Below are 114259 nucleotides of genomic sequence, written 5' to 3' on the forward strand. Positions count from 1 at the left end.
TCATCATTGGTGAAACCGAAGACTCAACTATCCCTCTCAACAGAAACGCGGTAGCGACCCAAGCCAGGTCCCATCTGCCGCTGATGGTGATTTGAGCGCAGTTCTCCTCCATAGTCCGAACGACACCTCTCTTGTTGGTCAGGTGATTACCGTTCTCCATTACAACTTTAGCATGGTACCTACCACATTTCCCCTTAATCCTCCTATTTGTTTTCCATACAATGTGAACTCAAAGTTTTGTCCTCTTCTTTATAAGTAACTCCCTTATTGATTTTGATGTGTTGCACCTTCTTTTCTTCCAGCCTTCTAGTGTAGTTTTATGTAGTCTAATAGTACCCCCGTTCCCTAGCGTCATGCTGAATTACTACTGTCTAGATACAATTGTGAACGTCTAATTCCGAAGTCTCATAACGTGGCCAGTTTCTTACAGTTACTTCATAATTTGTGTGATTTTTTTGAATCATAACACTTTGACCAAACTAAAACCACTTTGAGGGGTTGTACACAGGCAAACATTTGAAAATGGCTTCAGAACAGAAGATGTGCAATAATGAAAACAATGTAAACGAATATCTGACTTCAAGCAAAGTCCGCCAATGTGATAAAATGTTGTCTTTTGGACTAATCGACTTATCTCTTGTTCTATATGCATACACGGTCACTAGTGCTGTTGATTCCCACAGTTATTTTATAAAATACACCTTGATGTATATTCAAACAAATTGTTTCACATTTTACCTTCTTAGTCAAAATAGCCCATTTCATTTCCTGTCAATTCCAGTTATTTCATTAGAGGAGCACATCTTTGAACTCTCCTAGTTAACATATAAAATTTCTTACAGTTCAGTTATCTAACTAATCTTCTTTTAATTTCCCATGACGCACAGAAATACGATAACATTGATAACACAATTTATCTGCAGATTACGTCAAGGAAGCGCTCTAAATCACATGATTGGCCGATTACTTTTTCACGTGATATAATCTAGGTGTAGGTTGTTCTCCTTTATTTTTTTCCTCGTAACAGGTCATTAGTGACAATACTATATATCTGTGAGAACTGAGACAAAGATACTCACTTCGTTCACCAACAGCTATCGCTGAAGTAAAGGAGCTCTCTATGACGATGGCGGCACTTCGCTTATTCGTTCTTTTAAACCTCTGTTTAATACCAGTCGCTATATCAGTGAGTATTCATTTCCTCAGGACAGTTCATTACTTTTCGCACTATGCATTCTATTCTCAGTGATATAATAATGAATGTGTCAAAACAAGGAAATCACACAGTCACCAGTGACTAATATTAGTGATTTGTTCCACAGTATTAGCTTCAGATTCAGAAAAAAGTCTAGAATTTTAATTCGTCGTCATAGCTGTCTCCAACATAAGACATTTAGACGTTCTAAAATGCCACAGAGAAACATTAAATTCTCAACAGACTCAGTTCATTTTTGTATTTTGTAAGCCATCAGGACTTACTTCACGGCCCACTGAAAGCTTCGTTGCGTGACAGTACTCCTGTGACGCTCAAATAACCATTGCACCCCTTGTATTTCTTTAATGTCTACACATCTTCCATAAAGTCTGATGATCGTGTATACACACACTCTCCTCTCTAATGCCTTGCAGACAGTTCGCTATTGGTTTTTCCGTGCACTGCACAGATAACATACTACAAGTTTCAGAGCAGCTTTTCAAGACGTGAAATGGGTCCCCAGTTCTTAATCTAGTGTGTAAACATTTCTTATTATTATGTTATTTTAAATGTTGTACTTGATTCTTTCACAGGCTGTTGAGTATCTTACAGTCGACACAGAGGAAGGCACACTGAGAGGTCAGATGGGTGAAACGTATACAGGGAAACCCATGTACAGGTTTGAAGGAATTCCCTACGCGGAGCCACCAGTTGGAGACCTCCGATTCCAGGTAAGCAGCTATCACCATCCACTTAATGCTCCTGGGGACAGGTAAAACTACGGGATGTAGAAATCACTAAGTATGTATCTTTTTTGGGGTGATTTAAAACTTGTAGAAAAAGCAGATTCAAATTTTATGATCATAGCTCCAGACAGGATGTTTATTGAAATGCGTAACATTTTAATATCACAAACACTACTAGGCAGTACGAAGAGCGAAGAACGTTTACTTTTTCCGACTGCACTGGTCATAAATGTCTACACTTTTCTAAAGGCCGGAACACAGTAATTACGACATACAACGCAAGTACAGCCACAAACATATAGAGTTCCTCTGTCAGTCTTTGTACATAACGACCACAGCAGAATAATTGTATATCAATCAGCCGTGTGAAAATCACAAAAACTGTCTTAACTAGTCGAAGAAAAGCCTGAAGACTATCAAAATTTGATAAACGTTGGTTAGTTTCAAATGTTACAATTAACAATAAAGTTGACTGTAGATGCCATCTACCGTATTTGCGCAGAAATTAAGCGAATGACGGCTTTAGGTTCTTAAGAGGAAAATTATTCGTTGAGTTTGGTGAAAAAAGCAGGTTATGTAATTGAATTGCTTCAGAGTATACTGCCAGGTGGAATCATAGAACTAAAATTAAATTGAGACAATGGACTTTTCTGCCATCATCATATTTATCTGACGCAGCGGCGGTGTTAGGTTTGCGCCCAACTAACAATGATGATCCCGTACAAGGCCTTTAAAAATGCTATTACACGACTCACTTAGTTGACTACCAAATACATTCTTTTATTATTTGTTCTAGCTACCGTCAGGTAATCATTTTTTAATACGTTATTGTATGTATTTTTTGCATACGTATCTGAATTCCCACTCATACAAACGTTACAAACTAGTCATACACTGCACCATTACTTCGTAAAATCCACGGACTTAAAACTTCATCATCTTGTTTTCTTATTTCTTAGTTCATCACTCAGTGAAACACACGCAAGCGTTCACCTAGTTCCCAGCAAGTCTAAACCACTAAATCCACTTCAAGTTAATCACATTCTTAAGGTCGTCTTTTTACGTCTCTGTTTGGGAAAAACTCTTGCCACCTGAAATCATCACTTGCTGGTAAAGTGAGGTGAATTATGTTAATAGATTAGAAAAGGTGATATCGTACAGTATTTATCTCCGTTGTATTGAATAAAATTGTAATGGGTCTCAATTACCTTATCATTCGATTTCGGCGGCCAGAGTGGCCGAGCGGTTCTAGGCGCCTCACTCTGGAATTGCGCGACCGGTCCGGTCGCAGGTTCGAACCCTGCCTCGGGCATGGATGTGTGTGATGTCCTTAGGTTAGTTGTGCAGATGTTGACGAATCTGCAGTTTTGAACAAACAACAAATTGTAGTCGAGCTGTGTTGTCACGAACTAGCTGCCTCGGCTACCCAGTCCATACATTCGACTCTATTTTGTAATCACCGAAATAAAATCACGTAACTGCCACCTACACAGAACTTCCAACAGTGCAGGATGCAGAAATTTAAATAGGAAGTGTTCCTATCCAGTTCAGCTACTCTATTGCGCTATCTGTTTGCTGAAAACGTACTGCAGTGCAAAAGAAAAGCTGTAACTGTATCTCTCACAAGTCTACATCCGGCCATATGGATTATCTCACAGCACTGTGGAATGCGGAAGTTCTGGAGGAACTGTTTTTGATTTCTGGTGGCGATCTAGCTAGATGACAGCTAGTAGCGTCACGGTAAGTGTCGCGCACCATAGATAAGACGTCGCGAGTTCTATTACATTCGCTGCTACATTTTTTACAACGCAATTCAGCTGTCTGCTGAAGTTACCAATTTAATGGAACTTTGAACATAATTCCCTTCTCTTCTCAACCCAAACAAGCCGCATGGGGAAAAAGGGCTAACTTCTGCGACATTTTGTTCTTTTCAGGTTTAATGGACGCCCAGGCAGCATATGCATCTCGAAGCTTTTGTATTATGTATGGGGAGAGCGCATCGTGCCAAAATAGTCAGGAAAGTATTTTCTACATTAGCTGTCGTCTGGTAGTGGCATTTTATAGTTCTTCAAACCTTGTTTGACAGCTTTAACTCAGAACAAGTTTTCTACATTCATGTAATCAATAAACTGCACGTGCATTGTCAGACTGTCATAGATAACATCAGGGAATTCGCATATAACGTTGATGATTAATTTCTCTCTCATGTTTAGTATTGTTTTAACAACACTAAAAGACACCTTACGAAAATTGTGCACTGCATTATAAGAAATGAAATAAAACTACCCACGATAACCTTATATAACCTCACGGCGAAAGTCTGATAAAACTGAGTATCTGTACACAAGCGTGCATCTATCGGCACGAATTAGTAAAATATTACTCACTTAGATTTCGATTGGGTCTGTGTTTGATTGGTGTGCTGTGTCATACCTAACAGGTATGCAAATGTGGCATTTCATAAATAAAGTTATGTATTCCTAGAGACCCAAAATTAGCTTGTCAGCAGCGGAACGAGGCGTTACCTGTTGTGCAGCATTGTAAGTTTTTCACCATTGCACTATGAGCTGGAAGTATTTTCTTGCGATTTCCTTATCGATGTTTGATCTGACTGCTTGTAGCTCTTTCACAGATGGGATAATAATGTTACATTCGGCGAGAATGGAACAACGAACCACAACAGACGATTTTTAGAGGTCAGCACACCACCGCAGAGCTAGCGAAGAGGTACGTGTTCTCGTTTCCTCTTACGAGGCCAACAGTGGCTAGAACTCGTAAACCGCTATTTAAAGGATGAGTTTAGTTGCGCATGCAACGACTTTCCTGGGCAGAAAACCGTAAATTTACAATCTTTTTTTACACCTCAAGCGATAATAACTCAGATTATTCAATAGAAATGACAGGAAAAATCAAGTGAACTTTGAGGCTTAATTCCGTGCACACCAGGAAGTAACACATCGATCACAGAGTTGCCAAATATACCTTGCCTTGTTGCCAAATCTCAGTTACAGTACTAGCAGGAAGAAGACGAACCGATGTGATCCTGTAGCTGGCTGGGAAGTAACCAAAGCTGGCCTCTCAAAGACGCGGCTGCTACGGCCTTGAATACGTAATGCGTCTGATTCGCATTTGTGTAACCAGGTTTAGGGACTGGAGCGTAGTTACTAATAATACTCAGAACTGACTGCAAACTAACCATCATAAATCAGTAACTCTCAGAGTTGTTTTTATATTTCTTTCGTAACTGTACTCAAAACTAAGAAACACATTAACGTAAGTTTCCGTGCCTCGCCGATAGTCGAGCACAACAGACAAATAAAAGTAATTAAAGCAGGTGTGTGTGTGTGTGTGTGCGTGTGAGTGTGTGTGTGACAGAGAGAGAGATAGAGAGAGAGAGAGAGAGGGAGACACAGACAGACAGAAATAAAGATAAAAAAGAATGCGAGAGACTGTAAAAAATGTTTGTAAGGAAATTGAATACCAGTATGTAAGAAATCTTTAATTAAAATAACACAGTCCACATTACTACGAAATGTCGTATTGATGATCTATGGAACAAGTATTAATCTCATCTACTTCAATCATATCACATTGCTGACTAGCCGTGAAGAGTCATGAATTACCGAAATTTTCGCCAATATCAGTAACCAAATGTAAACTTGAAAATAAATGACGACAGTTTTTGTAATGAACCGGGACTCCAATCAAGACCCTTGGATCCCTGTTAACTAACCACGAAAAATGTCTGATATACCTCCATTCAAAAGTAACAAAGTGTGTATGCATGTAAAGATGACGTGCATGATGTGAAGTTCTGTGACGGAGGTACGAACCCAACACGTAATCGGATTGTTAACTAAGAAAATCAAATGTTAAGCATCGGTTTTTCTTACCAGCTGCTAGGTGTTTGAATTTAAAATGAGGATACAGATTTTGTGCCTGAGCGACAATCGACACGCACTCCTATCGTTCTTCTTTATCGTCCACGAATACAGCTTAAGTATCAATTGCTTACTCACCAACAGTAAGACGTGTGCGTGTTTGACCAGAAATTGTTGGCAACACATGAACAGACATTAAAAATACACGTTAATTTTCACTAGCAGGCCGGTGAAAACGTGATAGGGCTTGAAATGAAATTATGAGTATTTTTGTACTGGATCAGGAATCGGACCTACATACTCACCTTTGGAGGAGACCTAGAGAAGATTGCTGTCTTGGAAAAAGGAACGAAATGATTGGACTATACTGTTCCGAGAGATTCAGATCCTCGAAAGAGGAGATACGAATCCGAATCACAGTCCAGCACCAAATTTTTCAACGTCTCTAGTTCAATCAAGTACACGTAAAATAAGACCCTGTTCCTTTAAATGGCTATAGGTAATAATGTGGAATGTGTTATTTTAATGAAAGATTTCTTACATACGGGTATTCAAATTCTTTACAATAATTTTTTTACCGTCTCTCGCATTCTTTTTTATCTTTACTTCTGTCTGCCTGTCTCTCTCTCTCTCTCTCTCTCTCTCTCTCTCTCTCTCCTCTCTCATCTCTCTCTCTCTCTCTCTCTCACACACACACACACACACACACACACACACACACACATGCCTTAATTATTTTATCGGCGAGGCACGAAAACTTACGTTAATGTGTTTCTTAGTTTTGGGTACAGTTACGAAAGAAATATAAAAACAACTCTGAGAGTTACTGATTTAAGATGCATAGATTGCAGTCAGTTCTGAGTATTATTAGTAACTACGCTCCAGTCCCTAAACCTGGTTACAGAAATGCGAATCAGACGCATTACGTATTCCAGGCCGTAGCAGCCGCGTCTTTGAGAGGCCAGCTATGGTTACTTCCCAGCCCGCTATAGGATCACATCGGTTCGTCTTCTTCCTGCTAGTACTGTAACTGAGATTTGGCAACAAGGCAAGGTATATTTGGCAACTCTGTGATCGATGTGTTACTTCCTGGTGTGCACGGAATTAAGCCTCAAAGTTCACTTGATTTTTCCTGTCATTTCTATTGAATAATCTGAGTTATTATCGCTTGAGGTGTAAAAAAAGATTGTAAATTTACGGTTTTCTGCCCAGAAAAGTCGTTGCATGTGGAAATCGCAACTAAACTCATCCTTTAAATAGCGGTTTACGAGTTCTAGCCACTGTTGGTTCGTAAGAGGAAACGAGAACACGTACCTCTTCGCTAGCTCTGCGGTGGTGTGCGGACCTCTGAAAAATCGTCTGTTATGGTTCGTTGTTCCATTCTCGCCGAATGTAACATTATTATCCCATCTGTGAAAGAGCTACAAGCAGTCAGATCAAACATCGATAAGGAAATCGCAAGAAAATACTTCCAGCTCATAGTGCAATGGTGAAAAACTTACAATGCTGCACTACAGGTAACGCCTCGTTCCGCTGCTGACAAGCAAATTTTGGGTCTATAGGCATACATAACTTTATTTACGAAATGCCACATTTGCATACCTGTTGGGTATGACACAGCACACCAATTAAACCCAGACCCAATCGAAATCTAAGTGAGTAGTATTTTACTAATTCGTGCCGATAGATGCACGCTTGTGTACAGATACTCAGTTTTATCAAAGAGACTTTCGCCGTGAGGTTATGTAAGGTTATCGTGGCTAGTTTTATATCATTTCTTATAATGCAGTGCACAGTTTTCGTAAGGTGTCTTTTAGTGTTATTAAAACAATACTACACAATGGAGAGAAATTAATCATCAACGATATATGCGAATTCCCTGATGTTATCTATAACAGTTGTAACCTCCCCAGAAAAATTTTAAAAGAAAATATTATATAGAAATGCTAATGGACATTGCGCTAAGTGTAACCTCCCCACAAAAATTTCGTACAGACTATTATTTAATATGAATGGAGCCAAGTGAAACCTCCCTGCAATGAAATTTACTGACAATGACAATTAGACAAAAATTAGCAATCTGACCCAAGTATAAATTCCTCACGAAAATAATGAAAGTCAATTCAGTGATAAGAAAATCTCAGTGATAATGAAAATTCAATTAAACCGAAATATCGGTCTTTGGCCCTGTGCAAAAATCAGAATTAAATTCTTACCTCATTGTAACTGCTAGTCAAATTTCTGCTCTTATTCTTGCGCACAGCTTGGAGGAACTGCATTGCAAATAATATTCTTTTTTTTTTGTAATTTAACTGAACTTTTGTTTAAGGGAATTGGAACGAAATCGTTAAAATAAATTTTTTTTTTGTAAAATTGCTTTTGAAATCACAATTATTATTGGGGCACTTGTTGGAAATTAATTACAATAAATAAACTTTACATTATCTGATGATTACCTTAATTAACAATATACCTCATTCAGCATCTTGACCAGTGTTGCCGACAGACTGCTCTGCATGACGACTACTAGCGTACTCCACGACGACTACCACTGAACTGCTCTCAACGACTACTGACTGAGTACTGCCCTCAACTAGACAGAGCTACATACTCGCAACGACTGACCGACAGACTGAGAACCGCTCGCAACACTCGCGCGGTCAAGCGCATACTCTCTGGTCACAGATGCTACAATGCCTCGCCATCGCTGCTATGTTACATACGTGTGGTGCATTCAACAAAGCGTATTTCAAATAACATTTTCGTGGACAAGATTCTGTGTGTCGAAAGTATTGCTTACATTTTTGGAATATGCAACCTGTACTGTATTTAATCATATTCTATCTGACGTGTTATTGAATGTACGCTGAAAATTGTGCTAATTAATTTTACGTATGTCGTGATAGTCATTTCCATACGGCGCATTGCGATAGAGATTGAAATACTGTTTTTTTTTTTTATACATAGTTATTTCCTTGCTGCCGTGCGCTACTATTTGTTGTAGCTGGGACTATACGTGCACGCGGCGAAACATTAAAGTTTGGTTGACCTTGTAGACTGCATTGTTGGTTACGTATGCTAAGCGGCTGACTTTCATGCTGTTACGGTGGAAAACGTCTATTGTTACCAAAATGTGTTTACTGTTGCTGATAATTTTACACGTACTGATGATTAAAATTTTCCCGGATGTCAAAATTACGCTGGTAATTCTGGAGTGCCTAATAAAAATTGTCACTTTCGGTATAACTTGTCAAATCCGGTTTTCTTTACATATTCTTAATTCTAAATAGAGCAATAGTTAAAGAGCGGTTTTGATAGATATAAAGGATAGTAGAAGAGAAGGCAGCAGTGCAGAAAACTAAAGATGAAACAGCACTACTACAGCTCGGGGCCCTATGCTCGCTACGGCACATATTCATTAAAGTGTAATGAATCCCCTGAGGTTAATTACGCACTGCAAATACTTTTCAACTTTTGCCTTACAGGCAATGCCGGTAAAACTTCAGAAATGAATTGCTGTATCCATATTAATTCAGGTTTTTGCATTACACGAAATGTTGGTAAAAATTCAAGAGCAAATTGTCGTATCCTGTTCAAAGCTAGTTTCTGCGTTACAGGTAATAGCGGTGAAAGTACAAAAATAAATCGTCGTATACAGTTCAAATCGTGTATCTGTGCTCTGTCATTATTAAATTCCTTAGTTTTTCTTACGGATAAAAATTGCTCGTAATCAACGTTCTCGTCACTGAATTTGAGAACACGTTCACGTTTGTGTGAGAATCTGTTTGTCTGTGTCATTTCGTACTTCAAGTTACGTAGCTTTTCAGATTTTAAGTCGCGTAGTCTCTGTAAATTGCTCACATTATACGCGTTGCGCGAGTCTGACAAATGCTCGCAACGTGGCGGGTTCTGTGACGTATTGGTGACTGAAATAATTGTCAATTCTGTTACTGTAATACTTTCGTCAATTTGGTTGTTGTGTCGTGCAAATTTCTCGTCAACTTCCGTATTCGGAGTGTGTGAAACTTCCACTGACTCTAAGTTAAACTCGTTGCGTATCTGTACTGTGTTTTTACGGCATTGTTCAGTGACTGCATTAATCTTGTCTTTATGTGATTCTGTTGTACCTACGCGTGTGCTACTCACTTCTTGTGCTACAGTGCCAACTTCTTTATTACTGTTTTTAGCACAAGCCTCAGTATCCTCACGTAATTGTTTTTTAGTGTCCTGACATTGCACGGTAACAGCTGTAATCTGTTCACTAACTTGTTTGTTCTGTTCGTTAAGGTTGTCTAGTTTTTCGCTCGTCAGTTTGAAACTCTCATCAATCGTTTCGCTAAGTTGTTTGAAATGGTTGTCGAAACTTTCATCAATCATTTCGCTAAGATGTTTGTGCTGTTCATCAAGTTTTTTGGAAAACTTTTCTTGTTCTTTCATCAATTGTTTGAAACCATCATCCATTATTTCCTTCCGCTCTTTATACTGATCAACAATTTGTAGCAATATTGCCGTAATTTGACCCAATGTAACATTATCTACTCCATTCTCTGTACCGTTTGACGGTGTATTTGCAAGTGTCGCGTTTTGCGTGACCATTTGGTCATTCTGTAATCTACAAAAAGGATTATCAGTCGAATGTACACTGTCAGACACTATTTCGGAATTGAATAGATCCGTCGTACTTCCAGTACACTGTTCATTTTCACTAGAAAAATTTGTATGTACATTACTTGGATTTTCTAAATCGGGTGTGTTAAGCTCGGCAGCGCTCATTACTATAGACCGCTCCGCGTCATCAATTGTCGTCACATTAACAGACGAGACAATTGAGTTCGTTTGTTCATCATTAAGGTAAAAGTCATCATTAGTGGTTGGAATGCACTGATTGTTAGTGAACGCATGATTATCATCATTACACTGCGCGTCACAATTACTATCGGTTACATTATTTAAGTCGGTAGTTTCGTTCGTAATACCTCGCGATACGCTATTCACAGTTTTTCGCGGCATTTTTACAATAGTCACAATTATTCACAAAACAATAAGCACAAATGCAAAAGCAACACACAACTACAATAGAGCAACGAATTGCCGTTGACCTGTAGAAAGAAAGTCACAATATTAGTAAAAGCATTGCGCCAAATCTTAATTATATCTAAGCAAATAAGAGCAGATATCTGACTGTTGTTCAAAAGATTCTCAACGAAATACGATCCTGGACTGGGTGTCGCCAAGTGTAACCTCCCCAGAAAAATTTTAAAAGAAAATATTATATAGAAATGCTAATGGACATTGCGCTAAGTGTAACCTCCCCACAAAAATTTCGTACAGACTATTATTTAATATAAATGGAGCCAAGTGAAACCTCCCTGCAATGAAATTTACTGACAATGACAATTAGACAAAAATTAGCAATCTGACCCAAGTATAAATTCCTCACGAAAATAATGAAAGTCAATTCAGTGATAAGAAAATCTCAGTGATAATGAAAATTCAATTAAACCGAAATATCGGTCTTTGGCCCTGTGCAAAAATCAGAATTAAATTCTTACCTCATTGTAACTGCTAGTCAAATTTCTGCTCTTATTCTTGCGCACAGCTTGGAGGAACTGCATTGCAAATAATATTCTTTTTTTTTTGTAATTTAACTGAACTTTTGTTTAAGGGAATTGGAACGAAATCGTTAAAATAAATTTTTTTTTTGTAAAATTGCTTTTGAAATCACAATTATTATTGGGGCACTTGTTGGAAATTAATTACAATAAATAAACTTTACATTATCTGATGATTACCTTAATTAACAATATACCTCATTCAGCATCTTGACCAGTGTTGCCGACAGACTGCTCTGCATGACGACTACTAGCGTACTCCACGACGACTACCACTGAACTGCTCTCAACGACTACTGACTGAGTACTGCCCTCAACTAGACAGAGCTACAGACTCGCAACGACTGACCGACAGACTGAGAACCGCTCGCAACACTCGCGCGGTCAAGCGCATACTCTCTGGTCACAGATGCTACAATGCCTCGCCATCGCTGCTATGTTACATACGTGTTTCACAGTCTGACAATGCACATGCAGTTTATTGATTACATGAATGTAGAAAACTTGTTCTGAGTTAAAGCTGTCAAACAAGGTTTGAAGAACTATAAAATGCCACTACCAGACGACAGATAATGTAGAAAATACTTTCCTGACTATTTTGGCACGATGCGCTCTCCCCATACATAATACAAAAGCTTCGAGATGCATATGCTGCCTGGGCGTCCATTAAACCTGAAAAGAACAAAATGTCGCAGAAGTTAGCCCTATTTCCATATGCGGCTATTTTGGGTTGAGAAGAGAAGGGAATTATGTTCAAAGTTCCATCAAATTGGTAACTTCAGCAGACAGCTGAATTGCGTTGTAAAAAATGTAGCAGCGAATGTAATAGAACTCGCGACGTCTTATCTATGGTGCGCGACACTTATCGTGACGCTACTAGCTGTCATTTAGCTAGATCGCCACCAGAAATCAAAAACAGTTCCTCCAGAACTTCCGCATTCCACAGTGCTGTGAGATAATCCATATGGCCGGATGTAGACCTCTGAGAGACAGACAGTCACAGCTTGTCTTTTGCACTGCAGGACGTTTTCAGCAAACAGATGGCACAATAGAGTAGTCACTGGAAAGGAACACTTCCAATTTGAATTCCTGCATCCTACACTGTTGGAAGTTCTGTGTAGGTGGCAGTTACGTGATTTTATTTCGGTGATTACAAAAGAGAGTCGAATGTATGCACTAGGTAGCCGAGGCAGCTAGTTCATGGCGATTCGGTCAACCAAGTAAATGAATGTACTGAACATGCTGCAAACCACTACAGGGAGCCTGTATGTCAGAATTCTTATCGAGTGTGTCGCAACGGTGTTATGATAGAAAATGAGTCATATAGAGGAGGCGTTGGTGGTTTGTTGGATTGGTGATAGGTTGCAATGATGATGGTCTGCGTTCGATTCCAACTTCTGTCTATGATTTTTAATAGGGAGAGGCAGATTCTAATCTCTTCTGGCTACGCCAAGTGAAGATGGTATAATGGCAATGTGGTCTGAAATTCACATTAAACATGATATTCCTCCTCTACCAAGTAGACGTATGGTTGAACCACATTAAAGTCAGGAGTGGCGAAATGTGGGAACTCTATCACCATTAACCTTTCTTATACTAGTTATTTATTTCTAGTGACGAAACAAACGCTATGTAGGGTCACAGGACCCTTATTCCATCTTTTATTTGAGCTTCTGTATTGGTTCTGAACTTGGAATGCAACTCAGACTGCCCTTAACCCGGAATCCCTTCGTGACAACACAGCTCGATTACAATTTGTTGTTCGTTCAAAACTGCAGATTCCTCGACACCTCCACATATTGCGCGTGAATGGCTTCGAATGATGGCCAGTCACTAAAGTTTTCATTATGTATTAGCAAGCTCTAGCATGAGATCACCTGTCTGCTGGTGGATAATAATTTTGATTTTTAATGCATTTTCATTCGTTGTCAACACTAACGATATCTGACGGTTTTGACTCCCAGCGAGATCACTGTAAGTTCAAGGATGTTATTCCGAGCTGCTGGTGGAGAAAAATTCGGTAGCTGACGTGTCTTTGTGTGTGGTCAACAACGGTATGTGTGTGGTTCGATTCCCAGTCAGCACTGAACTCTTCGTCATATTATTTCTAGTTCAAACATGCTCACATGTCGCTGCTGATGTAACAAACCCATATTTAACGTTCGTTTTCTCTAGAAGCAAAAAATTAATGTTTCGTCTTGTCATTTCATTTAAAACATCTAGCTACTGCCGAGAAAATCCGATATGTTACAGTTGATTGTGCTTCGATAACAATCCGATTAGGTTCTGGGTTCGAATCCCTGTCCAACACCAAGCTTTCCCTCACGGCATTTCAAGTAAATTACCTGTGAAAAAGCAACATTTAACATCTCTCGTAGTTCGTTAACAGGGACAATAGATGCTGGGTAGGAATTCGCGTCCGTAAAAATGTTTACGTTATGTAATTTAAAGTTGATATTTCCTAACTGACACTGTCTAAAATCGAGGTATATCACTCTCTGTATGCCTAGTCAGGAATGACTGTTAGTTTCCGTCAGTCACGAAATCTTAGTCTGCATGACCTGGGTTTGAACCCATATGCAGAACGAGACGGTTCGTCGTGTCATTTGAAGTTCATTATTCTCGTGAATAACATAAATTTTTAATGTCATTTTGTGTTAAATAACAAGTACTGTATGTTACTTAGAAGAGGAAGTCGTGAATACGACGAACTTACTACGTGCATTATCTATCTGACGTAATAATGAGAGTGGTAACATTTCAGGTATGTCATTTATTGCAATAAATGTGAGCTTACAAGCCTTAATGACAGTCTTATGTGTGATAAGGTGTTCCCTGATATTTGTAGTATCGTGGTATTACTTTACAAAATGGCTCTGAGCACTATGGGACTTAACATCTATGGTCATCAGTCCCCTAGAACTTAGAACTACTTAAACCTAACTAACCTAAGGACAGCACACAACGCCCAGCCATCACGAGGCAGAGAAAATCCCTGACCCCGCCGGGAATCGAACCCGGCAACCCGGGCGTGGGAAGCGAGAACGCTACCGCACGACCACGAGATGCGGGCTATTACTTTACATCTTGAGTTATTGTGATACAGAGTCGAATTTTCTAGGGGTGGCTTTTTGGAGCCATTTTCAATAATCAAACGACTGCCGGCCGGTGTGGCCGTGCGGTTCTAAGCGCGTCAGTTTGGAACCGCGTGACCGCTACGGTCGCAGGTTCGAATCCTGCCTCGGGCATAGATGTGTGTGATGTCCTTAGATTAGTTAGGTTTAAGTAGTTCTAAGTTCTAGGGGACTGATGACCTCAGTAGTTAAGTCCCATAGTGCTCAGAGCCATTTTTTAAGCCATTCAAACGACTGTACTAAGGAGCGTTTAGAGGACCTGTTAGACAGCTGCGTTATGTGGGTTGCATGCGAATCAGGCGAAATGCAATTCAGTTCTTTCGGATACTTTTGAGCACGACTGTACATCTGTTTCAAGCAGGAATTTTTAAATTTCACCGTCAGTATTTCTGGCATACAGAAATTAAGACACCACAGTAAATTTTTAATGGATTCATGAGGACTCTGTGAGTATTGAAATCACCAGTTCTAGCTCGCGCAATCGAAAATTCGGTCTACACTTCCAGTTTTTCAGCTAAGATCGATGATGTCCTCTTTTCCCACACTACGACAGCTATCCTAATAAAAGTTCATCGCAGAACCTTGGGGGACACTCATTTGAAATCAAACTATATATCAGAAACAGTAGTGAGGTTAGATTATAAAATGTTGATGAAAAATCTTTCGTATAGGTCCTTCGTAATTTAAAACGCTATAAACACTTGATACCAGTTTTATTAGGCAATAATATTTAGGATGAGCGAAATTACATCAGTATGTATTAATACTACTTGTATGGTATTGCGTCACATTAGAATAAATATCGAATGAATTTACTCTTCACACCAGAACGAATATTGAATGAGAAATACCCTTTATTCTAAGTACTGAAAATATTCTGCCGCTCAACTAATTCAATAATTAGCCACTCGCATGTGTGCACGCCCCGCACAGCTGCTGGAACTACCTCTAGTTTAATCCAGTATCAGTGCGTCGATTACACGACGGCACCGACAAAACACGCCAGTGAGAATGCAATGGGCGTTCTGGATCACTACACCGAGTTCAGGCAGCCTCTTCTTGGGGCCGCTACGGTATGTCGCTGCCACAGTTAGTTGAGGAGCCCTCCGCTTGGTGACACTGCAGTCGGTATCCATTCTGTTCTCGTAGAGGGCTCTCTGTACCCAACAACCGTTACCTTCGACTTGTACTTCGATCTCTGTACCTCTGAGGTGCATCTTCCTCTCATAGTTCGACATCTGACAAACCCTCCCACCCCCTCCCCATCTTGCGCTGCTGGCTCAGCTACTGACTCATGGTCTGCCATCTTAGTTCTCTTAGCACTCCCTGCTCTGTAATCTCACTTTGCACAGTTTCATATATGATCCCTTTCCCAAAGGTGTTACAATTGTTATTCGATCAATCACCGTCTTTTTCTCTATGTGTGCTTTCATAAATCAAACTAGGTTTTCCAGATCCGCCGACTTGCTCTCAAAGTTTAATCTATGAATCTAGTGAATTTACACTGCATAAGCTGGTGAACGGCTGTCGCCTAGGTTTAGAGGCTCACGCGGGCTCTCATCCTCACGTTACACTGCTCACTTTATCCTTGAGTGCGAAAGGTTTATCATCTTTTACCGACAACGTCAATTTACGTTGCTTCATAATGGAAACTGTATGTTACTTGGATCGAATTATGCAATGAATAGTTGATTTATCAATATTATTTAATAATTAGACTAAGCGCTAAATGGCACAACGGCTTTCTCAGACTTCTTATCAAGCTAGCTACTAACTCGATACTCGGCTAAAATCGTTACTGAATCATCCACCAGGAGCAACTCTCTGGAACAGGTTGTGTATTTGCTACGAATGGGAATATACAGAAAGGTTATAGTTCAACGTTCGAATGATGTGAATGCCATTGGCGGCAGTGATTCAGTTCAGGGAACGGGAATGAGGAAGGAATATGCTTATAGTCATAAGGATATGACTGTTCCTGTTTTTGTTTTCCAATGGTTTGCCATGAGCGTCTAACATAGGAAAAGGAGACGAAAATTTGGAATCCTTATTTCCTGAAAGAGAATTTACTCTACACTTAACATTTAAGTGCCTAGGAGAGGGCCGGCCGGAGAGGCCGAGCGATTCTAGGCGCTACAGTCTGGAACCGCGCGACCACTACCGTCACAGGTTCGAATCCTGCCTCGGGCATGGATGTGTGTGATGTCCTTAGGTCAGTTAGGTTTAAGTAGTTCTAAGTTCTAGGGGACTGATGATCTCAGAAGTTAAGTCCCATAGTGCTCAGAGCGATTTGAACCATTTTTGAGCCTAGGAAAGGGTTCATCACAACACTTGTAGACTATATCTGTAACTTTCCACTCCAGAATATCACACGCAAAAAACCAACACTCAGATCCTTCTGATCGTGCTGTAATTTCTCTTATATTAGTACAATAATCATTTCTCTCTATGCAGGTTGACGTCAACAAAATATTTTGGCATACAGTGGAGAATATTTGAGATCGAAATTTCGTGAAGAGATTGCGCTGAAATGGCTGTGACACCAAATTGTTGATCACATCTGCGACACTGTCTCCTCTACTTCGCGCTAACACAAGACGAGCTGTCCTTCTTTGAACTTTTTCGATGCGCTCCATCAATCGTACTTGGTAGGATACAACACCGTGCAGCAGTGTTCCAGAAGAGGACGGACAAACATAGTATAGATACCCTCTTTAGTAGACCTATTATATTTTCTCAGCGTTCTGCCAATAAAACGCACTCTTTGGCTCACCGTTCCCACAACGCTTCCTGTGCGATCGTTTTAGTTGAAGTTCTTTGTGATTGTAATAACTAGTTATTAATTTCAATTGTGTGGTTTACCGTGCTACCAAAATTTAACGGATTCCTTTTAGTACTCATGTGGATGGCCTCACATTTTTGACTATTTAGAATTCATTTTTACTTTTCGCACCGGACATATATCTTATCCAAATCATTCTCCAACAAGTTTTGGTCTTCTGGTGACTTTACTAGAGGTAAATTACAGTATCGTTTGCAAAACATCCAAGAGGGCCGTTCATATTGTCCCCTAAATCGTTTATATGGATTAGGTACAGTAGATGGCCTATAACACTTCCTTGGGGAACACCAGATATCACTTTTGTTTGATTTGCTGAATTTCCGTCGATTACTATGAAAATGTGACCTTACTGGCAGGAAAAGAGGAATCCAGTCGCACAACTGAAACGATAATCTACTGGCATACAATTCGTTTGGAAGTCACTTTTGGGGAGCGGTGTCAAATGTCTTCTGGAAATCTGGAAATATGGATTCAATCAGAGATCTCCTGTCGACAGCACTTATTATTGCGTGTGTATAAAGAGCTTGCTGTTTACAAGAACTCTATGAAAACCGTTAATGCGGAACGAGATTAATACACTATACGGCATTGTGTACTGTAGACAATAGGGAAACAATTCGGAGAAGATGACTGAATGAACATGACAGTGCATCTGTGAGACCTTGTGGAAGAGTGGTCTGCCACTGAAACTTCCTGGCAGATTAAAACTGTGTGCCGGACCGAGACACGAACTCAGGACCTTTGCCTTTCGCGGGCAAGTACTCTACCAACTGAGCTACCCAAGCACGACCCACAACCCGTCCTCACACCTTCAATTCTGCCAGTACCTCGTCTCCTACCTTCCAAACTTTACAGAAGCTCTTCTGCATGGTTCTCAGAAGAGCTTCTGTGAAGTTTTGAAGGTAGGAGACGAGGCTGTGAGGACGGGTCGTGGGTCGTGCTTGGGTAGCTCAGTCGGTAGAGCACTTGTCAATGAAAGGCAAAGGTCCCGAGTTCGAGTCTCGGTTCGGCACACAGTTTTAATCTGCCAGGAAGTTTTATATCAACGCGCACTCCTCGGCAGAGTGAAAACCTCATTCTGGGCTGCCACTCATTCATAGACAGTCAAGCATCTCATTGGAAGTCTCCCCAGCAGAGTCAAGCCGTCATGGAGGTAAAGTCTGGACACGCATCATATTAATCTTCAGTAATAGTGGCTAGTTTTGATCAGATAATACAGCTGGAGAGAAAATTGTCTAAAAATACAGCCACCTTAATTCAGACTTGAAGTCTTGGTATCTGAGCTATTCCTGTCATTACCGGCAGGTAACTGTCTACATACAGTGACAATTATTAAACTGCTGTTCGTAATGAATGTCAAATTCGCAAATTTTCTCTTGTGCTGAAGTCTGCGTTGCTTTTAACAGCATCCTGTATGCTACAAAACGAAAAATAAATTGTTTTACTGTCATTTAATAATTTAATCCTTTCTCATTACATGTGTAATTCGTCAAAAAACTAGTTACAGAAACCTGTTTTATGGGATTTTTACGTTAAGAGTTCGCAGCTAAATGCTGATCAGTTCTTTTACGCATTAACTAAGACTTATGTAATTTGGAAACGAAATGACCTAAAAGACTTTAGCTTGTAGCTGCCTGTGAAGGAAGTGTTCTCCTTTGCCGTGCTAGTATCTCCGTCACAATTCAGGCTTTTGTTTGAGCTGTGGTGGAATTGTTGTCGACGTCGATGCTTGGCCGTCTACCGGTAGCGTGTATTTTACTAAGTTACAAAGTCACACGTTTCGCCGTCGAGAAGCGCTGGTCCCCAAACACAAAAGGAAGTGCTTCTGCGTTTACTGTTGGGGTCGAGCTTCTCCGGTCCTGGGAGGCGGACAGTACAGACGAAACGCCAAGAATCGTAAATCCCGCTTGTCTTTGTTTTCAATGACTCACAACTGGCAGGAGAAACTCGCTGACTGTCGTCTCTTCGGCACGAGAAAAGCAAACAGCGTCGCTGGACCCACTGCCCACAGGAAACAAACGTAGCGGAAGCACCGTCCTCTGCTGTTTCGAGACAAGTCCGAAATTTCTCCGAAATAGTGAAGTTGTTAATAAACACTTCTTGAGGGAGCGTGAGAGTTTCCTAGGTGTGCGCACAGAATCGGAAATTTATCTTCCTCGAAATCGGAATGGAGAGGAGAAGGGCAGTCAAGTAAGCATCTTCTATTGGCCTCCACTAATATTTCACCAATCAGTGACAAGAAGTTACACATAACTTCAGTTCTCGCATCTTCTGTTGGCTAGCACTAACTTGGAACCCGGCGTCTTGAAGCCTGGAGACATTATAACCGTTTTATCATCTTCATCTACTGCTTCTTGTGATGTTATCGGCTTGTCTTTAGTTCTTGGTTTCTGAAATTGGTGCTCTTAGCTTCTGACTGATTTCCTGGCTTCGCTAATGGCCCTGATAACACTTACTGCTTGTCTTTGTGACTACACGCATACATCCTAAGATTCCTTGTTAGATTCCACGTGCCCCTTACAATTAGAATCCCCTTCAAAGCGATTGTAGGATTTCGCTTACAGCCCAATCCTTAAGTCACTAGAATTTGGCTCTTTTCTTGTGTGCATTTTCGGAAGTCGGTATTCATTTTTAATCTGACGCTACTCTTGTAGCCAAATCGAGTCTTGACTAGCATTCGTGAAACGCCGCCTGTATTATACGGCTGCACATATCTTGGTCAGAGAATGAATCCCTCGTAGTAAATTACCTGTTGTGGACATGTAGACCATGTGGCGACCTTCAGAAGACAGCCGCTCTAATCCTCCCCGGACTATGCGAAGGAGCGAAGGCCATTCACCACAGGCAACAGTGAACACCAGGCGCAACAACAGGATAACGTTTATTTGTCCGTGGCTCAATTCAGCTCTTTCGAGAGCTGCAAGGCCAAGTTGCCGCCTCAGGCACGCGCATCTAAAGATGAACGTCCATTGCCTAGAATCTGCCTACCTACACAGCCACTTGCCGCCTTCGAGTAAAGCTGATCCAAGACTTCGGTAAAGTCGCCGACTCTTACGCATCCTGAGACCATGTATTATCGACGTTCTTGTTTTCCTTAATTTTTTAACAAATTACTTTACATGATAGCTTCTGTTTTCACCTCTCAATCAATTCGACGGTCAGTACATTTACCCTTCAGAGGTAAGTTTGGGTTTAATCGACAATGATCAGATCTGACGCCGAAGCTACAAGAACTTCATTAAATTTTATCAGTATTGCCTATTTCTTATCAGTTAGCAACATTTTTAACACCAGAGGAAGACGTATTTGTATGTTACCATATTTTTGACGCCTAACGTGGGGCTCAAAGTCACGCGAGTTACCTTAGCATTAGGTAACACTTTGACAGCGCTTATAAGCGTATTTCTCTTAAGAAAAAGTAGATTTCAAAGATTGTCTCACAAAGTCACACTCTTAATGTGAATCTCCGATTTGTGATTGTAATGGATGTGGAAATAGTTTTGTTTATTGTTAGTGTGAAGCATTCGAGGCAGAAACTCATTAAAGCCTCAATAAGGAATGTAAACCACTTTGCTGTAGTTACAAATACAGAGACAATTTCTGACTCTGAATATACACTGAGGTGAAAAAAGTCTTGGAATACCTCCTAATATCGTATCGGACCTCCTTTTGCCCAATGTAGTGCAACACCTCGACTTGGTATGGACTCAAGAAGTCGTTGGAAGTCGTTGGAAGTCCCCCGCAGAAATATTAACCGTATTGCCTCTATAGCCGTTGATAATTGCGAAAGTGTTACGGGTGCAAGGTTTTATGCACGAACTAATCTCTCTGTTACATCCCATAAATGTTCGATGAGTGACAACATTATTCTCTCGAAGTATCCAGAATGTTCTTCAGACCAGTCGCAGATAACTGTGGCCCGGTGACATGGGCCACTATCATCCATAAAAATTCCTTGTCGATTGGGCACATGTAGTACGCAAACGACTGCAAATAGTCTCCAAGTAGCCGAATAAAAATATTTCTGGTCAATGGTCGGTTCAGTCACACCAGAGGGCCCAGTCCATTTCATGTAAGCACAGCTCACATCATTCTTGAGCCACCACCAGCATGCACAGTGTCTTGTTGACAAATTGGTTCCGTGGTTTCGCGGAGTGTGTGCCACACTCGAAACCTCTCACCAGGTTTTACCTATTGAAATAGGAACTCGTGGGATGAGGCCACCGTTTTTCCAGTCTCTAGGGATCAGCCGACATGGTCATGAGCCCAGGAGACACGCTGCCCGCGTTATCGTGCTATTAGCAATGGCACTCGCGTCGGTCGTCTGCTACTATAGAACATTGACGCCAAATTTCGTCGCACTGTCCTAACGGATACGTTCGCCGTATATCCAACATTGACTTCTGTGGTTATTTCACGCAGTGTAAAATATAAACTTTGACGGCCGGAAATATCACAATTAATAAAACGTTCCGAGCTGTTATCCCGTTATCGAATGGATTTCGCCTTAAGATCGACGTTTCATCCCCATCTGGGGAGGACATAATTTAAGGGTAATCGTACCTTTTATTGAACGTCCGATTCACACCTTCGCTCCCTACTGACCACAGCGTAATTCCGCTTCCGCGTGCTTCTGCACAGTGCCATGACGACACATGTTGTGAATTGTTGTTGTGGTCTTCAGTATAGAGACTCTCCATGCTACACTCTCGTCTGCAAGCTTCTTCATCTCTAAGTACCTACTGCAACCTACATCCTTCTGAATCTGCTTAGTGTATTCATCTCTTGGTCTCCCTCTATGATTTTTACCCTCCACGCTGCCCTCCAGTACTAAATTGGTGATCCCTCGATGCCTCAGAACATGTTCTACCAACCAATTCCTTCTTCTAGTCAAGATGTGCCACAATTACTCTTCTCCTCAATTCTATTCAGTTCCGCATCATTAGTTACGTGATCTACCCATCTAATATTCAGCAATCTTCTTAGCACCACAGTTCGAAAGCTTCTCGTCTAAACTATTTGTCGACCATGTTTCACTTCCATACGGCTTCACTCCATACAAATACTTTCAGAAACGACTTCCTGACACTTAAATCTATACTCGATGGTAACAAATTCTCTTCTCCAGAAGCGCTCTCCTTGCCGTTGTCAGGCTACATTTTATATCCTCTCTACTTCGACCATCATCAGTTATTTTTCTCCCCAAATAGAAAACCTCATTAATACTTAAATGTCTCATTTCCTAGCTTAATTCCCTCAGCATCACGTGATTTAATTCGACTTCATTCCATTACCCTAGTTTAGCTTCTGTTGATATACGTCTTATATCCTCCTTTCGAAACACTACCCATTCCGTTCAACTGCTCTTCCAGGTCATTTGCTGTCTCTGACAGAATTACAATGCCATCGGCGAACCTCAAAGTTTTTATTTCTTCTCCATGGATTTTAATTGCTACTCCAAATTTTCCTTTTGTTTCCTTTACTGCTTGCTCAATATACAGATTTAATAACATCGGGGATAGGCTACAACCCTGTCTCACTCCCTTCCCAACCACTGCTTCCCTTTCATGCCCCTCGACTCATAATTGCCATCTGGTTTCTGTAGAAACTGCAAATAGCCTTTCGCTCCCTGTATTGTATCTCTGCCATCTTTAGAATTTGATAGAGAGTATTCCAATCAACATTGTCATTGTCGAAAGCTTTCTCTAAGTCTACAAATGCTAGAAACGTAGGGTTGCCTTTCCTTAATCTATCTTTTAAGATAAGTCATAGGGTCAGTATTGCCTCACATGTTCCAATATCTCTACGGAATCCAAACTAATCTTCCCCGAGGTCGGCGTCTACCAGTTTTTCCATTCGTCTGTAAAGAATTCGTGCTAGTATTTTGTATCCGTGACTTATTACACTGATAGTTCGGTACTTTTCACACATGTCAACACCTGCTTTCTTTGGGATTGGAACTATTATATTCTTCTTGAACTCTGAGGGTATTTCGCCTGTCTCATACATCTTGCTTACCAGATGGTAGATGGTTTTGCCATGGCTGGCTCTCCCAACGCTGTCAGTAGTTCTAATGGAATGTTGTCTACTCCAGGGGCCTTGCTTCGACTTAGACCTTTCACTGCTCTGTCAAACTCTTCACGCAGTATCACATCTCCATCTTCATCTCCTTGCTCTTCCACTTCCGTAATATTGCCTTCAAGTACATCGCCCTTGTATAGACGCACTATATACGCCTTCCACCTTTCTGCTTTCCCTCTTTGCTTAGAACTGGGTTTCCATATGAGCTCTTGATACTCACACAAGTGCTTCCCTTTCCTCCAAAGGTCTCTTTAATTTTCCTGTAGGCAGTATCTATCTTGACCGTAGTGATACATGCCTCTACATCCTTAATTTTGTCCTCTAGCTATCCCTACGTAGCCATTTTGCACATCCAGTCGAGCTCATTTTTGAGACGATTGTATTCCTTTTCGCCTGCTTCATTTAATGCACTTTTATATTTTCTCCTTTCACCAATTAAATTCAGTATCTCTTCTGTTACCCAAGGATTCCTACCAGCTCTCGTCTTTTTAGGTACTTCATCCTCTGCTTCCTTCACTGTTTCATCTCTCAAGGCTACCCATTCTTCTTCTGCTGTATTTCTTTCCCCCGTTCTTGTCAATAGTTCCATAACGCTCGCTCTGAAACTCTCTACAACCCCGGGTCCTTCAACTTATTCAGGTTCCATCTCCTTAGATTCCTATCTTTTTGCTGTTTCTTCAGTTTTAGTCTACAGTTCATAGACTATAAATTGTGCTCAGAGTCCACATCAGCTGGTGGAAATGTCTTAAAATTTAAAAACTTGTTCCTAAATCTGTGTCTTACCATTATATAACGTATCTGAAATCTTCCAGTCGCTCCAGGCCTCTTCCACGTATACAACCTTCTCTCATCATTCTCAAACCAAGTGTTAGCTATGATTAAGTTATATTCCGAATAAAATTCTACCAGTCGGCTTCCTCTTTCATTCCTTACCTCTTTTCCATATTCACCTACTACCTTTCCTTCTCTTCCTTTTGCTGCTATCGAATTGCAGTCCGCGATGACTATTAAATTTTCGTCTGCCTTCTTTTATCTCATTATACATTTCTTTTATCTCTTCGTCATCTGCGGAGCTAGTTGGCAGATATACTTGTGCTACTGTCGTAGGTGTGGGCTTCATGTCTCTCTTGACTACAATAATGCGTTCACTATACTGTTCGTAGTAGCTTACCCGCGCTCCTATTCTTTTTATTCAGTATCAAACGTACTCTTGCATTACCCCTATTTTATTTTGTATTTATAACCCTGTATTCACCTGACCAAAAGTCTTGTTCGTCCTGCCACCGAACTTCACTAATTCCCACTATATCTAACTTTAATCTATCCATTTCTTTTTTTACATTTTCTAACCTACCTGCCCGATTAAGGGATCTGACATTCCACGCTCCGATCCGCAGGACGCCAGTTTTGTTTCTCCTGATAACGACGTCCTCTTGAGTAGTCCCCGCCCGGAGATTCGAATGGGGGACTATTTTACCTCAGGAGTATTTTACCCAAGAGGACGCCATCATCATTTAACCAGATAGTAAAGCTGCATGCCCTCGGGAAAAATTACTGCTGTAGCTTCCCCTTGTTTTCAGCCGTTCGCAGTACCAGCACAGCAAGGCTGTTTCGGTTAATGTTACAAGGCCAGATCAGTTATTCATTCAGACTGTTGTCCTACAATTACTGAAAAGTCTGTTGCTCCTCTTCAGGAACCATACGATTGTCTGGCCTCTCTACAGATACCCCTCCATTGTGGTTGCACCTACAGTACTGTCTCGCTGAGGCACGCAAGCCTCCCTACCAACGGCAAGGTCCATGGTTCATTGGGCGAGGCTGTTGTAAATACGTGAGCGCAACTGGCCGTTGTCGACTGCTGTCGTCCGCTGTTGCTGTCATCCCATCAATTTCACGCTCTCCTCCTTCCTACTGAAATTCCTGGGTTGTGTTACAAATCTCCGTAGCCTCTCTTTATAGGCTTTCATGATATCCGTTTGTGGAAGCCAATACTCGAGTCCTAGCAAAATGATAGGACTCAAAGGTATATGTATGAATTTATGAATTTCAGCAGTGAGATACCATTCTGGGCGTCTACGACATGTAGTGGTGACGTATTTTTAAGTGATTTCTGGTCGCTGTATCCACTTTGAGCATTTAGTAAATCGTTTGCAGCAGCCCAAAACTTTACGCACTTCTGAACTTACTATCACCACCTACTGGAATTCTCAAGTATACAGAATTAATCTAAGGTCAAAACATTACATTCCTGCATTATAATTGCGGATAGTACCAAAGTTACATACTTAGAAGTGCCCACTAAACTTTTCCGTACCTATTGTAGTGATAAAAGACACAAACAACGGATGTACATTAAGAACAAGTGGAAGACTGAATGGATGATGCGGCGGGTGTAACCATTTTCAAAAGTTCTTGTGGAACGGTGAGTCTAGAGCCTACAGAAAAGTGGCAGGATCCTGTTAGTAAGAATACAAGTGGAACGTGCAGCTCATGTACAACAAAAAAAAAAAAAGAAAAGAAAAAGAATAAAAAAATTCTCGCTTATGAAAAATACTACTTTGTCTTGTGAAAAATCTGTAAATGGTAGACTACCAAACAGAGTCATAAATATTATAATATTATGGCATGAGCATCAGATGCAACGTGAAAAATGTACAGGTAATGAGACAGATCAGCACGTTACGCCGATCTTTGACCCGCCGATCCGTAAATAATCATAGCACAAGCTTAGGAACGCTGAAGCCAGTGGAACGTCTTTCTTGCACAAAAATGTAATGTCTTCTCCTGTTATGAACGCATTAAAACCGATATATCGAGACTCACAGTACAAAGAAATCCTCATGAAATATCTGAAACGCAGCATTCGCAATCCAAAACAATCGTTCAGTAATGTCATGTGGGTCCAGATTCTTAAAATGTGGTCGTTGGCTTCAAAATATTGGGTGGGGCGTCAGTGATACCGTAATTTTATTTAATTATGGTCATCTTAGTAAACTTCAAATGTTAAAAAGCCTGTGTTTTGAACAAGATTTCAGTGCTGTCAGAGGGCTTAAAACACTAGTTCATACATTGCATTCAGAAATGTCTAATATCTTCTGTCTGCGATTAAACACCAAGTACGCAAGGGTAGCAAGAATAGAAAAATTTAAAGAAGAACAGGAGGGTTCAGGAGATGAATGTCGCTATGATGCATTTTGTTTTTCAAACAAATGTCTAATTTTTATGCGATTTATTACAATAATTGACATTACTGTGATTCCTCGCGTTTGACATTTTTCATGCAATTGATACCTGTCTCTCAAAATGTAATAAAAAACCACATTCATATTTACAGAGGTGCTGTGGAATGGTTAACAGAAGACACTGAACTAGATATATAGTACAACCATCGTTGTTACATGAATTTTACTAGCTAACTATCCCCAAAGTACCAACAGACAAAGAGAAATGTAACGTAAAAGTAATGCTTCCCAGGTAAATGAAGACATTCTAGTGCAATCAAAGAAACACAGAAGATGTGCAGAAAAAGCCCTAATATATTTAAATTCCTGGCTTCAGCAGTTTTTATGAAAAGATACATTAACCTGAACAATTTATCACGTGCAAGACAGGATGTACAGGGTCCATCTACATCTACATCTACATATACATGCATACTCCGCAAATCACAGTTAAATGCCTGGCAGAGGGTTCATCGAACCACCTTCACAATACTTTTCTAGTAGTCCAATCTCGAACAGCGCCCAGGAAAAGCGAACGCCTATACCTTTCAGTGCGAGTTATGATTTCCCTTAGTTTTTATGATGATCTTTTCTCCCGATATATGTCTGCATGGAAAAAATATTTTCGCATTCTGAGGAGAAAGTTGAAGCTTGAAATTTCGTAAGAGGATTTGTTTTAATGATGTCCACCTCAAACCCTGTATCCTGTCAGTGACACTCCTTCCCCTATTTCGCGATAATACAAAACGTGCTGCCATTCTTTGACCTTTCTCGATGTATTCTGTTAATCACATCTGCTAAGGATCGCTCACGGTGCAGCAGTACTCTCAAAGATGATGGACAAGCGTAGCATAATCTGTCTCTTTAGTAGATCTGTTACATTTGCTAAGTGTCCTGCCAGTAAAACGCAGTCTTCGGTTTGTCTTCCCCACAACATTTTCTATGTATTATTTGCAATTTAAGTTTTCCGTACTTGTAATTCCTAGGTACTTAGATGAATTTACGGCCCTTACATTTGACTGATTTATCATGTAACTCAAATTTAACGGATTCCTTTTACCACTCATATGTATGACCTCAAACTTTCCTTTGTTTAGGGTCAACTGCCAATTTTTGAACCAACAGATATCTTTTCTAAATCGTTTCAGAATTTGTTTTGATCTTCTGATGACTTTACTGTACGCTAATCATCTGCAAACGACCTACGACAGCTGCTCAGATGGTCTCCTAAATCGTTTATATAGGTAAGGAGCAGCAGAGAGCCTACAACACTACCTTGGGGAACACCAAAACTCACTTCGTTTTACTCGATGACTTTCCGTCAGTTACTAAAAACTGTGACCTCTCTGACAGGGAATCACGAAACCAGTCCCATAACTGAGACGATATTCCATAAGCACCCAATGTCACTACAAGCCGCTTGTATTCTAGAGTGTCAAAAGCCTTCTGGAAATCTATAACAAGGGAATCAATTTGAAATCTCTTGTCAATAATACTCAACACTTCGTGTGATTAAAGAGCTACATGTGTTTCACAAGAAGAATGTTTCCTTAATCCGTGTTGAGTGAATGCTAATAGACTATTCTCTTCGAGGTAAAATGGATATTAGCGAATGGTATCGTTGGCCGGACAGCCTCTATTCGGGGATCTTCGAGGTAATTCATAATGTTCGAACACCATATATGTACAAAAATCCTGTTATGAAAACTTAATTAGAAGTGATGATGTTCACCTATGGCAATAATGGCAATTAGAATGAGGATGATATGTTGCAATCCGTGTATGTGGTTGTAACTGCTCTCAAATAACATATTCAGTTGTTATTTGTCGCATTGGCTTCACACCTACAGAAACTCACACCTTAGAAGAAGTTCCTTTTTAACTCTGACCCTAACAGCTTATTTGCAATTTTGCTGTTGTTTTTTATTTACATTCCATTCAAATCGCTCTAAAGCTCTTGTATAGACTAACCTTAAGAACTATTAAGTATCTTAAAAATAGAAGCTGTCTTTCTGCAGCCGCCAGTACAGAAGTCAGCGTGGACTGGCGTGAAAGACGTCCTGAAGAAAGGCACCAGTTGTACGCAGTACAGCAACGGGAAAACGTCCGGTAGCGAGGACTGCTTGTATCTCAGCGTTTTTGGTCCTGGGGTACGTATTGTATTGTAGAAAACGGTGTAGATTAATATTTGAATGAACATGCTTTTAATGTTTTGGAGTAGGATGTAAAAAGCCACAGAGTGAAAAAAAAGATTGAAAATTTTTGCTTTTAAATTTGTAAATTACATTGCGATTTTGCTGTGTGTTACTACAGACCCCGTCGCGAAATGGAACACTGAAAAATGTTATGGTTTTCATCCACGGAGGATGTTTCACATCTGGATCTGGCAACGCGAGGCCGCAGTACTTTGTGGACCTGGATGTCATCGTCATTCACCTAAATTATCGACTGGGACTTCTGGGTAATTACCTGTAATATGCTCACTGTTACTTGACTAGTTACGTGAATCGCTAAAATATTACAAAATTAGGTCGTTGTTACATTTAAATTGGTGATAAATGAATCTATTAATAGAACACATCAAATTTCTCTCAGTAATGACTGAAGGTTAGTCTGTCATTCTCGAGTATGTACGGCACCTGATAAGTAAGCTGTACTAGACGCAGATGGAGAACGTTTTCAAGAACATGTGAAGCTAAAAACGAAGATGATGCTAGTACGTAAATCAGAAAGAGAATGGTAATTAAGAAGCACCGTTCCTTCGTCATTCACACTTCAGCTTATTACGAGTTAATTTAACACCAATCATTCATCAAGTACATAAATATCTTTGAACAAGTTGCTCTAGTGGCAACGTGTTGGTGCTTCAGTATTTCGGAGTACTAGTCTGTGCTTCAGTATGCTGGATTATCCCTGCAGTGTCTGATGCAGTTAGAACATGTGACCGTTGCCGACGTACATACGTCTGTCGAATAAAAACTCTACGCTCAATGCTTCCAGTAAACCCAAGATCTTTAATATCGAATGGGCTGAAAGTATTCTCAACAGAAATAAAACATAAAACCACAGTTCCAGATGCAGAATTATATGCTCAGGACTGAGATGTTAGAAATGTTTCATTTTAATGCAGAATAAGTACTTGCTACACGGAGAGTACCTTGAGCAGGAGAGCAGCTCTTAGTGCACATAAGGCAGATAATCCTGTAAATGATACTGAGAGCTCCGTTACCTGTAATTCACAGTGGACATAAATATCTCTAAAACTTCCTTCTATTCGAATGTACTGATAGGCCAATTCCAAAATATGAGTACTCTGGTGCTGCCCTCTCTTATGTTTTCCGTACATACACATAATACAGGTCAATGTCAAATACAAAATCAAATAAGGATAACGTTGGTTCGAAGTTCCACGAAATACTTAAATGCATCTACCTGTTTACTATTTCCCTATTTTGTTTGACAGACACTTGTGATAGGATCACCTCAAAATCGTTCAGTCCATCTCTTTAAAGGATGTCGAGTATTCTTCTTGCAAGTCGGGTTGTATTGTGTTGTAGCTTTAGTTATTCTATAATTAGACATACGTTGGACAGTATTTTTCAGTTATATTTGTAATAGGTTCAACATTTAGTTCTTATCTAATATTGGTAATTCTTTTACATCTACATCTACATCTACATTTATACTCCGCAAGCCACCCAACGGTGTGTGGCGGAGGGCACTTTACGTGCCACTGTCATTATCTCCCTTTCCTGTTCCAGTCGCGTATGGTTCGCGGGAAGAACGACTGTCTGAAAGCCTCTGTGCGCGCTCTAATCTCTCTAATTTTACATTCGTGATCTCCTCGGGAGGTATAAGTAGGGGGAAGCAATATATTCGATACCTCATCCAGAAACGCACCCTCTCGAAACCTGGCGAGCAAGCTACACCGCGATGCAGAGCGCCTCTCTTGCAGAGTCTGCCACTTGAGTTTGTTAAACATCTCCGTAACGCTATCACGGTTACCAAATAACCCTGTGACGAAACGCGCCGCTCTTCTTATGGTCCCACAATGAATATCCCGTTACAAATCGGAGGAACTTCATCTCTGATGATTCGATTCGTCGTAGTTTATCGAATGTTAGGGTCCAACATTCACTACCATACAGGAGCAAAGGTAATTTGTAAGAATTTAATTAATGTTTCTTTGCGTACGTTACGTTTTAATGGAATTAGTATAGTTCCACAAAAATGTCTGAATCTGGGAAGATTTAGCTCTACATCAACCGATTTGGGAAATTTAAAATTGCACCATTATACTTAAACTCTCTTACTTCTTCAATTATTTGTCCATCGATAATCCATCTATAGCAATTTTTGCTCTTGTGGGTATAAGGAGACGTAAAGTGCGAATCACAATTATCATATAGCACATTGTTGAGAGATCTCCCTGTTGATGTTGTATTAAGTAACAATACTTTGCTCTGCCCTTTTACTTTCTTCCTCGGAAGAAAAGGTTCTAAAGCGATATGCTCATGCCCGCAGAGGTTTCGGAAAAGATAGTACTATTCACCCCAATTCCGTAGACATAGTCGACAGTAGATGCCAATGAGATACTATGATGTAGCCTAATCAAATGAGGTGCAAAGTAAAGTGGCCGTTGCCATGTTTTGATCAAAACTTCCGAGTCGCTCAATCCATTACGGTGTACAATACGGATCTTCACCTGGTTAAGTCTCATTTTTTGCAGTTCGGGCACTTCTCTGCCTGCAGAGTTGCGTGTGCGTAAAGGTGTCGAATGGGTTCTCCAGTATCAGAACAAACGTGGATTCATGAGGGCTTACTCAGCAGAGTATCCTTCTTGACTTGTTCCCTCCCGTACGTTACGTCGATTTCAGCAACTCAGTCCAGCAGCAGCAAGTGACGTACCCAGCGAAATGCTGCGGCAGCGCGCAATAGCAGCGTCCTTACTGACCCCCACTTGCGTCAGCTGTTGCACCGCAACGAGGCTAGGTGGCTGGCCTGGGGTACATCGCCCTCAAACCCGTGCCCCCTGGCACAAAGCAAACGGGCCCTACGTCGAACCCAGGACATTCTCTAGTCAAGCTGGAGTGTCAGACAATGGCAGTCACTGGACAGTCGCTACTCGGTGGATCGAATCATCAGGGAGGGCTAGCTGACGGCCCATAGAACGGCGGCTTCTCTAAGTTTTTGATGCAGTTTGATGACGCAGGAGCAGCTTAACGTACATTCGACAAATGCCTGCCGCGGAGACTGTGTAGGTCATATTTACAACCCTGAAGGAATACTGCAATGGGCTGAGCTAAGGGTCGGGTGTGTTATGACGGGATCTCGGCTCCCGTCACGTAGACAGCTGTGGATATGTTGCTTTGTACTACACCGTGCAGCAATCCAGTCGCCCACTCCTGGGAGAACGGCACATTTGCAGGATGCTGCAACTACACTATTCCGGCACTCATCTGTAGAACTTCGGCCATGGCTGCCCACAAATTCCTTGGGTAGCTGCGAAGGGTTGCCTGAAGCGGAAACCAGAACACGTGGGGAAATAGGGAGCCTCTAAGGTTCGTTGTTGTTTGGAAGTCGTGGACTGACTTCTGCTCTCAGTTAAGACTATTAAATAAGCATATAGCTTCGATCGTGATTAACTACCACAGTTTCAAAACTGTAGAGTTGAAACACTAGTACATCATGCAGAAAATATACTGTTTCTGGTTGTTACTTCACTCGCTTTTCCCAAGACTCCTTGGATCTGCACATCGAGCACCTCTGTCCTGTGGTTAGGTGTATTCTTCTTTCCGCTGATTGCTTTAACTCGTCTGGTTCCCAAGTGCTTCGTCCTGTGCCGCAGGATGTACTCGCTACTGCAGCGTGTTGACACTTCGTCGTTGGAAGGCAGTGGACCTGCTTGTTCAGTTAGTGGATCACTCAATTGGTCGATTTCAGGAACATGTCATATAAAACCAGCTCGCTATAGATCGAATCGACCCTGTAACTTGGCGACCTGAGCGACTTCATCAAGTTCCCGAGCCAGCAACAGAGGAGGCGCGAACATCGTGAGATGGAGACGAAGGTGGACTTCTCCGGTCTTGCTCCTCTCCACGGCTTCTTTCAGTTAAGTTTCATTTTCTCATCCTCCTTGGGTAATATTCTCGCCAAATCGCTATTTTGTCTAACGTATCGGTAGGATTACAGCTGGATAAACTTCAACATTTACCTAACTCCAATTTTTTCTCTTTTTAAAATCATAGTCTACAACTCACACAGACTATCTATTCAGAATTTTCTTGTAGTTAGTAGAGGAATCTATCAGGCATACGTCATTTCATTTTGTATTCAAAACATTCAGTTCACAAGGCACGTGGTTTTTTTTATGGTTGCTACTTCCTTCCTTTCACTGCAAGGGTAAAGCTAAATTGCGGATTGTGCGTGCTATTTTTGTTCCTAGTACAAAATTTATGGGTGTTACTTTTATATTAAAACTGTGCCTCATTCTTCGGAACAAAAGCAGATGTACTGTCAGGCTGTCGTTGGTTTGCGAAAGATTTTGAACAGTTGACGAGTCGTTTCAGAATAGATACCTGATGACGAAAGAAATGACGTTTCGTTTCCTTCATCTGAAACAACATTAGTGGTTTTTAATGGAACATATGTACAATCTGATTAGGTTTCTAGACCTAAAAACAGTTCGTTACAAAGAAGTTTGGTTTTATTCACAGTATTTGGTGTCCGATTTTTGCTCACATCAGGAAGTGTCTAACGCTTGCACATTTTTGAGATATTCTCTCGTTTTTAACTTCTGTGCTTTTTGCTTAACCCCGCGTTGCTTAGCAGCGCTACACATTTCTTCATGTGAAATATAAATCAGTGCACCAACACTATTGGTTGTTTTGCATAAACGTGTACCTGTGTGTTTTTGTGTGAGAAATGTTGCCAACTTAAGAACTACTTTTGGTTTTCACTTGATCTAGAAATGTTCTCCCCATGGCAATGCTTTTCACTCAAAAAAGGCAGAGACCGGTTTACGCAGATTTACGTTCAGATCCGTAGTGGTGCTACATTGTGTCGTGTTTCACCTCAAGAAATTGGTAGTGCTGGAAATCAGTGCGGTATTATGCAAAAACAACAGCAATGACAAACGAGAGAATACGTGAAAAATGTGCAAGCAGACGACGATTCCTAATGACAGTGAAAATTAAATTACTGTAACTAAAATCAACTTATTTTATAACGAAGGTCTAGAAAACAAGCCCATTATAATTATGTTTTATTACAGACTACTAATGATGTTTTACGTCAATAAAACGAAACACGTTCGGTGATAAGAAACGTACTTTGTCGTAGTTGCACAGACGGATTTAAAATACATTCAGTAGACACAAACAAACTGTGGACACTGTGACCACACATATGAATTCATATCATTCTCATTCTGTACAATGAATACTTGTGTCTATATGTGAAATTGTCCCAGAAAACTATTCAATTCCAAATCGGTGTATGAAAGTATGCAAAGTAAACCACAGATTTTATCACCGCAATGAGTAATTATATCCTGAGGAAATACTGCTGAATTCAAGCGTTTGAAAAGATCTATAACATGAGATTTGCAATTCAACTTCTGTGTAATATGCATTCGGTGGCTTATCCCAGCAGAGGACGATCTAATGCCAAATATAGCTCGACACTATTCTTTGACTGCAGTGTCCCGGTAGATTCGGCGGGTTCGCCCCAGCGCCCTACCACCAGAATTGTTCCACTCACAAGAGTGCGAAATCTCGTAGCTCCAGTGCTTAACGTAAGCCACCTCGTCACTGTGATGTCACTCTCTGTCGCGAGCGGCCTTCCCCGCGCTCGGAAACGGCCTTCAACTAGCTTCGAGTGATTCCTAGGCCGTATCATACGTTCCATACAGGGCGTGGACATAAATGTGGAAACACCATGAGCATAACACACTACCAAACATAACATGGTGTAGCAAACCCGCTGGCAATCAAAGCCTCCAGGAGACCTGGAATGGGTAAACACAGGTTCTGTGTTGTTTTCGATGGGATCTTGTACCATTCTTCATGCTAATCAGTGGCAAGTTCATGTAAAGATGACGGACGTGGATAGTGATCATAAACTCTTGTTTCCAGTGTTGACGACGGAGGCTTAATAATATTGAGATCAGGTGACTTTGTTGGCCACGGATATGCGACAATGCTTCCTCCTGCTCACGAAACCAGTTCCAGGCGACGCAAGCTGTGTGAGCAAGGACCTTTTCGCCTAGGCACACAGCATCACCGTTGGAGAAAAGTCATTGTGCCATGGGATGGACCTCGTCAGTCAAAATGGTCGCATAATCTCTGCGCCTTGCAGAGTAACCAAGGGGCCCACGTAATACCACGACATGGCTGCCCAAATCAGCAACGAATCTCAGCCATGTTCCACCCTTGACAGCAAGGAGTGTTCATTGCAGGCTTGGGACGGCGTACACCAGTCGTAAATTTGGCCAGAAGATCAATATGGTTCGACACAAAACTCACGCGACCAAAAAACTTTCTTAAAAAGCATTGGATATGTTCCTATGGGATCAAACCGCTGAGGTCATCGGTCCCTAGGCTTACACACTACTTAATCTAACTTAAAGTAACTTACACTAAGGACAACATACACACACACACACACACACACACACACACCCATGTTCGAGAGAGTAATCCAACCTCCAACGGGGGCAGCCACGCGAACCGTAGCAATGTGCCTGAGACCTTGCGGCTACCCCGTGTGGCAAACAACTTCCTTCCATTGATCCATACTCCACGTTTTATGGCTTCGGCAGCGTGCTTTGTTGTTACGGGCATTTGCATAGCATACCTGTGGTTTAGAAATTCCAGCTCGCCCTGCAATTCCCGTCTTATTGAGCGTCCTTCGTGATGTTTTGGTGCTGCCACAGTTCGTGAGAGAGATATTCAGTTCTGCAGCGACTATTTCAGCTGTTGACCTCTCATTTTTCGTCCCAGTACTCTTGAATGATCGTCTATCGCAGTCACTCTTCACCCAATGTCGCCCACATTGTGATACAGCGGGTGATGTCCTTCCACTCTTCCTGTGTGCGGTATACATCTTCGATACGGCGCCTCTTGAAACACAAAACACTTCGACTACCTTGGTTTCGGAAGCATCCACCATACGAGCACCAACTACGTACTGCATGCATTTTACAAGCGCCGCTCGTTGTCTGACGCAACAGTGCGACTTGTAGGCTGGGCTACAGTTTGCGTTTATTAGTTTCTCCGTATGTGGATGATTCTGATCCCACAAGTTTGCTCAATTAAGCAAAAGCTATTCCAGTTTCTCAATTGGAACTTCATGACATCCACAGACGACCAGTTTCACGCTTTATGTCATGTCATCATCAAGTGTATCTGAAAGTTATGCTTCTGTACAGCATTACTTTCAGATAACTTATAATTGTCTACTATAAAGGCAGAAACCGGTCGATTGTGGACTTCATAAAGTTCCAGTTAAGCAATTGGAGCGGCTATTCATTAATCTGCATTTTTGTTCAAGAATGCATTTCCCGCGCTGTGCAGATATTTTTGTGCAACACCTGTGCAAGATATGGGATCACAACTGCTCATTAACATTTTTCTGCAGATACCCGGCTTGCCTCAGTTTCCCAGAAACTATCTCATGGTTCTTGCCGTGATAGCCTTCACGTAATTATGTCTTATGTTTGCATGGATTTATGCGGTGCATCTTTGAGGAGGCTTCGAGTGAAATGCTCATTGTAGGCTTGCTACTTTTTAGTTTCAATTTCACTTCCATTTCTACCCACAGGACAGGTCATCCGGTGCTGCTATAAACCTCAATGACATTTTTCCACATTATAGTCACAAAATATGACATTAAAAGTTGAGTCTTGTTATAAACATACTTAATCTTTTACTGGTCACCGATACTTTTCATATGGAACAGGAAGAACAGATTTAAACGTAACAAAAAAGTGTATTATATGTAAAGCTAAATTAATATAATACGGAGTCACAAATGCAATGGGAAATTACAATGTAGTTGCTAAGCTCGTGTGTATGTATTGAGTTGTGTGAAGGAACACATGTCAACTTTACCACTCTAGTTCAGAATCTTAATAGTTTGTTTCTGTACCTATTGCATAAGTGCTGTCGTCTAGTTAAAATGAAATTATCTCTCCAACTTCTGAAGAAATTTAATGTTTATGGAGTGAAAAAATGTAACTTCCTTTGTATTTCGTAAATATGTAACTCAGTTTTATTTCGACGCATCGCTACATGAAAACATAATACACTTTAAATTCCAGAATGAGATTTTCACTCTGCAGCAGAGTGTGCGCTGATATGAAACTTCCTGGCAGATTAAAACTGTGGGGAGGACCGAGACTCGAACTCCGGACCTTTACCTTTCGCAGACAAGTGGTCTAAACTTTTTTTTCGATGTAGCGGTCGTTACATAACATCTAGGGAAGTTCGTTGTTGATACCTTCACTCAATTTTTTGAGCTACCCAAGCACGACTCACGCCCCGTCCTCTCAGCAGAGTGAAAGCCTAAATCTGGAAATATCACCCAGGCTGTGGCTAATCCATGTCTCCGCAGTATCCTTTCCTACAGGAGTGCTAGTTCTGCGAGGTCCGCAGGAGAGCTTCAGTGAAGTTTGGAAGGTAGGAGACGAGATGCTGGCAAAAGCAAAGCTGTCAGGACGGGGCGTGAGTCGTCCTTGGGTAGTTCAGTTGGTAGAGCACTTGCCTGCGAAAGGCAAAGGTCCCGAGTTGGAGTCTCTGTCCGGAAGACTGGTTTAATCTGCCAGGAAGTTTCACACTTTAAATTCCCTGGAAATGGGCTAGCAGAAATGCTAGATTTAGGGTTCTGAGCGTTTATTACAGAATTTGAACTGTTGTTACAAACCTTTAATTAATTTTTTGTTAATATGTGTTCAAGTGTGCTGTTTACCTCACAAGAATAAACCATCGTAGGTTTCCTGAGCACCGGCGATGAAGTGGTCCCTGGGAACATGGGTCTTAAGGACCAGACAGAGGCACTTCGCTGGGTGCAGAGGAACATAGAGGCATTTGGAGGTGATCCACAAAAAGTAACCATCTACGGACAAAGCGCTGGAAGTGCATCCGTTCATTACCACGTTCTGTCTCCACTGAGCAAAGGTAACTGATCTGTATTTTTGAAACTAAATTTATCGCTCATCTACATGTCCTCTTTACAATAAACTTCAGTTTATATTTTGTGTTTGTTCGTGTGTGTGTGTGTGTGTGTGTGTGTGTCACAAAGAGAAAGAGAGAGAGGGGGGGGGGGGAGGAGGCGGACAGGCACCACGTTTTAGTACTTGGTAATAGTGTTACCTGGCAGAAGAAGTTCTCAGCATAAAGTAAATGTCAGAAGAGTATAAGAAAGAGACTGATGAAGAATGTATACAACATTAACAGAAATGAATAATATTTCAGGAATGTGGATGCATAAATTTGGCACAAAACAGTCGAAGCAAATGATATAGGATGTTCTCGTGGGGAGTTTTCTGGCAAACTGTTACCTTGTCTCGGTTTATGTGATTACATTCGAACAACGCCAGCGATAAAAGATTAAGCATGTTACTGGTGTCGTATACGTGCAGTGAGCTATACCCAGTTAATGAAGTATTTAACACACGTTAACAGCAACAAACGGAAATTAAAGTTGGAAAACTACTCTTATTACAGCGGCAATATGGGCCATCCATCTTAATATGCGAAGTCATATATTGTTCATTTCTCTTTGGTGACAGAATTAGGGTATCCCAGGCAGGAAATGCTACTAAATGAGAGTTTCTTCTTCTTATTTTTCTGCGGCTCTGCAACTCATAACGACTCTTAGCCTCTTCAATATCTCCTTCCATTTATCCCAATCTCTTGCTGGAATATTCCAATACCTGTAACTCCTCTTCCGAAGGTGTTCTACGACTACCTCCTCCAATCTAGTTTTCGGTCGACCATATCCTCTCTGTCCATCTGCCTTTTCTTGTGAAATCGTTTTTGGTATTTCTGTGCCATTCATCCGTGCCACGTATCCCTCCTACCTCTGTCTAAATGACTTCACAATTCTTCCAACGCCGCGTGGAGTGATCGCGCGGTTTAAGGCGCCATACACGGATTGCGCGGCGCCTCCCGCCAGAGGTTCGAGTCCTCTGGCGGTGTGTGTGTTTTGTTCTTAGCATAAGGTAGTTTAAGTAGTGTGTAAGTCTAAGGACCGATGACCTTAGCAGTTTGGTCCCTTAGGAATTCACATACTTTTGAACAATTCTTCCAGCTGGCTGATCTTTGTAGATGGCGTACAACTCACCGTTATATTACCTCCTCTATCTTTCCCTTTCAAAAACTGGGCCATGATTCTCCCGAGTAATCTCCCGAATGCATCCAGTGATTCAGCATCCTTTGCTATCAGAGCCCAGGTTTCAAAGGCGTATGTAAGCACTGTTCTGGTCAGTTTTTTTATAGACGGTTAGTTTTGTGGTTCTAGTCAGCAACCTTGAAGACAGAAGCTTTCTTTAGGCAAAATAAGCTTCATTGGCTGCAATTAGTCTCTGTTTTATTTCATAGGAGCTATCACTTAGGCTGGTTATAATCAACCTCAGGTACTTGAAATGATAAACTCTTCTGAAGGTATAACTAGCCATTGTTACTTCAGGTGGGACCTTCTCCCTGTGCGCTTTCCCAGTTCGTTGATATTTAGTCCAATATTCCTGCCGGCCTGTTCAAGTACGGTGAATGTCTCTTCCATTGCCATAAGAGTTCTTGCTACTATATCAATATCATGCACATAGACTAGTATCTACACAGATTTATGAAAAATCGTTCCCCTATTCAAGACATTTCCTTCTCTCATCACTTTCTTCAAGGCGGCGTTGAATAGAAGGCATGCCAGCACGTCACCTTGGCGTACTCCATTTTTAATTTCCCAATCGCTGGACCAATTTCCTCTAGTTTCTATGCTATCCTGCGTCCCTCTCATTGTCATTCTTACTATCCTTACCAGATTTTTTGGAATACCCAATTCACCTAGAGCTCAATATCGTTGCTCTCTGTTTATACTATCGTACGCTGCTTTTAAAATCAATAAAATGCGTTACGACCCCGTATTCTTTTGTTTATTCCAAAATTGGTCTTAAGGTAAATTTCTGGTCAGTAGTTGACTTACCGGGGATAACTCCACATTGGTACACCGTCTTTTCCCTTTGTATTATTGGAAGGAGTCGGTCATACAGTACGTTAGAGGGGATTTTATGTCCCAGCTTAAGTAGTGTGATCCCTCTATAGTTACGGCATGGTGTCCTTTCTTATATATATGGCATATGATCTCCTTTTTTCACGTTTGAGGCACTTCCTCTTCTTCCCGTATTAAATTTACCAGTTTCAGGATGTTCTACTAAACGTCCACTAAATGAGATTTTAGTACAATAAATGTTACTTGAAAGAGATAGAACTCGATTTCACTTCATACGACCATAAAATAGCTCCTTATGTTTTGTTTTCGAGCACTTAGGATAGCCGGAGCTTTCATACTTGGAAACGAGTCACAGCTACTCGCCATTTACACTGGTATCGCGGTGGAGGAAAATTCTATTTTCGTCTGTTTTATATTTTACTTCTGGTACATTTTCCTCCCTGTTTTAAGGGCAAGATTGCCTTGCCAGCAGTAAAATGACTTACGCCCTTCGGAACAGAAGTTTAACATGACTAAACATACACGTTGTAATACATAGGACCACATGACAAGACGTAACACATTTCACAGCTTCACATATTAAAAGTCGACTGGTGTCTGCAAATTCGTTATAACTTTGTAGGTCTCCGTTTGAGGGAATTTGACACCAATGTTAATAATCAACAATCAGAAAACACTAGTCGAACTGGTAATATCTGAAAATGCTTTCTGATGTCAAATAAATCTCGTAAGTTTGTCATTGGAAGGTATGCGGCCAATATTACCCAATATGGAGCTAGATATTACACGTACAAATTTATTACCTGTCTTATGATTTTTGCAGTAATCCCGTTTAAAGACACGTAAGTAAACAACGTAGGTAGTCAAAGACTTAACGTCGAATGCAAGTGTTACTGTTTTATATGAAACGTGGAGAGTATATATTGTTACAAGAGAAGTTCTAACCGTAAGTGTGATGCGTGCATTAGCTTCCAGGCCGACAACCACCCATTACGCCCAGCACTGTAAATACTCTCCATTCATGTCTTGACTTTAAGGACTAATACCCGTAATGCCTCGCCATAAAGAAGCAGCAACCTATAAGCAACTGCTATATACATTAGACTAATAAATGACACATGGGTTCCCCTAGTTTTCTTTATTCTTACAGCCTTAATTGCATTTGGTTTTATCTGGTTCATACTTCACGCGAAGGAGATGTGCAACTAACAAAGCGGGCCCTCAGCGATATTATCCATTGTTTTCCTTGATCTAATATCAATGTCCACATAATGCAACAGAAGTAATCACATACACTGAAGGAAAAAAAACGCAACACCAAAAAGCCATTACAGTAGAGAAATGAAATGTCGTGGATACATATGCCTGGGTAACATATTTAAGTGATCAACATTGCAAGATCACAGGTTAAAGCAAGCGCGAGATGAACCATTGCAAGTGTGATATGCTGTTACGTTCATAAGAGGTGTAACCGTCAAGCCGTTAAATGTAAGAAAGCAAAAGCGCATGCCCAGTGTTATAGTGCATGCCCTGTGGTATACGGGTACCGGACGTCAGTTTGTGGGATAGAGTTCCGTGCCCGTTGCACCTGGCCGATCGATAAAGGAACAGTTAGCGCTGTCTCTTGAAGAGGCTCCAGCTGTCGTCCAATGACGTCCGATGTGTACCCGACTGGAGATACCCTACTGGAGACATAGCTGGTGATCGGGCAAGCCAAGGCAACATGTCGACAGTCCGTAGAGCACGTTGGGTTACAACAGCGGTATGTGGGCCAGCATTGTTCTGATGTAAGACACCCACTGAAATGCTGCTCATGAATAGCAGTACACAGGTAGAACCACCAGACCACAACAGGTCGAATCACTAGACTGACGTACAAATCTTCAGTCGCGGGGCGTGGGATAGTCTCGAGAGTGCTCCTGCTGTTACTGGAAAGCGCACCCCAGGCCATAGCTCTAGGTGTACGTCCAGTGTATCTAGCACGCAGGCTGGTTGCAGGCCCTCAACAGGCCTTCTTCTAATCAACACACGGCCAGCACTGGCACCGGCACAGAACCAGCTTACATCGGAAAGCACAACAGACCTCACCCTGCCCTCCAATGAGCTGGCCCTGAAGTCGCAAATGGCGGTGGTTTGTGGTCAGTGGAAAGGATGCTACAGGGCGTCTAGGTTGGAGCTGTCTGAAGTACGCGACATGTTACACTTCTCTGTGTCACTGTGGAGCCAACTGTTGCTCAAATTACTGCTGTAGATGCAATGGGCTGAGCAAAAGCCATACGCCAACATGATGGTCTTCCCTCTACGTAGTGCCACGTGACCGTCCACAGGCCGGTTTTTTTGCGATTGTACATTCTCGTAAGCCCCCGCAGCCAACCATCATTTACCTTCCTGCCGAGTCTTTCTGTAGTATCGTAGAAGAAACATTCAGATTCTCGTGACCCTATTACACGACTTCGTTCAAATCCAGATAATGGCGTATTTGTCGACTTAAAGACATTCTTGACCAACAACAACTCACCACTTCCAATCTTAAGGGTAACTAACGCGCACGACCTTTACAGCTTGTAGTTAAAGCAAACCTGATTCGCATCGTCCTAGTGCGCTATTAACGGTACTGTTATTCGACTGCGGTGAAATTCGAACAGATATCATCTTTTAAATGTAGAATCATGCTTACCAATGTTTATTATGTTGCATAACTCCTTCTTGGTGTCACTATTCTTTTTTTTCGTCAGTGTATGTTGAACGACACGTATTTAAATCATGTTAGTCTCTAGAATTACAATTAATTATCATACACAATGTCTGCATGAGTACTAAATTAAGGGTGTCAAGGTCTCCTGTTTCTTGATCTATTGTCTTTATGTCGTCGAGTTTAACACAGATGAGTTGAGGAACATATTGGTTTTGTAGGCGAGTACTACATCATAATTTGCAGAAACAGTTACCTCCTGTCGCTCATACGAAAGCAGGACTTGTGCCTTCGCGGACGTATTTGCTGTACAGCCACACGAGCGCAACGATTGTTTTCTTCTGTCGAACTGTGGCAGAAAGAAATCTAACGGCATCTAGTCTAACGATCTAGATAGCTATGGCGTACGTGCAACTCTCCCTATCCACCCATTAGGGATGGTCGAATACGGAAACGAAAGCATATAGTTTGGAGATGTATCATCCAATTAAAGAATGCTTCGCTGTAGCAACTGTGGAACAGTGAATAATTTCCAGCGTTATCTAGATCAACTGAAATGCATAAATAATCACAATCAGACACTTTTATTGAGCTTTCCACTATGCATTTCTGAGGATTTAACACCATCATCATGAGGCTTAATTGGCTCTGAGCACTATGGGACTGAACATCTGAGGTCATCAGTCCCCCAGAACTTAGCACTACTTAAACCTAAATAACCTAAGGACATCACACACATCCATGCCCGAGGCAGGATTCAAACCTGCCACCGTAGCGGTCGCGCGGTTCCAGACTGAAGCGCCTAGAACCGCTCGGCCACTACAGCCGGCTCATCAGGTGGATTCATCTAAATTAGGAAAACACATACAAACATGGATATACGATATTTATGTGTTACCAGATAGTGTCACAATTTGCCGAGGAATTCAGTTATCGTTTACTTCAGTTTACATTTATGACAGTCGCGATTTATTATACCCCAAAGCGTTTGCATTTAAGTATGTAGTTGTGTTTAAATGTCACAGTGATTGCCAAAGACGGGCGACCCAAGGATGCCAATCTTTATTAAATACCACGACATAGTGACCTTCAGACTACGTTGATCGTACTTATTAACATGAGGGTTTTCGTTCCCCAAATCATGGATCCGTGCCTTTTAAATACGATCAGAAGCAGTCTGAAAGCTTGTTAGGGTGTTGCAGGGCAGGTTGTGGTGAGAAAGAAGTGTTAAAAAGAAAATTCGATACTTCGACACGTTTATGATTTAATAAGCACGGAAGTTAGCCAGTCAAGTCGTTGAGAGCAATAATTTAATCAGCATGTCAGAGACAGTGTCGTCAGACAAGTTCTTTGTGTGGTTTCCTCAAACGGAACAAACGTAGCTTTTTGCTCACATAGCTTAAATCTGTCACCACCAAAAAGAAGCATATTTTAACTGGTAATGAGCCTTTGAACAAGTAGTAATTCACAAATCCACAGAGGTCTGTGCATTATCAAATTTTCATCGCGTGTAAATGCTTGAATTTGCGCACGCAACGATCCGATTTCTTAATATCAATGCTAGTTAAGTCGAAAACGGCGCGACGTTTCGAACTTTTCTTCTTAACATTTATTTCTCAGCAGAACCTACCCTGCAACACCCTTACGAGCGTTTCAGACTGTTTCTGAACACCCTGCATGTAGCACAGACATGAATTTTCATACCGTTCGGAAAGACGTGGAGGCACAATGATTAAACTGTACTCGCATTCAGAATGACTGTATTTGTATGTAATTCCAGTTCGACCTTCCATATTCAGATATTCTGTAGTCTCACTAAATCGCCTGCGGAATACGCAGAAGGGGTTCCTTCTTGACTCCCTACCAGGTTGAAGTGTGCAGATGGATTTCTTCGGACCTTTTACTAAAGACTATAAATGACTAATTAAGTTTTTTTTTTTTTGACCGAGCAATTTCATTCTGCGAAATCATAAGTCCTAATGCAGTGGTGTAGACCTTGATGAATCCCGAAATGATCCAAAAAATGCACACCGTACCTCTCTTCTAAGAACCGGAGGACACTCTTCGCCTTCTCTTGAACTGAAAACATCTTTCCTCCTTATCCCCTCTCAAGTGAACGATTTAAATCATAACTTGTTTATCATTAACGTATTTGCTTAGCTTCAGTGCTCCAGCAGCTGTATGTATGCATTGTCTGTTTACTGTTATTAATTGTAAATTTTTATTCCTTATTAGGTCTTTTCAAGAGCGCCATAGCGATGAGTGGATCAGCATCAAACGCTTGGGCGTTCACAAAAAATGCTACAGACAGGGCATTACGGTTTGCCAAATATCTGGGATATACTGGTAAAACTTCCACTGATCTCCTGAATTTCTTAAAAACCGTAAAAGCGAGTACATTAGTGAAGAACATCACTGTTGCCCTATCGGAAGAGGTACGTACTGTCTTTTAAATAATTCTTTAATCTATCAAAAGTTGTTGTACCTTAAGAGCAAAGAGGAAATTACGTCCTTGGCGTTTACGAATTTCTACTGAAAAACGTGTAGGCAAAATTGATTTCGGTGAACAATATACAAGTGGAAGCGTGGTAATTCCAGTTGAAACTTTTTATGTCTTTATTCATTGTGGTTGCCGGATCAAAATGGTGTCTTTTCTTTCGGATATGTCCGAAAGAACAGAAATGTCACATATAGAAATAAATTTTATTTACACTTTCCGACTTCCTCCTTCAAATTCACGTCATGAGGATGTCTCACTACTGTTCCCGATCACTGTCAGGCGTATTTTTATCGGGACTTTCTCGCAGTTAGCAATGTGTCTTCATCAATTTCGCTATTAAGACAGATAAATATCTATGAAATTTTAAATATTTAGACTACTACAAAAAACAGATTTAAGTATAAATCAATTCTAGTGGTGAAGTAAGGTAACATTTTTATGCTTGTACTATATTTTTTGTGTAGCGATCGTTTCATTCGGTAATCTCGGCCTATTTGAAAAGAATTTTTATCAAGCAGACTAACTTTTTTTTATAATGTTGAAATTATCGTGCATCTCTAAAACTAATAATTTAGTCAACACTATTTGTCGAACATTAACTGAAAGAGGGAAGAGACAGGTTGAATCCATGAATTCAGCGTTACCTTACAGCTTCTAGTAATTGACAGACCCAACTTCTTGATTAGAATATCGCAGGAGGGCGTCAATAAAGGCTGTTATAACAATAATGGTTGCAGGTATTAACTACAAAGAATGTTAAGAAAGTCAGGAAAATATTTCTGCTTAGTAGGAGTGTCAGAAATAGCCTGCAGTGTATTTCAGTTCTTAGCATTAAACATTCAGCTCGAGATCGATGAGGTGGAACGCGAAGAGAGCCCACTGACAAGTCTTAACGAACTTTCAGCTATTTCCGTTATTGATTTCATACGGAATTAATAATGGAGCTCACATGAAATACCATGTCCACCAGTGTACACATTCGCCTTACGCCCACAGATCGTGAACGCGACTCTATCCGCCATACAACCTCGAGTACAAACGAACTAGCCACACCATATGCATCAAAATGTACAATCCTCAGGCGATTCCAAAGGTACTGGATGTGCTACAGCCCTCACACCAAGTGCTGCATCTCTCCCCAGTCCAGGCCATAAGACTAAGTACCGACTGTGTCCAATCCAGCTGCAGGCGGCGAAAAGCTGCCCTAGCAAAATAATAAATTACGAACAGCGGAAATAAGAAAATAGAATCATGCTCCCCTGTCCTTCAGATGGTAATAATACTAATTTAATAAACTACTCGGTAATCGTTGGCGTTGCACGTCGAGAGGTTTTGTTGAGAAGCTTGGTAATGGGTCAAATTTAATGAATTTCTGTATGCCGATTAAGTGGCAAAATCAGCTATTTTCAGTCTGGTAACTCCAATAACAAACTGATGCGGAGGGCCTCGACTGGCCATTCTGTGTATTACATTATTCTCGGAACTTTTGAAGTTACGAACACGTAATGATGCCGTCACCACAGGGCATACGAGCCATTCGCGAGCACCGTATGCAATTGCGAGCAACGTGATCGTACTGTTCATGACCCGCTCGCCTCATTAGTACATACGGCACCTTCACCAAGCTTGCCCAACTGAACCACTGCTTTGACTCTGAAACGATATCTGTCGACTATTTTGTTTCTCCTTTGGAGGGGCAACTGCAGATCTGATTCTGGGAAGAAAATATACAAAAAATGGTTCAAATGGCTCTGAGCACTATGGGACTTAACATCTTAGGTCATCAGTCCCCGAGAACTTACAACTACTAAAACCTAACTAACCTAAGGACATCACACAACACCCAGCCATCACGAGGCAGAGAAAATCCCTGATCCCGCCGGGAATCGAACCCGGGCGTGAGAAGCGAGAACGCTACCACACGACCACGAGATGCGGGCGAAGAAAATATACATTTTATGTAAATATATCTATGTATGTAAGTATTTTTCACATCTCTTCCTAAACCAATAGACCGATTTCAACAAACTTGATACCCATATCACTTACGGTCTGGAAAGAATAGCTCTGGCGGTACGAATCACCTACCTACCGAAGGTGAAACAGAAGTGTAGCCCGTGAAGCACGAACACCCAGACTTCATTCATCCAGTATCTGAGAATGAGAGCACTACGTGACTTGTAAAGACTTTTACGTTTAATTTCAACAAGTACGAAACTTTTTCTCGCTGACAACCCCCCCCCCCCCCCTCCCCAAAAAAAAAATGGAAGGAAAAAGTGTATCGTTTTTTAAATTGTAAAACAGCCACTTCCGCATCAGGTGTGACATTTTAGTTCATTACTACTTTGCGATTGACTGTATTCACAAACATTTTCCACTACACATTTCACTGAATCTACCTGCAAAATTATATCACTGTACGACACAGAGATGCGTCAGAAACAGCCAGATCATATGTGACGTTTAAAATTATTAATTCGTTGTTATTAGCTTATTTAGCCACACATTCCATAGGCAGTATTCACACATACCGCTGACTGTATCTACAAAATGTTATCAATGTATCACGCTTAGATCAGGAAATATGACGTCATAAACACTGAGCTGTGTGAAAACGAAACTGCTGGGTGAAATTCACTAAAGACAAAGGTGAACGAAGTGTACAGACGTGTGTAAAATATGTTAAATGTATGTGAATTATACAGTGATGTGACGAAAGTTACGCGATAGCGGTATTCACATGCACAGATAGCTTTAGTATCACATACACAACGAATATAAGGGCAGTTAATTGGCGGAGCTGTAATTTGTATTCGTGTGATTTATGTAAAAATGTTTCTGATCGTATTTTGGCCGCACAACAACGGGAATTAACACAGTGAACGCGGGATTAACACTAGACGACTGAGACATTCCATTTCGGAAATCATTCGGCAATTCAGTATTACGACGTGAGCAGTGTGAAGAATGTGCCAATAATGTCATACTTCATGTCATTACCTCTTACCAAGGACAACTCAGTGGCCGATGGTCTTCACTTAACGACCGACATCAGTGACGTTCGCGTAGAGTTGTCAGTGCCAACATACAAGCAACACTGCGTGAAATAACCACAGAAATTAATGTAGGACGTACCATGGGCGTATCCGTTAATACAGTGAGGCGAAATCTGGCATTAATGGGCTATGCCAGCAGACGTCCGACACTAGTGCCTTTGTTAACAGCACGACATTGCCTGCAACGTCTCTCCTGGGCTCGTGACCATTTCTGTTGGACCATAGACTTCTGAAAAACTGCGGCTGCTTCCATGGCTACCCATCGCAGTTGGTAAAATCTGATGGTAGCGTTCCACACACGATGGCATTGACCAAAGTTGTAAACATGGCGCTGAGCAAGCTGATGGTGGCTCCATAATAGTGCGGGCAGTATTCGCATGGAATGTACTGGGTTCTCTGGCCCAACTGAATGGATCATGGACTGGAAACTGTTATGTTTTGGTACTTGGAGACCATTTGCAGCAGTTCAAGGACTTTATGTTCCCAAGAAACTATGATATTTTTGTAGTTGATAATGCGCCACGTCACCGGACCATAATTGTTCGCAGTTGGTTTGAAGAACATTGTGAACAATTCGAGCGAATGATTTTGACTTCTAGATCGCCCAGAATCAATGCCATCCAACATTTACGGTATATAATCGAGTGATCGGTTTGTGTACAAAATCCTGCACCGTCAATACTTTCGCAATTATGGGTGGTTGTAGAGGCAGCATGGCTCAATATTTCTGCAGTGGACTTCCAACGACTTGTTGAGCCCACGTCACGTCGACCTGCTGTACTACACCGGACAAAAGGAGTCCGGCACGTTATTAGGAAGTGTCCCATGACTTTCTGTCACCTCAGCGTATGTGATATGTGTGTACACGCGTGAAGCCACGCGTAGAAGCTCCTCCTAAAACCCTGTATCGAAGTCAACCGATCTCGGTGCACATACTACTTACTATCTGGAAAGAAATAATGTGGACGTAAGAATCGGCAGCCACCGGTTGGGGTACGGGTGATAATCTGGAGAGAGAAGGAGGTAGGAGGAGATGAATAGACAGAGACAGGGTAAGATGAAATGGACATAAATAGGGAATAGGAGGGGGTGGACAGAGAGAAGGTAAGAGGGAATTGGACAGAAAGGGAAGATGAAGACATGAATAGAGAGAGGGGAGAGGACAAGATAGATACAGAAAGGAAAGATGGAAAGAGGTGTACAAAGAGGTGAGAAGAAGATGAATGGAGAAAGGGGAGGAGGAAATGGCCAAAGGAAGGGAAAAGGAGGAAATGGGCAGAGAGAGGCGAGGGATAAGATGGATAGAGAAAGGAAAGAGTGGGAGAAGGCCAGAGAGGGAGGAAGGTAGGAAATGGACAGGGTAGAGGTAGGAGGAGATTGACAGAGAGAAAGGAAAAGAGGAGATGGGCTTGGAGGGGCTGAGGAGGATATAGAGGGTGGAGGAGGGCGTGTACAGAGAGGAAAGGTGCAGTTGGACCTGGGGGTTGGAGGAGAAGGTGGACAGAGAAAGGAAATAGGAGATAGACAGAGACAGGAAGGAGGAAGTGATGGACAGAGAGAGGGAGGTGGAGGAGAGAGGGGGAAGGAAATGGAGAGGGGAAGGGAAAAAGGAGGAAATGTACAGAGAGAGGCAATGACACAGATGGATAGAGAAAGAAAGGAGAAGGAGATTGACAGAGAGAGACAAAACGACTAGATGGACTCAGACAGGGGTGAGGAGGAGATAGGCTAATAGGAGACTGGAATAAATACCTACCTGGGCAACATCAGGTATTCACCTAGTGATGATATAAAGTAATTTGTATCAAGAATTATGATGATTTATATCTCTATAACCTCGAATATGGACATCCGTAATCAGTGCGTCTATCCCCAGAGTACATCGTCTCACTGCCTTTTCTATTGATTTCCTATACTAATTAAGAGATATAATGATTCGTTTTGTCATTGTCATAAGTGACTTGATTAACACAGTGAATATTATCAAAGGTAATCATAATAACAGTACAATATTAGAATGTGCAGTTATATACGAATAAATTGTGTTTAGAAGTCTCTATTGTTGTTCTAAATGTGGAATTCAAAACTTATAGTTAAGAAAAGAGTTATAATCCACGAATGTATTGTGACAGGATAGCCTAAGTTTGTTCTCTTGTGTCTGGACACCCACTGCCGAACCTGAACACGATGGGGCATTTTTGACGGAACAACCGTGGACCCTCGTCGCCGAAGGCCGCTACAACCTGGTTCCTTTCATGGCTGGTGATACTGACCTCGAAAGACTGAAGCAAACGCAGAGTAAGATAATATTTACTCTTGAATTTCACGTAATATATTTTGATTTTTAAATATTTTTTACATATTATTTGTGCTTGAAAGATACCGTAAGTAAAAGTTATTATGCCGGATTTATGAGCAAAATAACCAATACAGGTGTTTATAATACCTAGCACTGGTATGTAGACCTTTTAAGTATTTTCGCTAAGTTAAGCCTAAGACATCAAAATAGATTTGGTTGATATGATTTATCTGAGAAATACGTAATTTTTCTGTGTGTAAAAGTAATTTCTTATAATCGACATTTAAATAAAGTTCTTCCATTGTTGAGTTTAAAAGTACTCCCCCTCGAACAGAAAGTTGAATAACCGATTTTACATAGGCTTCTGAAAAATTCCCTACTCTCGAAACAATACTGCGTGTTTTCATCTCCAGAGCATACTACACTAAAGACTGTTCCTGTTCCAACAGATGCGCAGATAACCAATTTTCCAGAAAAACGAGAATGACCAGAATGAGACGTAATTCGTAGCAGGTAAATAATTAAGTCTATGTAATACGTGACATACATGGGAACAGCTATCGCCATCAAGTACAAATCTAGCTGAGTGCTTTTGTTAGAAGCACATTTTTGATAGGATTTCATTCTCAACTGCTCAGACCATTCACATCATGATTCAGTTTTTCGTTTCAGAGCTGAACGCAGACGTAATGTGTATAGCACTGAAGAAAATAATCATATCCGTTGGTGCATTTTTCAAAAGTGCGTTAAAACTTTAAGTTCACTAATTGAAGTTCACCGCCCTCCGATTCACGCGTAAAACTTACCTGCTCTGAGAAAGGAACTTTCTATCAATGGTAATTACGTAATGGGTTAAACCAAGTATTTTACGTGAATGAAATATTTATTATATTAACGTAATAGCTTGTCAGGACAGTTATTCATACACATACTCAGTTCTAATCCTAATAACTTGTATTTCACATACTCAGCAGCAAAAGTATGCACCAGATTATATTAAAAAGCAAAATCGAATAAAATAAAATAGTGAATTTCTCATCCTCGTCTAATGAAAACGTGAAATGTATGAGGCGGCACACGAATTAAAAATAAATTTGTGGAACATTTAAGGAGTCTTTTACGTAGATAACTGAATCAGTTCTACACCAGCCACACAACAAACTCATTATTCAGTGTATTTCAGAAGTTCGTTGACAAAGGTCAATGGACAGTCTACAGTACGTTTGCGTGTAGATTGTGCGAGGCACCTTACCATGAGCCATCAGAAAGCTCTCTCTGTATCTCTCTCTCTCTCTCTCTCTCTCTCTCTCTCTCACACACACACACACACACACACACACACACACACACACACAAACAGCATAGCAATGTGATCAGTGAATCTTGTAACTGATATTCCTTGACACTGAATTTTAATCCCACTTCTGAACCTATCTGTTATTTCCGACATTGGTTCTTTCAAACACAGATTGAACAATGAGGAAGAAAGGCTGCATACCTGTCTTACACTCTTTGCAATGATAGCGTTTCATTCTAGATCTTCAATTCCTAGCGCTAGGCGTATTCCGACTCTTAAATTAACTAGCATCTTAAAATTGATCATCATCTGTCAACATTTATGTGGGAGACCAAATAATTAGAATTTTGAAGTCTAAATCACTGCACTAACTCCTCATGAGGTGTGGAATAGGGGAGCCCTAGTTCTTACACATTCTGAAAATGGCGTTCCTGAAGGCTGCATGCGTGCATGTATGAGCTCGAGCGTTCGACCCCTCTGCCTCCCAAAATACACACCATATTTATATATACAAGTACACACACTGCCGTGTTTGGGTGCATCTCCTCCATGATTGTTTGCCAGTTGATGATAGGTTACTACAGGGTGCAAACAAAACTGGCCTGGAGAACAGTGTCCCACGATACAAAGAAACACAGCAGAAGAAAGGAAATACAGAACTATCCCGATAATAGCAGATGTTGAATGTGATCACCATTCATCTCTTGGCACTTTTGGGTCCTGGTCAGAATGTTGCTTCAGGCAGATCAAAGCTGGACTGCTGCAATCTCATCTCAAAATGTTCTGCTGCAATTCTTAAAGACTATGAGGGTTGTTGCGATACACTTTAGATTTGACGACTCCCCACAGAAAGCAATCGCACACTGAAAGATCAGGTGACCTGGGTGGCTAGCTAGGGCCGCAATCAGACTGACCTCTGGTAAAAGCTCTGTCAGGGGTGAAGATTGTATAAATGTGCTCCAGGGTTCGTCGGGCTGTATGGGCAGTTGTTCCACCCTGCTGAAAGTATTTCTAGGTAACGGGGTGTCGTTATATGCATGCATTCACGTCCAATCGTATCCATTCGAATGGGCCACTTTTATTTGCTCCAGCCTGTACATAAGAAAAAATCTGACTGTCACAACAAAATTACGGACAGATTCCCAACGTTCCATTTGGTTGACGGGACGTAAAGCACTGAAACTTCAGAACTTTGTTACCAAATCAGTATTGAAGTTCATAACAACTCTGGAATCAGCATGTTCATATACATGGTGCATTTATCCTCACAACACTGAATAACTTTATGTGCCCATCGCAATCAAAAAATGTCTGAAGAAAATCTTATTTAGCTACCAGAAAGACTTGAATCAGCGTAACCGCTCTTTTTGTATCATTGTTCGTTCGAAGTTACGAACAGAATGCGTTTTAATTTAAATAGCACCCTATCGAGGGTGAAGAAAAAATGCGTCACTTGGCGGTCGGCGTGCAATTCCTCAACCCAATTAAAGACAAAAGTGTATCCAGCAAAACCTAGTTACGCCAGTAGGCTTAACAGAAATGCGATTTAAAAAACGAGGCTCTGACAACGCTGTAACTGAATGCAGCTTGACCAAGAACAGCATGAACTTTGCACTGTGCACTTCAGTTAGAGCATCAAATTGTATCCAGTTTACATCTCCACAGTGCGGTATCTTTAGTATTTTTTTCTGTTGCTGATATCTTTACTAAGACATCAAGACATAATATGAACTGATTACAGACATAAACGACCACTTCGTTTCGTCTATGAGACAAATAAAGCTAACAGGAAGTAATAGTGGGTACAGTAATATCAACTGTATCCACCGAGGTACAAAACACATTATAGGCAGGCTACGCTAGACTGCACATTATGCTACGCACAATAAATCTATTCTGTACATCTGCTGTACAGGCTTACTTCAGCAGAGCCGGTACGCACACGTACTAACAACATTCACTGTAGACAAGTATTCATAGCGACCACATTGCATTTTGCAAACACTTCGCCACCCGGTGGATCATACATTGTTGGACCTTTCTACAACACCTGCATCCACCAATGCCAAAGTACCATGCACGCTATCTATTAGGTAGTGTACATCCATAGGGGGAGTACTGAAAACTTGTTCCTTTATGTGTCCTCACAAATAAAATCCTAGGAGGTTAAGGTCCGGGGAACGTGGAGGCCAGAGCACTTTATCTCCACGACCAATCCGTTTGCCTACAAACGCTTCATTTAAATAGTTACCCACAGTCATTTCAAAGTGTGGCGTTGCACCATCATGCTGAAACCACAACTGTCGCTGAACGCCAAGTAGAACATTTTCTAATGTGTCAGGCAAAGTAGGGCAAAGAAACGTACAAGGTGCTGCAGTCATGGACTGTGCGGCTGGTCCCGGCGGAGGTTCGAGTCCTCCCTCGGGCACGGGTGTGTGTGTTTGTCCTTAGGATAATTTAGATTAAGTAGTGTGTAAGCTTAGGGACTGATGACCTTAGCAGTTAAGTCCCATAAGATTTCACACACATTTGAACATCTTTGATCAAAGAAATGTACGATACAGGGCTCGTTCAACTTGTTCGGCGATAGATAAGGTCCCAAAAGGTTTCCTCACATGATTACATCAGACAAGTTTATGCCTAAGCGTGGCTTTTTCGTGGGTGTCATGTGGATTTTGTTTCAACCAATAATATCTGTTGTGGAGGATAGGGTACCTTTACGACTGAAACTACATTCGTCACTCCAAATCAAGTTATTTACAAAGTGCTTGTTATGTACCACTTGACGCAAAAGCATTTCACAAAACTGTACCATCGAATGCTGTCTTCTGGCTGCTGGTGTTGAGTTAACGTGTAATAATACGGATGCAGTTCTTTATTGTGCAACACATCAACAATTAGTTTTTGAAATATCTGGAACTACCTCGCAATAGCTTGGGCACTTCGTTGAGGTGACTGATGAAAGGTTTCAAGAATCGCGTCGTCTGTTTGTGGAGTACGTCTAGCCATTGGACGACCTATGTCCATTACTTGTGGACAAAGATTACCGCTTTCCCGAAGGTGTTTCTCCAGGCGACGGAGGTCATTCTTACCGGCACCAGCGACTTTGAGGACACCGCGCAGCATTCGCTAGAGCAGCAGTAGCTTGGTTATCGGATGTGTTTATCACCAAAAGCATAACGACGTATTCATCGTTTGCGTACCCCATCGGAAAGTCATCAGCATGAATTTGACAAACCAGTTATGGTTGTGCACCCCGCCATTCGTAAACGCATACATGCAGTTTAACTGGTTCCACTGTCATGTAATGGGCTATTGTCATGTGATAAAATTATGTCTCATTTATAAACGACGACGACTAGGGAACTGGCGTCTAAAAAATAGAAAATGAACCTGACGAGCATTTGAACTAGAGCGCAATGGAGGCTGTCGGTTCGATGTCCCAGCAGTCTACTTTTTTCATTTAAGTTCCTTTCTCAACTTTCTGACTTACAGCAACCTACAAAGAAAAGGGGACTGTTTACTTGCCACTTTGAACATAAAACAAATACAGCACCACTTCAGGCGTTGCCTCCTAAGTAAGCATGTCGCAGCAGTTCTACTTAAACTAAGAAAGGAGGAAAGAAAAGGAGGAGAGGGTTAGAGTGTACGTAAGAAGGAAGATGGTTCAAATGGCTCTAAGCACTACAGGACTTAACATATTAGGTCATCAGTCCCCTAGACTTAGAACTACTTAAGCCTAACTAACCCAAGAACATCACACACATCCATGCCCGAGGCAGGATTCGAACCTGCGACCGTAGCAGCAGCGCGGTTCCGGACTGAAGTGCCTAGAACCGCTCGCCCACAGCGACCGGCTAAGAAAGAATAAATTTTATTTAATTTCTTTTTTTCCAACGTGTGTAGTGAAGTCCATGGAAGCCACCAGTAGCTTGTAGAAATAAATGCACGTTTTCTCGAAATGCAGAGGAATACCTTTGGAGATCAAGGTATAAAAAACAATGTATCACATCAATTGCTCATGGCAGGCACATTCCAGTTACATGCTGGGTTGTAGAAATAACTCCAAATGAAGTTGGAAAAGTTTTGGCTGTATTTCGGATTACGGACATGGCGAAATGTCGCTCTTTCGCCTGAGTCCAAAAATCGAGAATATCTTCTCGCCAGTGGCAAAAAAAAAAAGAAAGAGCTGCAAGCCGTGGAACCAATTCACGAAGTGAGTCTTCCTCTGTGGCTAGTCCACTTCATACGGGAGCAGCATCGAGTGCATTGTTTTTCGGTCAGGAGTGACACTTGTTAGAAAGGCCAGAATTCGTTGCACCAAGTGCCAGACACCTTCTACCAAGCCACAAACGAAGTGATAATCATGTGTCCGGTACCCCGTACGCGATGCAAAGCAGGTAGTCGGTAAGTTGAACTTGGTGGAGACGAGAAAGATCTCGTTGTTTCCCGTTGATGGTGACATACAACACCAAGCGTGCAGCAGTGTTAAGGAAAAGAGCGCTCACTGCCCGGCATATATTGGACCTACTGTAGTGCGGGTACTTCTGTTCTACCATTCTATCACATTGGCGACGCGGGCCATTTGCATCTTAGTGTAGACTGCCTTCATCGACAAGCACACATTTGTCAAAGAGGCATAAAGGTAACTGTGCTCCAGATAAAATAGTCCGGTGTGATAGAAGGGCGCTGGGATAGCCGACGAAGTCATGGGAAGGACCAACGGGGGGCAGGGGATATGCATCAAGCTGGTAATACGTGACAGACAATGCCGTCACATCGTCGATTATGAGCTGACAAAAAGGGTTCGAGCTCAATCCAGAACATGGTAAAGACCTACACCCCGTCAAGCCTGGGGAAGGGTAAGGGCATCAAAGCATACTTAGAAAATTATCCCCTGGCTAAGAAAGGAACCAAAGACAACTAATGCACAGAGAGCCAGGGTGTGCGACATCTGAAGAGATTGCGCCGTCTAAGGGATCCGTGGCGCTGTGTGGGTGCTGACATAGCATGTACGATGCAGGTCATTGGACCGGAGCCAATATTCGAGTCCAAACGTGATCCATTCCAGCAGCCATCTGCAACTGACGGTCACAGAACGTTTGCAGGTCAGCCGTATAATTGATACCAAGGTCGCTTAAAGAATTGTTCACATTAATCAGGTGAGCGATCCCTTCAAGTAAGCCTGTACCGATATATACATCTCGCGTTTTACCCACATTATGGGAGATGCCCGAAGCCTCGCCACAAGTCGCTCCCATGCATGTGCCACCTGTGTATCTTCGACACGTTGAAGGCAGGGGACCAAATCGTCCACATAGACAGCGCAGCAAAATCGATGTCCACCTAACGGCATTTCAGTAAGTCACTGTCGTAGACCAGATAACAATGGTTCTAGGGCGAAGGCGTACAGCAGCGCTGACAGGAGGCAGCCTGTCGCATCAAGCAACTGATCGGGTCAGTTGTGTGAGCCTGGGATGTTGCGCCACGCATGAAACTTATGACCACCTCAACAATAGATTGATTGATTAATTACGGGACCAAACGGCGACCTCGACAACAGTTTCTTGGTATCCCATATAATGAAGGACAGCCATAAGAAAGGTATGATCAAATCCCTGCCTGAAGTATAAGGACACCAAAGCTGTAGGAAAATGTTGAGCTCGACCGAGGCAATCACCTCCCTCGAATGGCAGAGTGTCGTCCAAATGTTGTACACTCTGCTTAGCAGAAGGCAAGTCATAACGGCCCATTCTCTTAAGTCGTGATGCCAAAATATATGTAAGGAGCTTCATGTCGCTATTTAGTATTGTCAAGGGGTGGCAGTCCCTGATGTCAGGATCCCTGTGGTGTTTGTGAATAGGGTCAATGCGGCTCTCAAGAAAAGCATTGGGGACCCTCACCATGGGGCAAATCAGTTCTCCATGGATAACAGTTTCTTTGGGTACGAAGAGATGTCGGAAAGTCAGTCCCCAGTAACAATGCCAGATCGGAAAGAAACTGGGTCAGTGCAACCGACATCTTCGCAACAGCGGCGTGGGTGATAGGGATCACTGTAGGTGTCACAAGTTTCACGGCGTGTCCTACGAGCGTCTGAACCAGGCATCTGCTTGTGCTACCCGACCGGATGAGGCTCTCCTGGCTACAACCCGGACAAGTTCGCAGCTGACCATTGTACCTCACGATCGCCCACATACTGCCGATCATCACATAAGAAGTCACGTGCTTTGTCAGTTAAATTTTGATATGTGCAATTAAAACATTGTAGGTCTCGAAGGTCTGCCATATTTCTTGGATGTGGCTGATGACTTTTCCGTAAGGTAGAAAGGCATATACGACGACGTACCTAAGAAGGGAGTTCGAAAGCACACAGGGCGTGAAGACCAAACTGTTTGTTATCAATCGAGACAGGTCCCAAGTGGCCATTAGGATGTTTGAATTACAATCGCTGAGTGAAACATCGCACAACACCAGTGCAAACTGCTCCTGTCCGCAGTTTGATGTAGGCGACACTGCTTGTGATGGACAATGAATTGCTACAACATCTTTAGGTACGAGATGAACTTCATCAAGTACAAATTGCCCACTTTGTGAGCTCGAGGTCGTACGTATTGTACTTGAAAGCTAATCGTTATAGTCGCACAGCGATAAGATAACGCCCTAGCAGGTCAGAACGTTAAGGAATAAAGCGACGTAGTAGCTCGCGCTAACGTGTAAACAAAAACATTTCCACAGAGTGCTGCTCGGAGCGCGGAGTACGTCTATCTCGTGTCACAGCTATGAGCCGACTTCGCGTTTTAAAATTAAATAAAATGATCGTATGACATTGATGGCCGGGAGTCCCCAAGTAGTGAAATTCTGCCACTGACAGTGCAACACCCCTCTAATTTGGCAGTGGCTGGAACGTTGGATTAACACATACAGGCATTCGACGTTCTATCGTCTTCGCCTGCACAGCTGCAGCAGCAGTCGACACAGCCACACTTTTACTGGTTTATCAGATCCACCATTCGAGTATCGTGCACCGTCACATCTGTCTCAGCATCCGTCGGAGCTTCCTCAACCCGCCAAGCCAAAATTAAGTGGTTCTGGAATATCGCTCTTCGCCAGTATTCAGCATGTGACTACCAGTGGATCGGAACATGTGAATGTAGGCTTAGCACCTGATAGGGACTTTGACATAATAACTGAAACTGAAAATGTTCACTGTGTTCGTGTTTGAGTGCAGTATACATGGAATGAGTGGACTGTATGTGCAGCATGATGGAGTACATTGAGAGGAAGAAGACTAGCGATTATGATCTGTCTCATAGTCCTACTGACGTCCATCTGTTTCGAACTGAGGTGTCCATAGTCGGAGAAGCGACGCTGGCATTAGCTTCTGGAGACATATGAATTTGCATTAAACATTCAGATGTTTTGAATTTACGTGGACTATACAGTACATTAGCGATCGCAAAGGACATTGAATCACTGCCACCAGCACATTGGAGATACATTCTATTACTTTGTAAGCTATCTGCGTGAGCATAATGTGAATATGAGTAAATTAGGACAATGAATATATTCGTGTGTTGTTCCTGTGTTAATGTCCACAACTGTTAACAAAATAAACATAAAATTCATAGAAGCGTATTTTACACACGCAACACATGTGTATTTTGTTGATCCCATCGGGTTGAATGCTACATAGAGATAATTAAAAACACAGAGCGAACAATTATTTGCAAGGTATTGCAGAAGATAATGGCTGTGTTTTTGTGAGAATGTACGAGGCACAAAAAAGTATAACTTTTCGACATTCAATAATTGTCACCCGATGCGACGCTTAAGTTTCAAACTTGGCTGTAAGGCGCCTACAGCCTTCCTCCGTCACTGTGCGAAAGTGTTGCGTCCTGAGACGTCAGCCTGCGGCTCGGCGTCTCATCAAACAAGATGTCAGCACAGGTGAAGAACAGGACTGTAGCTCAGAAGTTAATGATATCACATCTCGCCACAATTCTGACCAACGCCACAGTGGACATGTCGCCCGATGGGTACGGAGTCACACACCTTCTTACCCACGTTTTAGCTCTTCTTTCGACGCCCCTGCGATGAAGGTCAGAACCGCGACGCCCAGCGTTCAATTGCAGAGTTCTTATGGATGGCGGAGGAAAATATTTCCGACACACAACCACTCTGAATGAAAACGAGAGGCCCTCAGGAGATGCCGTAAAGGACGTAAATGAAACCACCCCTTCCCTTGGGCCTTGATTCCCACCCTCGTCGCGATCGAAAATATTTATTTGCACTTCAGTGAGCGACCAGACGAGGCAATATTCAACACTACTGACACCCACCATATGATTCATTCCTACTCTAAGGTCAACGTGGGGCTGCAACCTCAATGAACGTTATCTGAACCCTTTGGAGATGAAAGTGACCGCAGTTTTTTCTGCTATACATGTGTAACGGCTAGGAACTGTTCAAAAGCAGTCGGCGAAATTTGAAAGTGATCCGAAACAGCAAATGGCGTATGTTTTTTAAGTGCTTCTGTGTCGCGTCTTCCGGTGGCGTTATCACGGAGGAGAGCAACACATGACGCATGGAGGCAGAAGAGGGAGGGGAAGAGGAAGAAGAAGAAGAAGAATGAGAATATACTATTATAGATAACATTACGAAACACAGAGTCAACGAAAGAAATGTGTCATACGGGTTCAGTGTGGAACAATCTGTAAGTAGGCTGTTATCCTGGCAGGGTCGCCATATGAAACGTCCCCTTAGAAAAATTTCTGAATTACTGTGCTGATAAACCTCTTACACTATTTGGTTTTCAAACAGCTGAGCAAAATTGAACGTACTCAAACATTCACTAAAGTGACACACAATATTTTTAGCGCAACGCAATCTGACTTTCAAAAATCCCTACAAAAGAATGGCCCTGACTAACATTAACCTATACCTTTCACAAATCACTTACCTCACAAAAATCTTCATTACTCGAACTACTGCAATACAGCGAGCGCCACTACTGCCAGCTAAATAAAAGATTGAAACTACTGAATGCACTAACTACTGATAGGCATAGTTAGCAAATGAAAGATTTTAATAGAGAACAAACAATGTATTTACCTTAATAGTCATAATATATATAGCAGTTCATGACATCCATTCTGTACTCAAAAATCCGCCATCTCATTTCCCACATCCACCATTGTTGGCGGCTCACCTCCAACTGCGCAACGCTATGCGCTGTTAACATCCAGCTGCCCAACGCTACAATAGCGAATATTACAACAATACCACTCAGCCACAGATTGCACACAGCACAGCCAGTGATTTTCATACAGAGCGCTACGTGGCGTTACCAATAAGAAAACCTAAACAGCCTACTTACATAGCCCCCATGCTCCCCATAAAAAATTTTACAAATTGTTTTGGGCAGTGGCCAATAATGATTTGATAAAATTTTTCATAATTACAATAACATAGAAATCAAATACACACACTTTCAAATCGTATATGTTGGGAAAGTATCCTGTACGCTTAAACAAGCATTCAATATAGATTGGGGCCAAGGAATTTGGACGGACACCCGGTTTAGTGGAAATAGTTTTCTTAAAATCTTCTAACCCTGATTAATATCTGCCAAAAGAGATAAAAATCTATCCTGAAATACTACATAAGACTAACGCCCATAGGCAAATGTCCAAACAATAGAAAATAACAGAACTTAGAATGAAAACGTGGTCCAAGTAGTCTGCATTCTTTTTATTTTCCCTGCAGCAGGCCATTTTCAACAGTGGGTCACTCCCAAGCACCTGAATATTTTCACACATAGCGCAAGTGAAGGTTTTGGCATTCAGCATAAACGAATGAAGAATCCACTCCTGGAGCTGCATATACATTGGATGAATCCAGCGAAATAATAGAACTGCTACAGATGCTCATGGCATCATCTGCTGCAGGGAATACAATTCTCGTGAATGAAATAGTATAAGAAATTTCAGGACTTCGACAAAGACACATTACTGAGTATGAATTATGTGACCGATAATCCTTATGGTATTACACCACACAAAAATAATTTTATGGACCTGATGGAAGACGAAGCGAATTGGTCGCAGATTTTGGAGTCTCTGGATCGCTGATCAAAAATGTACGCATACCATAAAGACAAAGGTCCACTAGTGGTAGGCTTGGGCTGTGCATCATGTCGTTTCAATGGCTGTAATGTTCGATGATCAGAAGATGTTCCCTAAATGTATTGGCAGAGCTCCATCTCGTCCTCATCACATGGTGTAGCAAGTGAGCATTCGATGTGCTACGTAACAGAAAATCATGGCGAAAAATGGTTCATCTATGACCACAGTATCAGAACCCTCCCATTCTCACACTATTCACTTGAGTGTTTGAGAGTGGATAGGTTTCAACGAACAGTGGTCAAGTGATGAGGTTCACGTAATTGCTCTGGAGAGGAAGTGGGTATAGGGAGGGGAAACGTGATTCCTAATGCTGTAGATAGAGAAGGGGATGAATTTTCCGTCTTCCTGATGGCCCAGGTCAATGGGAGGAGGGTGACCTCATCTTAGATCATTATCTGTCCTGTAACCAGCACAGTGGGCAGGTTACTTCATTTTCCTACAATTTTTATATCACTCTATTTCCCAAGCTGTGTGTGTGGCCTTGGAAAGTTCTCATCTTGACAAATGCGCTTTGTACATTGGCCTTGAAAGTGCCTCACGTAATTTCCCGACAGGTGTGGACAAAGGAGAGGATTCCTTGGAAGTGTGGACCTGACTTTGAAATATGATCGTTATCCATCCTTCAGTCGGTACAGATCCACTACTGTGGATGTATTATGATACCATTGGTACCTGCAATGTGTGCTAGTGTGGGATACTCAGAGTCAGTTTTGTGCTGTGTTTTTAATAAAATCACGTTTCCACGAAAGGTACACTGTTTTTGAAAATATCTTGAAGACATGAAGTGGATTAACAAAGAAAAAATATAGAGTTATATTTGGAAAAAGACGTACTGCTGTTCATATCTTCTCAACAAATGAAGCTGTAAAGGGAATCATTCATTGTGGTTAATGTCGATTTGGCACCTAAAGTACATTTTCTTGATACGTTTCTTATTTTTCTGCTGGACAAAGAGTTACTTCCAGTGGTCAAGATAACTGGGACACACTGTGTATGTCGCATGCTGACCCCTGCGCCCTTCTTATGTAAATACTAGTTTTGCTCAGTACGACTTGTGTGAGAACGTTCTCAATTTTTGGGTAAAGTGTTTTAAGTCTCCTCGACTAAATGCAACGTTGCAAATTTGGCTTCAATGTGTGAAAATCAGCAACAACGTATGTAGAGGAGGTCATACACTGCGCTGCAAAACATACATACAGGCTATATTCCTTGCTGTAAGAAGATATGGCGATATACTATCGTGCGCAAGGAGGAGTAGTCGGTATTCAGGGATATGATAGGAGCGATCATTACAAAATCCGTATTTGTTGAGTGGAAGAAACGAGTACGTGTTTCGCAGTAGCACAAGTGCACATTGGCCTTGAAGTATGCACTTTAGAGCCCATGTTTACTGGAATTTATTTTTCTTGTTTCCATCCATACCGTCAACTTTCAAAATATTGAAAGCAAAGGGCTGATAGTAGGAAAGATTTCTTTCACAGTATCAAATGTGAAGAAGTGTTCACAGCACTTAAGGTATGCGTTTTAGAGCCCACGTTTACGAGACATTATTGATCCTGTCTGTCATATCCCAGAGTGCTAACCATTCGACTATCCACTAATAAAGTCATCAGAAGATCAAAACAAACTGCAAAATTATTTACAAAAAATATCTTAATGGTGTGAAAAGTGGCAGTTGACCCTAAATGACCAAAAGTGTGAGGTCATCCACATAAGTGCTAAAATGAACTCGTTAAACTTCGGTTACACGATAAATCAGTCTAATGTAAAAGCCGTAAATTCAACTAATACCTAGGTATTACAATTACGAACAACTTAACTTGCAAAGAACAGATAGAACATGTTGTGGGGAAGGCTAAGCAAATGCTACGTTTTATTGGCAGGACACTAAGAAAATGTAACACACCTGCTAAGGAGGCAGCCTACACTACGCTTGTCCGACCTCTTTTAGAATACCGCTGTGCGGTGTGGGATCCTTACCGGATAGTGTAAGGTGTCAGGCAAATCTAACACCTTCCATGAAAACCCTGACATGATAAGCAAATCCAGTAGTATGTCACATAGCTCCGAATAAATCATGACATTAAATTAACCAAAGTAATACGAGTAACGAGTGAGCAAATGGAATACCACAGACTAACACAAGAATGCCTAAATGCATGTCATACCTTCCCACCGTGAGACAGACGCAGTTCCGAGGGGAGAAACGAGAACAGAAGCCGAGAGCAGAACCGTGTTAAGCTGGAAGGCCCTACGATAAGGGACGGACGGACACCCACGTCGTCAGCTAACCACTAGGACCACACCACCCGCAAGTTTTAGCGTGAGACTTTTTCGCGTCTCTGTTACGTCAGGACCCCCCCCCCCCCCCCCAGGCCATGTTAAAAGATAGAGCCCTCCAGAAGAACAGTATAGATCCTACGATAACGCTAAAAGGACCACACCAGCTGCAAGTTTTAGCGTGAGTTTGCTCTTTTGTGAAACTTAATGTAAACCTAGATTATAGATGTGATATGGCACAGGTCATCTTTCAATCCATTGTAGACCTTGGAAACCCATTCAGGGAATATTCGTTCACATTTTTGTTGAACGCAGTTGGTTTTTACCATCCTGTATTAAAACATTTCCTTTTATCAATAGTGCAAGTTATAAACGATGTTTTGTGAGTAGAATAAAATTTCCAATGGTAAACTTAACTGCTTTTTCGACGTTATTTTACCAGCTAACTAAAAATAGGAAAGCCTTGAACCCCTTCCACTAAATTTAGTTAGTATTAAGTATTAGTATTAAGTATTTGGTTATATCATCGCTAGTCTCACTGAACTCTTCTGAATTCTACATGTCATGTGTGGTCTGGCGTCTCCTTAGCAGCAACAGGTCCCAGGTTCAATCTAGTCAATTCCCTAAAAAACACGCTCAGAGCGTCGTTGCGCGAAAGTGGTAGGGAGACACGATATAGAACAAACAGACACCACGCAGAGTGTTAGAATAGGACTGACGGAGTACATAGAAAGAGTTCAAAGAAAGGCAGCACGTTTTGTATTATCGCGAAATATGGGAGAGAGTGTCACAGAAATGATACAGGATTTGGGCTGGAAATCATTAAAAGAAAGGCGTTTTTCGTTGCGACGGAATCTTCTCACGGAATTCCAATCACCCGCTTTCTCCCTACCTAGGGAGGAAAAGAAGGGAAATCAGAGCTCGTACGGAATAACAGAGATGTTCATTCTTTCCGCGCGCTATACGAGATTGGTATAATTGAGAATTGTGAAGATGGTTCGATGAACCCTCTGCCAGGCACTTAAATGTGATTTGAAGAGTATCCATGTAGATGTAGATGTATATGTAGATTCCTTCTGCGACACCCTGCAGATATTGAGATCTTAAACGTGAACATTGTGTAAAAAGGTTTGATATTCTTGCTAGATTTACACGTATGTTTGTTTGACTAAGCGAGATGTTGTGTCCTATTTGACTTTTGGGACTGTAATAACAATATCTTGAGTTATTCAGTCTCATACAGTAGACGATCGTATCTGTCAGCTATAATGTCCTTAATGCCAAGCTATCAATATAGGTTCATATACAAGGACTGATCCATCAGTCAGATCAATATAAATTTTTTTATGCACAACGGATAACTCAGGTTTCAGACAGATATGTGAGGAAACGGGACGCTAGCATAACAACTGCACGTCCCTAGAAAGTATGCTAGTCTGTATGCAATCAATTTTCTGCCTTTCTTTTTAAAACAAGAAATCAAGTGATCATTATATAACTCAAGGTGCTAGTGTCATTATCTGAATTCTACTCGTATAATATCATGGATTTTCGGCTTAAATACGCTTTAGGATACCAAGAAATTTTATGAATTACCTGAGGAATTGTTATTTAAAAAAGGAGAAGCACAAGTATACATGTTGCACAAGACATTCATATGGATTAGAAAATAAACCCAATTACTCATGGATAGTTCTGTAAGTGAACATCAGATACATGAATTGAAAACATAATCATACAAATGTTAATAAACTGAGCCTAGCTTTTTCTCGCATATGGGGTGCTACAATTAAAACGAGGTAGGAAACACCTAAAGTCACTCATGTATCGCTTCATGCCGAAGAGGTACAGTAAGTACTCTTCCACCTCACCAGGTTTTAGAATTGAGAGAGTAGTCGAAAGCGACGGGGACGTGCCGCAGACTCCAGGCAAGTTGTTCCACAGTCGAGATCCATATTGGAATAACGATCATAAAATCATACGTTAGATAGTCTTTCTATATGTACAGGTAATCATGTTATTCAGTGAAAGGCAACCTAGTCTATTGCATATATCCAGGATGTAGGAACTAAGAACCTAAGTTGAGATTACAGATAAGAATTTCACTCAGTCAACTCATTCAGAGACATGAAAAATCCTGAAAAATCAAATACGTATGCAGGTAGTCACCCAGCTCAGTATATCAAGAGCTAAGCTTTGAAGGAGGTGGTCTGGAACTAGCCTCATGTCAGGGAGCATTTTAACAGCTAAAAGACCAGTTTTCCCTAACTACATAAAATCACAAAGTACACAAATAATGCAAATTCAGCCACATACAGCTAATTTCCTGACGGCACAATCTGATCTAGCCAATAAGTAACAGAGTTCGTGTCTAGCTTTGCACAAGGGGGTATGTGAGTGGTGATCTCTGAATTACCTTAACTCGAGAAAAATCCAGAAACCAGCATATAATGGGAATTTGTGTCATGTATTGGTATTTTTTGGAATCTACACATGGTGATCTGCCTTTCGTGCTACACATTGTTACAACACCAAGCATATTATGAGCTCATAGGGATGCTAAGTCTCAACTGGTATCAAAGTAATCATAAAGACAACTATCAGGAAATATTCTAAAATCAAGAGTCAAACACCACAAGCATTGTTTTTAAAAAGGAGGAATGAATAATCAACTACAATTCCACTGGCACTACAATACACTGCTCAGAATCAGACATTACCTTAAGGCTATCACCGAAACAACGGAGGCCATCAAGAATTCACTTCCACACACGAAATAACACATTTTGGTAAAATTTGTAGATAAGAATAAAATCACGGAGGCGCTACCCTGTCATCTTAAATGAAACATAAACCTTAGTGATCCACTATGACCAATTATATTCCTTTCCACCACTGGACGGTAGAAGCTGGCACATATACAGTATGAGCATCCAGGTCACAGTGACCGCTAGGCAGGCTACCTACAGCAATCCAGCATTGTGTAACATCATCTCCGGATCTAGTCTCTCTGGCGGGGTTGATTCAATTTGTGTTTCCAGGATTCAGCCTAGTTGTGTTTCCAATTTATGCACAATATTTCGACGACGGGTTCAGCGCCTTCTTGATATGTTGCGAGTTTTGTTCTTAATGTGCACCCACTGCGTGATTGGAGCCCATGCGAGACATCCAGTACAGATAACACCGCAACTCTTAGCTTCTGAAGTAGGCGAATGGGTAGGCTGTCGAAATGTTGTGCAGAAGATGGAAATAGCAACTCAGCTGAACACCCGCTAGCACGCCATTAACTCTGGTCGTATGTCAATCATTACCTGTCAAATTCTGTCTGTGAATATCTCTTCAAATCATTCACTTCTGTAACTCATTTCTTGATTTCAAAGTAGTTTGTTTTGGTGTAAAAACTGGAAATTGATTCTAAAGCCTTAGATGTCTTTTATGCAGAGGGTGGTGCATTATACACTGAAGAACAAGTAAGCAACCTGAACGAGAACTTTGACGAGATTGTGGGATGTGACCTGCGACTTCCGACAAGGGAAGAGCAGTTGAAAGCAGCTGCGTCCATCAAAGAGTTCTACTACAATGGCAGCGACATCACAGTGCAGGACAACTACACCACATGTCTGGTAGGTCCGAGGAAACAGAGCTACCATGTACAAATCCCTACTGATAAACGATTATAGAAATACTTTGATCTATTATGTTACATGGAATAAAAGAAGGTAAATCCAGAGGTAGTAGTATCAAAGAAATGTACAGAAAATTGATTTGAGACTCAAAAGACTACTAAAATGGCAATACAGTGAACATAATTATTTTAGAAAATGAATGCTATATCAATTACAATGGTGTCTCAATGTTTCGTTTTTACAATGCTGTCCTACTGGTCATGTAGGGTCTGTGCCCATCTAGTCACTTCTGAAAAATTTCAAACATTCAAGTAAGAATATCAGCACTGCATTCCCGTGATCTTTTTTGGAACAGCAATGATAACGTAGTTCTGTTGGGAACTGGTGGATAAAACAGTCAATTTACTTGAAGGCAATTTTTGTCAATGTTTTTGTTTGGTCCAAACACAATTGAAACTTAATCTGAAGCACGTATCACCCTCTTCATGAATATTTTACATTGTAGAGAAGTTTCAGTCTTTGTGACGCTTTATAGCCGACTGGTTAGCGATGGATAATGATCTAGCAATTAGCTAATAAAACGTCCTCTTCACGTGAGACAAAAGTTTTCGTACATTACTTCCACACTCATTCACTTGGGAGTAAAAGAAAAAAATTGACCATAGAGGATTATTTTATGCGATTTACGTATTAATTCGACCAACTGTAACTCAATAGTATGCCGCATCATAAATTTATCACTGGCAGCTGCTTTTACAAATACGGTCAATCAATAGCAATCGTCCAAGCACGTGCTAACACATTTTGATCTTCTGACGCGGCTTACGATGATGGCGTCCGACACAACTTTAACGAATGTCGTAAGTTTTAGCGCGGTTTTCATGGACCAGTGACAAGTCTTTTATTATTGCCTTGATGCCGACTTTTCATTTATTCAAATATGTTACCTAATGTTTACAATCATTAATGGGGGCAGTATAGTTCAGTAATGATGTTTTTTGCAGATTTCAAGTTCCCAAACTACTGTAGATTTTCATGATGTGTTTATTACATTTCAGTTGGAAACACATCGCTTTTTTGTGGAAGGAGTGGACGCTGCCATCCGGAGCATGGCTCGTTATTCCTCCAACCCTGTTTACTACTACCAATTCTCCTTCGTTGGTACTCGCAGTACATTTCCTCATGGCCCAGGTAGGATTAAAATTAATTAAAATGGTATAATAGGCATATGCCACTATTGATGTTACGATATTGCTCATTTATTTAGACATCAACGTATTTCACTATATAAATGTAACTCACTTCTAAAATAATTAAAACGTATCTCTAATTATAATTTTTTTTTTTCTAAGAGAAAATTTGTACAGATCATTTGCTGTAGAACTGCAGAGGATACTTGAACGCACATTAATTACTACTAAATGACTTGTATTAAACGTGAACCTTTTAGTATCAGGCATGGATTCTAGAAACGCTGTCGATGTAAAATCCTACATGTTGTCCAGAAACTAGATGGTCCAAGGTGAAATTGTGGATTCAAGCTGTGTCGTCTTTCAGGAAGCTTTAACTTCTCCTTCAGTCCGAAGCAATGTACAGTAGGTCTACATCTTTGACAAAGTGGCAAATGGTGGTAATAATAATAATAATAATAATAATGAGCCAATGACCATAGCAGTTTTGCGCCCTAAAACCAAATAATAATACTGAAATAATAATAATAACAATAATAATAGTGTGAATGACCTCGTCCAGTGCCGTGTTGACTTGCAAGCATCGACCATGTGATTGACGCAAGAAGGCTTACATGTAGAAAGCGTGGGGTGTCTGCCAGCAAGACAAGGTAAGACACTGCGACGACGAAGTGACGAAATTACATCTTGATGGAACAAGAAATTTATTTTAGGCGCAGGAAATGTTGAGATCAGAAGGGAACCATATTCTGGCAGCCAAACTAATCTGAATAGGTATGAAGGGGACTTACATTCCTTGTTGTTTAGCGTGACACTGTTACAGCACAGGCTAAAACTGATGTTTTAAGCACCTTCTTGCTTCGCACCTTTGAAGAGCAATTCGGGGTTGGCGATTGCATCTTTCAGCACTATCTAGAAGCTGTTAATAACGCACGGCCTGAGGCGAAGTGGTTACACGACAATAACATCCCTGTAATGGACTGGACTGCACAGAGTCCTGACCTGAATCCCATAGAAAACGTTTGGGATGTTTTGGAACGCAGACTTCGTGCCAGCCCTCCCCAACTGACATCGATACTTCTCCTCGGTGCTGCACTCCGTGAAGAATGGACTTCCATTCCCCAAGAAACCTTCCAGCACCTGACTGAACATATGCCTGCGAGAGTGGAAACTGTCATCAAGGAAGGCTAAGATGGGCAAACACCATACTGAATTCCACCATAATCGATGGAGGGCGCCACGAATTTGTAAGTCATTTTTAGCCAGGTGTCCGGAAATTTTTGATCACATAGTGTACCTGTATCTGTCAACCAGGCACAGTTCGGCTCAGTGCCCACCCAGATTAGTACAGTTGTTGCTGCTACATATGGCAGTTACGTGTACTGCATTTCCCAATGTGTATACACCAAAGTTCAAAATGTGTTCTTGCTACTATACTAAGTGTGCAGAATAAATAACAGATTTTTATTTGTTATTCTTCCTGATGTTGCACGTTTAATAGTCAGCAGTATAAATCCAGCTCGCACTTCCAGTTTATCGTTGATCCTGTCCTTGTAGTAAGCAGTCATTTCGCAGAGTGGTGATGATTACTCATAAATTCAGAAATGGAGACGTCTGTGACCGAGAAAGCTAAGAGGGCCACAAGCCGAATGTCGTCTTATGTTTCTTGAGATTCAAGGAATTCACAAATTGAGATGGACGTTTTTGCCACGCTGTTCAAAGTTCCTCGAGGTTTTCTGATCGGCACCACTGATACTCCACTAATCACGTGTTATATGTATGCGGAATCTGCAGCTGTGATAGATATTATGCAAACTGAAAGTGGAGCGAGGAGAAAGGAAAGGAAAAGGAAATAATTATTGATATCAGCTGCATCGGCACTTCAGCGACGACAGATTTCACATAAAGTCCTCATGCAGCTGACATCAATAATTCCTTTCCTTTCCTTTTCTTTCTTCCCCCTCCACCTTCACTTTACTCCACTAACCCGTAAGGTGCATCGTTGTCTCCAAACGAACATTCACATTCACGATCAAACGAATCAATTCTAAGTATTACATTGGAGAACTGAAATCTTAAAACGCTAGCTATACGTTTAACGAAACATTTGTTGCTGTCTTACTCTGAAACAAGCTGTGAATACTATAACCAGAAACCGCAAGAGGACAGTAGCACCGGTGGTTGACAATCGGTAGGTTCTAGCAGCGCAATGTATTCGGCTTACGTGCCTTTTTTCGTTTTTACCCAGCTAATTGCTGTACGCGGCGTTTTTTTCTAATGTAAGCAAATTTTTGAAAGTAACAAATTCCATATATAAAGGTCGAGATGACTAATTTTAGAAGGATGTGGAAATAGTGTACAGGCAATATGTGTTGATGAGTGTAGAAAGCTGATGTACGAATGGATCCAGTTGTCTTCTGTAATCTGAATGTTTCGTGTTAAATCATGCTTCATTAGTCGAAAGGATGTAAGTGACGTGGCAGTTTTAAAGCAAGAGGCGGTAACTATTGTCCACGCCAAAGAGCGCATTATCAGCAGGTGAGTGAGACTTAATGGAGTTGAGTAAACGGTGCCCAGAGAAGGGTCCATTATAAAGATGAAGGTGAGCTTGTACAGTAAAGGTCGCGACAAAAGTGATGGTTGTAGAACAATGGGGTAGAAGACAGAATAATGCCTTACAGAATGAACAGCGGCTACCGGACCAAACAATAGGAGCGTAGTAAAAAAAAGAAAAAGAACTTGCTCTTTAACTTCTCGGCGTCAACGTCATTAGAGAGAGAGAAAGAGGTTGGAGTATGGAAAGACGGATAAGGAAAGTAGCCATTTCCTTTACTAATAAATCAAACTGGAAATTACATTAACTGATTTAGGTAAACCATGGAAACCTACATCTTCATGACAGGGCGGCCGTATGAACCACCGCGCTCCATAGCGAGGGACTCACGAAGGTACCACTTGCCTCTTTTACTACAGCTCAGAGTGATAATAACCAGATTGAATACCTAAAAAACGGTCGTGAGAAACGGAATACGAGTTTCTCTCGCCGGCCGAGGTGGCCGAGCGGTTCTAGGCGCTGCAGTCTGGAACCGCTTCACCGCTACGGTCGCAGGTTAGAATCCTACCTCGAGCATGGATGTGTGTGGTGTCCTTAGGTTAGTTAGGTTTAAGTAGTTCTAAGTTCTATGGGACTGATGACCTCGGAAGTAAAGTCCCATAGTGCTCAGAGCCAATTGAACCATTTTCTCTCACATTGCAACCTGAAAGCAATGGGTGAAGGCTATCATGTACTCTTAATATTTTGCGGGTACTGAAAACCATGAGAGTTATTATCACACCACATCTTATAGTGCGATGAAACTATAGTTATGGCTAGACTGAGGATTTCTTGGTAGTATGCAGCAACTTATCGCGGATGGAGAGTCATCCAAAGATATAGAAATAGTATCAGGTGTGCCTCGATAAGTGAGTGGGAAAGCTTAGTGTTCAAAACATGTCAGGAAATCTTAATAATAACCTCAGACGTTTCGCAAATGATACATTTATCTACATGACGTAAATTTTAAGTTGACAAACCAGAATAAATCGATAAACAAGCTTCAAGGGAAAAATGTGTAGAATCAAAAGTTGATTGTTTTCGAGGGGAACATCTGCCGGTGCTAAAATTATCCGTCCACCCCAGCCCCCTGGGGGGTGGGGCGGGAGACAACTTTAAAATTTCAAACGGGAACCACCATTTTTTATTGCAGAATCAGATTCTACATTAAAAAATTAGTAGATTTTGTCTTAAATATTTCTTTTGATTCTTTATAGTTGGCGCTGTAATTCAAGAAAATCCATATTCTCATTTTTGCGTGGAAAATGGTTACGGATAAATAAAAAATACTTATTTAATTCGTAAATTTTGATTCGCTAAAACTAAAACTCTCCCTCTCTCCCCATAGAGTGGGGTTTGACATAGGGGAATTAGAGTTTTACAAATGTTGACTGAAATACTAATTTTTTCCACAGATTCGATAAGTTTTGCTTATTTCGTGGTCAACATTTGTAAAATGTTCTGCAATAAAAAATGGGGGTTCCCATTTGAAATTTAAAAGTTGCCTCCCGCACCACCCCAGGGGGCTGGGGTTAAGGTCCAATTTTAGCACCAGCAGATGTCCCCCTCGAAAATAATTAACTTTTGATTCTACTCGTTTTTTCGTGTGAAGCTTATTTTCCTGGTTTGTCAACTTAAAAAGGCAGGGACCCAACCATCATCGGGCTAGATAATTCTGTTTGCTTAGGATTGCTGTGGTGTAGTGCTAACAAATAATTCTCATAAGGCACAATGTATCGCAGCAGCGTAGTACCAAAATCTCCTGACGAGGTTGAAGAAGATTGCCAAGTGTTGGGGAAGCTGTCCAAGGGGGTAATGTGTTCTCAGCCCATTCTGCACAAGACACAGTCCTATATGCCACTTCTTTACAAAATTTTGCCCTTCCTCACCTGGTACCCAGCGACATTTTCTGAAGAAACCGTTTCATGGAAGACATTTCCAGAACGACAAAGAGACAGCTCTCGAGGTGTAAATCAGTGTCTGCACCAAGAGATCGATAATTAGAAAAAATGTGTCGCACTGAAGGGTGACTACATAGAGAAGGACACACTCCAAGTTTCATACTCAGCATTTGATGTTTAAAAGTTATAATTAAAACCTTATATCTAAACCTCTTATCTTCATGAAATGGCTGAATACTTGTTTGACACTACCGTGCTGATACCATACGTTTGCTTCTACTTTGGTACAGAAAATCAGATGATATCCAAGTGCAATGGCGTGGGTCACTATTTCATACAGACATGATCACAACTCACACGTACTGAGTGGCCTTAACAGGATCCAATACTTAGCGAATTGTGTGTAGTGCAGGGTACTTACAAACCATCTTTTAATCAACACCATATGCAACTAGAATTGATAACCCCTTTCCAAAGAACGACGAGTGCTGATACTTCCCCACCCTGCATGTTCGCCTTGAGTGTGAACCATCAAACACTTTGACGCAGGTGGTCGACATCATCTTCGTCATAACTCTGTAGTGATTCTTATTGATTCTGTGTGGTCTTGCATACAGACTAATTGTAACAAGATCACCACATTAAATTGCAGGCCTCTTCTAAATCCATGCCACCACGGTTAGAATCTCTGGCTGCAGTACGTATAGGCTTCACACTGTATGGAATTTTCGAAGTCAGGATTCTTTAGTGTTAATGACTCTTCTATTTTCATTTACTTATTATGGAAAGACAAGAGCGTAGGGGAACGAGGCGGGAAAATTGGACCAGCATATTAGGCAAGGTCCTATTGGAGGTGGTTTGCCGTTGCCTTCCTCCGACCGTAATGGGGATGAATGGTGATGATGAAGACCACACAACAATACCCTGTCATCTCGGGGCAGGTGAAAATCCCTGACCCCGCCGGGAATCGAACCCGGGACACCATGCTCGGGAAACAAGACCGCTACCGCGAGACCACGAGCTGTCGACTTACTTATTATACTGTACTGTATATAAGTCATTTAAATCCCATGATGCTTTCTCAGTTTCGCAATTTCCTCTGTGTACGTGGCTCATTAACCATTCATTAATGTGTGACTAGCAATTGGAAAAGCATTCCACAAAGATTATATATTCCATGCATTTTGTGTAGCTGAGAGCAAATATAACTGATAGGTACACCCAAGGATGAGTTTGCCTCTATGGAAAATACACACAACTTTTTTTCACTTACTTTCAGGTGCAGCTCACAATGATGATGTGAAATACATGCATGCAACAGACAGTCTGGATCCTGATTCCGCTGGAGGTATCATCCGGTCCCAGATGATATCAATGTGGACCAACTTCGCAAAATATGAGTAAGTAATCATCTTGCTAGAAATCCAAATTTTTTTCGCTAGGTTTCTCTTACGAAGAAGATAAAATGTGTAATATGGTAATGATGTTCCACATGGGTCATCATTCATGGTTTACTGTACCTTTTACAATGGAAATGATGTAAATGTTTGCGATGATTTCATATGTTTCTTGTGACTTAAGAGGAGTTCTGCGACAACTGATATAACTGTTATTATTTCAGCAATCCAACGCCAGAAGAAACGTCTATACTGACAGAGACGTGGAAGGAGTATGACGAATCATCCCCATACTATCTGGAGATAAACAGACCTCTTCAGCTCAAAACTAACTTGTACGAGCCCTACATGACTTTTTGGCACAATCTGCTGCCGTAAATACTTCTTATGTGTCACTAATAGTCTTCTTAGGCAATTAAGAGAGTGTTGCAAAATGTTGAAATGGAAATGGTTACGCTATTACACATAATAATGGATATTACCTGAGGATCCAGGTGGCGGAATATGTTTATTATGAAGTACTGTATGCTCAATCTGCTATGTGATGAACTACTTAGCAATGTTAGCACTGCAGTTCTCACAGACAGAAATGTTATACTGAATTGCTGTACCCTAACTTTTCTTAACAAGAATTCTGAAGGAGATAATTTTTTCACAAGAATTCTGTTTTCTGAAACATATGGTTTAGTGTCTAATCGCTTCTGTAAGAAATATGAAATTAATACCTTCTGGTATACCGTAAAGACTTTTTTTTATTTTCTTAACACTTCCGTTTTGTCTTTTCTTACCACACTGTATCAAAATAACAATTATCTTAGCTATAATTTATTTTGAATGTTTTGTTATTGTGTTACATGAAGTTAACTGTTCACATGTAGAATGAAATAAAAAGAATACAAAAACAAACACATTAGCTCCGATGTTTTGGTAATAACTGGAATGCTTCAATCACCAGAGTCATGATTTTTCACAGAAAATATAACGTCTGACCGGTTTTGGCGTGCAGGTTTCACTTCCATGTTTTACGAAGGAGATTTATGTGCAGCCGTAATACTAAATACAATATTTGACAAAAATTTTAATTATATGAAATACACAATTATTTTTGGACAGTCAACTGGAGTCAGTGGGTTCCTCGTAACACAAGAAAATGTGATAAGACTTGTGATACATTAGTTTTCTTGTATTTCATTTTACTTCGAAGTTTAATGCGCTTTGGTTATTTTCCTGCCTACTATGGCAGACCCATGTAAATGGATTTTCACAACGCAAGTGACTAACCAGAGCATATTTAGTTACATGATTACGAAAATGGTAGCTGTAATTGACCCTTGCATATACACTGAAGAGCCTAAGAAACTGGTATAGGCATGCGTATTCAAATACGGAGATATGTAAACAGCAGAATACGACGCTGCGGTCAGCAATACCTATATAAAGCAACAAGTGTCTGGCACAGTTGTTAGATCGGTTATTGCTGCTACAATGGCGGATTATCAAGATTTAAGTGAGTTGGAATGCAGCGTTCTAGTCGGCGTGCAAGCGATGAGACACAGCATCTCCGAGGTAATGGTGAAGTGGGGATTTTCCCGTACGACCATTTGACGAGTGTATCGTGTATATCAGGAATCCGGTAAAACATCAAATCTCCGACGCCGCTGTGGCCAGAAAACATCATGCAAGAATGGGACCAACGACGACTGAAGAGAATCGTTCAAGGTGACAGAAATGCAACCCTTCCGCAAATTGCTGCAAATTTCAATGTTGGGCCATCAACATGTGTCAGCGTGCGAACCATTCAACGAAACATCATCGATATGGGCTTTCGGAGCCGAAGGCCTACTTGTGTACACTTGATGACAGCACGACACACAGATTTACGCTTTGCCTGGGCCAATCAACACCGGCATTGGACTGTTGATGACTGGAAACATGTTGCCTGGTCGTACGAGTCTCATTTCAAATTGTATCGAACGGATGGACGTGTACGGGTATGGAGACAAGCTCATGAATCCATGGACCCTGCATGTCAGCATGGAACTGTTGAAGCTGGTGGAGGCTATGTAATGGATTGGGGCGTGTGCAGGTGGAGTGATATGGGACCTCTGATACGTGTAGATACGACTCTGACAGGTGACACGTACGTAAGCATCCTGTCTGATCACCTGCGTCCCTTTGTTTCCACTGTGCATTCCGAAGGACCTGGGCAATTCCAGAAGGGTAACATGACACCCCACATGTCCAGAATTGCTACAGAGTGGCTCTAGGAACACACTTCTTAATTTAAACACTTCCGCTGGCCATCAAACTCCCCAGACATGACCATTGTTGAGTATATCTTGGATGCCTTGCAACGTGCTGTTCAGAAGAGATCTCCACCCTCTGGTTCTCTTACGGATTTATGGACAACCCTGCAGGATTCATGGTGTCAGTTCCCTCCAGCACTACTTCAGACATCAGTGGAGTCCATGTCACGTCGTGTTGCGGCACTTCTACGTGCTCGCGGAGGCCCTTCACGATATTAGGCAAGTGTACCAGTTTCTTTGGTTCTTCAGTGTATATGCACTACTGTTTTGGGTACTGTGAACAGATGAGTGGTATCACAAAATGCGTCTTTATCATCCGAAACAATACGTCCTCCAACATCGACTAAATACGTTCTACTACTCACAATGACAACACATCGATCCTTCTCCCCTAAATTTACCTCGCAGAGAAATTTTAAGACATCGGAAAGGACAATTACTCCACTTTTACTCAATTTGGCTGGACGTCACACTCACCCAAGCAAGTAATTACCAACAACTATAACAATACGAATGATTATCTATTGACCCAAATGAAACGGATTACCCGTGATAAAAAATATTCTCCTAAACAAACTGAGCACCTCGTGACGTGCTTCTGCACAGCACGGAAAGTTCAGTAGCACGTCACAATAAATCGTATGAGATTAAATGCAGAACTATAAAATATGTAAATGCAGGTAAAGAATTACAAACCACCTATGAAAAGAAAAATTGTCAAATAAAAACGTATATAAGAAACAAAACTGTTTGACTTTTCTATCATTAGTATTCGTAGCAACTGTTTGCAATAGTAACTGTGTTGGAAATTACTGGGTTTTCTATGTTATTATGATTATGGAAAGAAATATTTCAACGAATGAAAACAAGTTTTAACACTTGTTGGGAGTCTCAGTGAAAATAAATATGAATAGCATTATTATTATTATTATTATTATTATTATTATTATTATTTACATTTTATGGTCTTCATTGGACGATTCTAGCCAACTTTATACAAGGAATTTTTCAGTTTCCTGTCAGCCCAGTACTTCTTCATTCTCTCAGATCTCATCCTTCTTTCTTAATCGGAAATCACCCTTAGTATTGTCTGTCTGTTGATTCTTTTTTCCAGTGTGGTTTATTTGTCTGTGAGTTGCCTGATTTTGTCAATTTCGTTTCTTAGGTCTTACAATGTAATCTTCAGCTCATCCATATCTTCCTCGATTTCTGTAATCTACTTAATGTTGCACTTACTACTCCACAATTTTTCTGTGAATAGCATTACTATACGACAATTTACAATTACCTAAAATTGAAGACCAAGAAAAGTTTACATCACTGATTACAAAATATAGTTCGCGCTGTCTCTTAGTCAATGTTCCTTCAAAACAGCCTCCACTTAGCTGATGCTGCCGGCAAGTTTTCGATGTGCGCGTCGTTTGGCCACTATCGTTGAGCGTGTATTCCAATAATGGGTGTTGTCTTGCTGATATCCTTGATCGTGGGCGCCTGATGCGAATCTAACAGGAACTCATACTGTTTACAGAATTAATTTCAGTTTGCAAACCTCCATTCAACGACGAACATAAAACACTCGTTTTTTCAATAACGCGTGACGTTACTTGACGTCATAAAGCTTATTAGACACCTTAGCCACAGTTTTCAGATGTATGCTTAACTATCAGATCGCGGAGCGGAACTTTTAACAGTACATCCGTCCGCTGTACGAAAGTACATCAAGTTAATTGTTCATGAGTCATTAGTCGCTGGTTTGAACCGAGCAATCCGTGTCGTGTACAATTGTCTACACAATCTCTTCAATGACGCGGCGGGCAGCGCACCGTATGACCACAGTTTGATTTCTTTGTATCAATATATGACAAGAAATGGTATTACCGTATTTTTTGTTGGAATTCATAGTCCGTTGTGGGCATTAAACAATCTGTGCTGTCTATAGCCAGAAACGGGATCCTTCTGGAGTGCGTTAAGATTACCGGTCTGGACACGAAAAAGTTTATGCTTAATCAGTCAGACAGTTCAGGATAATGCGCCACGTAAAGACGCTAGTTCTTTGAAGACAGTACGTAGGAAGATCATAAATGTAGCACTGTTCAAAAATGGATATTTTTTACCGGTCACGGACACAGTGCATAGCGGCACACGCGCCGCATGGCAATAACTTCCACAATCCAGACTGTTTGTTGACGCTTGCTCTGCCGAACATCTCGCTGCATCTAACACTTTCAAAGATTCCGATTGCACCGATTAGATTTTCCTGCAAATCTAAAATTTCGTATTACTCTTTCCGTAGAAAATGTATTCACATAATGTGTCAACAAATAAGAAAGCGTATGACAACAGAATAATTGTAAATGGAAGTCATATTCTTAATAACTACATTATGTAAACAGAAACATAACTGAAACGAGTATTAGGAGATAATCTTTCCAATGTATGGTGAAAATAAAGCAGGACTTAAGTAAAAGAAGAATAGGAAAAAATCTATACTGGTCTGTAGGGTTATCTTCACAGCACATGCTTGAAACGGCGCTCAGTGCTCGCAGTCTATCTCTTAAAAGAGAACAATAAAGGACCATAAAACAGTAATGGTGAAATTATTTACTTGTTTCGAACATTTCATTTCCGTTAGGACCATCACCTGACGTTAATGTTGCAGAACGACCGTGCCAGTTGAGTCGTTCCGTAAAACCTCACACACCGTGTTGTGATCGGTGATACCGAGATCTTAAGTACAGTAATATCTTCGATGGCTAAGGCATTAAAACGCAGATAGGTAATCGTCGTGCTAAATGCTGTGTGATGTGAACGGAATATCTGCATGTGCGGCAAGGGCTTGTGATGTATATCCCTTACGAACATACTAGGGCATGCTGAAAAGTAAAGCCCCCGAATGTTCTACCGGGAAACTTTTAAAGCTTTTTAAATAAAACAAACATCACTAATATTCTACATCTTTACTCTTCATGTCTACACGCTTGTAGCCTTCTGTCGCAAGAGGACTCCGAATTGTAGCATGTAACATGACGGTGTATAAGATAACTATGTTGATGCGTGATAAACAGCGCGCTGTAACCGAATTTCGAATTCGAAGAGCTCGTCCATACAAGGAGCATCCTCTCCTTCACCATGACACTGTCAGACCACACATGAGGGCTGGGGTTCACAGTCATCGATCATGTTACATGCAGTCTCGACTTTGCACCTTCTGATTTTCATCTCTTTCCAGAACATGCCCAGTAACATTCTGACACACACACACACACACACACACACACACACACATACAGACAAGGTCGTGTGGAGTCGCTGCAAGCAAGCACAGTATTATCACAGGTTCACCTTCGAGGACTTCACTTTCACAGCGTTGAAAGCAGAAGTGAAATTGTGGCTCCGTCGACAAGTCAAACATTCTGCAGTATTGCTTTCAACTAACTGGTCCCTCACTGGGAGAAATGTGTTCGTCGCCAGCGTGACCATGTTGAGAAATAAATATGTAGACATAAAGAATAAATTGTAGAATGTTAATGACGGATGTTTTATTTAAAAATATTTAAGAGTTTTCACGTAAAGAATTCGGAAGGCATTGTCTTACAGCACGCCCTCGTATATCCTTAAAACTTTCCTGATATTTTCTGACACGGACGCAACAAATAAACTCGTTATGAAGCAGGAGAAGATTCTGACAGGTTCTCCGTGGGTAGCGGGGTCTGCAGTTAGCACCACTGAATCCTTAACAGTTGCTCAGTAACATCCTGACACACACACACACACATACAGACAAGGTCGTGTGGAGTCGCTGCAAGCAAGCACAGTATTATCACAGGTTCACAAGCAGGACGGAAAGCCGAAGTCTACATGAACCAGCTACAATAGTCTGACAGTATTCAACGCACGTCCATATGTAACTGTCTTTCGACTATCGGTGACACGTCACTAGCACTGAAAATAGACGAACTTAGAGAGCGATTTATTTTCTTTTTTTATCGTTTCTTTCCCGTATTGGTGAGGGGAGGGAAGGAATGAGGGTAGTTTAGTAGCAACCATGCTGCTGCTCCACAGACAATTCTATCAAAAATTGGACATACGGCATTGTGCAGATGAAACGAACAAAGTAATGAGACTAAAATACAACAAAATTACTCTTTCTGTTGGTTCTCTAACAACAATCACAGTCAGTGGTGTTGTAGCGGTGTTATGATGTAGATAGCAATGCTGCTTGTGGATACTCCGTGATGATCATCTTGTCGTAACGGCAGGAAGGAACAATAAGCGGCTGTGTTGAAGCATCTGTGTCTGAGAGCGGGCGCAAAATGTTCGACTGATATTTGCCTGATTGATATGTGGAGGGTGAAAATGAGGGGAGTTCGGGTGGATTTATGATGCTGAAGAGGCTGAGAAGGGTATTGGAGCCTTCATATAAGGATATTTGGGCCAGTGTTACAGCTGGTAGAGTGGGTAAATTTTGTTTCGGAGTTCTGAATTAGGAAGATGGACTTCTAGGCTGGAATATGGAGATCGTGGCACTGGACAGAGACTGGAGGATTGCCATCGGTGCATCACAAGCTTGCGGTTGTGGAGACTTAAGGAAACATAGGAGTTTAGGTTTCAAATTTACAAGATGTATGAGATTTTCGTAAGAGTTTGTTAAATTTGAAGGAAGGATGAGAATTTAATCAGGTGCGGCGGCGCGGCCCTTTCCGTCCATTACCTCCATCTACCTGTGAACCCGTTGCAGCAGATCGCCGGTAGGAAAGCCGAGCAGAAACCTACCGTACTGCAACTCGCACCAGGATACTTAGAACATAACTATTCCAATAATCTGGAAAAGATCTTAATTTTGGATGAAAAGTGGAAATACTAGCAAAACGTCGTTATATTCTGAACCTTGATAAGTTACTCGTTCACTGCCAAGCTGTGCTAAACTTAACACAGCCATTCACAAACCCTTTCATTCACGTTAGCAAGTTTATTGTAACATACCCGAAATCTGAACAGCTTTTAAGCAAGGACTGTTCTTAAAGGAAAATGCTCGCCATACTATTAAGTTTATCGGTGCCTAATGCACTCAGGTTTTTAGTCATCGATCTGATCAATACGCCACGCGGAATTACTTTTTTTCTCATACACAAAAATACTTCAAAAAATTCATACTTTATTAAAAAAAACACGCCGCAATAAATATGCCTTCACTTTAAAGCACTTTTGAGGCATGTAGCACAACTAAAACCGGCAAACGATAACATCCTTCGGAGCTCATACTACACACGAACGTACGATTGAAAGGCTTGGCTCCGACTACTTATACTGCTGTAAGCATTCTATATCCCAAGGCAAAAGACGCGCGAAGAATACTCCGTCCTGATTGGTCAGTTTTCTTTAAGGCCAATAGAAAAACATTATTCTACCGCGTTCGTCCGCGCTTTTCATGACTGACCAATCAGCAAATAGCACACCTTCGAACTTTACTAAATGGCTCTGATCACTATGGGACTTAACATCTGAGGTCATCAGTCCCTTAGAACTTAGAACTACTTAAATCTAACTAACCTAAGGACATCACACATATCCATGCTCGAGGCAGGAGTCGAACCTGCGACAGTAGAGGTCGCGCGGTTCCAGACTGAAGCGCCTAGAACCGCTCGGTCACGAACTTTACTTTTTCCCGAAATAAATATTTGACATACTGATATTTTGATTATACTTTACGTATTTAACCAGTTTCATTTGCACTCGAATTAGCTTCCGTTTTACCATAAACTTACTTAACATATTATGATACTAAATTCCTCGTCGTCTGCATTGACTGACTTAGAAATTTCTCACGCTAGTTCGTACAGCTTTGGATATCTACATAACCTTAGACCACATTCACGCATAATTCACACTACTAAAAGCATACACAATACTGCATAAACATAAATAAACAAAAAATCCTTCAAGAAATAAACAGAACAATTCACAAAAACATTCTCTTGATGTGTTTCTTGAATGTCTGTGTCCGTTATTGTCTTCTATCAGATGCAAATTAGAACTACGTACTCGACTGATCCCGCTTCAGACCATCTGTTACTGTGTACGTACGAATCAGTTTCCCGATACACAGGCTCCAGACAGGAGCAATATAAGGCGCCACACCTCACACAGACGACTAATTAGAAGACGGAGCAAATTATACGGCGTTCTAGGCTATGTAAGATGTGGTAATATTCTGAGAAAGTAGAATACGAGCTTGGTAGTATCATAGAATAAGGAGAAAACCATTATTAAAAGGTAACTAATGAATTGATGACTGCAAGATTTGTAATGAAGCCAGTAGTTAGACTGCTAGTTCAGCTATGGAACTTCAGTGCCTCTTGGATATCTACAGTAGACGTATTCGTTACTGAACACTAAGTCACGCTACCTCGAAACGTTATATTCTCAGTTAAATCCAACGAACACCTCCAAATTTCGATGGGTGCCCTTTCCACAAATAATTCAAAACCATTGAAATCAATTTTATCTCTGCAAAAATATCACAGATCCTGACCCAGATCCTGTTAGAAACAAGGATAAATGGATATTTATTCCCTTTTGAATGTACAGCAGACAGTAAATTCAACGCTCACATATAGATATTTGACGACGAGGGGACCCCTAGCAATAGTATCGCAGACCTCTCTCAAAAAGTTAATAGTAACTAAATGTAATCAAATGTATCTTTTTTAGGATAAAATGTCACATTCCTCAAGAATATAAGGAGAGATCTCTGTAGATGGGATCGAACTTTTGCAACCATCTGTATGGTGTTGTAGATTAGGTTCTCAGGTAGGATATCATATGCTACATTCATTCATCACATTGGGCCCAAGTTTGCGCGTAATCGATGAAAAAGCATTTTGTTTGATCGTCTATTCTATTTAGAATCTTACTTATCCATTGCAATATTTAAATGTTAGAAAAAGCCAAGCTAGGGTTTAAATGTTCAAAATACGAAATAATTTATTTACATTGGCTGTTAAATGATGCATAAAATGTACTTTCCTTCACAGGATGTATCTTTTTTGGATGGTAACCTTCATACAAACAATTAAAACAAAAATTCTTGTTGTACCATGCACAAAATTATACAGATGAAGATTTACACAAAAACAAAGGATTACAAACAAAACGAAATTCAAGCAAAATGAGAAACAGAAATGACATGGACCAAAATACAGTATGATAAAATGGAAGAAATTAAGTCAAAGTTAATGCATAACAGTAATTAAAATCCCATGCAGAAAGATTCCAAATGAAGGAAGTATGTGAGGAAGAAAAACTAACACAAAAATAAAAATACTATACGATGATGAAAGTGAAGCGGTAAAGGGCTATAAAAACTTTATTTTAACTTATTAATTGAATAAAAATAACTATGTAAGTTATTTCTATCAAGATTTAATAATAAAACTTACCAATGCGCGTGATAAGATTCGAACCCTAAACCATCTGTACATCTGGAGTTCATCTTAACCTCTGTGCTATACCACTGTACAGTAAAGCATCGTTATTTTTAAGGCTGTAAATAATGTAGACCTTCACACGAAATTCTTGAGGACCCACAGTAATGGACGGGTGCACCTACACCAATGTGCAGATGGTTTCAAAAAGTCTATTTCGCGCTTGCAGACCTCTGCTTGTCAGTTAACTGCTTGCCATAATTTGGCAAATGCATCAATGAGAAGAGTGTTCCTATAGCGGCTACATAAGAACTGTGTTTACAGATTCTACTACAAAATGCAGCGATTAGGTATTTTTGCACTTCCGTTAAGACTCTGCATGTTTGTTGAAGTTAGCACCTGTTTATAGCAGTAACTGCTCATGTTGGAAGTATTTTCTCCTAAACTAGAACAGAATTTTGGACAATATAAGTAAATTCACTGTGAAATTGTCAGGAAGTAATGACTGCGAGAGCTATTGAAGGAACTATGATTCGCCGAAGGATGAGCGTGACATACAAATTCGAGTGATTAAAGCTGAAGTGCTGGAGATTTGTTATTTTCCATTTAGAGATGCCGTCTTCGAAAGTAGCTCGTCTGACCCTATTTCTTTTCGTTGTTCTCACTTTGATTTAGGTCTCATCTGTGCTAACTTCCATGTATTGTCTCTCTCCCCCAGATAGAAAAGTAACTGAAAACCGTTTTAAAATTTTGTTACCTGTGAGGGTAACGTTACTTGAACCTCCAACATTCTTCTATTTACTTAAGCAGATACTAAAAGGAAAGAAATTCAAACAAGTAAAATTTTTGCAAGTACCCTGATATTAGCCTACATTTTTTCTAGTCCAACATCATATTTGAACTGCCTGTATACTTCATGCTCAGTATTACTCTGAACAACAGCAAATGATTTTGGAAAATGGATGATCGACAGACTTTTGCGCCTCATAGGCTTGTGTATATGAATCATGCCGTGTTTTACAGTTACTTTTCTTAGGGAAGACTTGGAATTAAAGCAAAAACATACAGCGGAGTACATTATATTCCACCTGCACGCACGGACGTTGAGCATTTTCCAGTTGTCACCCAGTCTGAAGATGCAGTAGCGGTTTGCCCTAATTCTTAGCTCCAACCGATTTAGGAATGCAGTATAGAAAACTGATTAGTCACAGATCAGTAGGAAGGCTGCTTTTCGTATTTTATTAAGTCAGAAAAGAAAGAAAGTTCTTCTGATGAATCAAACAACTCAGTTGCCGTACCGCATACCATTAGAAGAAACAAAATTACTTGGCATTAGACATTAGGATACCAAATTTTGTCAGTGCGCTTTTGGCGTTAATTGTCGATGAAAATCTGAGCTTTCGATAACAGCCACGAATGTCCATCGTGAGGTTGGCAACTAACAGTCGAATACGAAGACGAATTTGACATACGTAACTGATGTAGTATTAACAGCAACTAGATATTACAATGGACCCAATGATGTAATTCCTATTAGCAGTAGACACTCCTGCATCTTTGACTGCATCAGTTACATCTGTGTAATTCCTTAATTTCATCGTCCGTCAGTTGCGTTTCTGACAATGACAATGCTAGATTTTCATCGAGAATTAACGGAGTAAGTGCACCGCGATCATTTAATGCAATATATACCTCTCGAAAAACTTTAGTGGTTATATTACAAACTGATATTTGAGGATGCAGCGTTTAATTCGATGACGGATCCTTTTAAAGAGGAAAGGTCAGTTTAGTGCGCTAACGTAGTTCCTTCTGAGTACAACTTGCACCAGAATGCAGGACTTGTGGGATAGCCCCCAAGGGGCACATTGTGCCATTGTTTATTGATTTTTTTTTCCTTTATTGATTTTCGATTCCCCCCGACCTGGGGAGGGGTGGGCTGACAGCAGCTTAATATGCTGATCTACAGCCAAGAGAAAAGTTTAACAAACAATGGTGAGAGAACAAACAATATACAAAAAGGCGATAAAACGGTGACTTCGTTGAAAAAAGTAAAATGGCGGAAAGTGGCGGAACGTAAAATACAAAAACATGGCGCTGACGATGCGGATGAAGACACACAGGAAGGAGACATGCACAATTAAAAAACATGGCGACAGTCTGGTTTCTGTTCGCATGAGATAAATCACAAATAGCGACAGTATGGTGGCTGTTCGCGACACTGACAGGGGACGCACAACACTGAACACTCACTTATCCAGCACTGTAGAGGCGACACAGCGGGAGATGGTGGGGGGGGGGGGGGGGGGAGGGGGGGGAGGACCCGGACCGATGAAGGGGAAAAGGGGGGTGGAAGGAAAGGAGGGAGGGGACATAGAAAAAAAAGGGGGCTGGGCGGAGGCGATAAGGAGTGAGAAATGCAGTGGAGGGGAGAGCAAGAGGACTTGGGGGAGAGAAGGGAGGTAGAGAGAGGTAGGTGGGGAAAAAAACTGGATGGAATGGGGGGCAGAGGGAGCCCAGGAAAAGGACAGAGGAAGGGAGGGGCAAATGAGGATCAGAGTTGATAGGGGGGATAAATGGAGAGAGAGAAGGCATCATCCAGGAGGGGGAGTCGACGGAAGCCACTTTGGGAAAGGAGATGAAGGGTGTAGAGGTGGAGGGGACACAACGGTGAAGGTGCGGCAGAGGGCGGGCGTTGTAGAGGAGAAGAGCAGCCAGGGGATGAGGGGGATCAAGGCGGTGGGAGGTATAGAGGTCAGGGATGTGTTCGAGGATGTTTATTTTTTATGCTTACAAGAAGGGAAAACTCTTATACTTTTGAGTGGCCTCCAGACAGAGATTTATTTCATATATTTCTAGATGGCTGTTTCATTCGATTAATTACACCATCAGTCAGGCACAAGTACAGACTATGAGGACGTGCTGAAAAGTAGTGACTTCGAATATTTTATGTGAAAACTTTTCAAGCTTTTTTAAATAAAACAAACGTTATTAACATTCTGCATCTGCATCCTTCATGCCTACATATTTGTAGCCCTCTGCCTCCAGATGGCTCTGAAGTGTAGCTTGTAACATGGTGGTGTGTAACGTAACTATCTCCATGTGTGAGAAACAGTTTGCTGTAATCGAGTTTAGAATTAGGAGAATGCGTCCACACATGGAGCACCCTCTCCTTCGTACTGACAGTGCCAGACTTCGGCAGCAATCCGACGCATTGGCTTCACTGTCATCGCTCATTCTCCGTACAATTCTGACTTGACCAAACGGGCTTTCATCTGTTTGCAAAGCTTAGAGAACACTTTCGAGCAGTTCAGTCTGATTGTCTCGAAGGGGAGCAAGCAGAGGTGAATACGTGGCTCCATGAATAAAGTAGTTCATTCTACAATGACGGTATCAACAAATTGGTCTCTCGTCGGGACAAATGTGTGCTTCTCCAGGCAGTCAATGTTGGCAAATAAACGTGTGAAGAATGATGAATGAAATGTTCGCATTTGCAACACTATGAACACAGATACTGGTAAATGTGTTGCATATCTTAACCTTATGTTTTGTAAATGATCTAAAATTTGACGCTGTGTACCATGTTGAGCAACAGAACCTCATTTCTGAGTGTTAGCACTCAAAAATAACAAATATTATCAAATCCTATAGGCTACATTTCTAATCCTCAGTTCGTTTGTGGTTTGTACCTGTCCTTTCTACGTTGAATGCTAATTAACATTTACACGTATCTCTTGCTGTCTTAACATTAATTTCATTGCGTCTTCTGGAACGATTCAGAAGAAAGTGAATGGCTTGTGAACTTCAACGAATGTTTGGTACGAAGCGTTGCAACACCCAAACCGGTTGAAATCTACATTGCTGTTTTGGGATAATGCAGTGAGGTACTAAAGCCGTCGGCACACGGACCGTGCTGTCGAACGTTAACGTTGAGCGTGCCAAGTTCAACGTGCTGCTGAACGCTCAGGAACGATGCGACTTGTGCATACGGCTCATGGGGCCCAACGTGGTATACGCGATCGCAACGCACTCCAGCGGCAGTTGAGGGATGTTTCTAGTTCATAAATCACACTGTTTACGCAACGGGCGCGCGTAAAATTCCCACGTTAACTCTATTAAAACGCACATTTCCTTCATCGTCCACGAAAAGGAAAGTACCATGTCCAATCAATAAGGACACAGGCTTATAAAAGTTCCGTTACAAACAGTGCGGTACAAATTTGAAATACTTCTCCACATAATATAAACATTATTTCATCATTCCCACATTTTAGTAAAACCCCAGGGTCAGTCTTACTTGATCACTGTTCCTACCCAGTAGCAGAATCTTTGCAACATGTGAATTACGAAGCGTAAAAGGAGCAAAATATCTTCATACAAGTAGCGCAAGCTGTCCTGTAGATTAAGCCAATCGGACAAAGTCACCCCTCAAAAAAAGGTGAACTTATATTTACATAACATCAAATATTATAGTATATACTTATATTAAACTAATAATAAAGTATCAGAACCTAATAAAAATGCGAATGTTAGGGAAAAAAAATTTGGAAGTGTCATGACGCGAACCACCGCCCCACCAAAATCTCTTTAACGGATCAAGTCGCTACTCACTACGCTAAACCAACTCCACACGTTCGTGGAATCGTATTATTGTAGCTATGATGAAAACGTTAATCGCAGGTAGTTATGTTATTGATTGAAATTTAATTATAACAAATTGTACCAAGAACAATGCATTTTGGGTGGATCTTCTGTGTGTCGCTGCCTTCAAATAGCCTACTCTCATAATACGCAAATTACAATAATTCTTTGGCTTCGAATATGATGTTTCTCATTAATTTATTGGATCGAATCACACAACTAACAACGGGTTTTCCAGTGATTCTCAATTTGCTGGTGGTCAGAAACGGCATGTATACATATAGACTTGAAATGAATGTCAATATGGCGCCTGTGTACTGAAGGGAGACGGCGTGCTTGTGACGCAGGTGGCGTTGTGCCATCTCATTGGTCAACGCTCAGACGCACGCTCCGAATATCTGACAGGCCAGATATTGCTCTGGACGTTCGGAAAGACTCCCGAACGTGCTATTCCACGCTATGACGTCAGAAACTCGGCACGCTCAACGCTCAACGTTCGGATGCACGGTCCGTGTGCCGACGGCTTAAGGGAAGCGAATGTAGCATCGTCATGTGCCCATAAAAATGCAAAGCTGTGCCGTCAGCAGGCAACGTGATGCTCACCGTCTTTTTCAAAGTACGAGGTCCGATACTCATGAATTCCTCGAGCACGGAAAAACCGCTAACGTTGACGTGTACTGCGAGACACTCAGTAGCCTATGCAAGTCCATCAAGAGCAAACGGCCTGGGCTGCTCACGGAGGGAGTGACTCTGCTACACGATTACGCTTGTCCACTCCTCCCCAACCAAGGTCACACAAAGTGAACGGCCATGTTCAAGTGGGAGCAGCATGAGCACAGCCCTACAACCCGGAGATGGCATCCTGCGACTCCCACGTGTTTGCTCAGACACAAAAAAAAAACTCAAAACTTCAGCTCGTGAAACAGTGAGATACTTGTGCTCAGGCCCCTCGTGATTACTTTTGAATAAATACTGCAATTATACCCACACGGCACTGTTTCGTTCCTTTTATGTCCCTTTTATGAGAACGCAGGCATTCTCTGCGAATTCTATAGATGAAACCTCTCACGTTAGCAGCCGGCTGACAATGTTTCAACGAGTTTCCTAATACTCATGCTCAGAGGAAAGGCTGAATCTAAAAATGACGAGTAGGAAAGTCACAAACGTTTCTTCGTAACGACGTTGTCATCAAGCAGGCAACTCAAGAAGATTTCATCGTTTAAGTAATGTGTTGTTAGGTCACCAACAGGGTCAGGATGGGCACAGAAGTGGAGTAATACTGGCCTGGAACATTGGACGAATAGCATAAAATCGTTTGTAGCGCATCGTATTTCTCTCACTGTGCAGTGTTCAAGACACCAAGACCTGCATTAATGTATTTTAAGAGTTTCCTGTTGTATTGGCAAAATAAATAAGTTAAACTGAGCAGCTGCATTGTTTTAACGAGACACGAAAATGTGTTGAACACAATAGAAATAGTTTCATGCCGGTCATTCATGTGAAATTAAATCGACACCATCCTCTTTGTAGATGAATACTGTGTAATGAACCAGGAGTCGAACCCGAACTCTTGCCTTTTGCAGGAAATCTCTTACCTGCTTTACCAACCACGGACGCGGAAAGCGGTTACGAGACATGGATATATTGAACACAGACAGATCACATTAAAATATATACATGCAACATGGCTCATTATACAATTTCAAGTTACATATATAAATGAAAATTGTAAAACTTGCCATACCAGTTCTGGGGTTACATACCGCTTTTCCTTACTTAGAGCGTTGATGAAATGTCCAACCTGATTTCGGTTTGTGTTCCATTGCCCCCCCCTTCCCCCTCCCCCTCCCCCACTTTTCGATTTGTTTTGTTTCGTTTTGCGATATTACATACGGAACCAAGACATTTGCTTACGTACAGTTACATCCATTGCACACAGAAATTATAACACATTGTTCTGCTTTTATTATGTGAATTCTGTATAATGAATTGCAACGGGAATGTTTCGTTTGCACCACCTCATTGCGCGCAACTATCTATTAGATCTGCTTTCAGCGGAAAACATTAACAGATTCACAACGTTTGGTATTACAGTTACAAATTGACTTAATTAAGTAATTAATGGCTTTGCCTTAATCATTCCCTATAAAAACAATAAATATCCTCGATTTTATCCACACATCACTAAATATAGAATAAACATGGGAAATAAAACAAGTCATATGTTTTTGTAATTACTACGGCGAAGAGCGCAAGAAGCAGGAAATCTCTTACCTACTTTACCAACCACGGACGCGGAAAGCGGTTACGAGACATGGATATATTGAACACAGACAGATCACATTAAGATATATACATGCAACATGGCTCATTATACAATTTCAAGTTACATATATAAATGAAAATTGTAAAACTTGCCATACCAGTTCTGGGGTTACATACCGCTTTTCCTTACTTAGAGCGTTGATGAAATGTCCAACCTGATTTCGGTTTGTGTTCCATTGCCCCCCCCTTCCCCCTCCCCCTCCCCCACTTTTCGATTTGTTTTGTTTCGTTTTGCGATATTACATACGGAACCAAGACATTTGCTTACGTACAGTTACATCCATTGCACACAGAAATTATAACACATTGTTCTGCTTTTATTATGTGAATTCTGTATAATGAATTGCAACGGGAATGTTTCGTTTGCACCACCTCATTGCGCGCAACTATCTATTAGATCTGCTTTCAGCGGAAAACATTAACAGATTCACAACGTTTGGTATTACAGTTACAAATTGACTTAATTAAGTAATTAATGGCTTTGCCTTAATCATTCCCTATAAAAACAATAAATATCCTCGATTTTATCCACACATCACTAAATATAGAATAAACATGGGAAATAAAACAAGTCATATGTTTTTGTAATTACTACGGCGAAGAGCGCAAGAAGCAGGAAATCTCTTACCTACTTTACCAACCACGGACGCGGAAAGCGGTTACGAGACATGGATATATTGAACACAGACAGATCACATTAAGATATATACATGCAACATGGCTCATTATACAATTTCAAGTTACATATATAAATGAAAATTGTAAAACTTGCCACAGCTTAGTGTGAAGCAAACAGAGACAGAAATAAAAAGGAATGCTTTTCGGTACTAATAATTAATGTGGTTACGGATCTGAGTGCAGATTCACTATTCAGATCAGTGCAGCAGCCGGAGGTTTATTTAATAATCCGTCATATGGTGTGTTTATAACTGATGGACGATTTAATCAGGCTATATTTTTACTAGGCCAAAACATTTTACATGCTATCACTTGAAGTCTCGAAAGATAAGTTTGACAAACTTTACAGCTGCTTTAAATTTACTTTACGTGAGATACAGGTACTAACATGGTAATGCCATTATTGTTAACAATTTGGGAAACGGAGTGATACATACATCGAGCATGACTAGAGCTCATAGTTTCCACACAGCAAACGGAGACTAGGAGCCATGAGCACCATAACATTTTCAAAATGAGGAAACGGACAGAAAGGTTGACATCAATGGAAAATTATTCCAAAATTCCAGTTCAGGCTGTCTATTAGGTGTGCACTAAGTGCCCGAAAACACTGGGAGCAAAATTATACAGGTGCTCGATATATCTAAACTGACTAATCTGAGTTACGAAACTAGTTGACAAAAATGAATGTTCAGGTGGGACAACATTTCGAATGAGCAAACGCGTGATGCACGTGACAGTAACTCTACATAGGGATATAATGAATGTGGCTTGTGAATATTCTAATGTCTCTTTAGCTCTTGAGGCCACATGATGTTCTGCTCTAACTTCACGCGGATATGAGATTGCTTCAAACTTTGGTGGGTTCGAGTAACTTTCTCAGCTCGAGCTCTCTTACAGCTACGTGCTAAGTCACACTTATGTTCACGAGGTATATCGTAAACAAATAATATTAATAATATGTTTCTTAAGGCTTTCCCCATGTAATAGTTTAAAAATGGTTCTCCGACTTACCATTTATTATATTATCTCCACAGTATTTCGCCGTAAAAGCCGTCCAGGTTCTACAGGGAGTGTACAAAATCTTTTTTTAAATTTTAGAATCAGTGCGCAAGAGTAAGCATTTAAGTAGCAGTCATGGAATAACCTATAAACACTCCGAGTCTTTGACCTCCGCGCAAGCGTCGTCTGCATCCCAGTCACAGTCACCAAATTTAAAAATATTAATAATACTCAAGGAAATACTACAACAGTCTAAAGTAGCCGACTCTGACACTATAATATCAGCTATGGAGGGTGAATCACCCGAAAAATGTAGCGCAAATTATGCGGTAAAGGAAAGTGCTATTCATGTGTCGTTTCCACAGAATGGATTGGTAGTGCCGCGGTCGTATTGATAGCCAATCAACAGATTGTAATAATACTTAAATGGAACAATCCATATTATATTAACAAACTGAAATTGAGTAAATCAGAATGTCAATAGTTTTTGTTCTAGGAGTCTAGTGCGAGTCGTTTATGAAGTATTTTATTTTGAAAAATGATCCCACACGAACACTTGTACAATATCTGTGGTGCCACACACTAAAGAACAACACACGTGCATACACTTGTTATGTGTATTCTGACCAATAACGAGACAATTGACCATCACAGGCTGTGTTTAAAATAACAACTGGCAGTGGCAATACACGCTTCCCGTCTGGTAAGGAACGACTGCTACACACATGCTAGCATTTCAGTGGAGATATCCCAGCAGGCCGCAGTTATACGTTATTAGTTAGTTTGTTAGTTAGTAATATGTTCCATAGATCATCCTGAAAGACAGATCGTAATGGTGTGGAACGAGCCATTATATAATCACACGAAAAATTAATTTTTTACATATGGTGACATTTCGCACACTTTTTTCTTTTTTACAAAATTAAAAACAGACATACAGATATATGTGCCCATTACAATAACAGAAATTCTTCTATGGAGTACAAGGAGTTGTCGAGGAGATACATTCTGAGGTTTTTATCTAAAAATTTTTGTTGCAGCATTGTGCACCCCCTTTTGTGCTAAAGACAGCCCTACAGTTAAGTAATGAATGCCATTTTTTCTTCTGGTATTGTAGTTATGTACCTCATTGTTCCTCTTGAACTGAAGTATATTGTTTACAACCAACTTCATGAGGGAACAAATATTCTGTGAAGCAGTAGTCAGAATGCCCAACTCCTTAAACAGATGTCTACAAGATGATCATCGCTGACCACCACATATTATTCTCAAAGCACGTTTTGCACAATGAGACTTTCTTTCTTAAAGATGAGTTACCCCAGAAAGTTATTCTATATGACATTACTGAATGAAAATATGCAAAATATGTCAACTTCCTGACTTGTCTCTCCCCAAAATTTGCAATGATTCTAAGTGCAAATGTGGCTGAACTAAGTTGTTTTAGGAGTTCCAAAATGTGTATTTTCCAATTTAAATTTTCAATATGGACCACTAAGAATTTTGAAATTTCCGCCCTATTTATTATTTCCTCACTATGTGTTACACTTATCATCGGTGTACTATATTTAGGTGTGCTGAACTGAACACGTTGGGTCTTTTTAAAACTGAAGATGAGACCATTGGCAGAAAACCAGTCAATGATATTTTAAGAACTTTGATTACAATTGCTTCTGTTTCTGTAGCTATGGTTGGGTTACAACAATACTAGTGTTATTTGCAAAAAGAAATGTCTCCGGTTGCTGTGTACTAGACGGAAGATCGTTTATATATCTATGAAGAACAGCAGTGGACTTAAGAGTGACCCTTGATAACCCCATACGTGATTTCTCGGTCAGAATTATGTCTCTGGGCTATACTGCTTAAATTACTTATTACAGCTTTCTTCATGTTTCGATTAGATATGACATTATCCATTGGTTGACTGTACCATCAGTTCCATAAAATGTTAATTTATCTACGAGAATGCAGTGATTTATACAGTCAAATGCCTTAGAGAGGTCGTAGAAAATGCCAACGGGTGCTATTTTATTATTTAATGCTTGTAAAATCCGGTGAGTGAGATGCAGAAGGCGTTCTCAATAGAGCAACCCTTCTGAAACCCAAACTGAAGTTGGCTAACGATACTTCTAGATGACACCAACTTCTCAAAATTTTTGGAAAACGTTGTCAGCAGTGAAACAGCTTGGTAATCTTACGCATAACCTTTGCTAAAGAAGGGTTTAGCAAAGCTATATTTCGGTCTCTTTAGAAAAATGACTTGAATATATTTCAACTAAGACTGGGTTTATTACATGGGAACAAATTTTTAGTACTCTATTGGAAACACCATCAGAAGCAGGGGAGCTTTTTTGAAAGAATGTATAATTTTCTTAGTTTCAGGAGGAAAATTTGCTGATATATTCATATGATTGAATTTTATGGAAGTTACGTTTTCAACTTACTGCTTTTGCTACCTGTCGTTTATCATTTATAGCCCATCCATTCGTTCAATAGTGCTGTTGTGTTGTTCTGTGGCTGGTTGCCCTGTCTCTCGCTTCATGATATTCCATACTGTCTTAAGTTTGTTGTCGCAAGTACTGATTTCTGCCATTATGTGAACGTTCTTTGATTTTCTAATAACTTTTCTTTGTAATTTTGAGTATTTTTTGTATTGAGCAATCACTGCAGGATCGCTCCTTGTTCTTCCAAAAGATACATTTTCCTTTTCCTTTCAGAAGATACGTTAATCCCTTTAGCGATCCATAGCTTTTTAACTTGATCTTTAGAGTCCTTTCTGACTAGCTTATGCAGGAAGCTGTTTTCAAATAATGATATTAAATTATCATGGTATAGATTAAATTTCATGTTTGGTTCATTATAAATTACATCCCATGTCATCTCCTGCAAACTATTCTGAAAACATATTTCTGGTGTCACTAATTATTCTAACTGATTTCAGCTGAGGAGTACCCATACTGTAAGATGCTATATTACTTATCCAAACTAGCAGTGCATCACGGTAAGAGAGAGTATTTGTTGCAGGGTAAACAGTTATTTTCCTGCTTTGAGTTTCATCAAAGAAAACGTTTTCAGTTAAAATAAGGTTTCCACAGCATTTTTCGTATCAAAAGCCTTTAGAAAATCAACACTAAAGTTACCACAGACTATTAATTGCTTGCTGCTGTCTGACGCATAGCACATTAAGGGCTCCAGATCCCTCACAAATAGTTCAAAATTTCCCAGTGGGGATCTATATACAGTTATAATTAAAAGTGAACTGTTTTCCATCATTAATTCACAAGCACACACTTCCATGTCCTAGTCACTAGAAAATTTATTTGTCTCGACGTTTTTGAATTTGTGTTCCATCTAAACAACTCCACCTTTTCTTATGTTATTTCTAAATGAATGAGCTGCAACAGTTTAATCTTTTATATGTAACTTATCTGACACTGTGTTCAGACACAAGATGTCTCTCTTTTCAGCTCTCTAAATTTTCCAGACAGACAAGAAGCTCTTCTATCTTACTACTCTATCCTTTAATATTTTGATGAAATAAGCTAACCTTACTTTACTGTGCGTTGTTAAGTATTTTTGGTAGTCTTCATCAAGTGCTACATATCATCAGGTGTTGTTGGTATGCCCTTGCAGGCAGTGTCTTTCAACTTTCGTCATAGAAAAAAGTCTATAATTGTCAAATCCGGGGAATAGGCCTACCAAAGTGCAGGTCCACTGTGTCCAGTCCAACGATCTACAAACAATTATTGCATACATGCTGTAGTATTTCGTACACTATGGGCTGGACTGCTGTCATGTTTGTACTACAGGTTCCTCCCAGTCTGCAGAGGAACGTTTACTAGCATCCGTGGAAGATGGTCTGTTAGGAGTCTGTGCCACTTCTGCACGTTCTGTCTACCATCTACGAAAAACTGGCCTATGAGCTGATGGTTCACTATCCCATACCATTACACTTCAAGGTTGCTGATGTTACACCTGAAGAAACCAACAGAGATTGTCAACTATCCAAGAGTGCATGTTTCGGCGGTTTACCCGGCCACGACTCGTAAATGTGGCTTCATCACTAAACAACATCTGATACTCCTAGAATATCCTGTTTCAATGGTCATATTAACACGATTCTCATAATCGTTTCCATGAAGCTCCTGATGGAGAGAGATGTGATAGGGATGGAACGTATATCGATGGAATATGCATAGGAGTCTTACATGATTCATGTCGCTTCGTCGTGCGATTACACAGGAGCTAACGTGTGGATCACTGCAACAGCAACAAGAACATTAATTTCTTAATGAAGAGGAGAGAGAGCAGCGGTGGCGCGGTTTCTTTCGTCCATTATCTGCTCCTACCTGTGAACTCGTTGCAGCAGATCGCCGGTAGGAAAGCCGAACAGAAACCTACCATACTAAACTCTAATGAGGCTACATACAACGCAACTATAGGGAAAAAGTCTTAATTTTGAATAAAATGTGGAAGTCCTGGCAAAACTTCGCTGTATTCTGAACCTTAATTATGTACACGTTCACTGCCAAGCCCGTGCTGATGTTAACACACTCACGCACAAAGCCTTTCATTCACGTTAGCAAGTTTATGGTAAAATGTTTCCCGAAATCTGAACGGCCACTAAGCGCGGCTTGCTCTTAAAAGAAAATGCTCACTATACTAGTAAGTTTATCGGTGTCTAATGCACTCAAGTTTTTTGTCAACGATCTGCTCAATATGCCACGCGGAATTACTGTATTTTCTCATACACAAAATTCCTTAAAAAATTCGTACATTCTAAAAACCACACAGGAGTAAATATGCTTTCAGTTTAAAGCACTTTTGAGGCATGTAGCACAACTAAAACCGACAAACTATAACTTCCTTCGGAGCTCATACTACACACGAACCTACGATTGAAAGGCTGGACTCCGACTCCTAGACTGCTGTAAGCATTCTATATCTCTAAGAGAAAAGACGGGCGAAGAATACTCCGTTCTGAATGGTCGGTTTTCTTTAAGGCTAATAGAAAAACATTATTCTCCCGCGTTAGTCCGCGCTTTTCATGACTAACCAATCAACAAATAACACACTTTAGAACTGTACTTTTTCCTAAAATTAATATCTAACATTCTGGTGCTTAGTTTATACGTTATACGTTATTTACTATTTTCATTTGCACCATAATTAGCTTTTCTTTTATCATAAACTTACTTAACATATTTGATACAAAATTCCCCGTCGTCTGCATTCACACTGTCTTAAAATTTCTCACGCCAATTCGTACAGCGTTTATCAGTAGAACAATGTCCTACATATTTACTTCAGACCACAATCGCGCTTTATTCACACTGCTAAAAGCATATACAAAACTGCACAAACATAAATAAACAAAAAAGCCTTCCAGAAATAAATGGAACAATTCACAAAAACATTCTCTTGCCCTGTTTCTTGAATGTCTCTATGTACTACTGGACTCTAATGGATGAAAATTAGAAATACCTACTCGACTGAACCCGCTTCAGACCATCTGTCACCGTGCACGCATGATTCATTCTCCCAATACAGGGGCTCTAGACATGAACAATATAATGCGCCACGTCTCAGAGCGAATAGGTGGAACGAGAACACTTAAGGCCTGTATGAGGAGGAAGACCTGCCTGATGACGTGATAGAAGGAGATACAGAAGTGGATTTAGAAAAGATAGGGGATCCAGTATAAAAATTATAATTTAAAACAGCTTTCGAGGACTTAACATCAAATAAGGCAGAAGGGATAGATAATATTCCATCAGAATTTCTAAAATAGCTGGAGGAAGCGTCAACAAAACGACTATTCACGTTGGTGTGTAGATTGTATGAGTCTGGCGACATACCCATCTGACTTTTGGAAAAATATCATCCACACAATTTCGAAGACTGCAAGAACTGACAAGTGCGAGAAATATCGCACAGTCAGCTTAACGGTTCATGCAACTACGTTTTTGACAAGAATAATGTACAGAAGAATGGAAAAGGAAACTGAGGATGTTTTGGATGTCGATTAAAGCATCAGAGAGTCAGTTCTGAGCTTGCAGTTGATAATGGAAGCAAGACTAAAGAAAAATCAAGACACGTTCATAAGATCTGTCGATCTGGAAAAGGCTTTCGTCAATGTAAAATGGTGCAAGATGCTCGAAATACAGAGAAAAATAGGGATAAGCTATAGGGAGAGACGGGTAACACCACTAGCGCTTGCAAAAAGAGCATTCATGGCCAGAAGAAATCTGCTAGTATCAAACAAGAAATTTCTGGGAATGTACGTTTCCAGCACAGCATTGTATGGTTGTGATACGTGGACTGTGGGGAAACCGGTACAAATGAGAATCGAAGCATTTGAGATGGATGCTACAGACGAATTTTGAAAATTAGGTGGACAGATAAGATGAGGAATGAGGATTTTGTGCCCAGAATAGGAGAGGAAAGAATATGTGGAAAACACTGAGAAGAAGAGGGAACAGAAGATATCAGGGAAAGACGTCCACGTTACTAGAGGGAGCTGTAGAGCGAAAAAACTGTAGAGGAAGACAGAGACTGAAATACATCCAGCAGATAACTGAGGACGTAGGTTGCAAGTGCTACTCTGAGATGAAGAGGTTGGCATAGGAGAGGAATTCGTGGACGCTAGACGACCGATGACTCAAAACAAAAAAGTCCACCACTTTGTGTCACGCATTAATGGTTATATTTTTTTAAAAAAGGAACTTAAGGTCTTACAAAATAGCGATAGTAGTAACTATCTTTTAAGAATAATTTAGCCTCGAGTTTTGTTATTACGCCTCAAAAAAGTTATGTTTTGCCTCTAAGGGAGTAATTACCTTCAGGTTGGGAACCGCCGATCTAGTAACAGATTTTAGAATGACATGAAGAATTACGCATCAAAAACGACGTATGCAGTTTCCAGGGTCTTCTACTGTTCTTGTTATTGTTAGACATGATATTGTATTTTGTGCATTAATTTTAAGTATTTTGAGTTCTTCACGGCTAACTGCAGTATAATACGAGGGCTATTCGGAAATTAAAATCTGATAAGGTCGAGAAATAGAAACCACAGTGGAAATGAAAATTATTTTTTTATTTGTATATAAACAGTTAGCAACACCTTCCAGCTACTTCACTACACAGCCGCAGCTCCGACTGAGACATTTGTTGCAGCGTACCTACTTTCCAATATTCTCGTCATAGAAAGCACCGCCTGTGCTTTTTGCCAATTCTCTACGCTGATTTGCAGCTCCTTGTCTGCGCCAAAATGTTGTCTTCATAGCCAGCAATTCTATTACTTTAAAACTAGTTATATAACCTTTGGATGGTTAAACCATACATTGTACCTTAAAACGTTATGTAGCCGTTGCTTTAGGGAGACATACAGCCATGACAACATACAATATTTACAGACATAAGAAAATCATACAGGCATAGGGCATGTGCTAACGTTTACGCCTCATACGGAATCAAGACCACAAAAATGTGCACATGTTTGTATATTTAAATAAAGGGTCTGCTTAGGTTGTACACAAATGCAAACGTAACATGGACAGGAGAAAACCCAATTCCTTTGAGAATGAACAGAAAAATTTAAAAAATTAAAAACTGAAAAAAATGAAAAATCATATTTAGCTTTCGTAAACAACAAAACGTATTTTACATCCGCTAAATCACAAAAGGCCGCTTACATTAATATGATGTATTTCAAAGAGTTCAGTACCCACACTTACATCACCATTGAAGGAGTCACATTCAGTTGAAACACTGTGGCTCGATTTCACATATTCACTTGAGTATCATTTCTATCGGAGCATAGCACAAGCCATTGCGATATACCCATACCATTATGCGTCAGAGTATTATTACTCCAATTACACTGTCGAGGTTAACACCTCATCCAGTGGGTCCGTTGGATGGCCTGCCCATGATACAATACTTAGCTCTGCAATATCTTCTTGTAGCTCATGAAATTACTTGGAATCAAACACAAGAGTAGAGCGAATTCATTCTCCTTTTTCCCTCTTACATTTTTTGACTGGAGTTTGGATTTCTCTTTTCTGCTCCTTCGCTGTTTACTGTAGCCATATGGAACAGGGTACTGTTGGTTTGTACCTGACCATGTACATGCGCAATGAGTATTTTTTGAAGACTGTCGCAAAGTTGATAAGGTTTTTCTACCGGGTTAATTTTCAGCGGTTTTTTACAGGATGATGCCTTCATCGGTCATAGATTCGCTGTCGAATTTATTTTTCTGTGTATTCAGAATATGTAGTTTCACTGTATTTCGATTGTTGTTTACAGTCACTAAAGTTCGCTGCCATCTCCACAGCCCCTCCCACTACCAGAGGCTCATTATGACGTTCCTGATCCCATACAGTGACACTGCGGATGATAGCAGCTTGACCTGTAATTTACTTTGATTGCCGCTATGTCGCCCTACATTCCGTTCCCTTGCTCTGCGGCGATGATTTCACCAACACTTGCTGCCTTTTCCGTAGTCTGTTCCACTTCCATAGACTCATCCTGGTGTTCGTCATCGTGTGTGTCTTCAGTGACGCCGATTTCATCCTTCACGGTTAAGTGTATTATCGGATTTAATGCTCTCCATTCGGTTTTCTTGCTCGTCGGAAATGGAATTGTAACTTTCTCATTCACATTAGAGTGCTGCAACGCTCCATGTTTGACCGGTCACGGCTCGCCTGTTGACGGGGGGACCGAGCCGCTCCTGTCCGGCCCCACACGACTCGGCTAGGTCACGTACTCGCCCCATGACTGTTGTCCGGATTCCGGACACGCGGATAACCAAGCATGACCGGTCACCGATGACGTCTCACCTTACCTCGCCTCGCCCCGGCTCGCTGCACTGTACTTTACTGTACAAATCCAACGCCTCTCTCTCTATCTCTCTCTCTCTCTCTCTTTTAATACAAAAGTAACATTTCCAAGAACGGGTGCGTGACACAGCTAACTTCATAAAGCACCTGGAAAGTAAAATGATATTTCAATACAATCGCGGATAGAAGACGAGTCTCATTTCCAAACAAAAGAGATATTTTCCTTTCATTTATAGGAAACATTAAATAAGAGCTTTCCCTGTAATCTAGAAGACAACCATCTTCATAAAGAAAGCATACAAAGAACATTAAACATTTACAGACGTAACTTGTCATACGTTTCAATTGTTTGCAACATAAACAAAATTATAGTTATTGTTGATCAGCAGGAAATCACTAACGCGTTCCGGATGTAATTGGCTGCGGCAATTTGTTAGTAACATGCCGGCTTTACTAAAGCACGTTTCACTAGGTGCGCTTGTTGCTGGGATACATAAAATACGTCTTGCAACTGCAGCCAAACCTGGCAGATCTGTTTCATGTCTGCTCCACCACTTTAAGATGTCATCATCATCTCCGCGGTGCATTAAAATGTACAGATCTACTTCATCTGCTGCGGATGATCTGTTGTTCCTCCATTCCTTGAAACGAGCTCTCTTTCTGGGTGGTGATGACACAGTACTTGAAGGATCTATGATAATAAACAAAAGAGACAAGTAATACAGAACTGATATGGAAATCATCGAAACATTCCCGTAAGAGACCGATGACCTCGCTGTTTGGTCTCTCCCCCCAAACAACCGGACTCCCCGTTCCCATAAAAACGAGATGTTTTACGTTAATGAAATATTATACTAGTCACAACATTACCGTTTCTCTATAATACACTTTCCACTAACTATGCAAAAACGATTATGTTAATGATTGAATGTTGTACCTGCGTACGTAGCACACATTTGTCGCACATTGTTAAGAATTTCCTGCTTTTCACTTATTTCAAGCATATTAAGATAACGGAAGGACGGCCAAAGAAACGATCTTTGTGAGGTTTCTTGCAACTGTTTTTCTTTAAATGAGTGGTTGCCGACTGGAAAAACAATGCAGTGGAGCAGTTTATGTACGATACGTACCCAGTAGACGCAATGTTGTCATCTACAACCAACAAAAATGTACTCCATACTTGCCTTTTTAGACCTTCCCGTTTCTTTAATGTGTAAACATTGGTTTCAATCTTACGTTTTACTACACTGGCTTCCTCGCACTGCATGATTACAGAGAGACAAACCACAAATAAGAAGCCCGTACTGGCTCCAGTGTCACACGGATAATAACACGTGTAATGTGTTTGAAGTTATGTGCTACGTATTCGGTCACGGCTTCTAAGCTCGGTCACAAGAACTAGTGCGGGTAGCCTATGCAGTTAGGGTGTGCTCGCCCCACCTCGTATTTTGTGCTCGCTTACTCGGTCATGCAGGACTCTAATTCACATATCTCCCACTGTTTGGCCCTGATGCCCCCCTAGTAGGATAATTCCTCCTAACAACAGTTGCATACACCATTGCTCCAGTTTTTCTTCAATATGCAGTTTCACACAGCATCTGCGGTTACAATTTCTCCTCAGGTTTTCGGTGGAATTGCATGTTTAGCATGTGCGGGGCTGGTTTCACATACAACATATGTCCTACACTGAAGCGCCAAGGAAAGTGGTATAGGCATGCGTATTCATATACACAGGTAAAGAGGCAGAAAACGGCGCTGCGCTCGGCAGGGTCTGCATAAGACAACAAGTGTCTGGCGCAGTTGTTAGATCGGTTACGGCTGCCACAATGGCAGGTTATCAAGATTTAAGTGAATTTGAACGTGATCTTATAGTCCGCGCTCGATCGATGGGTCACAGCATCTCCGAGGTAGCCATGAAGTGGGGATATTCCAGTACGACCATTTCATGAGCGTACCGTGAATATCAGGAATCCGGTAAAACATTAAATCTCCGACATCGCTGCGGCCGGAGAAAGATTCTGCAAGAACGGGACCAATGTCAACTGAAGAGAGTCGTTCAACGTGAGAGATTTTCCGCAACTTGCTGCAGATTTCAGTGGTGGGACAAGTGCCAGCGTGCGAACCATTCAAAGGATCATCATTGATACGGGCTTTCGGAACCGAAGACCCATTCGTGAACCCTTGCTGACTGCAAGACACAAAGCTTTACGCCTCGCCTGGGCCCGTCAACATCGACATTGGATTGTTAATGACTGGAAATGTGTTGCCGGGTCGGACGAGTCTTGTTTCAAATTGTATCGAGCGGATGCAGACAACCTCATGAATCTATGGACCCTGCACGTCATCAGGGGACTGTTAAAGCTGCTAGAGGCTCTGTAATGGTGTGGTCTGTGTGCAGTGGACTGGCTCTAGACGAAAGTCTTAGAAGTGTTCCAAGGAACAATATTCCCCGCATATTATGTTCCAAGACCTCCGTCATCTTATGGGTAATAGCTGGACTCAGTAATTTATAATTGCATTTCTTATAAAGTCTTACACCAGTTTCCTATCCAGTTAACAAAACTGTGCCTTCGTGATTATTTATGAATCTGAGTACCTGGTCACCTGCTGCAGTTCCATTTTTCATGAGCTGTAATATACTCTTCTCACGTGTATGCTTATCTCCCGCATGCTTTAGAGTACTCCAAAGTTGTCCACGTATTCATTACTTTTTCCTGATTTCACCATTAGCATCGGTCAGCTGCAATCGATGTACAAAAGTTTATATTTGCTGTACATAGATGGAAAGATACATAGATAGACAGGCAGATAGAATTGTTATTCTGAACATTAATAGTGACTAATTTCATAAGTATGAATAACACGTCGAAAGAAACTAAAATATATAATACGTTTATAAAACAAGAACTACCTTTGTATTATTTCAACACATATTAAGATGAATCATCCTCTAAGGTGCGGAAGAAATAATAAATGTGGGATTTGTATTGACGTCCCTTATTACGCCAATGTACTTGAAATTCTGTGTATTATTAAGTACAAAGAATCAAGGCATGTGCAGAATAAGAAGCGAGCGAGAAACACAGTGCTCAGAATAACAAAATCAATTTCTTAAGAAAAGTAAATAGTCCAGAAAGCATGCGTAATAACAACTGCCAAAGAACTCAACGCTCAGAAAACAAAAAGTGGCTTATGAACTAACACTCTGAATTAACTTGCCCAATACAGTGAATCAACGTTATAATCAGGAGGCAAAAATGAATCTACAAATTACCAGCACACTATTACTTAATATACAATAGACAGAATGTCAATAGATCAGACAATCTGAGTTCATTCAGACTAAACGCAAGTCCACGAATGAAGATACACGAATATCAATGCACCCTAAAAGAATAGCAGATCTCACCCCAAAACCTATTTCCAAAACTAATCAACCAAAGCCAACACTAAACAGACGAACAAGAGGGAGAAAATTCTCGACGGAACCCACTATCTACACACTCTGTGGCTCACAGAATATCTGACCGATAAAGCATTGAAATCCATCAGCAATGACACTTATAATTTTAGTAGATATCCCTCCTTCTGGTAGTACGCTTTCAGGTGAATACAAAGGAACCGGCAGCAGCCTCCTTGTGCTTTACGACGTTATCAGTAGGCCACTTAAGCAGACCTGTTGTGCGTCACTCGTTATCACTACAGCCAGATCTTATCACAATAGGCAGACACTTCTCTAACTGTTATATTTAGAAACACTGCAGCAACCAAATCTCCACTCCCGGGTGCTCTGCGTTACTTGCATCCGCGAAAACCCAGCGCCGACCGCTGCTCCAGCTGGAACAATGCCCCGTGTTGACAGCAAACATCTGCCAGCTTTGGCTGTTAGTCTGCCAGACTTCGTCGCTGCTCCGAAATACGTTTCCCTCTTCGTGTCTCCAGGAGGCTCTCTCCACCCCCAAATTCTAGTGTTGTTCCATTCACTGGTCGTTTCTCATCTGCCCCCATTCCAAAACCTCTACCTGTAGGTAACTGGTGGTGGTGGTGCTCCGATTACTTGTCGCGCTCTCTTCGTGACCTCACGCATGTTCAGCTGCCAAATCAATCTGAACACGCACCGTTGGGAACGACGAATCTGCCGCAATTCACGATACACCCTTGCTCGACGACACTCTTCACCATGAGAGAGTTCCAACGTATATAAGGAAATCATTTACATAAGAAGCCAAAACAATACGACCAAGTCACACAAACTGAAATTATAGTTCGGTATGGTTACATGTTGATTTTAGCTGGGATAAGTGGAACCTGCACTCCTTTGCAGTGGCTACATCCTCCAATATGACTGTGACCAAAGTCACAAAAATAGTGCTTGGTAGGACCTCTGAAAACGTGACATAAGCTTATCCAGCAGTTTCGCGTTTGCTTTGCTCAACATTCTGAAATTCCTGAGATACATTCTGTCTTCCACCAAAAACATATCTGGCCGTCTCCTTTGAAACTTCCCCTCTGAATGTAAAGAAAGAGTGTGCTGGTAATCTTCTACGTTATTTGACACAGAAACAGCTGATTAAACTGAATGTACTCAGACAGTTTTCTCTTTACTTATTCTGATCATTTATAAACTGACAAGCAATCTGACTTTTAATAATCCCTACAAAAGAATAGCCCTGGCTAACAATAGCCTGTACCCTTCACGAATCACTTACCTCACAAAACTCTTCGTTACTCGAACTACTGCAATACAGCAAGCGCCAATACTGCCAGCTAAATAAAAGATTCTAACTACTAAAGGCACTAACTACTGACAGGTATATAGTTAGCAAATGAAAGATTTTGATACAGAACAAACAATGTAGCTACCTTAATAGTGTTCAAAAGCCATATATATATATATATATATATATATATATATATATATATATATATATATATATATATAAATTCTTGACATCTATTCCGACAAATCTCCTTTTTCTGACGGACACACGTCCAGATCCTCCGCTCATATTAACATCTCAGAACTGTGGCATCTCTCTCCCCTCATCCAACACTGCTGGCGGCTCACCTTCAACAGCCCAACGCTACGCGCTGTTCATATCCAGCTGCGCAACACTACACTGGCGAATAATCCAACAATGAGTCCAACTAGGCACAGACTGCACACAGGGCAGTCAGCGATTTTAATACAGAGCGCTACGTATCATCACCAACATAAAAACCTGGCCTACTTACACCTTCCGCTATAAAAGCATGTCGCCTGACCATGGGCACCTACGGTGCCCTACACAACTCCTCCCTCATCTCTTTAGGAGGTGGTTTACGCAGTAACGGCTCACCAGCACACCACAGACCCGATAACGGGGAGTTTGTCCGAAACGCAAACATTAATCCAGCCGGAGTACCGTTGTGCATTTCGTGTTTAGTACTACTGAACGCATACATCAGCAATTCCAAAGTTTCATCCCAACAGGACTCGTCTAAATGATGCTAAACAATCACAGCGGCACACATATTGTGGTTAACCTTTCCAGAAAATGATGTGTTCGAACAGTAGGAAATGGTTGGAGAATGTCTAACTCATAGACAGATACAGAACTTCTGGGCGTAAACTCCTTCGTACTATCGGGCACCAAGGCCTGGCATGGACTGAATGTGCCGAATATCTGCCTCAACCAGTATATTTTCACCTGCACCGTCGGAGCGTGCGTAGGAAACAGTTAAGAAAACCTGCTAAAGGCGTCCACTCACACCAGTGCGTACTCTTTGCAAGAGCAAGAACGGGACGTCGTAGTTTCTCCAACTATTTCTCTATACGTTTGGATGGCAACACCTGTTTGGTATCTTCCACTGCCCTACTGTTGGAACACGTTTTATGTGTCTGCACCGTAGTCCTAATACATGTATCCATCCGTTTCCAGATGAACTCTTCTCTGGTCTTCGCACTTGTCTTACACAGTTCCAGGTGGCCATACACTGGCGGCTGATGGTAACAGGCGAATAATATAGGAACCACTCCCGCCAGAACTACTATCCTGCAAAAGTGGTTGCCCTTAGTCATACACTACAAGTGGTGCATCTGAAAAATTAAGTGAGTGGTTTCAGAAAATAAAGGAAATAAGAGCTATAATCAAAATAGCTTTACTGGCCTTTAAATTAACTCAGTTAGATACAACATACTTCTGCCATCAGCTGTAAAACTCTTGGAATCCGTCAGCAAATGCTTCTTGTGAAATCGCTTGCAGCAACGTGGTCATGCGTTGTTGGGTATCCACAAAGTCTGTGAAGCGCAAGTCTTCCAGGTATTATTTAAGGCGGGGAAAGAGGAAGAAGTCTTCCGGCGCCATATCTGCAGAATGAGGAGCATGTTGAAGAACATTTTCTTTGCGATGACAGTGAAAGTTGAGCACACGGATTGCACTGTGCGGTCGAATGTTGTAGAGAAAATTCCACTGTCAGCTCCGGTATAGTTCTGATTTAAATCGTCACGGGCATTGCAGTAGTCGTTTAAGAACTCCCTCGAAACCATCCGCATATCTAACCATCGGTCAAGCTATTTGGGTCGAAAAATGCGATCAACATGGTCTTAATCTTGAATTTGGTCAGACAACTTTTAATGGGAGGAGGGGTTGGGGGGAGGGGAGACGACGATGAGGGGGGGGGGGGGCGGAGGAGACGATGAACACAATGCCACTGACCGTCGATTGGTCTCCTCACATCAAGTCTGATCTGTAATGATGGTTTCCAGAAACTGTGAATTCCGGTCGGACATGTCGATGAAATCTCTGTACGTTTCCATCTACACGTTTAGTTCTGCTCGTCCGTCACCACGTATGGCACAAACCGGATGCAGGTCTTCCGCCTTTTCTAAATTTCCGTAAGCAACTGTGATTGCATTGTCTTTGCTTATCTTTAACTCTTCAGTGATCATTTCTAAATGCAGCCGCCGATCATCCGCAAGCATCTGTCGCACTCGTTCGATCTGTCTAGCATTATGGCATGTCCACATAATTCCTTAAACCTGCAAACAAACTTACGAGGTCGAAATCATCAAATTCGACTTTGGCTGAGTTTCAGATGGACTATGTTGCTATATCCAAAATAAGAATACCAAAGAAATACTCAACGTACGAAAAAGAAAGGGGTTTTTTGACTCAGAACACCATTTGCTGCAAATAAAGATTAGATTTCAACCTAGCAGAAAAAACTACAAATGAATAAAAGATTCAGAACTGATCCAGAATGCCTGAAACTCAACAAGGGAGAAATTCTTCGGGAAATTAGGCAATCAAACACGACGAACTGGAAGGAACTTGCTGAAGTAGTGCATTTGATCAAGCAATAAAAGAGACAATACGAGCGTCGAAGACTTACAGTAGCAACAAAACTCCAGGAAAATGACAGGAATTTTTGACAATAGAGAAAAATCCATCTAAGGCAATACGAAGAGAAAAAAACGTAGGTATGGTATAAACCAGCTTAACGAAATTGAATAAGAATTTATTTTTTACAAAATTTACAGAAAAAACCTTACAAAATATCACCCACATAATCTGAGCTTTCGCCGTCCTGACGGATCACTGGGAACCAACACCAGAAATAATTGTCAAATTTTAGCTAAGTATTTTCTCTCACTTCACAACTGCGAGCCTTCAATAGAACAACTAGATTTTGAGAAACCCCCATCGAATCCTGATACAAAACCACCATCTCCTAAAGAGGTAAAGGAAATAATCAACTCTTTGAAGAACGACAAGTCTCCCAGGGAAGACGGAATCATAGCAGAAATATGGAAATTAAATGACAATAATCTCACAGAAGCAACTCACAGAATAATATAAAACGTTTGAGAAACTGAACAAATACCCGCAGAGTTGAAATGTGCATTAATTCATCCTCTCCACAAAGGGAACTAAAACCGATCCAGACAGTTACACGAGAATTTCACTTCTCCCGATAGTATACAAAATTCTTGCAAAATCCCTGTTAAGTCGACTAGAAGAACAGGCGGGCCAATTAATAGGAGAGTATCAGACAGGGTTTCGCAAAGGTCGATTTCGAATTCAACAGATATGGAACCTAAAGACAATCTTCCAAATCAGAATTGGTTCAAATGGCTCTGAGCACTATGGGACTTAACTGCTGAGGTCATCAGTCCCCTAGAACTTAGAACTACTTAAACCTAACTAACCTAAGGACATCACACACATCCATGCCCGAGGCAGGATTCGAACCTGCGACCGTAGCGTTCGCGCGGTTCCAGACTGTAGCGCCTAGAACTGCTCGGCCACTCCGGCCGGCTCCAAATCAGAGGGTGGAGGATTACTGTGGTGACTTTTGTCTACTTTAAAATGGCTTATGATTCAATAGACTGCACACTTTAGAGAAACTGAAGATTGACAGGAAAACAAAATCAGTTATCCAACAGACATTAATAGGTATAATTTCCAACATTAAGTTTATGCGACGAACGGCAGAAGCATTTCATATTCACATTGGTGTTTGTCAAGGAGATGGCCTCTTTCCCCTTCAATTTCACATGGTTCTGGAAAAAATTGTAAGGACATGGGAAAAGGAAATAAAGCGATTAAAAAGGAACAGAGAATAAATGTGAAGTGTCTGGCTTTCATGGACGATCTTGCTATTCTAATCAAACTTAAAGAGTCAAACTTGCACAGGAAAAGCTTGACGAAATCTCACAGGAAAGTGGCCTACAAACTGGCCTACGAATCTCCTTCGACGATACTCAATGCATGGAAAGCAAGCCTGTAGATAATCTCACCATTACAAGTCACTGCGGAAATGTGGTACGAGTTGCGCACTTCAAATATCTAGGAGAGATAACCCGACCATCAGAGCTGAACTCCTTAGCCAATCAATAAAGAATCTCCAAATTACATAAAGAATATAAGCTCACTTGGAATCACTACAATAAAAAATCTATATCTGTAAATGCAAAACTAAGGCATTAGAACACAGTGGTTCTACCAGAAACGCTGTACGCTGCAGAAATTACAGTGATTCATGGTCATATGAAAATCAGACAGATTGAAAAGCAGGGAAGAAAAATTCTGAGGAATATATGTGGACCAGTGTATCGTGAAGGAATTTTGATAAAGGGACCAAAAAGAGAGATCTAGAAAGAGATAGAAACAATAACGGACATGTTTAGGAAGAAAAGGATGAAATTTTATGGATAAACATGCTCACAAGGCAAATCTCTGAGATAGCAAACAATAATAAGTACAAGACAAAATGGATCACTGAAGCAGTTCAGGAAGATCATAAAAAGACACACACTTAAACAAAAAAAACACGGGGAAAAGAACAGGAAACAAATTGCCAGAAGAACGCCAGAGAGAGCACAGCAAGCGTGTGGAGAGAATTTAGGAAGAACGATGGAAGAAGAAGAAATCATGGCTACTCAAGTTCAATCGCTTTCTTAGAAAGGAATAATCGAAAGTAAACATGATATTTATAATCTCGACTCGGTTTATATTTTATTTCGGAAAATACTGTTTTGTCTGTCTCGATGATTTTAAAATAGGTTAAGATAACTGGAAATTAGTTTTCACTTAAATAAGAAGTGTATGTTGCAACTTCGACTGTTTCTGTATCGAGCTTTGCCTAAAATTCATGTTAATGTAAAGGTGAATAAAAGCAGCGCTTCGACTAATACTAAACATAGAAATAAAAACTTTCAGCCTTGTGGTACACAAAATGTACTGCAGTGCAGGCGTCTTGTTCTCAGTGATTTTCCGATCACGACAGAAAAGTTTGTTCTTGTCATGACGCAAGATGATTCCAGTGTGGTAGGCAAAGTTACTTCCAAACAGTGAGTTAACAAAGCAGCCGGGGCTTGCGCCAGATCCGTCGCTACACAGAGTCACGGTATCAGCGAAATTATCAACATGTGTATGCTGTGTTTGCACAGCCATTAGAGCCGATACAAGCTAAGGTCCGCATTTCCGCGTCGCGACAATCTTCTGCTATAGTACACAGGCAGGAGAAAAAACCTTTTGTCCAATGAAGATTTGCTGAAAAGGCAATTCTGAGTTAGTTAGCCTGACGTGCTTCTGTTTCTCTTATAATTAAACACGAATATGAAAGGATCGGTATCCCATTGCTACAGGGGACTACTTGTGTTTGCCTATAACAGAAACTGAACACCATTACTTTGCGCTTGCAGTTTGGCAGCAACTTTTCACGATGTTAGGAAACGTCTCGTGTACTCAGTTCTAGGAATAGTGCAAATTCTTTCAGCTTACACTTGATTGATATGTCCAGCCTCTGCATTCAAGGCAGTGTAGTACAAACCAGTGTTCCAGTAACTAACAGTATTGTTTTTGACTTTGTAATAAGTACAGTGAACAAATTTGGGACAGGCTAACAGTTCTGAAACACTCATTACTGTTAAAGACAATGTGCAGCTGCTATTTTTTCGCATATGAGCTGTCCCCTATGCAGTATATGACCATGTCGCTCAGGATCCGCAAAGATGAAAATACGAGTGAGCTATCAGACCCATTTCAGCAAATGTGTCGGCATCACCTTTGCTATCCCCAAAAAGCTATCAGGATGTTTAAGTATGTGTGCTGATTTTAAAGTAACAGCCAACTCACAAATCATTGTGGATTTATTTCATCTACCATGACACAGAGGAGTTCATGGACAGATTGGTGCAGGACAAATTCTTTTACAAGATTGACTTACGTGAGATGTACTTACAGTTCCTACTGCACGAGCAGTCCAAGCGATGTTTTGTGGCCAACACTCACTTAGTCTTCTTCCAGTTTCAAAGACTGCTATTTGGAAGTGCTTCAGCTCCAGCCGTTTTTCAACGGTTCCTGGAAAAATTAACAGCAAAATTCTCTTCCTGTACAAAGTATTTCGATAATATTGTCGCCGGCCTTGGTGGCCGAGCGGTTCTAGGCGCTCAGTCCGGATCCGCGCGACTGCTACGGTTGCAGGTTCGAATCCTGCCTCGGGCATGGGTGTGTGTGATGTACTTAGGTTAGTTAGGTTTAAGTAGTTCTAAGTCTAGGGGACTGATGACCACAGATGTTAAGTCCCATAGTGCTCAGAGCCATTTGAACCATTTTGATAATGTTGTCTCGAGTCGTTCAGTGGCTGAACGTTTGGCAAATGTAGACTGCTTGTTTGAAGTTCTTTCTGCCACCGGCTTAGACTGCAATAAGGAAAAACGCTCCTTCTTCCAAAACTAACTTCAGTAGTTAGGTCATGATGTAAGTGCTAAATATATTCATTCTGCTAATTCGCGCTTGGCTGCCCCATGACATTTAGGAGCTCGGAGCTGTCACGGGAAAGCTTACTTACTATATTAAATTCATTGCAAATGTTGCACAGATGTTCGCTCTGCTGAACCGGCTGTGTCGAAAAAGTACACTCCTGGAAATGGAAAAAAGAACAAATTGACACCGGTGTGTCAGACCCACCATACTTGCTCCGGACACTGCGAGAGGGCTGTACAAGCAATGATCACACGCACGGCACAGCGGACACACCAGGAACCGTGGTGTTGGCCGTCGAATGGCGCTAGCTGCGCAGCATTTGTGCACCGCCGCCGTCAGTGTCAGCCAGTTTGCCGTGGCGTACGGAGCTCCATCGCAGTCTTTAACACTGGTAGCATGCCGCGACAGCGTGGACGTGAACTGTATGTGCAGTTGACGGACTTTGAGCGAGGGCGTATAGTGGGCATGCGGGAGGCCGGGTGGACGTACCGCCGAATTGCTCAACACGTGGGGCGTGAGGTCTCCACAGTACATCGATGTTGTCGCCAGTGGTCGGCGGAAGGTGCACGTGCCCGTCGACCTGGGACCGGACCGCAGCGACGCACGGATGCACGCCAAGACCGTAGGATCCTACACAGTACCGTAGGGGACCGCACCGCCACTTCCCAGCAAATTAGGGACACTGTTGCTCCTGGGGTATCGGCGAGGACCATTCGCAACCGTCTCCATGCGGTTGGGCTACGGTCCCGCACACCGTTAGGCCGTCTTCCGCTCACGCCCCAACATCGTGCAGCCCGCCTCCAGTGGTGTCGCGACAGGCGTGAATGGAGGGACGAATGGAGA

The 114259-nt window shown here is 41.1% G+C and overlaps 1 protein-coding gene across 1 annotated transcript; it reads left to right on the forward strand.

Annotated features, from left to right (window-relative positions):
- Nucleotides 1-1044: 1044 nt before the first annotated feature.
- LOC126162237 (esterase FE4-like) lies at nt 1045-75764 on the forward strand. Its single transcript, XM_049918609.1, has 11 exons — nt 1045-1186; nt 1789-1926; nt 28731-28862; nt 29026-29173; nt 37704-37889; nt 44867-45066; nt 50320-50485; nt 67689-67870; nt 68932-69064; nt 74837-74957; nt 75179-75764. The coding sequence occupies exons 1-11, from the start codon at nt 1121-1123 to the stop codon at nt 75330-75332; spliced, it is 1626 nt and encodes a 541-aa protein (XP_049774566.1). The 5' UTR covers nt 1045-1120; the 3' UTR covers nt 75333-75764.
- The last annotated feature ends 38495 nt before the right edge of the window (nt 75765-114259 follow it).

The sequence above is a fragment of the Schistocerca cancellata genome, chromosome 2, assembly GCF_023864275.1.
Source record: "Schistocerca cancellata isolate TAMUIC-IGC-003103 chromosome 2, iqSchCanc2.1, whole genome shotgun sequence".
NCBI classification, from domain to species: domain Eukaryota; kingdom Metazoa; phylum Arthropoda; class Insecta; order Orthoptera; family Acrididae; genus Schistocerca; species Schistocerca cancellata.

Coding starts and splice junctions, on each gene's coding strand:
- LOC126162237 (XM_049918609.1), top strand. CDS start 1,121: ATGACGATGGCGGCACTTCGCTTATTCGTTCTTTTAAACCTCTGTTTA. Junction 50,486..67,688: donor AAGACTGAAGCAAACGCAGA/GTAAGATAATAT, acceptor TCTTTTATGCAG/AGGGTGGTGCATTATACACT. Junction 69,065..74,836: donor TACATTTCCTCATGGCCCAG/GTAGGATTAAAA, acceptor ACTTACTTTCAG/GTGCAGCTCACAATGATGAT.